At 40.0% G+C, this 144,179-nt stretch overlaps 1 protein-coding gene across 3 annotated transcripts; it reads right to left on the bottom strand.

Moving 5' to 3' along the window:
* Positions 1-48,202: 48,202 nt before the first annotated feature.
* On the bottom strand, positions 48,203-118,878 carry LOC124599880 (proteoglycan 4-like). Of its 3 annotated transcripts, XM_047136115.1 has the most exons (10): positions 118,690-118,878; positions 104,050-104,185; positions 103,793-103,967; positions 103,513-103,675; positions 102,744-102,870; positions 100,428-100,608; positions 85,489-86,343; positions 83,001-83,190; positions 49,787-51,661; positions 48,203-48,620 (listed from the first exon to the last, which is right to left on the bottom strand). In XM_047136115.1, the coding sequence occupies exons 1-10, from the start codon at positions 118,694-118,696 to the stop codon at positions 48,601-48,603; spliced, it is 3,729 nt and encodes a 1,242-aa protein (XP_046992071.1). In that variant the 5' UTR covers positions 118,697-118,878; the 3' UTR covers positions 48,203-48,600. The 3 variants fall into 3 exon arrangements, with proteins under 3 accessions (XP_046992071.1, XP_046992070.1, XP_046992072.1); XM_047136114.1 differs by having other exon boundaries at positions 48,203-51,661; positions 118,690-118,875; XM_047136116.1 differs by lacking the exon at positions 85,489-86,343 and having other exon boundaries at positions 48,203-51,661; positions 118,690-118,872.
* Between the last annotated feature and the right edge of the window lie 25,301 nt (positions 118,879-144,179).

The raw sequence follows: 144,179 nt of genomic DNA, 5'->3' as shown, positions 1-144,179 counted from the left end.
ATTATTCTCCTGGCTACAAGTGGTAAGAAAAAAAAATTGTCCCATCAGCAAACATTGCAGTTTTTAAGAATGCCCCCGAGTTCTGGGCAAATCACAAGAACAGGAGTGAACCAAGCATGAAGCCTTGAGGAACACTTTTTTAATGTTTCCTCACTGTGACTTCAATTAATACCTGTCATACCATCTGTTAATGAGACCTTGTGTTTTCTATTGTCAAGATGTTTCCGTCCATGTAAGAAGCAGACCTTTAATGCCATCCATTTTAGTTTCTCTAGCAGAATTTTATGACGTATATAATCAAAAGCCTTGGCAAAATCATAAAAAAACTGGCTACTTGATATTGTTTCATTCTATAAGAATTGGTTTTGTGAGATGATGTATTTACTTTCTCAGTTGAGGAGCCTTTGTAGAAGCATACTGAACTGTAAAAAGATTATTCTCACAAAGTTGGTTCTATTATGTCTACCTTCTCAAACAATTGTAAGAGCGTGGTGGGGAGGGAGACTGGACTACATTTAGAAGCCAGTGATTCTTTCAGCTCATTTCATGCGAATTTTTACAACCACCCTGCCCGACAGTCCCTGTCCGTGAACACATGCATGTTTGCCTGGTCTTGTTCGGCTGTGGTTGTTCTTTCGCGTTTCCACTTCACTATCACATCACCATCAGTCGGCCTGGGCAGCTTTAGAAGGGTCGATATGTTCCTCATGGGTTTGTTACTCAGGTGACATTCAATGAGCAGTTGACTATCAAAGACACTGAGCTTTCCTGCCGGCCGCTGTGGCCGAGCGGTTCTAGGCGCTTCAGTCCGGAACCGCGCTGCTGCTACGGTCGCAGGTTCGAATCGTGCCTCGTGCATGGATGTGCGTGATGTCCTTAGGTTAGTTAAGTTTAAGTAGTTCTAAGTTCTAGGGAACTGATGACCTCAGATGTTAAGTCCCATAGTGCTCAGAGCCATTTGAACCGTTTTTGAGCTCTCCTGACCGACCCTTCCGCTGTCACTGTTTCTCTGCTGACAACACAGTACCCCCCCCCCCCCCCCCCGCCTACTTTCATGACATTTAGTGGCAATTCCGCATTACATGGGGATGTCTGCATGCTTTTGATAGGACCGTGTAGTCATTCAGTGTGTCATTCAGTTGAAATTTTGGTTTTATGTTAAATATTTAACAGAATATTTTGACAATATTACGTATTACATATTTTCTTACAGATTTGACTCATGTCCATAACATAAACTTGTAGATATTTTGCGTTTTGATATTTATAAAAAATCTGCTCATAAAAGCTAAGAACTGTGCTTTACCTCATTCGCTGCCCTTTATTTGTTTACTACAGCTCCATGCAAACTACCGCTACGGTCGCAGGTTCGAATCCTGCCTCGGGCATGGATGTGTGTGATGTCCTTAGGTTAGTTAGGTTTAATTAGTTCTAAGTTCTAGGCGACTGATGACCTCCTCGATGCAAACTTATCCAAGGAAGAGAACAGGAAACTTCTCCCCTCGGAACTTCTACCACACGGCAGAGTGGAACGCTTTCATTAACCCGAACATTCTGGCTGAAGGCAAGGAAGATGATCGCCGCGAGGAATTAGCCGAGCGGTCTCAGGCGCTACAGTCATGGGCTGTGCGGCTGGTCCCGGCGGAGGTTCGAGTCCTCCCTCGGGCATGGGGGTGTGTGTTTGTCCTTAGGATAATTTAGGTTAAGTAGTGTGTAAGCTTAGGGACTGATGACCTTAGCAGTTAAGTCCCATAAGATTTCACACACATTTGAACATTTGAACAAGGAAGAAGATCAGAGTCATTAGAGACGGAAGACAAATTCAGAATGTTTCAAGAATACCTAAATCTGGATGAGCAGACGGGAGTTTGCACCGTTGATCTCCCGAATGCGGGCCCAGTGTGCTAGCCACAGTACCATCTCGCTCAGTCGTTATGGTCGAATATGTGGATGAATCATACCAAGCGAAACGTACACTATGTGATCAAAAGTATCCGAACACGTGACTGAAAATGACTTACAAATTCGTGGAGACCTCCATCGGTAATGCTGTAATTCAATATGATGTTTGCCCACCCTTAGCCTTGATGACAACTTCCACTCCCGAAGGCATACGTTCAATCAGGCGCTAGAAGGTTCCTTGAGAAATGGCAGCCCATTCTTCACTGAGTGCTGCACTGAAGAGAAATATCGATATCGGTCGGTGAGATCTGGCACGAAGTCGGCGTTGCAAAACATCCCAAAGGTGTTTTATAGGATTCAGGACAGGACTCTGTACAGGCCAGTCCATTACGGGGATGTTATTGTCGTGTAACCACTCCACCACAGGCCGTGCATTATGAGCAGGTGCTCGATCGTCCCCGAATTGCTCTTCAACAGAGGGAAGAAAGAAGAAGGTGCTTAAGATATCAATGTAGGCCTGTGCTGTGGTAGTGCCACGCAAAACAACAAATGGTGCAAGCCCCCTCCACGAAAAACACAACCACACCATAACACCACCGAATTTTACCGTTGGCACTACACGCGCTGGCAGATGACGTTCACCGGGCATTCGCAATACCCACAACCTGACATCGGGTTGCCACATTGTGCACAGTGATTCGTCACTCCACACAACGTTTTTCCACTGTTCAATCGTCCAATGTTTACACTCTGTACACCAAGCGAGGCGTCGTTTAGCATTTACCGGTGTGATGTGTGGCTTATGAGCAGCCGCATGATCATGAAATCCAGGTTTTCTCACCTACCGCCTAACCAGCATAGTACGTGCAGTGGATCCTGATGCAGTTTGGAATTCTTGTGTGATGGTCTGGATAGATGTCTGACTATTACACATTACGACCCTCTTCAACTGTCGGCAGCTTCTATCAGTCAACAGACGATGTCGGCGTGTACGCTTTTGTGCTGTACGTGTCCCTTGACGTTTATACTTCATTATCACATCGGAAACAGTGGACCTAGGGATGTTTAGGATTGTGGAAGTCTCGCGTAAAGACGTGTGACTCAAGTGATGCTCAATCAGCTGACCACGTTCGAAGTACGTGATTCCCGCGGAGCACCCCTTTCTGCTCTCTCACAATGTTAATGACTACTGAGGTCGCTGATATGGAGTACCTGGCAGTAGGTGGCAGCACAATGCACCTAATATGAGAAACATGTTTTGGAGGTATCCGGATACTTTTTATGGCATAGTGTATTTCCGGCTCATTTTAGGTTATAAAACTGTATTATCCATAACATCAACTTTCTTCCTGGTAGGCTGCTAAAGTATACAAAAGGATTGTGGAAGTCTCGCGTAAAGACGTGTGACTCAAGTGATGCCCAATCAGCTGACCACGTTCGAAGTACGTGATTCCCGCGGAGCACCCCTTTCTGCTCTCTCTGTCCCTGTACACAATGAAACAATTTATCAAAGTCCATTATGTTTTCCAAACATATGACCGTGTATGGTGCTGTATGACGTATTTTGTTAAGCATAAATCCTGGTTGACGTGTCTGTGAGAAATTTTGATTCACAGAAAGTTTGACAAGACAGTAGATGTTTCGCAACTATGGTTACTGGGAAATAGTTTTATTGCGATTTATCTCTCTGTTTCGTGATTTTCCACGTCTATATACACTATAGTCAAGGACAAATACAAAATAGCAATATTTGTTACTAAAATGGTAGCGGCCTCTCCAAGGGCTCCCACATGATAGTTTATGGGGGGGGGGTAGGCTGGGGCTAGCCCTGGGGGTATGGAGTATTTTTAATATTTTGGAAAACGAATGGGCCGCCCCCAGTGGCCGAGCGGTTCTAGGCGCTTCAGTTCGGAACCGCGCTGCTGGTACGGTCGCAAGTTCGAATCCTGTCACAGGCATGGATGCGTGTGAGGTACTTAGGTTAGTTAGGTTTAAGTAGTTCTAAGTTCTAGGGGACTGATGACCTCAGATATTACGTCCCATAGTGTTCAGAGCCATTTGAACCATTTGAAAACGAATGGCTACTTAAAAAAAGCCATAAAAAGTTCTATTTTCGACCATGTTAAAAACCTATGTAATATCGACTTTTAAACCATTTTCTTTGAAGAAGAAGAATGCCTGTTTATAACATATTTTTTCTCTCCTTGAGAGCTAGGGGGGATGGGTTGCGCCCCCCGCCACTCACCCCACTCCTCCTCTTGCCTTCTGGTACGGGCGCCCTTAGATGTCGCATCTTTCCCAGCCATATATTATACAGGAGTAGTTACAGAAAAAAACAGTATTCTACACATAACATACAAGCGGGAATTAAATAACATTAAAAAAGTGAAGTTCATCGGTTGTTTCACGGACGATGTTTTGCATGTTATAATATTTTAAAAAACTGCCATTACGGGACCAAGTAGAAGAGTATGAATTTTGGCATACTTCTACATCTACATCTACATTTATACTCTGCAAGCCACCCAACGGTGTGAGGCGGAGCGCACTTTACGTGCCACTGTTATTACCTCCCTTTTCTGTTCCAGTCGCGCATGGTTCGCGGGAAGAACGACTGTCGGAAAGCCTCCGTGCGCGCTCGAATCTCTCTAATTTTACATTCGTGATCTCCTCGGGAGGTATAAGTAGGGGGAAGCAATATATTCGATACCTCATCCAGCAACGCCCCCTCTCGAAACCTGGCGAGCAAGTACACTTGTGTCTTCTTTTTCAGTATGATGGCGAAGTAACTCTTAACAAGTTATTAAATGTTTCACTGTTCATCAGCAGAAAGCTGATGAAATCTAATTGTAACATTTCCTTAATCAGGTTTGCATGTGGATACTTCTCTCTCATTTTAAACCATTCCCTCGACCACCGTCTTGTTTCCTTCTCCTTCTTTAAACACAGTACCAGAGGCAGTGCCAATACTGCTTTGTTTGCATTTGTGTCCCTTCTCACTATTGTCAAAATACTCACAAGTCTGTAATGAGAGTTAGCAAGGTAAAGGCAACATATCACATTCTCAACTGCCAAGGAAATTTTGATCATTCCAGGAAGAATAATCCTTATGAGTTCCCGTCTCCAGCCATCCTGATTTAGGTTTTCCGTGATTTCCCTAAATCGTTTCAGGCAAATGCCGGGATGGTTCCTTTGAAAGGGCACGACCGATTTCCTTCCCAATCCTTCCCTAACCCGAGCTTGCGCTCCGTCTCTAATGACCTCGTTGTCGACGGGACGTTAAACACTAACCACCACCACCACCACCACCTTATGAGTATTTTTGTTATCAACTGACAGTCACTATGCACCCACATGTAGAAAGCTGAAGCGATTCCCTTTCCCTAATGTATCACTTCACACGAAAAGCGCAGCATTTGACTCACTGTGGCGCCAAGTGCGGCTTTCCAAGTTTGTCGACGCTACTCACTTCTCACAGATTCAGTTGGGAACCTCTAGGCGCGAGGCAGCGAGCAGTTTGCCGCCAGTCGCGTGCGTCATTGCCTGTTGCCCTTTGCCCCACGTCAGCAGCAGTTATATTGTTTCCGCCCACTGTTGATCATTACAATACGGCACAATAAAGGTACTATGTTCGTGTCTGACAATGGAGGAAATTGTGACTGTTCTCGGAGCGGCGTGTGTCGTTCCAGAAGCGCACAGCAGGCTCGTTCTGTGCAACTGCTCCGTAATCGATAACTCAAATAATTTGGAAAAGTCCAAAACTGGAAATGAAATCAGTAGAATAAAGAACGGGTATTTTGAGATCTGGTCGTCACAAGGAAAGAAAATCATAGATAAATTTTCATATTTTTTTTTTTTAGAAATCTGTTCAAGTGGTTCAAATGGCTCTGAGCACTATGGGACTTAACAGCTGAGGTCATCAGTCCCCTAGAACTTAGAACTACTTAAACCTAACTAACCTAAGGACATCACACACATCCATGCCCGAGGCAGGATTCGAACCTGTGACCGCAGCGGTCGCGCGGTTCCAGACTGAAGCGCCTAGAACCGCTCGGCCACTCCGGCCGGCTATAAATCTGTAACAAGATATTTATCTTTAAAACATGTATAACTAATGCACGGCCGGCGAGGTGGCCGAGCGGTTCTAGGCGTTACAGTCTGGAACAGCGCGACCGCTGCGGTCGCAGGTTCGAATCCTACCTCGGGCATGGATGTGTGTGATGTCCTTAGGTTAGTTAGGTTTAAGTAGTTCTAAGTTCTACGGAACTGATGACCTCAGATGTTAAGTCCCATAGTGCTCAGAGCCATTTGAACCATTTGAACTAATGCACGCTAAAGCAAGTCTTTCCGTGGTAAGTTTTCTTGATCTGTACAATGTTAAATCCGAGAGGACTGTCATTCGCTTTCTCCATTACTGCTGAGGAAATAATCTACTAAATTATTGCGATTTCCTGTCAGTCTGCAGGCTTTAGTGGCCGTTATCACTAAATTTAAAATCTACCGGGTTATTAAGCTGCGTCATACACTCCTGGAAATGGAAAAAAGAACACATTGACACCGGTGTGTCAGACCCACCATACTTGCTCCGGACACTGCGAGAGGGCTGTACAAGCAATGATCACACGCACAGCACAGCGGACACACCAGGAACCGCGGTGTTGACCGTCGAATGGCGCTAGCTGCGCAGCATTTGTGCACCGCCGCCGTCAGTGTCAGCCAGTTTGCCGTGGCATACGGAGCTCCATCGCAGTCTTTAACACTGGTAGCATGCCGCGACAGCGTGGACGTGAACCGTATGTGCAGTTGACGGACTTTGAGCGAGGGCGTATACTGGGCATGCGGGAGGCCGGGTGGACGTACCGCCGAATTGCTCAACACGTGGGGCGTGAGGTCTCCACAGTACATCGATGTTGTCGCCAGTGGTCGGCGGAAGGTGCACGTGCCCGTCGACCTGGGACCGGACCGCAGCGACGCACGGATGCACGCCAAGACCGTAGGATCCTACGCAGTGCCGTAGGGGACCGCACCGCCACTTCCCAGCAAATTAGGGACACTGTTGCTCCTGGGGTATCGGCGAGGACCATTCGCAACCGTCTCCATGAAGCTGGGCTACGGTCCCGCACACCGTTAGGCCGTCTACCGCTCGCGCCCCATCATCGTGCAGCCCGCCTCCAGTGGTGTCGCGACAGGCGTGAATGGAGGGACGAATGGAGACGTGTCGTCTTCAGCGATGAGAGTCGCTTCTGCCTTGGTGCCAATGATGGTCGTATGCGTGTTTGGCGCCGTGCAGGTGAGCGCCACAATCAGGACTGCATACGACCGAGGCACACAGGGCCAACACCCGGCATCATGGTGTGGGGAGCGATCTCCTACACTGGCCGTACACTACTGGTGATCGTCGAGGGGACACTGAATAGTGCACGGTACATCCAAACCGTCATCGAACCCATCGTTCTACCATTCCTAGACCGGCAAGGGAACTTGCTGTTCCAACGGGACAATGCACGTCCGCATGTATCCTGTGCCACCCAACGTGCTCTAGAAGGTGTAAGTCAACTACCCTGGCCAGCAAGATCTCCGGATCTGTCCCCCATTGAGCATGTTTGGGACTGGATGAAGCGTCGTCTCACGCGGTCTGCACGTCCAGCACGAACGCTGGTCCAACTGAGGCGCCAGGTGGAAATGGCATGGCAAGCCGTTCCACAGGACTACATCCAGCATCTCTACGATCGTCTCCATGGGAGAATAGCAGCCTGCATTGCTGCGAAAGGTGGATATACACTGTACTAGTGCCGACATTGTGCATGCTCTGTTGCCTGTGTCTATGTGCCTGTGGTTCTGTCAGTGTGATCATGTGATGTATCTGACCCCAGGAATGTGTCAATAAAGTTTCCCCTTCCTGGGACAATGAATTCACGGTGTTCTTATTTCAATTTCCAGGAGTGTATTTCCTCTAAAACAATCGACGTTTGGACCTCTCTGCTGGGATCCTCTTCAGGATGTTCCGGTGTCCACTATTCTAGTGTTCTAGCAATAGTAGATACCGAAACATCCTGAAAAAGATCCCAGGAGAGGGGTCGAAACATTGATTGTTTAGAGGAAATATGATGCGGCCTAATAACCCAGAAGATTTTATCTTTACTGCGAATTCGTTTCTGACAAGGGAACCTCCCCATCCGACCCCCCCTCAGATTTAGTTATAAGTTGGCACAGTGGATAGGCCTTGAAAAACTGAACACAGATCAATCGAGAAAACGGGAGGAAGTTGTGTGGAACTACGAAAAAAATAAGCAAAATATACAAACTGAGTAGTCCATGCGCAAGATGGCAACATCAAGGACAGTGTAAGATCAGGAGCGCCGTGTTCCCGTGGTTTGCGTGAGCAACTGCGGAACGAGAGGTCCTGCGTTCAAGTCTTCCCTCGAGTGAAAAGATAGTTTTTTATATTCAGACAATTTTAGTGTGGGAGTAGACGTGATTACTCCAGGTTGTACACCTCTTGTGCAACCGTTAGAAGTGTTTGGTTTTCGGAAAGTGAAATACTTTGTGAAAAGATTCCATGATTTTGCCAAGCTGCACAGGTACACAGAGCAGTATTGTTTACGTGACCGTGTGTCAATTATCAAAGTTCAGGCACTCACACATAATCAACTTCGCTCTCCAAAATTCCAGTACATGTTCAGATTTGGTTGGACATATGCAGGATTTGACGATCTACACACGGAAAAATTTGAAAACGTTAAAAACATATGTTTTGACAGAGCACAGGGAAAACTGTGCGTCTATGAAACTGTTGCATTTATTGGTTGCAGTTTATGTGACTATCTCTTATGTTTTCATCACTTTTTTGGGAGTGATTATCACATCCAAAAGAAAACCTAAATCGGGCAAGGTAGACGAATCATTTTACCCATTCGCCGCCAAGTGTACAAGTGAGGTGGGTCGACAAAATATTCCTGTCATGTGACGCACATGCCGTCACCAGTGTCGTATAGAATATATCAGACGTGTTTTCCTGTGGCGGAATCGGTTGACCTATGACCATTCGATCAAATGTTTTCGGTACCCATTGGAGAGGCACGTCCTTTCGTCTACTAATCGCACGGTTTTGCCGTGCGGTCGCAAAACACAGACACTAAACTTATTACAGTGAACAGAGACGTCAATAAACGAACGGACAGATCATAACTTTGCGAAAATAAAGATAGTAAAATTTTCATACGAGGGAAAACTTGAACCAAGGACTTCTCGTTCCACAGCTTCTCACGCTAACCACGCGACCACGGCGCTCCTGCGGTTACGCTGTCCTTGATGTTGCCTATCTTCTGCATGGTCTACTCAGTTTGTATATTTTGCTTATTTTTTTCATAGTTTCACATAGCTTCTTCCTGTTTTCTCGATTGATCTGTGTTCAGTTTTTCAAGGCCTATCCACTGTGCCAACTTATAACTAAATCTGAGGGGGGTGCGATGGGGAGGTTCCCTTGTGAGTATTCGAGCCAGATTCTGTATCTTTAAAGCCATAGTATTGCAAAGCATCTTCAAATTTTGCTCCGTCCTGAAAGCGGACAATACTGTGCCGTGCAAATCAACATTTTATGATGCCTACTAAAATTCCGTGGAAGACATTCAAAGGTCGGTAAAAAATTCAAGGCTTATTGGATCCTATTCCAAATACGTATGCATTCAGTAATCTTGCTCTACACAGACGGTAATTAAACGCACTCTTTTCCAAATATCTTCGGAGGGGCAGGGGCGCTGTGAGTGAGGACAGGGCCCAGGACGAGATGTGTGATTGGGCCCCTATGTCCAAATATAGCAACTCAGTTTTACCTTTATTTCAAAGAATGTTTGACATTATTTAAACATAATGCAATTCGGGGAATATTGGAGGTACACAAAAAATATTCATTGGGATGAATATAATTTCTCATTAAACACTAAACACGTCTTCACAAATTTGCACGACAGTGCATGGCACCATTATGTTAGAAAAAGTCGCGCGCGAAAATGCGATTTTCAGGGTTTCTTTTGATCACCAGATAAGGGATAACCCTCGGCCTAGCGATCATGTGTAAACTTATAGGCAGAACTGGGATGCTGTAGCTATTCTACAACACAGTGTCAAAATTTGAACACACACTTTCTCCAGTCCATGCAAATCGAGAAAATTGGTTGGTTCTTTTGCCTTAGGTGTGGTCCAGGGTTGGCCTTAGGCGGCTTATAAAAGCACTATTTGTTCATTGCCGATTCCTGACAAAACCCAGAAGATCCACAATTCTTGAGTACGGAAAGTACCAATTGTGGGGACGGCCACTTCTGTAATTTCTATTGATGGCAGATCATCCACAATTTTACCATATGTTTTTAAGATGATATTCTTGGGGAACTTAGAAACTTTTTTCGATATCATTATCCGTTACTAAGTCCCAGAGGTTCAAAGTTGTCGTACTTATGCAGTAGAATATGCAAGTAATATGCGCTTTAAAACGTAAATGTAATTTTAACTGACGATGTGAGTACATGGTAAGGGTTGTAGGGTCATCGCAAGAGTTCAGAAGTCACGAAACTATGTTTTGAGTCAGCATTTTTCCACCAGTAGAACTTTATGACCGCATTGTCTCTGTACAATGGGCACTTCATGCCTATGCAAATATTCCCAAAGTGACTGTCAAAAATTACGTAAAACTGGAAAGACTGCAAATTCAGTAAAATATTTCTCGTAACATTTTCCCTCGTTTTTGATACATACATAAGCTGGGTGTTTTCGATGAAGTGCGATCAACGAGCAAAGTATTTCGAAAAAGCGTAAAGCAAACAATTTTGTGTTAACCTTATATTACGTGTCCTTATTTGTCGTTTATATGTGTCGAAGTATACAAATTATATATATTCACTGACCTATAGGATTCCTTTTGTATAAGCTGCACACATTGTTGTAGCAGGGAAAAGAAAGGAATCAAGGGAAAAATGTTACTGTACGAGTACAAAAAGGAGAGTATGTTCCTCTTGAAAAGACAGTGACATTCCGCCTTCCCCACTAAATATTTAGGAATGCAGACATATTCGCGCTTTTTTGTGCTGAAAGAGAATGGCAGAGAGAGAGAGAGAGAGAGAGATATTGATGGCCAGCGAGAGACAGTGGCAGTAAAAGAGAATGGGAGGGGCATGGAGTTAGAAGCAGTGGGACGAAAAGAGGGAGAAGACAGTGGAAATAACAAAGAGAGATAAGTGGATATCATATGTAGGCTTGAGGAGTCTGGACACTTCCAGACCGGTGAACCTTAACACCTAAATATATGGGAGGTTACCTCTTGGACCGAAATTTTAAACACGTGGTTATAGGGAGATAATAGTTGGGGAACCCCCCCCCTCTCCCTACCCCGCCCCCCTACCCCCCATCTCTGCCACAGAATTTTTGAGCCATCGGGGTATTGTGGAGACTGTAAACAGTGGAAGCGCAAAGAAAGACAAAAGGGGACAGTGTTAGTAAGTGAGGAGACAGTGGCAGTGGGATACACTGTAAATTTTATTTTATTTACATGTCAAGTTTCATAAGACCAAATTCAGGCGCAAATCTCCAAGGTCATGGAACGTGTCATCGACATAAAAGTAATAACAGATAAAAATAAAATGTTTATGAACCTGAAAAAAAATCAATCCATAAGTTTAAGTAAACGCAATCAACAATACAACAAGAATCAGCTTAATGTTTCAAGGAACTGCTCGACAGAATAGAAGGAGTGACCCATGAGGAAACTCTTCAATTTCGATTTGAAGGCGCGGGATTACTGCTAAGATTTTTGAATTCGAGCGGTAGCTTATTGAAAATGGATGCAGCAGTATACTGCACAAGTGTTAAGGAAGTCTTATCCAAATGCATGTTTGATTTCTGACGAGTGTTAACTGGGTGAAAGCGGCTTATTGTTAGGAATAAGATAATATTGTTAACAAGAAGTGACAGAAAGGAATATATATATTTAGAGACCAATGTCAAAATACCCAGACTCGTGAAGCAGGAGTCGACAAGAGTTTTGTGAACTTACACCACTTATTGCCCGAATCGCCCGTTTCTGAGCCCAAAAATATCCTATTAGAATGGGTAGAGTTACCCCAAAATATAATCCATACGACATAAGCAAATGAAAATAAGCAAAGTAGACTAATTTTCGTTCGAATGATCACTCACTTCAGATACCATTCGAATAGTAAAAATGGCAGATTAAGCCTTAGCACAAGATCCTGAACATGGGCTTTCCACGACGGTTTGCTATCTATCTGAACTACTAGAATTTTGAGCTGTTCAGTTTGGCTAATCATATGCCCATTCTGTGAAATTAAACCGTCAGTTTTTGTTGAATTGTATGTTAGAAACTGTAAAAACTGAGTCTTACTGTGATTTAGTGTTGGTTTATTTTCTACAAGCCATGAACTTAGGTCATGAATTGCACTATTTGAAACAGATCCAATGTTGCACACAACATCCTGTACTACCAAGCTAGTGTCATCAGCAAACAGAAATATTTTAGAGTAATCCATAATACTGGAGGACATATCATACATTATAATAAGGAACAGGAGTGGCACCAACACTGATCCCTGGGGAATCCGCCACTTGACTGTACCCAACTCAGACACCACATCTCAGCCATTCTCAACGCTGTGAATAATAACCTTTTGCTGTCTGTTGCTAAAGTAAGAGGTGAACCAATTTTGAGCTACTCACTGGGAGATGAAAAAGCTTGCACAGGATAGAGTAGCATGGAGAGCTGCATCAAACCAGTCCCAGGACTGAAGACCATAACAACAACAACCCCATATTCCATAATGGTCCAACTTCTGGAGCAATGTTTCGTGGTCAACACAATCAAACACCTTAGTTAAATCAAAAAATATGCCTAGCATTCGAAACCTCCAGTACCACCCATAGAAAAGAGAATTTTCAGTTGTTAAACGACTTCTAAAGCCAAACTATACATTTGATAGCAAATTGTGTGATATAAAATGATCAATTATCCTTACATATACAGCCTTTTCAATAACTTTAGCAAACACTGATGGCAGAGAAATAGGTCTAAAATTGCCTGCACTATCCCTTTCTCCCTTTTTATAAAACGGCTTTACTACTGAGTACTTTAATTGTTCAGGATACTGACCATTCCTAAACGAGAAATTACAAATATTGCTAAATACAGGGATAACATGTATAGCACAGTAATATTCTGCTAGGCACTCTATCATAACAATCTCCCCCTTATCTGTATCACAGAGGAGTATTTCAGACATCAATCTCGGAAAGGCATTTGCCAAGAAAGTTATATGATTCCCTGTAGAAACTAAATTTTTACTTAATTCACCGGCAATGCTCAGAAAAGATCGTTAAATACTGTGCATATATCTGATTTATCAGTAACAGAAATATTTTTACTACGAACTGACTTTATATTGTTGACCTTGTGCTGCTGACCAGACACTTCCTTCACAACTGATAAAATGGTTTTAATTTTATCCTGTGAATTAGCTATTCTATTTGCATACCACATACTCCTTGCCTTCCTAATAACATTTGTAAGCACCTTACAAACTGTTTGTAGTGGGATGCTGGAGCTTGATCGTGGCTACTTGTAACATTTTGATGTAATTCCTGCTTTGTTCTACACGATATCCTTATCTCACTAATCAGCCACCTGGGCTGCCTGTTACTGCTAGTAGCTCGTTTAGAACGTTCTAATGGCAAGCAACTCTCATAGAGCATGAGAAATGGGTTAAGGAAAACAATATATTTATAATCTATGTTATCGGCACTATAAACATCCTGCCATTCTTGTTCCTTGGCAAGGTTTAAAATACTCTTTATAGCTGTTGGATCAACTTCCTTACATAGTTTGTAATTATATGTGACATTTGTTTGAGTACAAAAGCCTTTTAGTGTTAAAATTTGTGCATCATGGTCTGAAAGGCCATTTTTATTTATTTATTTATTTATTTATTTATTGTTCCGTAGGACCACATTTAGGAGAAGTCTCCATGGTCATGGAACGAGTCAATACATGAAATTATAACACAATTTTAGAAACAGATAAAATGAAACAAGTCGTTAGTTTAAATAAAGAAAATCAAGAATGTAACACTGGAATTTGCTTAATTTTTTATCTCTTCCAGGAGCTCCTCGACAGAATAGAAGGAGTGAGCCATGAGGAAACTCTTCAGTTTAGACTTAAAAGTGTTTGGGCTACTGCTAAGATTTTTGAGTTCTTGTGGTAGCTTATTGAAAATGGATGCAGCAGTATACTGCACTCCTTTCTGCACAAGAGTCAAGGAAGTGCATTCCACATGCAGATTTGATTTCTGCCTAGTATTAACTGAGTGAAAGCTGCTAACTCTTGGGAATAAGCTAATATTGCTAACAACAAACGACATTAAAGAAAATACATACTGTGAGGGCAATGTCAAAATTCCCAGACTATTGAATAGGGGTCGACAAGAGGTTTTCGAACTTACACCATACATAGCTCGAACAGCCCGTTTTTGAGCCAAAAATACCCTTTTTGAATCAGAAGAATTACCCCAAAAAATAATACCATATGACATAAGCGTATGAAAATATGCGAAGTATACTACTTTTCGTGTTGAAATGTCACTTATTTCAGATACTGTTCTAATGGTAAATAAAGCGGCATTTAGTTTCTGAACAAGATCCTGAACATGGGCTTTCCACAACAGCTTACTATCTATCCGTACGCCTAGGAACTTGAACTGTTCCGTCTCGCTTATAACATGCCCATTCTGTCTGATTAAAATGTCAGTTCTTGTTGAATTGTGGGTTAGAAACTGTAAAAACTGAGTCTTACTGTGATTTAGCATCAAATTATTTTCCAAAAGCCACGAACTTACTTCATGAACTACATTATTTGATAATGTTTCAATATTACACACAAGATCCTTCACTACCAAGGTGGTGTCATCAGCAAACAGAAATATTTTTGAATCACCTGTAATACTAGAAGGCATATCATTTACATAAATAAGGAACAGCAGTGGCCCCAGCACCGACCCTTGGGGAACGCCCCATTTAACAGTGCCCCATTGGGACTGAACATCATTACCACTCTCAATATTGCGGAGGATTACCTTCTGCTTTCTGTTCTTAAAGTAGGAGGCGAACCAATTGTAAGCTACTCCCCTTACTCCATAATGTTCCAACTTCTGCAGTAATATTTTGTGGTCAACACAGTCAAAAGCCTTCGTTAAATCAAAGAAAACACCTAACGTTCTCAACCTTTTATTTAATCCGTCCAAAACCTCACAGAGAAAAGAGAATATAGCATTTTCAGTTGTTAAGCCATTTCTAAAACCAAACTGTACATTTGACAGCAAATTATGTGAATTTAAATGCTGCAGTAACCTTGTATATACAAGCCTCTCGATAACTTTAGCAAACACCGATGGCATAGAAATAGGTCTATAATTGTCAACATTATCCCTGTCTCCCTTTTTATAAAGTGGCTTCACTACCGAGTACTTTAATCGGTCAGGAAACCGACCACTGCTAAAGGAAAAGTTACAGATATGGCTAAGTACTGAGCTAATATACGTGGAACAATACTTCAGTATTCTGCTAGATACCCCGTCATATCCATGAGAGTTCTTGGTCTTTAGTGATTTAATTATTAACTCAATCTCCCTCTTGTCAGTATCATGGAGGAGCATTTCAGGTAACAGTCTCGGAACACTTTTTTCTAAGAGCGCTGTATGATTCCCTGTTGGGACTAGGTTTCTATTTAGTTCACCTGCTATATTCAGAAAGTGATTATTAAGTACTGTACATATATGCGACTTATCAGCAACACGGACATCCCCACTACGCACTGATTCTATATCCTCGACCTGTCTCTGCAGACCAGCCACTTCCTTTACGACTGACCATATGGTTTTAATTTTATCCTGAGACTTAGCTATTCTATCTGCATACCACATACTTTTTGCCTTCCTAATAACTTTTTTAAGCACCTTACAATACTGTTTGTAATGGGCTGCTGCATTTAGATTTTGACTGTTTCTAACGTTTTGATATAATTGCCACTTTGTTCTACAAGATATTCTTATCCCTTTAGTCAGCCACCCAGGCTGCCTGTTTGTGCTAGTACCCTGTTTTAAACGTTCTAACGGAAAGCAACTTTCAAAGAGCACGAGAAAAGTCTTGAGGAAAGCATTATATTTATCGTCTACTGTATCAGCACTATAAACATCTTGCCAATCTTGTTCCTTGATAAGGTTTACAAAAGTCTGTACAGCAACTGGATCAGCTTTCCTAAAAAGTTGGTAACTATATTTAACATGTGTTGAAGCACAAAAATCTTTTAGACTTAAAATTTGTGCATCATGATCTGAAAGGCCATTCACTTTTTTGCTAACAGAATGCCCTTCTAATAATGACGAATGAACAAAAATATTGTCTATGGTTGTTCTACTGTTCCCTTGCACTCTCGTTGGAAAGAATACGGTTTGCATAAGATTATATGAATTAAGGAGGTCTACCAGCATCCTTTTCCTTGCACAATCACTTATACAATTAATATTGAAGTCACCACATATAACTAACTTTTTGTATTTCCTATAAAGTGAACCAAGAACCTCCTCTAGCTTTAGCAAAAATGTTGTGAAATCGGAGTCTGGGGATCTATAAATAACAACAGTAAGAAGTTTAGCTCCACTAAATTTAACCACACCTGCACAGCATTCAAACACCTTTTCAGTGCAGTACTTTGAAACATCAATTGACTCAAATGGGATACCGTTTTTCACATACATGGCTACTCCCCCACACCGCAAAGAGCTCCTAGAAAAGCTGCCAGCCAACCTGTATCCTGGTAAAGGAAGCCTCTGAATTATCTCCTTATTTAAGAAGTGTTCAGATATACCAATAATTTCAGAGTCAACATCTATAAGCAGTTCACTAACTTTATCTCGAATACCTTGTATGTTTTGATGAAATATACTAATTCCCTCATTAATCGGATACCCAAGCTTTGTAGAAAGTGGTTTCTTTGTTAGAGAGACTTCCCTTAAGCAGGAATACCTATCAGCTGACTTCAATCTAAAAAAGGTACAGCTCTAACACCCACAACTACCGGAATTTTCCCATGAGTGATCCCACCACCCCCACCTATGCTGTCACCTATAAGTTTTGCCAACCTCCCCTTCCCATACCTGTTGAGGTGCAGGCCATGTCTAGTGAAACCCGTCCTACTGATAGACTCCACCGACACCACTGAAATGTGACTCATGCCTTCTGTCATCAGCGCACCCCCAAGTCTCATGTTATTACGCCTGACGGCTATATTAAGATGAGGCCGATCGTGACGCTGAAACAGTTCCACGAAATGCACATTCGTGTTGCCAGTCTGAGTGGCTATCTTTTCCAGGTCACCATCTATGTCATACTTCCCATCCCTATCAATACTATTACCAGCCCCACCCACAATCACTACCTGATCCTCTTTAGTAAAATCCCTACATAACCCCCCTATGTTAAAAGTCACCTGAGCCAATCCTGCATTAGGCTTCACAATGCTGGTGACCTGGTACTCACTCCCCAAAACTTCCTGCAACTGCTGGCCTACACCTCTACCATGAGAACTACCTAACAGCAGAACCTTCTTCTTTCTCTTAGACTTTGCAACTGTCCTAGCCACCGTAACTGCTGAGGTCTGCTGCGTACTTCCTACATCTACAGCTACTAGAGATTCCTCTCCACTAGACTCTGACAGTTGGTCATATCTATTACAAACACCAATAGTAAAACTATCTGAAAATCTCCTTCTCCTAGCAGATCTCTTGCCAACAGCCAGCTCCCATTCCCCAACCCCCTTCTCCCTCCTCATCCTATCTAGCTCCTCCTGTGCGTTTTTCAACTGCACCTGAAGGGCACAGATCTTACGCTCCTGCTCCTCTATCAACTTACTCTTGCTACATAACCTGCAGTTCCAGGAGAGGATCTCACCAGAATGCCCACTGGCTTCCCCACTGCATTCCCCCCAGTGAAAATACTTCGAACAAGTCTCACACCGCAATCCACTACTCACGAACCTACGGCAAAGCCCACACTTCTCACTCATGGTAAAATTTTACAATTATTGAAACAAGAAAACAACTTTATCTAAGTTCCGCTACTACAATAAGAAGATGTTAAAAACTGACTACAATTATCACAAACTTGCTCTACAAGGGAAGTAACTACTATTATTGACAGTATTAATCAACAACAAATGAGAATATAACAAAATACTAACACAGAAAGAAAATCAAACGTCTAATGACAGTAACGAAACTGAAAGCAGTTCGCAAAAATTTCTTCTGAAGTTATTTCACCGGAAAACACCAAGAACACCGGTTGAAGACTACTAAAGTTCCTAAATAAACTACTATACACAAACAATTAATTAGTACTTAGCTTTCGATGCGCCGCTACAGCTGCAACTGGTCAGCGCGGAATGTAAACACGGGTAAGAGGTTAAGTTGCTCGATACGAAACACTCACAAATATCAGGCCACAACACACGAAATGCAGAGGTGAATGAAGAAACCACTAATAAGTCACTTATATAGTAAATATTATCACAAAAACAGTTAAAATATATATCTGAAAACTAAAAATAGATGAAAACTTAGAGAGCGATCTCACACGCAGTCACGCGCTTTACTAACAGAATGCCCATCTAGTGATGCAGAATGAATAAAAATATTGTCTATGGCTGTGATACTGTTCCCCTGCACCCTAGTTGGTAAAAACACAGTCTGCATCAGATCATATGACTTTAAGAGATCTACCAACATCCTTTTCTTGCACCATCACATGCAAAATTTATATTGAAGTCACCACATATAACTAATTTCTGGTACTTCCTATAAAGTGAATCAAGAACACTCTCTAGCTTGAGCAGAAATGCTCTGAAGTCAGAGTTAGGGGGCCTATAAACAACAACAATTAGAAGTTTAGTTTCACTAAATTCAACTGCCCCTGCACAACATTCAAATATCTGTTCAGTACGGTGCTGTGATACATCTATGGACTCAAATGGAATACTGTTTTTTACGTACATGGGCACTTCCCCACCCCACAAGAAACACCTTGAAAAACAGCCAGCCAATCTGTATCCTGCTAAAGGATGCCTCTGAATTCTCAAATTATTTAAGTGGTGCTCTGACATACCAATAATTTAAGAGTCAAAATCTATAAGCAATTCACTAACTTTATTTCTAATACCTCTTATATTATGATGAAATATGATAATTCCTTCTCTACTTGGAAACATGACGTTCTCTGAAAGTGAGCCCTTAGTTAGAGAGACTTCCTTTAAGTAGGTATACCTATCAGCTGACTTCAATCTAAGAAAAGTTGCAGCTCTTAATACAAACTACTACAGGAATTTTTCCATGAGTTATCCCACCACCGCCCACTACACTGTCAGCTATAAGCTTTGCCAGCCTCCCCTTCCCATACCTATTGAGGTGCAGGCCATGCCTAGTGAAACCCGATCTACTGATAGACCCAACTGGCACCACTGAAATGTGACCAATGCCCTCTGACATCACTGCTCTCTCCAGCCATATGTTAACGTGCCTAACAGCCTCATTAAGATGAGGTCGATCACGACGCTGAAATAGTTGGACGAAATGCACATTAGTGCCACCCATTTGAGTACCTATCTTTACCAGGTCAGCACCCACATCATATTCCCTGTCCCTATCAAGACTGTTCCCTGCTCCACCCACTATCACCACCTGACCCTTCTTCGTAAAATTCTTAGATAATTCTCCTACGCTGTCAGTCACCTGAGGCAACCCTGCACTAGGCTTCACAATGCTGGTGACCTGGTACTCACTACCCAACACTTCCTGCAACTGCTCTAGGCCTCCTAACTGCTGCGGACTGTTGCATGTTCCCTACATCTACAGCTACAAATCTACGGTAGAAAAGTGAGACTGTGGAAGAGACACATAGTGGCGGTGAAGGAAATGCTGAGTGTCGAAGGATTTAGAACGTTCTGTGATAAAAGAGCGCGAGTATGTTCGCATGCCAAAATTTTTGGTGAGGAAGCGAAATGAGGAGTGATGCAGCTGGTTCCCCACTTTCCTTTCAGAGTCTTTTCAAAACGAACATATTTGTCTTTTTGTGCTCCGATAGGGGCATTTTTCCGTTGCTTTATACTACAGTACTATACGTTCCATGACATATTGCCGGTGGAATTGTTCATGGTGCCACAGAGCTTGCAGTAGTATACATACGTGTATCATCGAGCCACGAGTAACAGTACTAACTTCGGTTGCATGTTAGATACAGTGCTATTCCGTGTTACAGATCATGTGAACATCCGAGCAAATTGTACAGACTGTGACATATAGTTGCACTTCATTTAGAAAGCTGGTGCCCTAGAAGAAAAAGCGTGAAGTATTCCGACACAGAGCAGTAAGTTTATGTAAAGTTGTATCACAGGAACTGCTCCTAATTTCCGTAGTCATAAAGAGCAAAAATGTAAACATTACTTATAATAATACACTCCTGGAAATGGAAAAAAGAAACATTGACATCGGTGTGTCAGACCCACCATACTTGCTCCGGACACTGCGAGAGGGCTGTACAAGCAATGATCACACGCACGGCACAGCGGACACACCAGGAACCGCGGTGTTGGCCGTCGAATGGCGCTAGCTGCGCAGCATTTGTGCACCGCCGCCGTCAGTGTCAGCCAGTTTGCCGTGGCATACGGAGCTCCATCGCAGTCTTTAACACTGGTAGCATGCCGCGACAGCGTGGACGTGAACCGTATGTGCAGTTGACGGACTTTGAGCGAGGGCGTATAGTAGGCATGCGGGAGGCCGGGTGGACGTACCGCCGAATTGCTCAACACGTGGGGCGTGAGGTCTCCACAGTACATCGATGTTTTCGCCAGTGGTCGGCGGAAGGTGCACGTGCCCGTCGACCTGGGACCGGACCGCAGCGACGCACGGATGCACGCCAAGACCGTAGGATCCTACGCAGTGCCGTAGGGGACCGCACCGCCACTTCCCAGCAAATTAGGGACACTGTTGCTCCTGGGGTATCGGCGAGGACCATTCGCAACCGTCTCCATGAAGCTGGGCTACGGTCCCGCACACCGTTAGGCCGTCTTCCGCTCACGCCCCAACATCGTGCAGCCCGCCTCCAGTGGTGTCGCGACAGGCGTGAATGGAGGGACGAATGGAGACGTGTCGTCTTCAGCGATGAGAGTCGCTTCTGCCTTGGTGCCAATGATGGTCGTATGCGTGTTTGGCGCCGTGCAGGTGAGCGCCACAATCAGGACTGCATACGACCGAGGCACACAGGGCCAACACCCGGCATCATGGTGTGGGGAGCGATCTCCTACACTGGCCGTACACCACTGGTGATCGTCGAGGGGACACTGAATAGTGCACGGTACATCCAAACCGTCATCGAACCCATCGTTCTACCATTCCTAGACCGGCAAGGGAACTTGCTGTTCCAACAGGACAATGCACGTCCGCATGTATCCCGTGCCACCCAACGTGCTCTAGAAGGTGTAAGTCAACTACCCTGGCCAGCAAGATCTCCGGATCTGTCCCCCATTGAGCATGTTTGGGACTGGATGAAGCGTCGTCTCACGCGGTCTGCACGTCCAACACGAACGCTGGTCCCACTGAGGCGCCAGGTGGAAATGGCATGGCAAGCCGTTCCACAGGACTACATCCAGCATCTCTACGATCGTCTCCATGGGAGAATAGCAGCCTGCATTGCTGCGAAAGGTGGATATACACTGTACTAGTGCCGACATTGTGCATGCTCTGTTGCCTGTGTCTATGTGCCTGTGGTTCTGTCAGTGTGATCATGTGATGTATCTGACCCCAGGAATGTGTCAATAAAGTTTCCCCTTCCTGGGACAATGAATTCACGGTGTTCTTATTTCAATTTCCAGGAGTGTACATTGTCTGCAAATGCTTCATTTTCTGTTCAAAAGCCCAGCTTCAACTGCTGTTATTATCACAAAAAGGATGAGCTACTGAAGTTAGTTTGTTACTATTGATCATAGAATGTCTCCTATGAAATTTACTCACTTAGTTTGAGGTACTAAAATATGTAACATTGTTTTTCTACGAGAGTGGAAAAGACAGGCTTCATAATTACAGAACTAACACCGAAAGTAAAATTTGTTACCTCCAGTAAGTAATTTCTTCGAACACGTTTTCTGCATTCACATTTACGATTTCCACACACATTTTCAATCAGAACCAGAGCAGATTCTGGTAGCTAAAAATTTAAATAATGTTTATAAATCTATTTGCAATTTTTATTGTATTTAACTCAAGTAAAATATCTGGAGCACGCTATTACATGTGTGGCCTACAGACCTATTCTCTTCTTACAGGCACAGTTCAGAATTATCCGATACCACGGACAACTTAGTAGGTAGAGTCGTTTGTTGGCCTCTGTAATTATTAAGACGGTTCGTGAATAACTTTGCGAAAATAGTCGGAGCTTTGAATAAGTTACTGAAGCAGGGGTCGAAATACCATTGGTCGCAGGAATGTCAAGAACTATTTATCAAATTGAAAGAAATATTAGTTTCAGATCCATTATTGTTTTTTTTCGGATTTCGAGAAAGACTTTATCCTTTAGTGTGATGTTTCAAATGAGGCAATCGGTTGTGTTTTGGGACAGATGGTTGATGGTCAGGAACATCCGATAGCCTACACTTCAACACAACTACTTAACAACGGAGAAAGAGATGTTGGCGGTCTTATGTGGTATTACAGATTTTCTGTGTTATCTGTATGGTAAAAAGTTAAAGGTCGTGACAGATCATGCCTCGTTGAAATGGTTGCTTGTTTGAAAGCTCCATATAGTACATTAACTCGATGCGCACTTAAGCTTAGCGAATTCTAGTACGAGATAATCCATAAACCTAGGAGATCACACGCAAATGCAGATTTGTGAAGCCACTTGGAAGCAATGTTAAGCAGACCATAATTACAGACCAAGGTACGAATTTTGTCTCGTATTTAATGAAGCAGCTATGGCACATGTTGCGTACAAGGAAGTTATGGATGAGTCCGTTTCATCCGCAAACCAATGGGAGAACGGAATGTGTGCACAAGACAATTGCAAGTAAAGTGCTCTTATACTTCGAAGGTTCATACTGCAATGGGCTTGTTGCCATTTGAGGGTTGTATGGCAGGAAAACGCCACTTGTCTTTGATGTTTTTATTCCTAAATTAGGACTGGATGGTCAATCTGTGAGGAAGTTTGCCAGAAGAATTGGGGAAGTTTGGAGGAATTTCGAAAGGCAAACGTGAAGGCTCTAGAACGCCAGGAACAACCAAACATACGCATGGGCAAATTGCCGCAATACCGTGTGGGGCAATTGGTAAAGGTCACTGGCCACTGTATGTCAAAGGAGAAAAAGAAGAAATTTTTAACAAAATGACTTCACCAGTATTGGGGTAAGGGTGACTCTACTCCAAAGTACCGTTATCCAAGATGGCGGCGATTACGTCATCCAAGATGGCGGCTTTTGGCGGGAAGTTTTAATTTTGGTGGGAAGATAGGTCAATTGGGCTACCTCCACTAACCCAACCCCACTCCCCTCCCCTCCTACAGAAAAATGGCGGGAAGTTCAAATTCCAACAGGATATTGCATCACACCATGGTGATCTCTACTAACCTAAGAAAATTGCGGGAAGATAGGTCACTTGGGCTATCTCCACTAACATAAGTCACCCAACCGCCACCTCTTCCTAGGAACTGGCGCCACGTTTGAATTTTGGCAGTAAAGAAAGGTCACTTGGGGTTTCTCTACCAACCTAAGAAAATCATGGGAAGGTAGTTCACTTGGGCTACCTCCACTAATCTAAGTCACCCGACAGCCACCTCTTCTTAGGGATTGGTAGGAAAAGAACTCAGCCTGCATTGGGCTAGTGGAGAGAGGAAGAGTGTACTTTATTTATTTTGGAACAATTTATTTAGGAATGGAGTATATTTATCACACTGACACAAAACACACATGCTTGGGGTCAGCCACACAGCCCACAGACATGTAATCTACTCCTAAGTAATGCACTGCAGATATGCAAACTCCTCCTAAGTTACCAAAATAATTTCAGTACAGACATGCAAACTGCTCCTATATAATGCAGTTCACAGATGTGCAGACACGAAATCAACTCGTAAACTGTCCAAAGAGTGCATAGAACAGCCTACATGCCCACTCGCAAAATATTGCAGCAGACATGCACTCAACGCGCACAAGCACCATCCACCACCCTCTGTCCACTAGACCGCACAGGAGGTCAGTGATAGGCCCCGTGAAGTGACGCAGCCATCAGCTGTCAAACCACGCACAGATGCCCTCATGCCTGAGGTGGAGACATCCCTTTCATACTTGACACCTCAGAAATTCCTCTCAAAATATGTGTTCACCTATCGACACTGTTGCTAATGCGACCGGACAGGACTGCAGACTCTCCAGGGGCACAAGCGCCAATGCAGCCGTGGGCCACCACCGGATGCAGGTGAAAGTTGCCTCCATTTTCGGGTATACAGTCAGTGTTATACTGACATCACAAAACTCCAAGGCACGGTGACGCACCTCCCATATGCAAGATGCCACCGGGCAGCACGTGTATTTACCATTGATGACAGAGTAACACAGGGCGCATTGTTCTTAGCACAACATGAGAGATGCCTCTAACCATACTTAACTTTCCAGTGTGAGTGACACAATGCTGCATGTAACATTTAGCAACGTTCTCAATTCTATATTGATGTCACATGACTACGTAAAAATAAGAACCGAGTCGACCTGATGGAAATTGTATAGTGTCCTGAAAATAGTTAAAGCTCGCTTTCTTGATGTCTCAGCAAGTATGCATGGAAATTCTTACCCTAACAGATCCTGTTTACGAAATTAGCTCAGAATAACGTCGAATGCAGACTTTCTTGTGGACCTAACATGCTACTCCATTCATCACGTGTTACCCTTGCTGCTTTCAACACACACAATCGTTCCCCCCACTGTGTAGAGGCTCCAGCACAAAAGGATATGAATGATTCGAGCATTATGATTGGCTCTTATCGTATTTACCCACTTAATTACTGATGCCACTAGTATTGAAGCACTTTCAGCAGTTATTTTATACATGTCACCTTATTGCACTGGCAATTAAATCTTACAAACTACCATACATATCGTCAAATACGGAAAGACTCTTTGATATATTCGATATCAAGTACTAGACAGGATCCTACTGATCCCTAACGCAACATAATTCCCAAGATACAGACTGTAAATTATTTCTCTACCGACCCGGGCCAGATGTAAACCACTTACTACCTAGAAACTATAGAAGCTCCACTAACTTCATCCGATATAGAACACACCTATGCACCATTGCTCACGCAATGACACAAAGCTGCGGTATACCGTTAGGAATGCTTCGAGGGATGCACGCTGCGCTATTCTGGAAAACATTGCGAAATCTCCCTCTCTGCACTGGAGCTCCACCGCAGCTTTTCGTCATCGTGTGAGCAATGGTGCATAGATGAGTTCTATATTGGATGAAATTAGTGGAGCTTCTATCGTTCTTAATTTTTCTCTGTTTGGGGGTAGAGATTAACGATGATAGCATGTTGGGCTGATAGATTTGAATGGACACAGATCTGTAGTTTGGGGATGCACAACAATATGTGCATTTCCACCAAATGGTCAAAACATGCTCCTGTTGCTCTAACTCACTAACTGTTTCTACACAGGTTGCAGAAGGTTGTGGATTTGGTTTTCTCCAACTTCTGCTCAGTTCTGACTTAATATGGAACGACCACATGCGCAAAGCTATAGAAATGGGAGCAGTTGCAAGATGCGTAGGGTCTGACTAAAACCAGGTTGTAATTTTACTGTAGCAGGCAGGTTCAAGGAAGGTGACTCATTGCAAGATATGAGAGTGCCAGAAATATGATTCACTTGGGGCTGTGATCCAGTGCAGGTACGTAGTTGAATGGGAGGACTTGATTCCAAATTGCAAACAGCATTTCTAGCGGATAGCGTAACACTAGAGATCTGAAAAGCTAGTGTACATTTCTTACGACCTCAATAGGCATACGATTTAGTACTGTTTGTGATCCTTCTCAGTCATCACCTACAACTCATCAAGACAGAATGCGTTACCCATACTGGATAAATATCTAGCGGTGTGAGGACGTCACAAATACGTGTTTCATACCATGTTCCTTAGTTGAATAACTTTCAAAATTCAGCGATTTTATCACGAGGTTGCATTGTGGGCTATGTGTAAGTGTGCTGCTGGTCTGATAATATACACTCCAGTGATCACTGTCTTGGTATTTGTCCAGATAGAAAAACCACCTCATTCAGAGGTAATGTTGTACCTCAATTTATAAAGCCAGTATAGCTTTTAACATGGATACTTGTGTGCACATGTGGAACCATGACTGCTTGTGACAGTAACATACAGTAGTTGTTGGGATCGAGTTTTCTTAACATCTGGACGACTATGTCTCTCTTTCTAGGACACAGTGATGGCACTCGCAAGAAAAACTTATGAGACATGTCTACCCATGGTTGATTTTTCTCTCGGTATTATTTCGTATTGCCAGCGATCAGTTATTGACGAAGTGTTATACTTAGGAGTAGGGTGTGTGTGATAGGTTCTCGTTGAGCATCAGGCTGATAAAGTGTGTTTGTGCAAAGGAAATGACTATGTCCAGTCATAAGGAAGGTATGGATTTGACATAGAGTACCGTGATAGCATGGGAAGAGTATGTCAAGTCATAAGAGTTCATATACATGAATAATTTAGGAGTAGTTCGCAGGTCGGTATGTTGTGTGGCATGTCAGAGCATGTGTTCTGTATCACTGCGATAGACATACTCCATCCCTAAATAAAGTGTTGCAAATTAAATAAGGCACACTCTTCCTCTGTAGGCTGAGTCCTTTTCCCACCAATCCCTAGGAAGAGGTGGTGGTTGGGTGACTTAGATTAGTGGAGTGACCTATCTTCCCGCGATTTTCTTAGGTTGGTAGAGAAACCCCAAGTGACATTTCTTTACCGGCAAAATTTAATCTTGGCGCCAGTTCCTACGAAGAGGTGGTGGTTGGATGACTTAGGTTAGCGGAGGTAGCTCAAGTGACCTATCTTCCCACAATTTTCTTCGGTTAGTAGAGATAACCATGGTGTGATGCATTATCCTGTTGGAATTTGAACTTCCCGCCATTTTTCTGGAGGAGGGGTGGGGAGGGGGGTTGGCATAGTGGAGGTAGCCCAATTGACCTATCTTCCCGCCAAAAGCCGCCATCTTGGATGACGTCGTGGCTGCCATCTTGGATGACGTAATCGCCGCCATCTTGGATGATGTAATCGTTGCCATATTGGATAACGGTACTTTGGCGTGGAATCACTCTTGCCTCAATACTCTCACCATTCAACGCGAAGACCCAGTTCTCCACTAAAATGTGTGTTATTCATGTCAGTCACATAAAACCGTTTAAAGGAATGGTAGTTGGACTATCGCTGTTATTGGCTGCCAATTAGGAGTTGAAAGCTACAAAGGGTAAAAAGAAGGAAATTGGTGAGGAATGAAGGTGCATTATGTGCCATATAGGCTAAGCTCTCGCAAGTATGTATGATTGTAATTTGTTTGGGTATTTTCTTTTTTTTTTTTTTTTTTGTTTAGTATATTAGGGAGCATGTATTTTTATTGCCATTGAGGTATTTCTTGTTTCTGTTTTTTTTTTCAGGGTCATTAGTTTTTCATGTCATGATTAGTGATATTGTTTTTTTGTGGATTGTGTGTTTTAGGTTTTAGGAAAAAGGGAGGGGGCGTTAGAGTAATTTGTGTTGGTGACCAAGTATGGATTGATACACGGACGTGTGAAGCAAATTTGTTCCTGGGCAAAGTAAATTAAAGAGTTGTGGTAAGGAGCTTCTGCTAGCCCAAATATGCTTCCAGAGAGGGATACTCGTTGGTTATACTGTGTATTGACATCGGAAAATGAATGGCTGAAATGCTACGAAGGAGGTAGACCAGTAGGGTGGAAAAACTTAAGCCTGGGGAAAGCGGAATGATAATTAATGACACGACTTGTGAGGTGATCAGGGCGGATTTTCATCTTCTGTCTACGTTCACAGGCTCAACTGTTACGACATTGTTGCAGAATACATTGTATTGGCCAGAAGGATCTCTGAGGGCATTATACATTCAAAATTTAATGTATTTAAATGAAACACTCAATCCAGAACTTCTGGAGTCCTTGGACAGATTAAAAGAGTCCCAGCAAGGGGGAATTTCGATGGAGCAAATGTGGCAGCATGTACACCATTTCCAGGAAGAACAGAAGCACAAAGTATTAGTGGTGAGCGTATCGGCCACCAGTTCTGGCGTGTTTCTAGCAGGGTTTTGCGTACTGTATTTCTGGGTGAGAAGCCCAAGGGCACAGGCTACTGACATGCCAACATACCAATTATCAGTAGAATGGATGACCGGTATTGGTTGGGGAAGCAATTAGTTTCAAGGTCTTAATTAATGTGTAAGGGCATGATAAGGGATAAATGGCAGTAGTAAAATGTAAGCGGAAGTCCTGTGTGATGAATTCAGGAGATTGTCTTCAGTGTGTAAATTATCAGAGTTAAGATAGTTGATTGGGAGAACAATATATTAAAGATTTGGGATGAATCTTCTCGGAAAGGAGGAGGTATGTGCGCCACGAATAAGTACAGGCATGGATTTGGGAAATGCTTGTGAATTTCGCTCAGATATGGCTGGAAGGCACCGATTGGTACATCAGATTGCAGGCATGGGCAATTTTGACATTTTGCAAACGATTCTGTGAGGCTGGTTTACGACACCACTCACAGGTTAGAAGGCACACCATGGTGGGCACTGTATCCAAATGTTAAATAATCAGGGAAGCACAGGGCACCAACTTGTTGTGAAGAACCCATACATTGCAGTTACATAAGCCCCTAGATAACTGTGTGTAGGGCCGAAGTGGGCTGAATCTGAACGTTGTCATTATTAAAGAGCACTCCACTTGTCCCTTCCAGAGGAACTACATCAGAGGCATAGGGAAAAGATGTATAAATAAGTGAGCCCAGAGGCTCAAGGCAGGCAGTCGTGTCGCCATGTCTAGAACCGGAGCGAATGACGACCGGTTACAGGGTGACCACGATGACCTTTTGGTGATTGATTATGGAGGCCAATCTCCACTCCATGGAAGCGTCATTGCTGTGATGGAATGCTTCACACCTTGGAGCCACACTGGCATGAAGAGTGAGACAGCTGCTAACCTCCGTTCTCTGGGTGGCACAGTCCAGCAGACTGCAAGCTGCCATCTGCAGGGGTGGGTAGGGGCGCGCACTCGCAGCCTCCCAAATGCAGAGCTGTCTGCGGGCACTAAACAAGCTGCCCTAGGCGGACGGCCAGGGCTGCTAAGGCTCACCACAATGGCAGCTGCTTCCCTTCGGTGGTCTACATCGCGTCCTCGAGTCTCTCTTGAGGGAGCAGTCAGCCCTGTTCCGGGCCACGGGCACAGTTAGGCCGGTATTACACTGTCATATTTCTTTGTCAAAATTAATGTATGAAATATTTTTGTCAAAGAAATTTGATGGCGTAATAGGAAATTTTGTCAAATCTCGCCTTTCATCAAAGAAATATGATCAAATCTAGGGCCTCACTGTAGATTTGATCTTAAAAGTTTTTCGTCTTCTGTTCAGTGCAATGTGAAATGTAACCACTTGGAGCACTGGTATTGCTACAGCTATTTTACGTCTGTAATGTGTTGGTAAACATGACTGCAAAGTTTATTTTGTGTGTTCCTTTGACTATTTTTAATAAGACTGCTTTGCCACAGGTAGGGAGGTGAACTTGGGGAGCAACACACGCTATTAATCGTGTGCCGATGTGCAAGTGGGATATGCTGTAGGCGACTCCAAATCCACAACCACAGCTACAGCCATTTAGCTCTACATCTGGAAACATCCAGGCAGCTTTTCAACTAGCCAGAGTAGAGGAGAAGCAAACACTCTAAAATAAAATTTTAAAAAAATCTTAGCTCTCTATTCTACTTTGCCTATTTTTGAAATTTGGATGCAACAAGTTAAAAAGTGCTGTTTTGTACTCTTTATTAAGTTTGAGATTGCTGGAACACTAATCCTATTAATTAAATTATTCAAAAATAAAAATAGTTCTTATTGACCATATTGTGTGCACTAGAGATTTATTTACCTTCATTGCTTTATAAATCGCTTCACACGTTTCTTGAATTATTGAGGTTAATGTGCTCTGTCATATTGGAGCGCTGTATTGTAAGCTACAACAGCTCTCTTCTGTAGCAAGAAATCGTAGTGTTATGGTGAGCCTGTCTTGTGGACAGCTGAGTATTCTGGTTTGTAATACAAGGAGCCACTTCACTGAGCAAATACTGAAATGCACTCTCATCCAGTCGTAAGTAATTTATATAAGACTGGACGTCCTCCACTTGCCACTCTCGTAAAAAAATTTGCTGAATGTTTTTATTATCTTGACATAAAACTCACAGCTTCACACAAGTATGTTTCCTTTTGTTTCCTCTGCTTCTCTTCCAAATGCACACACAATGCAATTGTGATACTGCAGTGCATAGTAACAAGTTATTGTTGTCTGCCATCTTGAACTTTGATGAAAAATACGATGACAGTGTAACACCACTATCTAGCACCACGTCAAAGAGTCTTTGTCAAAGAAATTTGATGAATATTTGATCATATGTCTTTGTCAAAGAAATATGATAGTGTAATAATGGCATTAATACATGCGGTGGCAACTTAGCCGGGCGCGAGTAGGTTTGCAATGTCCGCAAGGCTGGGCAACTGAAAGCCGACGCTGCATATTCCAGCTGACCCACGCACGCTGCATGGCACCATCGTCAAGTACAGCATGAGGCTGGCTGTGTATCTTTGATGTAATAAAGTCAATGACACACTTGCCTGTGTTTCTCTGCACGCTTCGACGTGATTCACCTCTCTCTCCCAAACCATACCTCTGGGGTGTTCTGGCATGACCAGGGGGTTGTAACAATAATAATTTCATAGAAAGAAGAGAGTTAATAGCACACCTGCGTGATGTGCTCTTGCTAGGATCGTTGTCTAAATTTCACATCGATTGTGACATTATAGCGATGAAATGACTACTCAGGAAATAACGAAAATCCGCCTGCAAATACAAAACCACTGTATTTTTTAACTGTGCAAAGGAAATTTTTCTCATAATTATTGTCTGGTTTCTATGACTCCTAAAAGTTGACACTCGCCAAAAAATGCTGGAAAAAGCACGCTCTCTTAAAATATTACCACAAGTATGACCACTTTTTCAGCTGAAATGTAATCTTCATATATCAGCTAAAAGTAGACATTTCCACAATTCTGTCAAGATGTAACACATTGATGTTCGTCATGTGATATAACCAGAATATGAGCTCAATGTCAGGGGTCAATCATTATGAAATGGGTAATAAACACTTGAATGATGTCACAAAATCCAAAATACCCTGAAACACAGAACATGCTTCAGCTAAAAAATTTAACTTAATAAGAGTTTCAACAGCAACACATACACACACAAACACACAACATGGGAGTGCCCATGGAAGTTTGCTATTCTATGGATCTTATCCAAGTGAGCTGCAATTGGTGTTGCAGCGCCAGACAGAGCACTCCAATGGTTATCAGACATGGAATAACAAGGAATTCCAACACATTGTTTCAGAATATCCCTTCACTGAGAAAATGTGTCAGGGCTCCTTTATAAGACCATCTAATATTACTTCCGTTATCACCACCTTGTCTGAGGCATTCACTGGTAGGTTCTGAGCATTTCACAAGTGCTGATGAAATTAAATGTGCAACAGCAACTTACTTTTTCTGACAACAATCTACGGATTACAAAAGCCATTTGTGTATGTCATATGTATCAATTTCACTCTTGACGTAAATATATTGCAGGATGAATGTTGTTTGTTCAATATGATTTGAATTAGGACTTGCATCTACAATAATTCATAATCTCATTTTCTATCATTCCCTTTCATGATGGGCACAACTATAAATAAATTCATTTTGAGTATCACTTGATCACCTCCTTGTTGATCTCTGACCAAGCTAATGTGGTTTGGAAGAATTGGATCATAGTGCCTCAAGTGCTCTGATATGTATGTGCACTGCAGAAGCTTTCATTCATTCATCATTTTTCATAGAGATATTACACTGAAGAACATTCAGGATTGTGTATACATTAATACAGAATTATCTGTCAGAGACAAACACTACATACTTTATTTGAAACAAATTATTACTAACACTATATTTTAATTCTTGTTACACACATAAGTGTCCACAAGGGGACACTTGCCCCCTGTAGTATACATTGTACAAAGACAAAAAATATAAATATATGAAAAATTATGAATTAAATATCTCAGCTTAAATAGTAATCTTTCAATTTGTGGTCCATTTAAATGATTTCAGGTGAAAACTAACTCCAAGTCCTCTTGAACATTGGCTAAATATCAATGCCTTTGCTGAGTGGCATGCTTTCATGACAGATATTATGCTCCACCTTAGAATGTGTAAACTGTGCTACATAACATACTCTAAAGAACATTACACAAGAATAGCAAATGATTGAGTGCTTAAATAATGTTCATGGTTTCTACTACTAGGAAATGAGTATGCTGAAGTGGAGAATGACTTCCTTACCTTAATGTTGTTATTTATCTTCAAAATAACAGTCTACAGTGTGCCATTTGTTGTGATCTATATATTAGTATATTCACCAATACTACAGTACTGAGTAAACTAGTCAAGCAATGGTGTTTAATTGCATCCAGCTTGCTCAATGGCTGATCAGAGAAGAAGTACAGATGGATGAAATTTAACCATAGTGTTTCTCTGTAAGTGTTTACTGTCTCTGCTAATAACTACAGTGCTCAATGTAAATATTAGCTGTGTTTAATCAAAACACTGCATCCCTCCCAGAATCTGGGTGAAGGTGGGAGGAGGGGGGGGGGGGGGGGGGAGGGAGGGTAGGATAGACATTTTTATTGATTGCAGAAATCTCATTAATTTTTAGTGGTGATTGTCTATGACTCTATTAAACTGCAGATTTAACAATGCCAAGTGTGATGTCAAACAATGTGACTTTAGCAATCACCACATATCTTGTAGTTTTTCGTTTGTCACCCTGTTCACAAGAAATTATGCCAATTTGTTGGTGCAGCAGCAGTTTTGATCCTATTCAGCAGTCAAGATGGATGTGAACCCCAATGGAAGAGTGCCAAAATAGTGTCCTCAATCTTTTCTCTGTCTCTCACTACCACAGCCCTTACTGTCCTGAAGGAAGGGACTGATCCAGTATCTTGATGCACATATTCCTAACACAACAGAAACATGGCAGCAGTATATATGTGCCTATCATTTGTCCCCATTTCTCACAAGAATGTCCTCTTCTCTTCTTGCTGCCCAGTAGGCACTACAGTAGTTTACTATTTTACTACAGACAAAAAGGTGGTTCTACATTCAATTTTACACAGAAAAACTATTTTAATAGACTTTGAAGAATTCATATGTACATCTTTACTTAATCTATGGGGCCAAATACATTAGATGCAGAAATACAGTTTTCTGCAATAAAAGAAGGGGAAAAATTGTCAAATTTCAAGGTCAAAAAGATATCTTCTCCAGGAATTTGGACATTTTCAGCTCAGTAGTCCTAATCCTATACTGGCTTCAGGTACCCTTTACTTAACCAACCCCAAAAGACTAAACCTTAAAAAAATAAAAACTCATAAGTATGCAGTAAGTCCATTAAGACATGAAGTACTCTAAGCAAACAAAGTGTTGTAATTGGAATTAAGGTAGAATAAGACCTTCCAAAGTTTATTTCCTGTTTTGCCGCTGCAAAGAGTATTTGCAGGGCTATGTCAGTTATTTTTGTTGGTATTCAGCTAGATTTTCTCCATAGTTCTGATTTCTCTTTTCTGTATCCTAATGTTATTGGATATTGTAGGAAAGAACTGTTGCCAAGAACAAAGTTGGTCACCTGGTGGCACGACATGCAGGTGAGCACAAAATGCCTAGTTTCAATGGCTGTTCCACAAACCAGGTCATCTGGATCCTTCCCTCCACCACTAGTTTCTCTGAAATATGCAGATGGGAGTTATCCTTACAACATATCCTCCACTACAGTAATTGTCCTGGCCTCAATCTCAGGTAACCCACTGTCCCTGCTCCCTCCATCCAACAGTGTCCCATTCCTCCATTCTGTTATCCTCTCCCAATTCATGTCCCCAATGTGTGTCACTCTCCACTGGCATCCACAATCGTGCATTACTTGCCTAGCCCATATATCTGTCACCCCTCCCTCTCGCATTCCTAGCCAGCAAACTGACCAGCCCCCTCCAAGGTACTAGCCAGTCACCTCTAATCTCTCTCCTGGCCTCCCACCTCCCTCTACCCACCCCACACCTACCTTACACTACCCCACCACAACCAGTCCACCTGCCGAGAAACAAAGCATTGGCATTGTTAGTCCAGCCAGCACCATTAGGGGCAGAGGCATGTATATGCACGGCAAAAGTATTAATATTATTGGAATGTGAATTACTTTTTGTGAATACTTTCAAGCTTTATGTCCCACAGATTGTTAGAAGTCTTGGATTTAATCATATGAATACATAACTTTAAACTGTTGAATAAAAAATTGTGACATTCACATCCACCTTAACAATATACGAGGTGCTTTGGACATACTATATAAATTTGTTTACCATATAGGCATCAGCCGACCTTAAAAGTGCTAAGTGGATAACTATCACTTGTTTAACTTTAAATAAGTTTTGTGTTCTTCTTATCGAATTTAGTTCTTGGGGTGTTACACATTGTCTGTCTTACTGAATCAATTATGTGAAAAATTGCAACTTTGGTATCTTGCTTCCTCTTGGAAAAATCTGTATACTGTCTCTTGGTTAAGCAAGCTATAAATGAACAGAATGAAATTAGCAGAATAGCTACTATTCTGAAAAGCCTGCTGCCTTCTGGTCATACTAAGCAGCTGCTGATTATATGCTAAAGCTTGAGTGATATTTATGTGGGCACACTGACAATGAACAACAAATTATGGTACATTTATATACAAGCTTATTGAGGCCAATTTACAATGAACGTTATTACCTGCATCATCAATACGTGTTTCCAGTTCTTAAATCTAGATAATATGGTAATTTATGGAAAGAGTAGGTGACAAGACACATTTTTCATTATTATATGTATTAGCAGTTTCTTGTACATTTTCTGCCAGCTGTTTGCAAACATATTTGTACGCGGTACCTCATGACCATCACTGGACAAGGAGACTACGTCTGCAAGGCAACAGTTTTTGTGGAATTTGTTACAATTATGCACATTGTAGTTCACAGTGATGTTATATTGATACAAATCCAATTTTTTTCTCCTCAAAGAATACAAGAAACTCAAAATTCAAATGAATGAAAGATTACTAATTAATTATTTGGAGTGGAATCCTTTCTTAATCTGTGAGCCACTTTTATCACAGCAAAAGCTGGTGTACATATGCAGACAAATAAATAATTAATATAATGGAAGGAAACATTCCACGTGGGAAAAATTATATATAAAAACAAAGATGAGGTGACTTACCGAACAAAAGCGCTGGCAGGTCGATAGACACACAAACAAACACAAACACACACACAAAATTCAAGCTTTCGCAACAAACTGTTGCCTCATCAGGAAAGAGGGAAGGAGAGGGGAAGACGAAAGGAAGTGGGTTTTAAGGGAGAGGGTAAGGAGTCATTCCAATCCCGGGAGCGGAAAGACTTACCTTAGGGGGAAAAAAGGACAGGTATACACTCGCACACACACACATATCCATCCACACATACAGACACAAGCAGACATATTTCAATGTCTGCTTGTGTCTGTATGTGTGGATGGATATGTGTGTGTGTGCGAGTGTATACCTGTCCTTTTTTCCCCCTAAGGTAAGTCTTTCCGCTCCCGGGATTGGAATGACTCCTTACCCTCTCCCTTAAAACCCACTTCCTTTCGTCTTCCCCTCTCCTTCCCTCTTTCCTGATGAGGCAACAGTTTGTTGCGAAAGCTTGAATTTTGTGTGTGTGTTTGTGTTTGTTTGTGTGTCTATCGACCTGCCAGCGCTTTTGTTCGGTAAGTCACCTCATCTTTGTTTTTACAAATAAATAATTACAATTTCAGAAAAAATTTATTATTTATTCAAGAGAAAGAGCTTCACAAACTGAGCAAGTCAATAATGTGTTGATCCTCCTCTGGTCCTTATGTAAGCAGTTATTCAGCTTGGCACTGATGGATGGAATTGTTGGATGTCCTGCTAAATACTGTCCAGTTGGTGCATTAGATTGTCCAAATCCTGAGCTGGTTGGAGGGCCCTGCCCATAATGCTCCAAATGGTAGCAGTTGGGGAGAGATCTGGCAACCTTACTGACCAAGGTAGGGTTTGACAAGCATGATGGCAAGCAATAGAAACTCTCGCCATACATGAACAGGCAACAGAACAGGGTATAGAATATTAGTGATGTACACTGTGTACGTGTGCTGTGGATTAAAACCAAAGGGGTTCCGCTATGAAAAGAAATGGCACCCCAGACCATCACGTCTGGTTGTCGGGCCGTATGGCAGGTGACAATCAAGTTGGTTTCCCACCACAGTCTGGGACATCACCAGACATATCTTTGCTTGTCATCGGGTTTCAGTTCAAAATGGAACTCGGCACTGAAGACAGTTCTACTCTCATCAATGAGATTACAGGCTGAAGACGTGTCTGGAGATGCCCCAGACAGTGGTGGGATACCAACCTGACTATTGCCCACTATACAGCCTAACAACCAGGAGTGATAGTTTGGGGTACCATTTCTTTTCATAGCAGTACACCTTTGGTTGTCATCCATGACATCCTTCCACCACAATGGTATGCTGAGGATATTATATGCTCTATTTTGTTGCCCTTCGTGTCCAACCATCCTAGGCTTACATTTCAGCAAGATAATGCCCAACCTCACACAGAGAGAATGTCCACTGTTTGTCTTCATGCTTGCAAAGCTGTACCTTGGCCAGAAAGGTCATTGGATCTGTACCTAATTGAGAATATTTGGAGCGTTGGGGGAATGGCCTTCCAACTAGCTCAGGACTTTGATGATCTACCACATCAATTGTACAGAATATGGCTTGACATCCCCCAGGAGGACATCCAATAACACAATGCCAAGCCAAATAATTGCTTGAATAAGGGCCAGAGCAGGACCAATGTGTTGTTGACTTCCTCAATTAGTGAAGCTCTTACTCCTGAATAAATCATCCAATTTTTTAAAACTGTAATCATTTTTTTGTATGTAGACATACATTAAGTTTACCAATTTTTGTTCCATTTGGATAATTCCTTTGTGGTGCATCTTATTTTTTGTCTTAAAGTATATTTAAAGAGACTGACAGTCATAGTCAAAAACCGAACATTCATCTCCTTCTGCAACTACAATAAATCACTCTTCTTACTCATGAATGCATCACATACCTTGGATATTCTTCAAATGCGATATGTGTTTTTGCTTTTTGTCTCAAATTTATACAGAGGTCATAGGAATGTTTCCTGTTTGGACACACTTCGTCACTATGTATCAATAATTAACTATAAAAATACCTCAAAATGGTGCAAATTATGTAACATGAAACTTGACTGCAAACACAAAAGATGTATTATACTTACAGAGTTAATTTAATATTCACATAAAGGACAGACCAAGTTCAAAACGCAGCAGTATTATTTCAAGTGAAAGTGTTCCAACTATAGCTTATGTAATTTCAAATCTTTCTTATTCCTCAGCTTTAAATACTGACATTGGGCTGCAGTTTCAACCATTCATATTAATATTTGGCAATGAAGAACTATTGCAGCATACTGTGTGGAAAACATTTGTTTTAAGGATGTGGCTGCATGTGCCTTTAAAAGTGTAAAGTTTTTATTAATAAGGTGTTTTTCCTATTCATTACTTACTATTTCCTCCCATAATTTAACCCTAGCCTTGTCTCTACAATTGGAACTTTACCTTTAAATTGCAACAATAAGAGCTTTGGAAGCAAACTGAGCTCTCTTCATATGCAGCTACTGAGACAGCTCAGCCTTTGGATTCAGTTATAATTGATAGCCAGACTAATAAAGTGTTTTTGGTCCTATTTTGAACTGTTAAAGCAGTACCAGTTAGTTTCTTTGTGCTTGGGCTGTAAGTCAAGTATCTAGTCCAATGATTTTGTAAATATTTGTTCCATCTGTTTGTATACACTGCAAATGTAGAACTGTGAAAATACGCAAAGAATTCTCACTCTCCTACAGAAATTCAGACATATGAGAGTGTGACTCACCAGAAGCAGTGTTATACTGTAAAAAATAATAGTAGAAGTAATCTGGATGAATGTAAATGTTGTCAGAAGTATTCAAAAACTTTTTATTCAGTTAGCAAATTTCTCATACTCAAGCAGTAGCACCAGGATAAACAAGCTGTGTATTTTGGTGAGCTCAAAAAAATGTGAGTTCATAGATGAGCTGCCATGTTCCATTTCTTGTTTATGTTCTTATATACTGTTCACTCAACAGCTCCACTATATATGTGGTGACTGGTTAGCCTTATTCTTTTCACTGAAAATTTCCCCAATTATTAAATTTAGAAATATCCTTCTGAAAGTAACAGTTTTGTCATTGATCACTAACATGTTTTCATGATGCATTAAATATCTCCTAAATTTTTCACATTTTGCATTTTGTAACTAAACTGTTGTTATGTGCTGGTTCAGTGCAACCAAGCGAGATTTGTTTCTTACACTGAAGCTAGATATTAATTCATTCTTGCATTATTCTTTAGAACACAATTTTAAATGCATTCTAGTTAACTTATTTCATTTTTTAATGATTTCAAGTTTAAGTTGTTTTAACAAAATTGGTGCTTCATTTGTTTGTGCATGGGGACTACAGTAGCTACAATATTGAGCAGTTAGTGTGTTCTTGTGCTGTTTAGTATATCCCTCCCCAACATATATACATACAATGGTGAGCCAAAATACTATACCATTCCCCATCACAAGACTGAATGCCACCAGGCGGTCATTCATTTCTGTGTCCAGTCAGCATTCCCAAAAAATAGCAGCTGCGATGGATTTGTCTTTTCCTTCGTAAACATCTTGTATTGTGCACGAGTTGTCCAGGAGGGGGCATACAAGTAGGCGGCTTGGATCTACTTCAGCCCTGCAGTCGCAAGAGGTGTCTGCGCTCGCTGGAAGGATTCCCCATTTCTTCAGGTTGGTCTTGCATTGGGGGATGCCCACTCTTAGACAGTTGAGGGACCTCCACACAGGGTATTTGTAGGTTTGCGCCAGGAGCTAGTTCTTATTTTGGTGATTCGTCTTCCATGTTGCAAAACAAATTGCCTCTGGTGCTACCTCCAGTAGTGCAGTCCTAGCAAGGTAACTGTTGCAGGATTTAAGGCGGGATCTTGCTGCCTGATGACCATACAGAGGATGTCGGCAGTCATTCTCCTGCTTTGTTCTCTCATTGTCTGCAGCAGTGGCCCTCCGGATATTGGGTGGGGCTATTCCAACAATCGGATACAATTTCTGCACTGGTGTTGGCTTCAAGCATCCTGAGATGATGCTTGCAGTATCGTTGACCGCAATATAAACTTGCTTAGCATGAGCTGAAGCGTTCCACATAGGAGCAGCATACTCAGCAGCTGATACACAAAGCGCAAGTGCGGAAGTCCTTAAGAGGTGCAGGTTGGCTCCCCAGCTGCTGCCAGTCAGCTTCTTAAGTATTCCATTGCAAGCAGTGACTTTCTGTTTCACATTTAGACATTGCTGCCTGTATGTTAGAATCCTGTCCAGTATGACACCTAGATAGACTGGTGTTGGGCAATGTTTCAGTTGCTCTCCTTGCATTGTGATGTCCATCTTTTGCTGTGCTTCCCTGTTTCGTAAGTTGAAGGCACTCACTTGAATTTTACTGGGATTGGGCTTCAGGTCGTTGGCATCATAGTACTTGGAGAGTTAATCCATTGCTAGAGACAGTTTACCTCTACTTCTTCAAATGTTGGCCCCTGAACAGCTACTGCTATGTCATCAGCACAGCCTAGTACTTGCTGGTATTGGCTGATCATTTGTGTAGATATTGTACAGTGCTAGAGCAAGCACACTGCCTTGGGGGAGACCATCCTTCTGCATTCACCATCCACTCCTCTTACTCCGTAATGAAACTTGGAATCTTCTGTTCTGAAGAAAGGTCGTAATAAGTGATGTTAGCTGGTAGCCCTTAGTAACGTCATACACTTTCTTTAACTGTTTCCTATGATTCATGGTGTTGTATGCAGCTGTTAGATCAACAAAAGTGACTCCAGTAATCTCACCACACTCCAAACTGTCCTCGATGTGCTGGGTTAGATTCAAGATCTGGCTACAGCATGATCTGCCAGCCCGAAAGCCTGCTTGTTGTGGGATAAACTTCGCTTCAAGGGTGGCCCTGGTAAAGTACCAGCTGTTCTAATATCTTGAACATGTGGCATAAAAGGGAGATAGATCAAACATTTTTTGGATCACTTGGTTCCTTCCCAGGCTTAAGTATTGCAATGACTGTGCTACATTCTGGGGATGTGTAGCCTGACGACACATATGTTAATTAGGGTTAGTAGCCACTCCATTGTTTTACAGCCAAAGTTCTTTATCTGTTCAACTCTAAAGTCATCGACACCTGCAGCCTTATGCATCTTCACACTGCAGATGACAGCTTTGAGTTCAGCCATGGAGAAGGGATCCCTAAGAAAATAAAGCTCTGTTTCTGGGTTGCACCGGAGAGCTTCTGGGGTGTCTTTCCTTTTATTTTGCCATTCGGTACTGGGTTGCCACTTTATCAGGAGTCACACTCAGGTTTTTAAGCAGTTTCCAGGCTTGTGTACCGTTCAGCTTCATGTTGAGGTTCTCTACCAGGTTACGCCACTTGGCCTTACGAGTTGCTGAAATGGTGTTGCAGCAATATTCCACCAACTTGAATAGTTTCTTCTACAGATTGATCCTCTTCATAGAGAGTTTGGTATCTTTCTAACAACAGTTTGTCGTCACTGGACATGCTTGGAACATACTGACTTTTGCATCCTCTCGGAATAGTTTTGCTCGAAACTTGTTGGACACATTTGATGAACGTTTCATACATTTCAGGTTGAGGTGGGATGTTTATCACTTTTGAATCAAACTTGTTGCTGGACTTCTGCCATTCAGCTTTCTTGAAGTTAAACCTCCTCTTGAATGGTACCTCTTCAGGTGCTATTACAGGATTCACAGTGCATATGACAGGTCTGTGTTGGGTATGGGAGAAGGGCTCTCCTACAGTCTTCATACATCATACAGCTACCTTTGAAGAAACAAAGATGTTGTCAGGGTTGTAGCCTCTTTTTCCACCTGCCACTGTTAAAAGAATGTGGGAGCTTCAGCTCATGGATCAGATGTAGGTCATGAGCCTCAGCCCATGTTTCTAGACTCGTTCCATTTGTGTCAGTATCTGGGTATCCCCATGATGTGCTTCTGCAATTGAAATCACTTATGGCAAAGTTCACATCCTGATCATTGAAGTTGGCTGGTGTTTTAATGCTGAAATTGGCATTGGGTGGTTTGTAGACAGATGTTACACAGAAGAATGGGGTTCACACTATGAGGAGCTCGATGTTGTTGTCTTCAGTCCGTGAGGCTGATGTGGTATTCACTTTAGGTCTGGTAAAGATGGCACTGTCATATTTGTTATGTGTCCTTTCCAGTATTAATTCCATACCAGCAATTCTTGGACAGTTTTTTTGTACTTCCCCTGTGTGTTTCCAGCACTAACAGAATGTCACGTATATTTTTGACATAAATTTACTACTAAAACTTCTTTCTCTTGGGAAAATCCCTTGATGTTAATGGAAATAAAAACAAATAGTCTTGAGAAAGACCTGTCAAAATGCAGTCCATTTGAATGGAGACCAGTTGTGAAAGGATCTGCTGTCAGTGCACTTCATAGCATCTTCTTACATTACCCAGAGCATACCCAACTACTACTCATTTCTTGTTCTTCTCATATTGCAATACTCATGGAGGTTCCTTTCATGTACCCCTGGTGGTGTTTCAGGCACATGAAGTCATAATTGATTCGGCAGTTGGAAGAAGGAAATAACTCCATAAACCTGTTTGTTGGGAAATTAAAAAAACTGTATAACTTATGCATTTTTCATTGAATGAGAAATTATTTTTTATTGCACATGCCGAACAACATTTCCATCCGTTTGCAGTGTTCAGACAATTTCCAGGTGTTTTATTTTGACTTGTAAAATTAAAAAAAAATTGATGGATTTGTTTCCTTCTTCCAACTGATTGAAAATGTGACTAAAAGTAAAGAAGTAAGTCAATAATGCCTTTCAAATTTTATTCAAAATTGTAAAAACATAACACTATAGGCTATGAAAAAAATGTATATAGTTGAAAAGTTTAAAAGGGCATCAATTATTTGACCCCAAGAATGCGCAGAAAGTTTTACGGAAAAAAACTCGGACACAAAAATCACTCATCATCGTGATCAGCTGGATCTGAGATGGTAGGCCAGGTCATTAAGTCCTCGTAGAAGTCCTTCTTTTCTGTAGGTATGTGGGTGATTATCTTCTCTACATCTTACATTTTTTTCTCATTTATGGGCATTTTTCCTGTGTATGTTGTCTTTGTAGGAAGCGTTATTTCATCCAATAACTTTGGTTTTTGAAGGATAAATCTTGTCTGAACGATGCCATCAATGAATTCAGAGGCTATTACAGAACCCTTTGAATTAGTTGAATATTGAAGGTGTCGATGTTTAGAAATACAAAAGTTTGAGTGTTTGTCAGTACTTTTCGTTGATTTCTCAAAGAACTTTGGCCACCAATCCTTACAGTTCATGATTTGGTCTAAAGTCACCTTTTTCACAGAATATCCAGATCCTCTCGCTGTTTGCATCAACTCACAGTACTCGTCCAGAGTGTATGTTCTCTCCATTTTCATAATTTTATGCTTGGCGGTACCAAAGATCCTGTCACACTGCAGGAACAAATGTCCACAAATAGGAAAATATTGGTGAATTGTAGCAAAACGGCAAAGTGATACCAAGGCAAGTAGAAACCTGATGACAGTACTATTTCGGTTTTGTCCACTGCAAGTGTTGCTAAAAGTGTGAAGTTCTTTAACAGTTGGACTCATGTCCTGAATCTTCAACCGAAGTAGGTTACATACCTCATCAGGGCCTCTTTTAGCCACACCTTCTGGATATGCATAGAAATTTGCTCATCCTGTTTTCACATCATGGATACAGAAAACGTACAACCAAAGCTTTCTTAGATAGAATGTCTCCTGGACCAAAATTTTTGGCAGTGGAAGATTTTGCATGTAGTCAAAGACGAAGTGCCCTACTTCTTCTTTTACATTGCACAGTTGCAACACTTCTTTTTGTCTGGAGTAAAATTTCGTGGCTCGATGTAAATGGACCATCTTTTCAGTGGCTGGGACACATTTTGCGGGGTCGTTGAGAACTGGTGATTCGATCTTCATTTCCAATTCCTCACATGTGCTACAGACATGAATTTGGAGCCTCCAAAATCTATATCCATGGTTCTCATTATAATATTTCCAATAAAAATCGTATTTGACACTAAATGCGTAATGCGGATATTTCTAACAAAACAGGTGGTGCAAAGACTTTATGTCCAGCTGAGCACTTAGATATTTAATTTCCTTACTGCAGTAATGAGAATGGTGTATTGGGAACTCATTTACATGATCATCAATAGCACCTAGTATTTGTGGAGGTAACACATTACCCTGGTTCATATGTTTATCATGCATATCAACTGCAGATTTTCCAGAATGTTTCTTAGGGTTTTTGTTATCCGAACAGTGGCATTTTGGATCACGACATATTATCAGGCCCATTAGGAATGTATCTTGTTCATTTTTGTTTTGTCCATCATATAAATTATCTAGAAAATATTTCTTCTCTTCAGGATGGAAGTAGTCTGTACATTTCAACTTGCAAGAAAACCAAATGTTGGTGTTTGATTTTGCAGGATGTACTCACATATTGTTGACCAAGAAGATGCTGCCTCTTCTGTACTTCATGTGTATAGCAGTGAAATTTACGAACTCCGTTTTTCCGCTTGTTTCTGAATGATGAAGCCACTTCAGAATGACTCTCAGAAATCAATGGCATTATACAAGTATGTTGTAGTACGAAGAAATTAGTGATTAGTAAAAGCTCTACATGAACATGTAATCACATTAACCAACTGTTTGCAAACTAACTAGTTAAAAAGATATCCAGCAGATTGAGCAATAACGAACTTGTTCCATGCCCTGCTGCCATGTCTTGGCCACACATGGCAGTAGTTGGAAGACAGAAATAAATCCAGTCTTTGTTTCCTTCTTCCAACTTACGGAATATTCAGACCTGGTTTTCAAGGCTTGATGGGTTAATTTTCATTCCCTTCTTGTATTGTATAGTTGTGTGTAGCCTTTCATGACTCGAATTCAGCAAAATCTCGATTTATTATTTTTGGTGTTTATTCCCTTCTTCCAACTACTGATTCAATTAAAGTGTATAAGTGGAGCAGAGATGAGTGAAGAATCATTCTAGCAATAACATAAGCCACAACTCAGGAAATCCACTGTCATAACTGACTTTGACAAAGGCCAGACTGTCATGGCCCAGAATCTGGGGATGAGAATCTCAGAAACAGTGAAGCTGGTCAGCTGTCATGTGCTAGTGTTGTAAGCATTTATGGAAAGCATTTCAAGGACACTCAAGCCATGAGTAGGTGACAAGGTGTTGAACGTACCCTCCTTATTACAGAGGTTTGCCTGTACTGAATTGGAGAGTAGGTGGCTATCTGTGTTAGGTCTGATGACAGAGTACAATGCTGGTGAAGGAACAAGTGTTTTAGAGAAGACCATTCAGTGCACAGGTGACACACAGGTGTTACCACATTCACCCAATGGTGTCATCAATTTTTACGAGCGCAGTGGGTACTGGATCACTGAATTTAGATCACAGATCAATGGAAACATGTTGCCTGGTCAGAATAATCATGTTTCTTGTCACACTAGGTTAATAGCCACGTCCGGATATGGTAAGATCCAGGTGAACAGCTCAAATTACCCACTGTGCCATGGATGCAGGCCCTTGGTGGCAGTATCATTCTCTGAGAACATTCACCAGGTCTTCCAGGGGACATGTGATAGCAATCAAAGGTTGTGTACAACATGAACATTATTGTGGTCCAACTGCAGCCCTTCATGTTTGATGTCTGTCCCAACAGTAATGGCATCTTCCAGCAGGATAACTGTCCATATCACAAAGTCATATTCATGCTACAGTGGCTTGAGAAGCATGATAATGAACTCAAATTGATGTCTTGGCCACCAGGTTCACCTGATTTGAACTTGAAACACATCTGGGATGCTATGGGGCACAACAAACTATCAGCTCATAGTTCGCATGCATTGTATAACCTATGCATTGACAGCTAGTACCACATACCTATGGATACTTACCAAACACTTGAATCCACACCATGCAGAATCAATATTGTATTGCATTCCATGTTATTAAGCAGTCAGTCATAATGTTTTTGTCTCATCACAGAGAATTACTATTGTGTGATCCTTTAGCTCATCCATTCATATGTGCATCAATTGCAGCCTCCATGCTTGCCCACATATTTCTGTCTGCCTGATGTCTGCTCTAATTATATCTCTGTTTTATTTGCACAATATATATTTATGAAGAGCAGAATATTCTTAGAATGAATATTAAAGTTATGGTCAAAGAAATTTTGGGCTTGCAGCTGGCTGTTGTTAAATACACTCCATGATATTTTGACAGGGCACCTGCCAGTCATCATCAGGTGAGCCAAGAAAGACTGACAAAGATGTCCCCCATTCACAATTTACTAGTGCGCTGCATGTATTCTGCAGATGTGTCAAGATTGCATTGAAGAACTGACCAAAATACCTGGCAGCAGCATCCTTAGTTGTAGAAATGCATAACTCAGCTGGCCCCATGTCTGCAGCTTGCTGCTGCCATTGGCATATTATGTCATCTTCAATTAGAGCAAACCATGGAGATGATAGGGTTCCATGTGTTATGCAACTGGTAGCCACTATCACAGCTCAGATTTTCTGCCATGCAGATTTCTATGGATTATTTAATAATACAGTCCCAAAAAGATGTTGTTGTGGCCAAAATTATTCTGTTACCATACTCTATTGAATGTCTGCTGGAGATACTATGCTCTGGAACAGCAGGCTTGCTTGGCTGTAAAATGCAAGCATGATAATGATGTTCAGTGCAGCTTGCTTCCTTAGTGTGTGTGGTGTGGCCTATAGAAACCGTGCTTCACTGGCAAGATATCCCATAAATTCCACCCTTCTGCTGTATTAAATTGTCCTTCACTGTTCCCAGAAGATAGGTGATCATAGATAGTAGACAGAAAAACTCTTCCACCTGAAGCTTATGGAGAACGCTTACTATCTTATTCGAAATATTGCCAACAAAGGGAAGAAAAACTAAGGATTTTACAGGTATGCTACTCTTTATCCACTTTCTAATTTTTAGTTTCAACCGATAGTGGCCTTTTAATCTACTGGGCAGAAGATCTGTGTCCCTTAATACTGTCTTTAGGTGAGCAAGTTCTTGGGGCATATTATCAGGATGTGGGTTTGTGTGAGCTCTGTGTGCAAATGTTTTAAGGATACTCATAGGTTGCAACAGGTGATGACAACTCAACAACTGTAAGTACAAATAATTTTGACTGGGTTTATAATAAACTGAATGCACCAGAGAGCCATCATTCTTCCATCTAACTAAAACATCCAGGAAAGACAGGCAACTGTTTTTGTCTATTTCCATAGTGAACCAGATGTTCTTATGAAAGGAACTAAGGTGATGAAATAAAACCTCCATTAATTTGCCTTCTCCATGAGGCCACATTATGAAAGCATTGTCCACACACCTCCAAAATACAATTGGTTTAAGGGCCACTGAGTCCAGGGCTCTGCTCTTAAAGTCCCCCATAACAAAGTTGGCCACCAGGGGAGACAGAGGGTCACCCATAGCATTGCATCAATCAGCTGAAAATATTCTTGGTTGAGCATAAAATAGATTGAGAAAAGAGCATGCTAAAACAAAGTGTGGTGGCCTCCTGAAATTTATTACCAATTAATACCAAAGAATCTACAAGAGGGACCTATGTAAAAACTGATACTATGTCAAAGATCAAACTGCTTAGATGGAGAGTCCCCAATCTGTTGGTAAAATCAACTGAGTTACATGTATGATGTGAGCATTTGTCAGAGAGGAAGCAATGTGTTCAGCAAAATCATATGTACAAGCACTAGTGTTGCTTACTGTTGGCTGTAAAGTCAGGCCTTCCTTGTGATTTTTAGGAAGGCCATGCAATCTTCGAAGTAAGCAACCATATGGTCTTAACCTGTTGGTGGTCTGTTGAGGTAATGCAGACAAACTCAAGAGTGCAGAGGTTTTCTGTTCCTCGTGTCATGGGAGTCATAATCAATAATCCTATAGGCAGAATCATTTAGTAAATCATGCATCTTATCATCATACAATTACAAGATAACAGGACATTTTTTCTGCACATACAGTATTCAAATTGAATGTATGAATCAAATAAAATGATACACCACCTTAATTCCACAGCAAAATAACATTACAATAGAGGTTGCCTAAAACTTCAGTAGTAGTTATTGCTATACTCAGGAAAGATTTGAAAAAAAAGTTGCATTGTACCTGTACCTTTCCTAGCATAATAGTATAATATTATGTCTAATGTGTAATCATCAGCTGTCTCACAACATCTTCTTTGATTTAGTATTTGATATTTTGTTGTTCCCCCCACCAGAATTTCACTTGGTTTACTATAATTTTAATAACAGACAATAATTTATTATTAAACCAGAATAACATTTCATTTATGTTATATTCAACTGGACTACACTATGTAACTGATAGGTTCTTATTTTTTTAACAACAGTGCAGAGAATAAAAGTGTTTAAGATCAGACTAACTGTACACTTGGGGTGAGTTTAAAATAATTTTTTAGATGGAAAACACAGAACATCAGTTTTTAATTTCACATTTAAATTACAATATACTGTTACAATTGAAACACATTTTCATACACAGGAAATAACAAAGAAGGCAGAATTTGTAACATTTATTATGCAGACAGCACTACAAACTGAAACTACAACCCTGTTTTCTCTGTTCAAAGATGAACAGCTTTTTCTTTTATTATTAATGTCTGTTCTTTTATTTTATTTTCATGGCTCTTATACATCACATACTTTGTCCTTTTATGTAATGTTCTGATACACAAAGAAATCTGAATGGAAAATGTAAGGGACTGAATAGCATAAAAGATACACACTGGGGTCCACTCAGTTTGGCACATACATTCAAACTCCAAGGTTTAGTTCAATGTTCACTCATAAAACATATGAAAATTTACAAGGCTATGCACAGACCTGAAAATGCAATTAATCTACATTAATATTCAATTAATACTCATAAAAATTAGTATACAAATTTTGAATGTTGTTTGATAATGTTGCTATGTTACATAATCTTGTGTCGAAATGGGTGCAAGTTAAACTTTTAATTAAAGTTTTAAAAAATTGAAAATGTAAAATATGTACAGCATAAATTTTAGAAAGCTGTAGTGTTTTGTCCAAAATAAATCATGCACAATGGAAGATTTTTGATAAAGCTGTGCAAAATGCATGTAAGTAGAGCATTACATCTCCTATTAGTTCATCTTATTTTGATTACGAACAAGCAAACTGGTAGACTGATAAAGATAGAGTATAAAATATTAAAAAAAAAAACTCCAGCCAAATGTTATGCAGCTTAAAAGGAAAAACTCCTGCGTGCAAATAAGCAATGGAAAATGTCTTATTGTGTTACTTTTTAGGTTTTGAAGTAGGTTTTGCAGGTTTAGGTTGTGGCTTGCTAGCACCTTCACCAGAAGCTGCAGCCTTTGCTGCTTTTCGTTTTGGAGGCACAGGAGCAGGTGATGCCTGCTCTGTGGAAGCTGTAGCTGCAGGTGGAGCTGCTTCTGCTCCTGCTGATTCCTTCACTGGAACTGTCGGACTTTTCTCAGCAGGTGCTTGAGGCTTGGGAGTTGCTACCTTAGCAGAAGCTGCTTCCTTTCCAGCTGACTGATCTTTCTCAGATGTCTTAGCTGGTGCTGTCTTACCCACATCAGGGGATTGTGGAACCAAGCTTGCAGTAGGAGATAAGGGAGGTGAAACAGTCTTTGAAGATGAATCCTGCTGCGTTGTTTCTTTTGTAGCACCTTCCTTTGCTATCTTTTTAACAGCTTTAGTTTTTGGTTTTGTGACTGAGGGTGCTGCTTCAGCTTCTGGTGATACAGATTCAGTTGCAGGTGCAGCAGCTGGTTTGGCTGGTGTTGGTGTTGCCACATCACCGGGTTTAACAGGTGCAGTTTCAGACTTTGTAGGAGCGTCTGGTGCCTTAGGCTTTGTCTGCTTTGCCTGTTTTGAGGTGGTTTTGGCAGTGGATTTTTCATGTGCAGCTTGACTGTCTGTGCCTTGTTCAGTGTCTTTCACTTTCTTAGTTGTCTTGCTGTCTGTTTCTGCTGTCTGAGTTGTAGGTAGCTTTTCTAAATTACCTGAGTCTTTCTCTTGTTTCGTTGTTGTCTGCTGTTTTCCAGATTTCTTTTCACTTTTCTCAGGTGATTCTTCAGCTTTAGCTCCCTTTAATTCTGGAGTAGTGGTAGCACTAGTGGCAGTAGTAGTAGTAGTAGTAGTAGTAGTGGTAGCAGCAGCAGCAGCAGCAGCAGCAGTAGCAGGTTTTGGAATCTGCTGCTCTGTCACAGGAGAGACCACAGGGGATGCTGATGGGGGTTGCACTGTAGATGGCGATTCTGGAGCTGGCATTGGAATAGGAGGTTTTGGTGGCTCTGGCGTTTTTGTTGGTGCTTTCTGTTTTATTTTTGGCACAGATACCAGAGCAGTGGACATTGGTCTTGTCAGAGTATCAATGGGAGAAGATGGAGGAGATGCCAGAGGGGGCAATTCAGCTGGTTTTTCTGCTGCTGCAGTTGGAGCAGAAATTGGTAATGGTGTAGAGGGCACTGTTGTAGTTGGTGGAATTGGTGGTGATGGAATGTGTGCACCTACAACTGGTTCTGTAGGAACTGATGGTGGCACAGCTCCTGCTGCTGGAGGTGATGTTACTGGGGAAGGCTGTATCGGAGTTGGTGTCACTGGAGTTTGTGGACTTACGGCTACTGGGACAGCTGGTGCTGGGGCAGACTTTGTTGTCTCTGTTTGAGGGACTGCAGGAACTGATGACTTTTCAGTAAGTTGGGGTACTTCTGTAGGGACTGCTGCTTCAGGGACTGCTTCAGGCACTGGTGCTGAGGATTTTTGAGTTATGACTTGCTCTGGTGGAGTTGGAGTTTTTGGAACAGGTGAAGTTGTAGGTTGTGTTCCGGCTGTAGGGGCTGCTCCAACCACTGGTTCTGGAAGTTTCTCAGTCATAACTTGTTCGAGCGGAGTTGGAGATGTTGGAACAGGTGAAGCTGGAGGTTGTGTTCCAGCTGTAGGGGCTGCTCCAACCACCTGTGCTGGAGGTTTTTGAGCTATGACTTGCTGTGGTGGAGCTGGAGCTGTAGGAACAGGTGGAGTCAGAGGTGGTGTTGGAACTGCAGGGGTTGCTTCAACTGCTGGCATTGGAGGTTGCTTGGTTATGACTTGCTCTGGTGGAGTTGGAGCTGGAGCTGTTGGCATGGGTGAAGCTGCAGGTGGTGTAGAAGAAAGTATTTTATCTTGAGGTGGTGCACCACTCACAGATGCTGGTAGGGGGGCAACTGGGGGACTTGTTGGAGGTGGAACAGGTGGTGGAGCAGTTTGTGGCTGAGTGATAGTTGGCTGAGGTTCTGTAGGATGCACAGTGGGCTCTACTGTTGCAGGAACAAACTGGCTTCCTTGTGTGGCACTTACTTCAGCTGGTGGCTTTGCTGCCAATGGTTGTGCTGGAGTTGGCAATATAGTTTGCTTTGCCTCTGAAGGAAGGAGTTCCGGGCCCACTGGCTCTGCAGTGGGAGCTGTAGGAGATGTTGGTGTAAGAGGGGACAATTCCTCGACCTGCTGCACTGGTGCAAGATCAGGTTGGGGGGCCATTGCCACAGAAGGTGATTTTGCTGGTGTTGTTGTCAAAGGTTCCTTTGTGGAAAGTTCTTTATTGTCAGGAGCTATCACTGCCTGAAGAACAGGTGATGCTGGAGGGGGGGTAGCTTCTGCTACAGAAGGCACTGTAGGAATAGCAGGAGTTGGAGATCCTGGAACTGCAGGAACAGTGGCACCAAGGGGAGAGCCAGCAGCCATTTCTGCACTTAGTGAAAACTGAACTGATGGTGCTTGAGCACTAGTCACAGCTGCTGTTGGAGTGACTGTGGAAGTTTCGCTCAGTGTCTCAGGAGGCACAGTGGGACCATGTTGTTCTTGTTGTGCTGGTGGTACAACTTCCTGGTGTTCTTCTTCTGTAAAAAAAAAAGAGTAATATTATGCATGGTGATTAAAAAAATACTTTTACATACATAAGGAAGAGTTGGATTTAGCATCTCATCAGTGATAAAGTAATTGGAGGTACAGACAAGCTCAGATTGAAAAAAAGACAGAGGAAAAATTCCTTTTCAGAGAAATCATTCTAACATCCACCTTAATTGGTTTAGTGCAACCACAAATAACCTAAAGCTGATTTTGCATACACAATGATTTTTTATTCTGTGGTTTCATATCAAAAGAAGTATGGGTGAAAGTTAAAGAATAAAAAAATGAACAATTAATGGTAAATATTTTACGATAATATCAAAATTAATTTTTTCTTTCTTTTCCCTTTCCCTTGTCTCATTTTTCTATGGGATCAGCATTATTATACATCATTTTTGGGAATGTTAGTGGTGTTTGATGGCTGGATGCTCTTCCTAATACCACCACTCTCTTAGGGAAGGAATCTGTGTAATCCATCTGTTTATATCTAGTGCAGATCTCATGTTCAAGTCTGATACTGTTTTCTGAGTGTTGCTGTACTGTGTGTCTGAGGTGAGACATGAATACCAGCCTGCTATTTATGTAGTTGGATGTGGGAAACCGTTTGCAGCCCACATCCCAGCTGACTTGGTCCACAGCCTCAATTGTTAATCCCCAAGACAAATCAATCTGGGGCTGGTTCACATACCCATGTTTCAGAAGCATGTGCTTTAGTGCTCTTGGCTATCCACGTGGATTCAGTATAGAAAGTGGTGTTTCAGTTTATTTCATTTGTTATGCCAAAAAACTTTATCTCTAAAACCAAAAGTTTGTTAATATATCCCATAACATTTTTGTGCAGACTAATAGTATTAATTTTTCTCCTTTGGAAAAGTATACCTTTTTACTCCTGACCTGTCACTTTAACCTTCTTAGAAATGTTTGCAAGTTTTTTAGACAAAGTATGTCCACACAGTTTCTGGTAATTAAAATAACCAAGTTGAAATAATGAAGGGAATTTCTTTCACACTTAAAAATTAATTATTTATATATTCAAAATAAAATTTTTTGGCACATCTCATATTAAAATTATATATGCAGTCACATCACATGGAGTCTGAGTCTCTGTCTTCAGATTACAGAATTACAGCAACCATATTTCTTTACTTTTTATATCATAGTCGAAAAGAAAAAGAAAGAAGTAAATGATGTTAACCAATTCTTTTGGATATAATTAGAATGTATTTTTATCTGTGCAGCTGATGCAAAATTAAATCTTAAAAATTCTAGAGAATTCTCTTCTCATTGACAATCACTTTAATCTTTAGATGTTTTATTGCAATAATCATATTTACAGAGAATAATTGTAATGTGAAATTGCTACTATAGCAGAGCACTTATTGAAGGAAACAGCAAAAACATTAATTATCTGCAAACAAAGAGCAGTTACAAATTTTTTCATAGGTTCAGATAATAGCTGTGGTACTTTATTTCACAGTGAAATTTTTGCTGCCTTTAAACCTGTGTAACAAATGCAACTTAACCTGACCTCATTCTCCAATGTAATGCTTGTTATCATATTGTTTGCAATAAATATCTTTCATTGAAAAATATTTATTAACAAGGTGTTTAACTGTGTCAAAGGAAAATTCTATAGAGAAAATTAATAAATGTAGGATAGAACTGCTGGCCATAAAAAACAGGCAATGAAGCAAGAAAAAATTAGCCTGCTGGCATTTGCAGTGATTTTACCAAGGTCTTTAATTACGTAGATCGAAAAATTCCACAATGGAAACTAGAAAGTTATACTATTAATTGCATTCCGCTTATTTGCTTAACAACATAAGTAATGGGTCTCCCAAAGGACACTGAAGGATTATTCAAAAACTTTGATGTTTGCCAGTGATACAAATTTGCTGATAAAGGACATTAACACATCCATGTCAGACATAAGCAGAAAAATGGAGTAGGTTTGTGGGAACTTGACTAATAAAACTGCTGCCATTAGGCAAAAATAACTTTATGGTTCCAGGCAGCAGCGTATTCTGTTCTCTGACATTGACTGTGACAGCCACATTTATGTAAGCTGTTATACATGGCAATAAAACACTGTTCACACCAACTGTATGTGTACAGATTATGTTCTTTTCCCACTGCCATAGCGAGGAACTACAGGTTTATCATTGGTTTGCAGCAAAAAGCTTAACACTTAATCATACGGAAGCTTATATTATGTAATTTCAAACAAATAAAATTTACCTTCAGGTACCAAAACTAGAGATTAATGGACAAGGACTAAATGAAACATCATGTGTGGAATTCCTACGTATCCAGATGGATAAAAAACTGAGAAGTTAATTGAAAAGCTTAGTTCTGCCTCTTTTCGAAATCTCTTTTCTTTGTGTTGACCTGCAGATGGAACTGGTAGCATACTTTCACTCAGTACTGTCTCACTGCATAATCATCTGGGTCAAAACTGCTAAGGTGAAGAAGTATTTGTTCTACAAATATATGCAGTAAGAATTTTATGACAAATTACTAAAAGGACATCTTGTAGAAGCCTCTTCCAAGGCCTTGAGACTGTTACACTCATACGGAATTGTATTTACTTCCAAAGGTATTTGTTGTTAATAATAAAGATTGAATTTAGGACTAATTATGAAATTCCTCACTACAATACTAGAAATAAAAATAATTTTCATCTAGGTTATGGAGCCCCGTATTGCATTCAGAATAGTTTTATATTCTGGTGCAAGGTCTTTAACAGGTTCCAATAGGCATCAGGCAGGCAACTGGGAATCTCCTAAAATTGAAAATCAAGTAAAAGGGTACCTTATTAGCCTTTTCTTGTATAATTTATCAGAGTATTTTGACTCAGGAATCTAAATACTGGCTAACATTAATGTTCACAATATACAGATTTCTAACTTTTCCAGCATATACATGATTAATAGAAAATAGTTGATAGAAACATCATCTGAATGGCATCAGAGGCAGAGCAATGGCTAGTGTCAGAAGCTCTCAGAGCAATGTGGAAGCTGAGAAAATGGTCCAGACATTCAAACAGCAATAGGTCAGACAATGGAGGTTGACGGCAGGGTGGTAGGGGGGCATCCTCAGATGCCACTCAGACCTTTCTCCCCAGCGTGTGTCACACCAAACCAGTTAACAGAAGGAGATTGACCAAGGTGTCGTATGGGTGGCAACCCAGAACTCCTCTGTCTGCTGCTCTCAGACCAAAACACATACTACTCCATTCATATCACCTGTTTCCGATTAGATCGTCTCCTACATGTATGTAGTTTCAGGATAGTGGCCCCATGGGCTCTTGCCATGATGGAGTTCATTAATGGCCACCTGATGTGGCTACCTGAGATGATGTCCATTGATGCCACTATCTCTGCCATCATCAGTTCAACTAGAGCTTCTTTCACAAAAACTGGATCAAGAACCACCACCCTGGGTCCTGCTTGGTCTTTGAAAATTGTCACTGTGTATCGCCAACCAGATGACTGTTTCATACTGCCCTCCATCCTCTAATCTCTTCCAAGATTTGGCAATACAGGGCAAGTGTTGTATATAAGACCAGATCTCTGCCACCCATGACCATGTAACTAAAACTGAGGATGCATTTAATGCCACCAGTGCTGTCCTGCCAGACTCCACCCTCTTGCTAACTCAGACAACACTGGAAGGGTCATTTTTTGTCCCTGTGCGTTGAACTGGGGAGGGGGGGGGGGGGGTTGTTTTAAAGCAAGTAGTATAAATATTCAGTTTCCAAAGATGTTGATACAACTAGGGGTGATAACTCACCAGAGATAAGTGCAATGAAAGGCAGCCACATGTAATTCCATGCTCCATCTCCTTGGAATGTGCACTGACAACCAAGTATGGATAAATAATCAGCACCAAAACTAACATTTAACTTGTTTGGTTGATCAGTGCTGCCTTGATTCTGCAAACAAACTCTCTTTGGATTATTTGTATATTTGTGCTGCTTACTTGTCTTTTCTGTTGACTGGATTTTATATGTTACTTCAATGTCGTTGCATGGACTTGTACACTGCTGCTCACTATCAGAGTATTCAGTGTGTTCTTATGATGTCATTCTGTATAATTTTAAAGAATCAATAAATAGCAGCTTAGCACTGACAGAACAATTCTGTAGTGTAGGGCTACAGTTTATTACATCTAAAATAAACCGAAGCCTTTGAGTGCCCACATTATGCACAGAGGCCACCTTATAAGGCATTAGGGTAATCATTTGGTTGCCACAATAGACTGAGTCACTGGCAAGCCCTCCAAGGGTGCCTAACAGTACTATCTACCATGGTGAGGGAGAGGACAGTAGTGAATGGAGACTCAGTCGGTCGGTTGGTTGGTTGGTTGTCATAGCTCGTGACCTGTGCACCTTGTATGCTAAATGCTGAATATGCATATTTTCATTTGTTGATGTTAACTTAACTGTAAATAATAAGTGATTAACAAACATCTGTTGACATTCATAACAATATAAATGTATCCAAAGCATTATTTAGTCCTTTTAAATTCTGTGTCCTCTGGTAATATTACAGTTAACGTTTTGGTCCTTCCAGGCTGGACTGAGGTGGGTTCAGTGAAGTAATGTGCAGTGGCAGCCATCCATTGGTGGGATGGCAGTGGCAAGTTTCAGCAAAGCAGTTGGAGACACAGCCAGCAGCATCAACATATGCCTAGTCTGGCCATTCCACTACCTGAATTCCCACTTATTGTAATTGCTGCTTCTGCTGTTACTTGCCACCTCTAACTTTTCAAGCTGGATGGAGTTTTAAAAAAGAAACTTATTACTACACACTTGGCTGTGAAAGCAAGCCTCACATAGTTGTTAAAGTTTGCAAACAAATTCGACATAACAGGCAAATTGGACACTTTGGATAGTATTGTCATGATAGAAGAATTTTCAAAGATCATGGAGAAGTATGAGGATGTGCAGTCACAGGTTTAATTGTTTGAAGATGTAGAAGAACATGCTGACGATAGAAATATCTTTGAAAATATGATTTTTGAGGTTTCGAAAAAGATGGGAGCAATCCAGATGAATCGTGCCAATGCAGCTGACAGGGTTTCATCAGATGCTGGATCAGCATCAAGTGCATCAAAATGTAGTTTCAAGCTGCCCACCACAAAACTGCCATCATTTAATAATGATTTAATGCAGTTCAGGCATTTTTACAATACGTTTGTGAGTCTCATCATAAATAATGAGGAGTTAGAGGACGTTGCTAAGTAACATATTTGCTTAGTTCACCTCATAACGCATCTTCCAGTCACTAACACCAACCTTAAGGTAGGTTTCGGTTTGGTCTGTAACAGATAAAACAATCCTTGATTGACTGCATTGGCGCATTTGAAGAGAATGTTAATGCTACCACGCGCAAGTGAACTTCCTGCAGTGCTGAACAAGGATTCTAAAAACATGTATGCATTGATGGCATTACAGCTAGATGTCTCGCTGCAAGATATCATTATATCACAGTTTCTCCTAGAAAGGGTTGAACTATCTACAAGAACATAATTTGAAGGCACCTGAGTTCAAACAGGTTTCTGGCATTCAAAGAAATGTGTGTTTTTCTCAAAAACAAGTGCAAATCATTAGAAATCATCAAGACTACAGTACCATAATGTCACATTGTATCTAGTAATAAAGAATGGAGTGCCTCCAATGGCCAACAGTTTGCGTCTTCGAGACAAATTTACGTCACTTTTAGTGCTGCATGTGTTATGTGCAACCAGCCTTTTGCATCGCATGAGTGCAACAAATGCAGGCAAACTGCATGTAGCGAATGCAAAGCTGCCTGTGACGCACAATGGCGCGTGTTACAATTGACTGAAGAGTGATCACAGGGCTTCTAACTGCAAACCCATTAATTGTCATACTTGTAGAAAACAACACAACACATTACTGCATGCAGAATCGCAGCACACACAAGATGGAAGAAGGGAGGATTCTCCAAGTGGCATGCAACATGAGCAAAATGACAAACATCAGTCAAGTACATCGAGTTATTGTTCGCTGAAGATCAGCCCAGGCAAACAACTATTCCTTGTGACAATGAGAATAAGTTGCAAGATGGCAGACTTTTCATATTCTATTAGACTCTAGGTTGCAGTCACGCTCCAAATCAGAAACAGGTGCACAATGCCTCAGAATTCAAAGGTGGCACAGCCAAGCACTGATTCAAGGAATAGGTGCAACCCTCTCAGAAACATAACATCACTCTCTGTACAAGTGGGCCCCTCCATAAGCAACTTTTTCCTGTCAAATATTTAATTTTGCTAGAACATATAAATGATGCCAGCACATGGAACCTGCCAAATATACAACTCACTGATCCAGAGGTTTGGTTCACTGGCATAATTGATGTATTGTGAGGTGCAGAATTTTGTCCATACATTCAAAGGCCATGAACCATCTCCATAGGAACTGATCATCTCACACTTCAGGGAACATGACTAGGTTGGGTCCTATCAGGCCATTATCAAAGGTACAGTCCACCAGTTCATCACAGTGGTCCCTCACATCAGGAAGTGTAAAATCCAGCACTGACATTCAAACACATTCAATTCTGGAAGACAGGAGAATTAAATGAAGTTGTAATGATGAAAGAAAGGAAAAAGTAAGAAACACACATTGTGGAATACATGATTGAAGATTCCAAAGGCAAATTTGTTGTCCAATTCCAACTCATGAAGAGCCAAGCCAGTTAGGGAATTCTTTCCACAATGCATCAATTTGTTTTCTTAGACTGAACAGAGAAAATCAAGACAACCTAAGTTTATGGAAAGCTGCTGAGTTCATGAGGCAATTTGAAGATATTTATGAGGAACAGTGTGTCAGAGATACAGAACATTTCATCAGCTGTGGTATGGAACCCTGTACTTATAATGGAGAATCCAGCTCATATAACATCATGACAAGTGTTGCCTGCACACCTAGAAGAAAACAGCCTGTGGTAGGAGGTGCCAGCCTTGCTTAAGACATCATTTCATAGCCTCTGTCAGATACCTCCAATGTTTCTGTATTTGACGAGATGCCAGAAGAAACAGCTAAAATCCTCTGTCACATTAGCAGAACAATTCAAGGCAAAGAAGGCATCAGTTCTCACTTCATTCCTCCAGCATCACCACATTTTGATGAATATGGGAAGCAGGAGTGACACCCTCCAAACACAACTTGTGGCAAATGATGGGAACAGTGTGTGTAACATTCGATGTGCTGACAACTCTGACGGCCCAAATTGAGGCTTGCTTGAACTCTCATGCCACTATGTTGTAGTCCTACTGATCCCCAAGTCTTCACCCCAAGTCATTTCCTGAGTGGAACCACAATCACAAGTATCCCTCAGCCAGATCTTTGTGCAGCCAGACTGCAATTGCTCACAAGGTGGAAACTACAGCAGCAAGGATTCCAGGTCTTACACAACACTGGTCATCTGGCTACCTACATCATGTGCACAGTCATAGTAAGAGATGACAACCTGCCCTCCTTGTCTGGAAGCTGGCCATCATTGAAGGCATGATGGAATGCTGCAAGTGACTATTCACAAATCACAAGAGGTTTTCAAAAGATCCATCTGCAAGCAATTTTCTTTGCCGAGTGTAGACTACCTGCCATCCTTATGCTCAAATCTGCCCATCTTTGAAGGCAAAATGCAATGCTGCGTGTGATCACTATTCACACAATGCAAGCTATGCCCTTTAGCAGGTGTAGCGATACAAAAGTGAACAATATATTAGTTGCTTCATTTTTTTTTTATTTTTTTTTTTTTTCACCTTTAAATTTTTCTTTGTTCTGTGAGACTCAGACTGAGTGTATTTCATCATTTTTTTATATTTCAGTTTTGTGTGTGTGTGTGTGTGTGTGTGTGTGTGTGTGTGTGTGTGTGTGTGTATGAGAGAGAGAGAAAGAGAGAGAGAGAGAGAGAGAGAGAGAGAGATCATGATTTTCAGGAACCAAACACTATTATCAACAGTACCTAGTTGAAAGACACAATGTTTTGTGTATTTACTTGTGTTCTTTTCTGTGCTTTTGTAGGCTTTGTGCTACTTGCATTACTTTGGAAAGAATTCAATATTCCTTTGGTGACCAGTATGTTTGGTCATTATATTGGGCTGTCACTAGGGAACACTGTCCTCTCTGAAAGTATTTGTACCCGAGAGACAATGACAGGAGGCTGCCCTTCCAAGGGTGCCTAATGGTACTATTGCCACTGTGAGGGAGGGAATGATAATGAATGGAGACTCCGTTGGTCGGATGCCATAGTGCATGGCCTGGGCACCTGATTGTGAATAATAAGTGATTAACTAATACCTGTAGATGTTCATTACAGTCTGAATGGATCCAAATTATTATGGAATCCTATTACATTCTTTGTCTTCTGGTAACATCACAGTTTACATTTTTGTCTCTGGATGCAAACAGTCATGACTACCCATATCTAAAGCAACCATATTCCAAATGGCATCAAATAGAACACTTAGTAAATAAACATGAAATGTTGTATTGATAGGGCCTCCCATGGGTAGACTGGTCACCTGGGCAAGTCTTTTTAGTTGATGCCACTTCCGTGACTTGTGTGTTGATGAGGATCATATGATGATGAAGATAATACAACACCCAGTCCCTGAGTGGAGAAAATCTCTGACCCAGACAGGAATTGAACCCAGGCCCATCACATGGCATTCTGCTGTGCTGAGCATTTGGCTGTGGAGGTGGATAGTAAATAACTGTGATCTGTCTGTTCTCAAGCTCTTTCTATTCACACATTGCAACATATTCAAAGCTTTGGATGTCTTACCTTCAAGTTTTTCGGGTGATGCACAAATGTAAGTTTTTCCAACAAATACAGAGTGCTAGCAGATACAGAGCTCAGAGGACTGATCATGAGTCGCGTTTGGATAGCTCCGTTCCCTGTTGGTAGAGCATTTGCCCATAAAAGGCAAAGGTCCAAAACACAGTTTTAATCTGCCAGAATGTTTCATATCAGCATACACCATTCCGCAGAGTGAAAATTCATTCTGGAAACAATAGCCCAGGCTGTGGCAAAGCCATGTCCTCACAATATCCTTTATTCCAATACTTCTAGTCCCGCAAGCCATACAGGACAACTTCTGTTTTAGTAGGAAGATAGAAGATGAGGTACTGGAAGAAGTAAAACTTTATGGATGGGCTGTGAAGTAACTGAACTTTATAATCATATAATGTTGGAAAAAGTAACAGGTTTGCCCTTTGAAACAAATTGTCTAAGTAAATTCTGGGCAGAAACAGTGTCTGCTACAGTCTATCTAATTACAACTGCTCTTCAGCTAAATCACTCAAAAGTATGAAACAAACTTAAACAGACGAGAGGTTTCATATTCAACTCCTTAAAATAGTTGGAAGTAAAGCCTATATTTACATTTCAGGAACAGCAGATGAAAATGGAATAAAAAAAAGTATAGTATCTTAGTTCAATATTGTGAAGTATTTTTAAGCTATACTCAAATTATTCAAAACCCATTGAGAATAGATATTTTCTCACAGCTAAATGTTATGCAAAAATCAAACATATTGCACCCTTTGATATGATTAAGGAAGCCTCTAACTCATTGTAAATCACATGCTGATCATTCAAACATGTCAAACACAGCATCAATGATTTTTGAAATAACAATTGAATTTGATCAACATTCATGAAATTCACCACTGTATGACCACGACAAAATTTTGCAAACCAATTTCAGACACCTCTCTGATGGGGGCTGATTACCAAAACTTTAGCAAAACAATTCAGAGCATTGTTGCTGAGTTAGACCTTTACAAAAATTGTAAAAAATCATCTAATGAACACCTTCATGTCAAAATTATGTTTTTTCACTAAACTGTCTTCATTGAACTCTCATTATAAACTAAGTCCTCAATCAAATTCTGAGCTGCCATTGTTCGAACAATAACAAATTTTAGAACATTAGTAGTCTCACATCTCTATAGTAGTTGTTTGTAAAGACTTGAAGAGGTGACCCTCAAAATCATCATCTTTTTATGCTATTTTTTCGTTTCTTTATTATTATTAAGGAACCCACTAAAACACAATCAATTTTCATTGCATATTTTTCTGTCTCTTTCTTTTTCCTTTCCCAAAAGCTTCTCATATATTCACTGTTTCTTCTTCCTCCCTTCTGTCCAAGTTTTTCCTATTTTCTTCTCTTTTGGTGTTTGCTGATATTTCTGTTTTCTGATTTTCTCTCTATTTTGTCCTGTCTGTCATATCTTCTGTGGAGATGTTAGTTTCTTGAGGTCTTCCTTGGTTTCCTTTACTCAGGTGGTTTTTCACTGTATTAGTGATCACTATGTTAAAAATCTTCTTGGTCAAGTCTGTTTTCATTCATCATGTGTGTGTCTGTAGAACTTGGTTCTTACTACCTGATAATGTTTGTAATCATGTTTGCCCATTCATACAGTTCTTTTGTTGGTCTTTTTATCCAGATATCCTATTTTGGAACCAGCTCGTAGATCTTTCTCAATGCTTTCACCTTTTGTTTTTCCATTTCCTTGATTTTCATTCTTCTCTTGATTAATGTTGTTTCTGAGATAAGACTACTGTACTATAGTGTCTAAATTTGACATTGACAGAGAATTTCTTTTGTTGCAGGGGTTTCATGCAAGTCTGCCTGCTTTTTGTAGTATTGTGATCCTTTCTTCATTGAATGTCAAGTTCAGTCCATTTTTCTGTATAATCTATCCCAGCTTTTTGAAACAGATTTGTAGTCCTGGTTTGGCTGAGATTTCATTTAGCGTCTCTAGAGATTCTTTTCTGTTACTTGTTGTGATGGCTACATCATCAGCAAAGACCAGACATTTTATGTTGACAGTTCTATCCTTGGGTCTCCACATCTTTACCCGTTTACTTCTTTGTCACATGTCTTGATTATTTTATCCAAAACTGAGTTAAAAAGAATGGGTGACAGGTCATCTCCTGTCTTGATTTTGAATTGTTCCAATATCTCTCCTATGAACTTCACTTTGGAAGGTGTATTTGTTAATGTGCCCTGGATTAGCGTTCTCATCTTGTCCACCTTCATTTCTTCCAGAGTGTTGAAGAGTGTTTCTCTATCTACGGAGCCATATGCCATATTGATGTTTACAAATATTTTGTTTCACTTTTTTCTTTATTATTTTGAATTTCAGCCTACTGTTTTCTCACTACAAGGTTTTTACCTGAATTTACGTTTACATTTGCATACACTGTACAGTTTACTAATGTTTGTAAATGGAATATTATGGTGTAGTTCAGCTGATATTTCCCAGGTATAATTTCTTCCTTTGTGATTTTCAAAGAAGGTCCTTGTTACAATCAGCTGAAATACATAACATGACTGTGAAAGCTTCTTTTGCCTTTACTTTGTCCCCAAATCACAAATTCTCCAGTAATACAGCCATTATTTTTCTCTTCTACTATAACATTCCAGTTGTCTAGGTCTATCAGATTTTCTTTGTGCTGAATCATCAGCTTTTGACATGAGCATATATAACTGTTGAGTGGTGTTTCATGTGGGCTTTGTTTCAGCCCTTGGAAAAATAATTTGGACACCATGTTGCTCATCACAACTCTCTCCATTTCATATTCCATGCTTTTAAAGTGGCAACATGTTGCATCAGCCACTAATGTTGTTGTTCTTCTTCTTGTTATTAGCTTATAATTACCTTAATAGAAATCTTTTTCCATTTCATTTCACTGACCCCTGTTCTTCATTGTCCTGGTAAGTAACACCTGAGATGTCTCCAAACAGAGATCCAAATATGGATTTAGTTTCTGTCTGTGATTTATTTTGTTAATTTTGTGGTTTTTATGAGAATTTTGTACTATATAGAAAATTTTGTGAAGAAACTTCTGTGTATTTAATGTGGTGGTTTCATTTTTCCATCTGCATCTACATGCCCTTGTTCATTGCTGGTATTTTCACTTTTAGGGACAGATCTAATCAGAAACTCAGTTCACCTTGTTTGTGTTTTGATGTGCAGACAAAATTCTAATATGTTATGCATACTTCCCACCCTTATCATCATTCAGGATATTTTGCTGGGTAAAACAGCAAGAAAGAGTAAGTATTTATTCTGAGCAGAGCAGTGAGAATATGGTGAAGTCAATGGCAGTAAATCACACAGGTGCCTGTCACTCTTGTGCCAGTACATGACCACATTAAAGCATCTACAACCAAGTATCTGGTGAAATGTGATGAATGTAACCACTACATAACACGTAAAATAATATTCATTGACACTTTGTATCTTCTCAGTGACTTAGAGGGATGTTTGATTATTTTTTTGTCACAATTACAAATAAAGGAGACAACTCATCAAAAGGCAGAAGCACTGCATCATCGATAGGCACACAAACTAAAGGTATGGAGCTTGGCTAGCTTTTGGAATGTACTTACTTTTTCTAGCTGTAGAAAAAACATGCACACAACACACAGTCATTCACATGCACATGCCTGTCTCCCTATATTGTGCTTAGTTGACTGCCAGCTCTTTACTGGCCCACAGTGGGTGGAGTGGGGTGAGGTGGGGGTTTGGGGTGGGGTGAAGAATGGAGAGAGAGAGGGGAGGCAGAGTACAGGTTGGGGGGGGGGGGGGGAGTGTCTAGTGGCTCATGGGAGAGTGGGGAGCCATCTGTGGACTAGCCAGGGTGCAGGTATGATGTGCAGTAAGGATTGCTCCCATCTGCGTAGCTCAGAAAAGCTGGTGGTGGTGGGGAGGATCCAGGTCACACTGGTAGTGAAGCAGCTATTGAAATTTTGCATGTTGTGCTATGCTACATGTTGGTCCCCTGGGTCATCTACCTTGTTTTTGGCAACGGTTTGGCATTGGCCACTCATTCTAGGTAACAGCTGGCTGGTTGTCATACCAATGTAAAATGCTGTGCGGTGTTTGCAGCAGAGCATGGCTGCTTTCACAGGTGGCTCTGATTCTGATGGGCCACGATAAGCCTCTGAAGGGACTGGAGTAGGTATTGTGTGGGTTGATTGCATCTGGGTCTTCCACAGAGATATGACACCTGTGGCAGGAGAATGGCATAGGGATGGACTAGGATGTGGAGGTTGGGTGGTTGGCAGATCACCACTCTGGGAGTGGTTGGATGTCTCTATGGTAGGATTTCCCTTGTTTCAGGGCTTGGTGATAGACAGACAAAGCCCTGACAAAGACCGTGTTTAAATCATTCCAGTCCAGGATGGTACTGGGTGTCAAGGTGGGGCACTCCTTTGCAATTGGTTCCTGGGATGGATGTTAGGATCAGGTATGTGTGAGGATATGGTCCAGGAAATCTGTTTGTGAACTAGGTCTGGAGGGTATTGCCTGTCTGTGAAGGCCTTTGTGAGGCCTTCAGCATACTGGATGAGAGAGTTGTCATCACTGCAGAAACCTCTACCATGGGTTGTCAGGCTGATGGCAGAGATTTTTAGGTGAGGAAAGGGTAGCAGCTGTCAAAGTGCAGGTACTGTTGGTGATTGGTGGGTCTGATGTTGGCTGAGGTGTGGATGGAGCCATCTGAGAGGAGATCGATAACAAGGAAGGTGGACCAGTTGGTGGAGGAGGGCCAGGTGAAGTGGATGGGAAAGAAGATGTTGACATTGTGGAGTAATGAGGATAAGATGTCTTGGCCTTGGATACAGATTATAAAGAAGTCATCAATAAACTTGAACCAGACCAGGGGTTTGGGCTTTTGGGAAGCTAGGAATGTTTCCTCTAGGTGGCCTATGATGAGGTTTGCATAGCAGGGTGCCATGCAGTGGCCACAACTGTGCCACATATTTGTTTGTATACTTTCCCTTTAAAGGTGAAACAGTTAGGGGTTAGAATGTAGTTGGTTAGGTGTACGAGGAATGAAGTGACATGTTTGGGAATCTGAAGGGTGTTGGGGGAGGTACTGTTCAATCCCTGAAAAGCCATGGGCATGAGGGATGTTGTTGTATAGGGAGGTTGCATCAGCAGTGACGAGAAAGGATCCAAGAGGTAAGGGTGTGGGGATGGTGGAGAGCCAGTGCAGGAAATGGTTGGCATCTTTATTGCAGGAGACTAGATTTTGGCCAATTGGTTGGAGATGTTGATCAAAAAGGGCAAGATTCTTTTGGTAGGGGCACTGTAACCGACCACAATAGGGTGGGGAGAGATTCTGGGGAGGGCCTAAGGATTTCAGCAGGGATTGGAGGTTGTGTTGGACTTCTGGGATGGGGTAACCCTGGTAGAGCTTGTAAGTGGAAGTATCAGGCAACTGGCCTCTGCCAGGCAGTCACTCTGGTTCATAACAACAGTGGTGGAACCTTTGTCTGCTGGGAGGATGATGAGATCAGGATCCATTTTCTGGTTATGTAGGGCAGTCCTTACTTCTTAGGGGGGCCTGGGGAAGGATGACAAGGTCAGGCTGGAAGTTAGGAATTTGTGGAAGGTGACCAGGAGATGGTTGGGTGGGAGTATGGGAGGGTCATGGTTAGATGGTGGTATGAATTGGAACAGGCAGGGTTCGATGTTGGGACTGGATTGGCTTTGCTATCTGGGTCCTCTCCACCATCACCTGTTTTCTGAGCTGCACAGATGGTACTATCCTTGCAGCATCTCCTTTGCACACACACACACACACACACACACACACACACACACACACACACACACCATCCCTTGCCCCAGTACCCTTGACCGATGTTTGTGTGTGTGTGTGTGTGTGCATGTTTTTGCTACAGCTAGTAAGAGGAAGTGCATTCCGAAAGCTAGCCAAGCTCTGCACCTATTGTTTGTGTGCTTATCGATGATGCAGTGCTTCTGCCTTTCAGCAAGTTGTCTCCTTTATTCCTAAATAATTTGTAATTTTCAATCAGAACTTTGGTCAGAATTTTTATAAAACTGTGTGTAAACATCAAGTACAAAACTGAAACTCCACAGAAACTCACAAATAAATTACCTTTCCCACAAAACAACGTGATATTGGTTTCTGCATTTGCAAATCTCTGTGCATATTTTAAGGAATAATACTCCTTGAGAAATTAACGTGCTTTCATACAGCAAAGTATTTTCTTTGACAAAGTACCGGGTGATCAAAAAGGTAGTATAAATTTGAAACCTTAATAAACCACAGAATAATGTAGATAGAGAGGTAAAAATTGACACACATGCTTGAAATGACATGAGGTTTTATTAGAAAAAAAAAAAAAAAAAAAAAAAAAAGGTATTGCTAGACGCGTGAAAGATCTCTTGCGCACATCGTTTGCTGATGATCGTGTGCTCAGCCGCCACTTTCGTCATGCTTGGCCTCCCAGGTCCCCAGACCTCAGTCCGTGTGATTATTGGCTTTGGGGTTACCTGAAGTCGCAAGTGTATCGTGATTGACTGACATCTCTAGGGATGCTGAAAGACAACATCCAATGCCAATGCCTCACCATAACTCTGGACATGCTTTACTGTGCTGTTCACAACATTATTCCTCGACTGCAGCTGTTGCTGAGGAATGATGGTGGACGTATAGAGCATTTCCTGTAAAGAACATCATCTTTGCTTTGTCTTACTTTATTATGCTAATTATTGCTATTCTGGTCAGATGAAACATCTCATCTGTTGGACATTTTTTGAACTTTTGTATTTTTTTGGTTCTAATAAAATCCCATGTCATTCCAAGCATGTGTACCAATTTGTACCTCTCTATCTACATTATTCCATGATTTCTTCAGGTTTCAAATTTATACTGACTTTTTGATCACCCGGTACATAGTTTAATGACAATAAGATAAATAATAAATAGCTGAGAGTGTGTTTCATTCAAAGCAAAACTTTAATAATACAATGATAAATCAACAGATGGAGAGACTTGACAGTTGCTAACAGTAGTGCTCTCAGTTTGAATACTAGGTAGCAGATCGCAACATAAATCAGGAATACTAAACAAAGATGGCCACTCCATAGGTGAAGATTAACAGCAGCGGTAAACGACTCTGCAGTACCTTTTTTATTATTATTATTGTTACAAAGTGTAGAAGCTCTTAAGACATGGAAGCAGGCAAACTTGGACCAAATCTATACATTGGGTTAATGACCTTTTTACTGGTACTTAAGTTGGCTTGGCTGGAGTTTTTAAGCAGTTTTCCATAGTCTGTAGACATACGACAGGTTAGCTTTTGATCTCTGCCTCAGAAGCACAAAGTACAAACATTTCAAATATGACTATATAAGAACTATTATATTACCATCCACAGACAGACAGTGCACACAACTTTCCACCCTTATAATAACTAATGTCTCTGGCAACAAGAAGAATATCTAGGCACAAAATAGAAATAAAAGTGATAGCCGTATCACAGATGGGTAACTGTTTATCTTAAATGGATCCTGCAGTAGATAGAACATGTTCCAAGGAAAAGAAAAAAACGCAGCTTATCCCTGCAATAGATTTAGGAAGTTTAAAAATGTCATCCATTTTGCTTGGGCTATGACCAGGCCACAGAAACGCATTGTCAAAGATATGTGAGCAGGTGTTGCTTTGAAGGAAATAAACAATGAATATGAGCGTGTAGGTGTCAGTTCAATATATTACATTCTCCAAGATGTTCTGCAATTCCACAAAAGTTCTGTGATTTGTGGTACAGCAATTGACTGTACAACTTCAGGACAGACCACTAAAGATATGAACTGTGCCTTTCACATCTGGTCCATTTGATAGACCTTAATTCCACTGAATTTTCATGCCATTGAAAGATTCTTGAGGAAAGCATTCCTTCTCCAATGAAGAGAGGGAAAACACAATGGAGAAGACTCTTCCAAGAAGTGAGTGCACATTCGAAGCATAGGTGCATTACAGCTTACTGAGGGAGATAATGTAACTGAATTACTTCAGTGTGTTAACAGTTATTACAATTAAGGTTCTCATTTGAACAATCGAAATATAACCAGTAATGATATTATGAAAAGGATAGTTGCTACTCACCATATAGCGAAGATGCTGAGTCGCAGATAGGCACAACAAAGAGACTGTCAGAAAATGAGCTTTCTGCCAACAAGACCCGTGTTAGAGATAGAGAAAGAACACACACACACACAAAAATAAGCACGTGTGCGCTAATGCAACTCAAACACTCATGGCTGCAGTCTCTGGCTGCTGTGGGGTAAAGTTTACTTAGATACTATAAGAATAAATCATCATACATTTGATATCCATTATTGGATAAACACCTCTTCTGACTTTCTTATGCATTTCAGCTAAACACATCCGTGTTGTTCCTTCATGTTTTCTAATATTGTTTATTGACCTTCAATTAGGTCATTGTCTCCATCATTTATTATCTATTTGAATTCAGTAAGAAACTACCTTGCTCCATCCACTATCCATCTGCCAGTCTTCATGTCCAGCATACCTGGATTTCCATTTCCATTGCACTCATAGTTATGTCTTGTAGTCCTTTCAGTTAACTGTTCCATTTGTTTGTTTCCATTTCTCTCCTACTGACTCCAAGAGAACATAAAGCAAAATGCTTTTGATTGATATCATAAGAGCAAAATTAATGCTAATTAAAAGTCAGTTTAGCTCCTGGTGAACATTTACTTAGTGTGCTCGTAAATATAGGTGTTTTCTCGTGGAAAAACAATTTATTAAGGTAATATTGTAGCTTAAATAAGTAAATTAGTAACTATTGTGACGTGAATATTGAAGGTTTCGCTTTTACTTGTGTAGTTTTCGAGAAAAGATAACTGTTGTAAAGTGCAAGCCTTTGGCGTGGGTTTGTTTTCGTTATTGACAGCAGTCAGTTATGTTATTATTCAATAATTTCTGGGTAGTGTGTGTAGCTTTATTGTGAAGAGTATCATGGGTGTGTAATTTGCATTCAGTTCATGTTTTCTGTGTTTCTATACTTCCGTACAGTTAATTTTCCATATTGTGCTGTAAAGTCATTAAGTGGTGTTTCTGTTTCCATTAGCATATTTATACATAATTCAGTGATAGCACCTGATCAAATTTATCATTAGAAAATATCGAGCCTCTTCAGTTTCCTGCTCGTTTCATGATTTCCGCCACTATAACCTACGCCAGCAATTAAATTCGCGCTGTTTACATTTGCCTGCTGCTACATTCGCCTGACATCCATAAGTTCTCTGCTCACCTCATGGCAAGTAAGTTACTTTCTGCTAATTATTAGTTGGTGTAGAGGAATTGCTTGTAGTGCAATTTGTATTGTTTGTATTTGTGTTGTTTGTTTGTAGTGTAATTTGTATTGTTTAATCTGCCGTCATGTGTGACAAATGTGTATGTTGTCATAGATTAGTGAGCACAGGAATGAAATGTCAGGATTGTGGATTGGTGTTTCATTAGGGAGATTGTAGCGGAGAAGCTGTTATAGTGTCAGATGAGGCTCGCCAATGGAGTTGTAGATTATGTAGCCATGACAAGAAAAATGTGGAACAGGGGAAAAAGATTTGTGCCCTTCAGGCTGAACTAGAAATGGTTTACTTTGAATTAGACAGGTTGAAGGGGGAAATGGACAATGGGAGCTGGGAACAGGTAACAAGTCGTAGTCAGAAGGAGAAAACCTCAGAAATCACTTTTCAGATTCCAGTGAGCAATCAGTTTGATTTGTTACCTGAAGTAGAAAAGCCTCAAGCAGCTTTTGAGCAAAGTAGGGTGCAGCAGACTTGTAGTAACAATTGTAATGCTAGGTTGGGAGTAAAGTCAAGCAGAAAGAAAAAGAGTCCTGCTGTTATGTAGCAGTCACAGGGGAGGTGTAGGCCAGTTGCTACAGGATAGGCTAGGAGTCGAGTACCAGGTCACAAGCATTGTGAAACCTAGTGCTAAGCTTGGCCAGGTTACAGAAAACCTAGGGGCCTTGTGCAAATATTTTGATGGTGAGGACCATGTTCTTATAATAGGAGGAGCAGGAAACAGCCTGGCTAGAAATTTGGACTATAGTATTAGGTGTGACCTGGATGTGCAGCAACAGCTCACACTCATGTGGGGTTTGTGGATGTTTTGCAGTGCAATGACCAGCCCTGAGTTAATACGGCTGTCAACCGTGTTAACAGAGAGCTGGGTGGGGGTTACTGTTGCCAGAAACTAAATCTCATATCTGTGCTGTGCCTGTTGATGAAATTGGGAGGTGGGGTTACACTAGTCATGGCCTGCACCTGAATAATAGGAGAGGGAAGGATAGATTAGTTGATCTTCTGACAGAAAATGTAAGGGGGGCCACATGCACATAAGACAAAATCCCTGTGTTTACTGGAGTCAAAGGGACATATTTTTTAGGTTAGAGTCAGATTACAGATAGAGAGTATTGAAAGAGATTAAAACAGAACAGTGGCACAATGTCTGTAGCAGTATCCACAGAAATAAAATTTGTGTTTCATCAGAACATTAGAGGACTGAAAAATAAGATGGATGAGCTTCTTGTATGCCTAGAAAATGGGGTAAATTCTGAAGGTATAGATGTTTTGTGTCTCTCTGAACACCATGTAACCTCAGGGATGGAGAAGTTAAATTTAAGGGATTACAGATTAGCATTTTATTCATGTACAGTTAACTTGGAAAAAAGGAGGAGTTGCTACTTATATAAAAACTGGACACAAAGTCAAAAATATTGAAACAAATAGCTTTTGTGTGGATCAGATCCTTGAAGCATGTGCTTGTGAGTTGCTACTGCAATATACTTCTACAGTAATTGTAACAATCTACAGATCCCCTCAAGGTAACTTTCAGCTATTCATGAAAAATCTTGAGGCATTATTGAGCTACCTGTCAGACAAAAAGAAGCAGTTAGTGGTTTGTGGTGATTTTAATGTAGATTTCTTAAAGGATACAGATGGGAAAAAGAGATAGAATCTTTGTTTGGTTGTTTCAATCTAGTCATCATCATCTTGGACAGTTTCCAGCCACTGGCTGGGTCTGTCGGGAACACAAGCCTCTCCATCGTGTTCTGTCTTTCCACCATTCCCCCTCTTCCACCTTCGTCCAGTTCTCTCCTCTTCTCATCACACATTCCTTCACTCCCTTCACCCATCTATCTCTTGGTCTTCCTCTGGGCCTCTTCCCCTCCAGTTCCAGATCAAACATCCTCTTTGGAATTCTTCCCTCATCCATTCTCTTCATGTGTCCATACCACTGCAGTCTTGATTTTTCTATCCTGTCCTGTACTGGTTCCTCCTTTAGTCTTTCCCTCACATACACATTCCGCAATCTGTCTCGTCTTGTTACACCCAACCTGCTCCTCTGGAACTTCATTTCACTAGCCTGTATTCTACTTTTGTCGCTTTTGTGCATTACCCGTGTCTCACTTCCGTATGCCAATATGGGGACAAAGTAGGTTCGGTATATAATTCCCTTGGATTTCTGTGGCACCTCCTTGCTCCAAATAAGCCCCCTAATGCATTTGTAGAACTGCCCTGCTTTTCTGCACCTTTCATTTATTTCCATTGCGTTTCCCCCCTTACTTTCAATCACGCTTCCCAAGTACTTGAAGTTCTCTACCACTTGTAGTTTTTCCCCTCCACAAGTTATATCCACATTTGGCCTATTCTTCTTCCTTGTTGTGACAATTATTTCACTTTTCTTTGCAGAGAAATGCATTCCATATTGTGCTGCCGTTGCCTCCCATGCATCTAACTGCTCTTGCACCTCCTTCTCGCAATTTCCCCATAACATCAGGTCAACGGCAAAAAGCACTGCTTTCATTTTATGATCTCCAATTGCATCTGATACTTGCTGTAGGATTTCATCCATAACAATCTAGTATCTGTTGTAAATTTTCCTACACGTGTGCACCAGGATAGGAGGTCACTTATCAATAACATTTTCATAGACAGTGCTCAGGCAGAAACAATTAATGTGTACCCAGTTGTTAATGGGATATCTGATAATGATGCACAGTTAACGGAAATAACACATATAGCACCCTACAGGATTCAGATAGGTTCATACAAGGCAGGGAGGCTTATTAATGCGAATTGGATATAGAGCTTTAAGTGCAGTCTAGAAGAGCTACACTGGGATGAAGTATACACAGAAAATGATGCTGATGCCAAATTCAATTTATTCCACCATAAATTTGTCTCAGTATTTGAGAGTTGCTTTCCTGAAACGTTATCCAAAAAAGCCATTACAAAGTCAAGTAAGCCATGGATTATTAAGGGAATTAAGATATCATGTAAGAAGAAGAGGGAAATATATGGACAGGCCAGAATAAGTCAGGATGTAATATTTTAAGGAAAGTCATTAAGAAGTCGAGAAACGTGTTCTGACAGAAATTAATAGTGGGGATAGTAAGATTAAAACTATATGGAACATTGTCAATGGGAGATGGGGCAGCCTGACAGTGCACAGCCTACCATAGCAATAAAGCTAAATGATGATGATGTGAGTGATAATTCACAAGTTGCAAGTATTTTTAACAATCACTTTCTGGATGTAGCAGCAAAAATAGGGTTAAAGGGTTCAGTTGAAGAAGCAAAAAGTAGTTAAAAATGTCATTCCCCAGGACTTTAGGCCTTTAGAAATAGCACCAACATCCCCCACTGAAATTAAGGGAATTATAAATATACTGAAAAACAAGAGCTCATGTGTTGTTGATGGAGTCTCTAATAGAATTTTGAAGTGTTGTTCTAATTTAATAAGTGGAGTCCTTAGCGATATATGTAATGCTTCACTGGCACAGGGATTTTTTCCAGACAGATTGAAATACGAAATTGTCAAACCTCTTCATAAGAAAGGAGACAAGTGTGTCTTAAATAATTATAGACCAATCTCATTGCTGACTTCATTTTCTAAAATTTTCGAAAAAGTTCTGTATTCAAGAGCAGTCTCACATTTAAGTGAAAATAATTTACTCAGTATGTCAGTTTGGATTCCAGAAGGGTTACTCAACTGAGAATGCTATCTACACATTTACCCATCAAATAGTACAAGCCATAAATAACAAATTATCTCCAGTTGGTATTTTTTGTGACCTCTCGAAGGCATTTGACTGTGTGGATCATGTCACATCTTAGAAAAACTCAGGTTTTATTGAATTAAAGGCTATACATACAGCTGGTTTGAATCATACTTAATGAACAGAAAGCAAAACGTTGTGCTGAGTAGCACAAATAATGTTGGGAGGGTGGAAAATTCTAGTGAATTGGGAGATATCACAAAGGGAGTCCACAGGGTTCAATTTTAGTTCCTCTGCTGTTCCTCACTCATGTGAACGACCTCCCACTTAATGTTCGGCAAGTGGAACTAGTACTTTTTGCAGATGACACGAGTGTTATACTAAAATCCCATTCCAGAAATAGCAGCTGAAGATATTGTTAAGGATGTCTTTCAAAGAATTATTAAGTGGTTCTCAGAAAATGGACTCTCCCTTAATTTTGAAAAAACTCACTATATCCAGGTCTGTACACCGAACAGAGTCATAGCGACAATTGATGTAGCATATGAACAGGGTAGATTTCTCCAAATTTTTGGGTGTTCACATTGATGACAGCTTAAACTGGAAGAAGCATATTACTAAGCTTCTCAAACAACTAATTTCAGCTTCTTTCGCTCTTCGTATAATCACTAGTCTTGGTAATAAACAGATCAGTCTCCTCACATACTTTGCATATTTCCACTCAATAATGTTTTATGGGATAGTTTTCTGGGATAACTCACCACTTAGATATAAAGTATTGACTGCACAAAAGAGAGCAGTGAGAATAATTGGTGGTGTTCACCCAAGGATGTCATATAGGCAACTTTTCAAGGAGTTAGGTATTTTAACAGCACCATCAGAGTACATTTATTCACTAATGAAATTCATTACAAATAATCCATCTCAATTTGCGAAGAACAGTGATGTTCATACGTACAACATGTAACAACAACAACGCTGTACTATTGTACATATAAGTAATTTTTTTTTCTTCTGATTTTTCGATAAACTTGTGTAATTAATGTTCTGATTCCATTTCTTTTTTGTTTCATGCCATTGTGTTAAGGAAACCGTAAACAAGTTTCAATGTGAATATTAATGTTTATGTAAAATGTGAAGCAATATTGTAATAGAATTGAAATGTAACAAATGTTGAAACTGTTGTAAGATGTTTAAAATTGTAATTGTGCGTCTGGTCCATACATAGGCAATGTGTTAGGATACGTAGAATGCAAAACCTCGGGTGAATACCCTGTCTGTAAGGGAGCGGTAAAAGGTGGATGGCAGGCTAGCGTGGGAAAATGCACGCGGGCACTGCATGGCACAATGGGCTCAGCAGTAGTAGTTGGAGTCTGGCACTGGTTTGAGCAACACTTTCTGGAGCGAGGAGGCTCTCCTGGAAGACGTAGTTTCACTGAGCCTCGGGTATGTCGTTCCAAATCCCACACAGCATGGCAAAATTCCATAGGCACTAAATGGAAAAGTATTGAGATGCTATGAAGAATTAAAGTGCCGATACGTCAAGAGCCATAACTGTGGTTGTATGTGTGCTCTGTGTCTCGCCATCTCGCCGCCCGCCAACCGCCGCATCGATACAAGCAGGTTGAAACTTTTAGTACTGTATTCGTATGGACCATAGAGTGAACTGTTCAATAATAACCTAAATTTTACCAGAACTTTCCCGTCATTTAATTATCCTCACAACTAACCTAGACAGGGTCCTTTCCAAATGTTGTGCAATCCGAGTGTCCCGAAATGAAAAATTAAATTGTGTGTTAATAATAATTACTTGCAGACCTAGCAATGTTAGAATGGTGTTTAAAGAACTGTTTTGTTAATGAACCAGTAAATAAATAACGAAGGTCTAACGAAGTTGAAAGATAACTTTAATATTGATATAGTAATGAAGTTTAATTATTTCGAGACAGATATAAAGGTATTTAAATGAGCAGTAAATAAGATGAAAAGAGTTGTAACTTATATACTGGAAATCCTGAACGCATAATAATTTCAGTAATCAATTTTTTTAATATAGTGATCACAACAGTTTCAGGGACCCCCCTCCCCCCTTTTTTTTATTCATTTGAATTCTGAAGTGTTCTAAATTGGTTTGACCAGCAAAAGTTAAAGTCAATATATAAGTCAAAATTTATCAGTATTTTATCTTTATCAAAATTGACATTTTGCGTGTGTCACGAAAGTGCTATTGCTAGGGTAACCTATGCCCAATTTTAATCAGATTAATAGACAGTATGAAGTTTTGTAGTATAGTATAGTGTGGTGTTATGTATTCATGGTTTTTCCATATCAGTACAGAATGTGAAACTATCAGTTCAATAGATTTTCTGGTTCTAAAATTCTACTATATTATGCAGTGTTACTACCTGTTGTTTTGCATGAATATCTACCAACTTGTACAGGGAAGAAACTCAGTTAATGCCTAATTAGGCTGGTGACCGTATTATTATTAAATTGGTAACATCTTCAGTGTTGCTTTTGGTCCATCCTGACGTGTAGTTGCATTTTGGACTTGCTTGATGGATCATTGTTATTACAGAGTGTGTGTAAGTCTGATTTGCCACCATTCAGGTACACACGGTCGATATCTGTAAGAAAATCCTTTCTCATAAGGTGAATTCTGCTCACTTACTATAGTACAGACTTTAACGAGTATTGTGTGCCCCACACGCACGTTACAAACACTAGAGGGAAAAATGACCTTTCCTATCCATTACTGAAGCTGTCAGTTGCTCAAAAAGGAGTACATTATTCAGCAACTAAAATCTTTGATCAGTTGCCCAACAACATAAAGTGTCTGGGAGGTACCAGATCAAGTTTTAAATCTAGCTTAAAATAATTTCTTTTGGACAACTCCTCCTACTCCATGGACGAGTTTCTGTTTCAGAAATGTACCTCTAACTGTAGTTGCATGTGTAGAACTAAAAATTTGATTAATATTAATATTAGCACTATTCATGTGTGTGCGCGTGTTAATCTGACTTTTTCTATATCATATCGATACAACAATCGGGAAAATGATCTACGGAACATGACATATCTAAAACTAAACTAAACTTACTATCAATTCATTCCTTGGTCCATTACATGTCCCTGAATGTTTCAGTCCATACTGGATTTTACAAAATGATATCTGGGAGTGAGAGAATACGCTTTACAGAGTAAGCGAAGTGGAATAAAAAGAGACACCAAGTGAGACTAAAAGGATCAGCTAAGACAACAAACACAGAAATAGATTTACCTCCACAGTGACTCTGGTTGAAAAAAAAAAAAAAAAAAATATATAAATTTGTTGATTTATCATCTTCCTCAGTTCTATCACAGTTTCAATGTATTGTAACAAGAGGCTCATTAGTGTGAGATGTCTTGAAGTTCACACTATTCATTATCAATATCATTAGAATAACTGCTGTTGCCACAAGGAATTGGCTAGATGGGTGAATGAATGCACTGCATATAGGATGGGTGGCAAACACGTTTGTTTTTCAAAACAGTTTTCCTCCTTTCTAACATACTACACACCAGATTGAGGGAGATAAACAAATTAGAACTTTCGATGAAGGACAAGAAAGATTATGTAGCAGTAAAAGTTGTTATGCCAAATAATTCGAGAAAGAAGCAATCAATGGACAATACCTCTTCGTTATTTTATCGGTTTTCTCTCTTCAAATTTATGACTGCCTTAATCTTGGTTTCTATATTACTATTCTTTCTCATTAAGTCTCAAACCACAAAGGCATTTCATTATAAGAGACAGATCAAGAGGAAACCATAGATGGTTCTAAAATGCTTGAACATTAGCAGATATTGACGAATATTAGTATCAGATTTATTTTGATGATAATGACCCACTGAGTATTAAAACGTTGAGAAACTATTTTATTTCCTGAAGAAATATTTGAAAATGATTGAGTGTGTGTGCATGCACGCAAGTGCCCGCGCATGCACACGCACACACTTCACTCTCTCAGCTGAATACATGGCGTTGTCTGGATGTGTATTAATTCCAGTCCATCTCCTCCTTCCCTCTCGCTATCCATCTCCTCCTGTTCCCTTTATGTCAATTTCCTCCTCCTCCCTTCTTCTCCATGTTATAATCTGCACCCCAATACAAGGTTGTTGATTTACACCCCATAGTAGTTCTTTTCAGATGGTGACTAATTTGTGTACCCAGTTTGGTTGAAATTGATCCAGGGATTTAGGAGGACCTCAATACCTGTGGTTTTCCCCATGTACACACAGATCACATATATTCGGTTTATTTGTATACGTACTTCATCCGTATCTCCAGCAAATTTCCCCTTGCTGTTCTGTTCACACACAGCTTGATGTTTATGAGGTAACATCTCCTGAAAGGGGTGTCCTACAATGACATTTTTGCAAATACATTCAGTGGTATATGTGAATACTGTGTACAAAATTTGTCACAAATAGAGTTAGTAGTAAAGCAGTAATAAATTAAAGGGTGATGCCTGATCTGGCAGTTTTACTGCATGAACAGTGTAAATGTAGTAAGCGAAAAACTTTTTGGGAGGGGGGTATCGGTGAGAAAAAGTCTTGTAAATGTTTGCAATTATGTGTAAAGTTACTTGCAAGTCACTAAGTGCTCTCATTCTCAAATACTGGATGAAGATAGTCTAGCTACGCATGTGTTATGAGCTAGACCTCTTTTTCATGTCCACCCGTTTTGAGAGGTAAGTGGTTCTTACCCCCACAGTGGTTTAGGAATAGATGTGGAACATACACATACATTTTATGTATATGAAAAGCAATTTACCTTAGTTTACTCATGTTTACCCATATTTACAAAAAACTGCAGTTACAATCTTCTTATCTCACTGTCATTTACACAGTTTCTATAACATGTATTGGTCAGGAAACTGCAACTTCTGTATGCTGTTCAGTCTGTAAACTACAACAATGATCCAAATAAGTTAAAAGATTCTGCTGACAATACACTCGCCCAAGCATCATATTGGTTAAGGTCAAACGGGTTTGTCCTGAATAAGAACAAAACACAGAAAATGGTATTTAGTCTAAAGGACAAAAGTCCTTTTAATGATCCCTTTTATATAAAAGTTCTTGGGGGTATCCCTAGATGGCAAATTGTACTGGGATCAACACATAAAATACATTAGTGTTAAATTATCCAGAGTTATTTACTTATTAAGATGTCTTATGAAATGTGTACCAGAACCTTATGTTAAAACATGTTATTTTGCACTGTTTCAAGTACCATGTTACATGGACTTATTCTCTGGGAAAACTCGAGCCACATTCAAAACATATTACATCTGCAGAATAAATCAATCTGAGTCATTACAAGTTCTCGGCATAAATCACATTGTAAGCCTTTGTTCCCTGAATGTGAAATAATGACTGTTATAAATCTGGATATATACCAAGCGTTAACCCATTAAAAAAAAATTACATGAAATAAAACATAGAAACAATATTCATGGGCACAACACAAGAAATAATAGTTCCATACATATGTCATACCACAGATTATCAAAGTCAATCAATAGCAATGAGCTAGTGGGCCATAAACTATTTAATAAGCTTCCACAGAGGATACAAGTGTGAATTTAGGAAAACATTAAATAAATGGCTTGTTGCCAATGCCTTCTACGAATTGAAAGAATTTTTTGACTGCAACATGGAACTGTAAGCTAACAACTGACGTGGCCAAACAGTTATATTTGCTAATGTAATAATGATTATGTTACACATATAAAAAAAATTGTCTATTGCTGTAAAGGCCTAATGACAATAAAATTGTCTTCTCTTATCTTGTAATCATGTTGTGAAACATCATTTCAACCTGAGACAGTACACCCACAGTCGCTTTACAGCAAGAAGGATTGTCGGCATGAGAAGTTGCCCACTGAAATGGCATGCACCCCAGTGAGTTCATTAGAACATTCAACTGCTATCGTGACCCACAAAATGTTGAAGATCTACTTTGCAGGGGGTTGCCTGCAGTTAGTGACACCAGTTACAACCACTACCTACAATTTATTGCTTATAGGTATCTTGAGGAAGACAGGAAAAAATAAATAAACAAATAAATAAATAAACAAATAAATAAAATAAACTGTTTGGGTATTGGTGTAACCCACTGGGATGACTTTGATGACTCAACATGTACTTAACCATTTCAACAAAATGAATTTGGGTACAAATCCCAACAGCACTTCAGCATGCAGAAAAGATGGGCATGAAAACACGTGGAATAGAAACTGTGTCAGTGATGTCATGTTCTCATCGTTGTTGGATTCAGGAATTGTCCAACACCTGTGTCATATAAAGAGTTTAGGACAGCCAGGCACCAATGTATGCCACAGGTATGCTTTTCCTTGGGTTTGACAGGGACATGGCTCAATCATGTTTTGGGGCTGGTATCATGTATGAGAGTCACACAGCTCTCATTAAAGGACAATCTTGCAATCTATTTTCCAGTCGTACACTTCAATGGCGAGTGTCCCTTTCAAGATGGTAACGAATGAGCATGGTGCACTCATCTCTCATATGCATCCCTCCAAGAGGCAGGAATCAACTGAATGTAATGGTTTGCAGTATCTGTTGACATGAACCCAACTGAGCATATTTCTGGATGGTTGAGACTCTCAGTCCCTTGTCATAAATACCCTCCTAGCACACAGGATGACCTCCGGAAGTTGGAAGTGGCTTAAGCAGCAATGACTTCACCATTTTGTGGAAAATGTATGGAGGAGGATCTAAGCATTTTGCAGTGCACAGGCTGAAGGAAACATAATTGAATTTTACCAAAAGTAGATTTTTATTTTGAAGATTTGTACTTGAAGACTGTTTTATTTCACTTACAGTTTTGGTTTTATTTTACTGTAATGTACTTTTTTTTAGTTTCACAAGTCTTATTCTTTGATTTCTCACAACCCCTGAATCTAACGAAGACCACACACATTCATAGATTTGCTGGGGAACCAAATTACCATCATCGTCATCACCACCACCACCACCACCACCACCACCACCACCATTATTATTATCATTATCATTATCATTATTATTATCATCATTATTATTTTATTTATTTATCAGATTATTGTATGGTTTACATTTTGAAAATTTTCCCACCTCATTATGTAAACTATATCAGTCAAAACAAGTTCTTTAATTGTTTTATAACCGTATACATATTTATTTGCATATGTCTGAGTATTTGATGTGTATTGCTTATTGATAATCTTTCATAAACTTGTAAAATTAATGAAAAGACCAGCTGTATAACAACTTGCTTGTTCCGTATTTTATAAAGAGTGCCATGCCCCTATTTTCACAACGATGTATGTTACTAAATGCTGTTAAAATATCCTGCTATTTCTGGAATGATGATTTTATTTTAATACCAATTTTCAGTGTTAGACACATAACACTATGCATTTTGTTAAAGCATTATCAGTTGTGATATTAAAGCTTCAGCAATACACCTCAATTTTCCGAAAATAATTTATTATGGCAATATTAATTTCAAATAAAAAAATCAATGTTATTGTGCAATATACATTATGTTCTAATAGCCATACAAACTACACTTTAAAAGTACAGTTCAAAGAAACAAAAAAACAACATGCAAGTTCTTGGTAAATTTTTATTAAAATAACAAAGCAATTCTTACAGAAAATGCTCCAAATTTTACATTTTTAAAGAATGTTACAACACACACATCTGACTGCAGAAGAAAGAAGAAAGTTTCACACGAGGCAGTCAAAACACAATGGCAGTATTGCATAAAATATGAAAACTTTAATTTTTTATCATCTTCCTTGTAACAGTATTTATGAAATACAAATACTACTTCTATTTTCACACAGAAGTATTTAAGAACACTGCCATATATTGCTTATCAGACAAAAGCATAAATAAAAAGTATCACAAACTGAGTTATAATATAACAAGTCAGGTCTTGGATTGACCTGGATGTGGTAAAGACAGAAGAAAGGAAGGTAAAAGATAACAGATCTTTCAGTTAATATCATTCATTCATAGTTACAAAGGCTGTAAGTTGCTGCACCTAGATGAACTGCTTACCTATCTGTCTTCATTCAAACGGAATGCAGCACTATTGATCACATAACAAAATTTGAGTTTGCAGCAGTTCATTACACACTGCTTTTGTTTTAAACAACTGGAAAGCAGAAAGCAAACTATAATTTTCATTTGTGCTGTGATGGTAACTACGATTTTGCCTTTGGAAAAATAACTGAATTACCTGTGCCTTTTCTTTTTGTCCAAAAAATTATTAATAGCCACTGTAATATAACTTTCTCAATATTGAAAGAAAGTTCCAGCACAGTACTCAGAGCATTGTATTTGAAGAAATGCTATGTAAGATTGAAGTCTCTATCAAAATGCTCACAAATTAACTTGTCTTAAAGCTGTTGTTCAACAAATGACAGCAGATTGATACTGTTAAACCATTTCATGTGGCAATGCTTTATACAGAATACTCATCCTCCAGCGATGCATTTTTTTTTACAATGAGTGTTGCTACCATGTTTCTCTGAGTACTTTTCAAAATAAATCTAGCTTCCACACGATTCTGAAATACAAATTTGGAACATATACAAATTCTCAGAGAAATACAGTAGTGGACAATGGTGCTGAAAGAACTAAATTTCTCAATTTAGGTCTTTTTCTAGGTATTGAGTGTTGTCTACATTGAGAAGCTGCCCAGATAGAAGTCTGCTGCCCTGTAGTTCAAAGATCACTTCCTGGATCCTGCAACATGCCTTCACGCATCCATCACAAACATACAAAATTAAATTTAAATATTACATAGCCTTCTTGATAAACAGAGTTCTTGCAGAACTATTCAGTGCATAGAAAATGAGTATAAAGAGTTAATTCTCTCAAAATAAAGCATAAATATATTAGAAAAGAGACAGCACTTTCAAGAGAATACAGAACAATAGTAATTAGCTGTCAGTCTTTAGCATTTCACACAATTCAACTGCATAACATTAGGCTTTTAGTCTTCATTCTATAGTCTGAACCTCAACCACATCTATCAACTGTCTTAACAGAAATTGAACTGGGAAGAACATAAAACAAATGAATTTTTGATATGAACAAAGACACACCAGAAAGAATTATACAAATATAATGCATCATTGCTGTATCAAAATATAGCATGTCTGTAGTATACAAACACTATATTTTTTCTATTATGACATTCTTTAAGTATTGATAAACAGAAACTACAAAAAGCATTCTTGGGATTATGTTAATTTTCTACACTTCTTGTGAGGTTTAGACTATTCAGTTTTGCATCCTTTGCATGTTAAAAGTGTATACATGCACAACACACACAGAAAACTTATTACTGCTGTGTGGTGGAAGTCAACTCCTGACCTTTACTTTCAGGCTTTGTAGCCAATGTTTCACTTATCCTCTGCCATATATTGTCAAAGGCATCAGCGCCCATGTAATCAAATCTGCCTTCTTCCCATGCCTGCCGGCGCACATGTTCATCATATGCGATTTGAGCTGCTGTTCGAGGTGCTCCCAGTGTCAGCTGTGCAAATGCTCCAGCAAGGCCAGCCTGTGATAAGTTAAACACAAAGTAAAAATTTTACTACTGTACATTAAATACTTTAAAAAATGAACAAAAGAGTCCAAAGACTTGGATTAATCTCATTTTTAATTATATTCTTTTATTTAATGGTTAATCCATGGAGAGAGAAGTAAGTTATCACTGAATGTACACCAACTTATGATTAGAGAGACAGTAAATGAAGTGAAAAATGACCCCCTATGTGACAAAATCAAAATTTTCTTTTCTGCTTGCTCATCATATAAAATGTTTGGTCAATAATTGACATCTCCGTCACAAATCAGTTACAACTCATCAATTATTATGACACACCAAGCAATGTGTCTAGGTACAAGCTTAAATGTTCTTTCAGATTATCTAAGAATTGTGATCCAACTTAGGTGCAGTTTTTCCATTCGCCAGTATTATTAATGGCCAACATCACAGATTATTAATGATTTTGACCATTTGTATTCACAATAAAATATACTCTATTAGGCTCCAAATTCACATTGTAATACAGTCCTGACAATAGAATGAATTTATTTATAATAGGTATTGAACAAAATAAAACTACAGATGAAAATTTATTTAATCAGCAGTGTAAGGAACCAAAAAACAAGTAATCAGAATTGGTGTGAAAATTTTGATAAAAGGGCTGTATAGAAAATTTATACAATATGACAAATAACAATGTAATGTGTAAATTGTGATACTGCTCTCACAACTATTAATAATTTACTTTTGCAATTTTTTATTATTAGTTGTTGCGGAAAAGGTCTACAATGCTGGAAGAACATTTAGTACTTGTTGCCACCAACTGAACCTTGATTACCATCTAGCAAACACAGAGGCTGCTCATATTTGGCACTGATATCAAAATGTGATTTAAGCAGTTACTTGTTTCATGAACTATTTACATGTATGAAATTCATTGTCTGATTCAACTCCCATTCAAGTAACACAGCATACGATACACAATCTGAGGTAACTTCTATCATATTGGAACACATAACAGCTATAATTACTAAGTGATAAGTTTGGAAGCAAATTAATTCATTAGCCATCAACTTCCATTGGAACTTCTTTTGGTAGGAGGAGGACTGGCAGTCTTTATTAAAATACAATGTTGCCAAGAGCCTCCAGACAATATCACTACATATGCTCTACACAAACATTAGGCTATGCACTGTGGGTCATTGAGGAAGGCTTTACAGATGTGGATTATGATGATGATGATGATATTGGTTTTAGGACTTTCAACAGCATGATTATCAGCATATTTTATGAACATTAATGTATGCAATTTCTGAAATGAACAAAGAAATCTGTCAATACAAAAATAAATTTACTGTGATGTACTATGAAAATTCATTAGCAGCATTTTTGAAAATGTGTGACAATGTTGGTGTGAAATGATGTAACATAACACCAATCTGCAGACTCCATCACTGCCAACACTGACTGACCAAATTTGATTGAGTAGTAAAGGCTCCCAGATAAAACATCCACATAAAGCCATTAGGCAGGTAATGACACGGTCACTCAGCACTGCACAAACCTATGGGCATGATCACTGAGTTACTTAGGATGAAATACTGTGTGATGAAATTAAGATTAGCTGGATAACAGACTCATTTTTCCCCAGATACACATGACTGGCTGATCAACATAATAGATGGCCAGCCACTCAATTTTTAAATATCCTCCTTAATAGCTTAGGGAGCATTCCTGACTAGGATGAACTTGACTGTCAGTTAGGTAAAATGTAAACATACTACGAAAGTGTAGCAATACTACAGCATGCTTCAGTAAGAATGGAAACACCACATTTAAAATATTAGTACTTGACAGATAGGCTTCCTCTGTGTTTAAATACAGACACAAACTGAGAGAAAGCCTGTGTGCTCTTATTAAATGGTTTGCATCTTTGGAATGAATAACGATGGGTGTCTGAACACTTTTGGGAAACTGTACACGTAAGTTCCAAATTATTTCTCCAGTAACAGTGAAACTATCTTCCTTAGCTCTATAACAGAAATTTTTCAGGGTCAAAAAGCTCATGAATCCATTAACATCTTGAAAATATTGTCATCTTACTTCCACAGATTATTGTGATAAGTTGGACAATTTTGCTCCTCCCATTATGTCGCCTCACTCTGTCTTGAGACAGTTGGAATCTAGAACTGCCTAAGGCATACCTTTTAATAATAATGGAGCTAAGAATGAAAAAATAATCAGTTATTTGCTTGGATGGATTTGTAAAGCCACAAAAGCTGAAATAATTGAAAATGCATGCTTACTTACTTCTGTTATTTGCTGTACTCTGTCTGCTGCAGGTCCAGTATTGATATAGTCACATTCACTCTCTATACTACTGTCCACATTATGATCACTGTGGACCTCATTTATCTGGCCAGTGTTAAGAGGATTAGGGAAGTTTAAGGCTTGTGTAGTATTAGGAAATTGGGACATTTGCTTGCTGTCTTTGTTCTCTATGACCGGTACACTTAATTCACTGTTTTGAGTCCCGTCCAAATGCTTGTCTTCAGAAGTGCTTTCAGTCCGTGAGACATCTTCAGAACCAGTTCCAGACTGGTGAAAACAGTTATGCCGAACTTCATCCTCAATAATACAATCTACTACCACAGGTAATAATGTTGATCTATCTTCAGAAGATTCTAAATTCTGCTGCCAATAAATGTTGTCATCATGCAATGCTTTATTGATGACATCAGTATTTTTAACTTCAGAATCTTTATCACAGTATAAATGGACTGAACTACAAGCTGTAATTTCACTTTCTGGGGAAGAATCACCTTTCTCAGTTTCATATACTATGCTAATGGTTTTATCTTCCACAACTGAAGGTGCAAAAGCAGGCAATGATTTTATACAACTGTTATTATAGTGTTCCTGACTTTCCACATGTTTTGCATCACTGGAGTGTTCTGGATGACATGTTTCATTGTGCTCTTCCCATGGATCAGTGAAATAGCTACTCACATTGGGGCTACTGTACACAGTTTCAGCAAGATTAGAGTTCTGGTTATTAGAGAAATTGGATGCAAAGTTTGTATCAGCTGTTACACGTGCAGGATGTACATCAGTACGTGCAGTAGAATGTGCAGTAAGCGGTGCCACATAAGAACTTCGATGTTTCTATCAGAGTAAGTCATGCAAAACAAAGAAGACATTAAAAAAGTTAGTCAAAATCAATGCTATAATAAATGGATGAGTAAAAAAGCAATAAAATGAAGTACTGCACAGGAAACCATCACCATTCTGTTAGAATTTTAGTGAACTTTTAACAACAAAGTAAGATTCAAAATGGCTCTGAGCACTATGGGACTTAACTGCTGTGGTCCTCAGTCCCCTAGAACTAAGAACTACTTAAACCTAAGGACATCACACACATCCATGCCCGAGGCAGGATTCGAACCTGCAACCGTAGTGGTCGCACGGTTCCAGACTGTAGCGCCTAGAACTGCTCGGCCACTCTGGCCGGCAACAAAGTAAGATTTTTCTACATTTCACCTCTTACTAGAAAGTAATAACAAATTCTACCAGAATGGTGATAGAATTTTAAAAAATTGTAAAACAAAAATATACTTTTTTAAAAAGAAATAGCTACATTTTACAAAATTATGATTTAACATCAACAAATACAGTAACACAAGCACACACATTTATTTGCTTTTTGTTTATTTCACACACTTTTTCACCTCTACATGTCTACACTAGAAAGCTGAAATGTGGTTGTTTAATTAAATCTTTATAACAAATTTTATGTGCTGAAGCACAATTCTTATATGTAGTAAGTAATAGTCACGATTTAGAACACTAACTTTAGTTAGAAAAAAATCTTCAGTATTTAGTAAGTATAAAATGACATGCACGGCTCAAACTCTACTCTCCAGAGGACATCGGTGAGGCAATTTAACTTCTGATTCTTCTATGCGTATCATACAGAACTCATGAGTAGGTGGTTCAATTACTGGACTGTTTGAGCTTAAATCTTTGTGATTAAGAACAAGCCCTTTGTATTAAATCAGAACATGGCTGGTTTCTTACAGCTCACTTCTATTCATGAAGAATTTTATGTAAAAGAGATAGTTTTGCTGTATTGTGTTTTTGTGGGAACCAAGAGCATACACAGCAAGAAATGATCAATTTTTCTTGGAAATGGGCGAGAGAGAGTACAGAATTGCCAGTTAACATTCATTCTACCCTTTGTGAACAACTGATTACACAAACAACAGAAATTCACACATTTTTACCTTAACTACATAAAGGAGAAAAATTGGTCAAAGGTAAGAATATTTTGAAAGAATTAGAAATGCCTTTACAGATTTTCAATAGTCTCCCTAAAGTAAATTAAAAGCACAGAAGAAAAATGTCCTGCAATATGGTCTGTACATTGTGAACTGTATTATTCAGAAGAATGGAATAAAGTATAATTCTTAATACGCAAACTGCTAGGAAAAAGATAGGCAAGATGCCAATGGGGGCAGAATTTTATTACGATTAAGATATCTTATATCTAGTAAGGTTATTACAGATTCTGAATAGGATTAATTTGGGTGAAAAATCATCCAAGATGGGGGTCAAGCATGCTACGGTAGCTTGCTTGGCTTAATAGATGTAGTGCCAAAAATCTTCAGTGGAAACTGTGAATGTCACATGTAAATTTCCTGATTATGTTATGATAATTCGAAATATTTCAATTACAGCTAAAAACTGGGTGACTCATATGATTAGAACAGGTTTCAGGGACAGGGATTAATGTGGTATTGGTCTTAACCTCTTACGCAACAATTATCTTGTGCAATGAGAGAACCAACTCATAGCTTCACCCTAGGAACATACAGATCTGAACTTATTGATTCGGTTAACATAGAAGACAGACAGTGCCCATAAGGTTTCTATAGAGTCATTGACCAAAGGGTATCAAAAGGAATTTTAAAAACAATAGGAAAATATTTCTTTCCTTCTCATCCCTTCTGGTAAGACTTCACTGACAAAGGGTTCTGGGTAACTTTTTTTAACAATAACCTTCTTCTAAACCTCTCCAGTCCTTTTCCTTCACCCCTCTTCCCTCCCCTTGAACAAGCCTGCATACATCAAACATTTCTTTATATGTGTGTTCTCCAACTGCCACTTGTTGAGTAGATTTTTTTTTATCTATGCAGTTACATTATATTTCTGATTAGGAAGTGTGACAAGAAACAGATTACAGAAGACTGAGCAATTTTCACTGAAAATTCACCTCTGGGGATGAAAATAATAAGTAACATTGGATGCAATTCAATGCTGAGAACAGTTGTGAAGGGTGGAAAAGACCCACTGTGATTCATTAGCCATGTTGCAATGTTGTTACAGAAGCAAAGGGCTTCATCACAAATTTAAATCAATCTGATGCATTGTTGACAAACAAAAGATGAATAAAGGAAAAACAACATTAAGCATTCCACAAAATTTAAGACAACATTCCATTGCTGACACAATGAAATATCTTAATAAGTTCTGATGTTACATAAAGTCAGTAAAAATGTCAGTCATGCACATATTCAGTTATATTGACAAAGGCACACAGGATGACATGAGGCTAAAATACTGAATTTTATCTTCCACAATTGTTTCACTACGAAAGATTGCATTATAGTTTCTCCTATCACTCACTGCACAAATACCAAATTAATCTAAGTTTATTGTTGGTCACCTGAACATCAAATTGTTGCAAGTGTTTAGAAAAAAAAAGTGCAGGCCATTTCAATTTTCAAGGTAGATCATTTTTGTAAAATAGTGGAACACTTTTTAAGCACAAGAAAATATGATCTTTTTGGACATCATAAACACTGTGTGACTGAACATGGAGCCTTAACAGTAACCTTGTTACACTCTACTTGTTCTATTAGTTCACAAATCATGACGGCAGTACATACATGCACACAGTTTATGTCATGTTATTTGACTTTTAGGAAGCAATTTCTACACTGTCACCTAGTTGACAAAATACAAGCTTATGAAATTTCAATTTGAAGTTCCATTATGCTGTTCACTTAAAGGCTGTCATCGAGGAAAGTATTATACCAGAACACAGACATGAAATGTATGTAGGCCTGCAGAGAGTCACTGCATGGTGTAGGAATTGGCAGATGATCCTCAACAGAAGCACATGCAAAGCACTGAGCACAAAATGATGCAAGGGTCACATGAGATTCTTCAGAAGAACTTTAAGGAAATGCAATTCACTCACAAGACAGATTAGCTTACAAAAATCCTTGTTTGGCTGATTCTTTAATATTGCTCATCAATTTGGGACCTTTACAGTGTAGTATAAAGAGAAGATTGAAAGAGCAGCAGCAAATTTTGTAACAAGTTTGTTTAACAAGAATGAGATTTTCACAGGAATGCTTGCCACAATACAACAGCGTGTCTGCGGTCAACTGTCACTAAGTTGATTGACACAGAATCAGGAAACAATCCAAGATAAAAAGTGTTGGCACTACTGCGCCATGACAATGCTTCAGTAACATAATACATTGCCTCATCTTTGTTAGATCTCGTGTGGTAAAGAAAAGGTTACAATTCCATATTATTAGATTTTTTATTTTGGGCAAATAATTTATAACCATGCCTTTTTATATAAATATACAGGCTTATCCATGCAGACTGACAAATGCCCATGCTTAAAAGAAAGAGAAAAAGAAAGAAAGAGAAAGAGAGAGAGAGAGAGAGAGAGAGAGAGAGAGAGAGAGGGGGGGAGGGGGGGGGGGTGAAACAATACTTACTTTTGAAGCACAGATTCACACTAAACACTGCAAACTCTGCTGCATTTACTACAAAGTTAATGAGATATGCTTGAATTCCTACATACAGTAATCCATACATGTTATAAAAAATGTACGTATGTTCCACATCTCCTCCTAAACCACTGGACCTATTTCAACCGAATTTGGTACACATATAACTTACTATCTGGCAGAGAAATACAGTGGGGGTAAGAACCAGCAACCTCCGATTGAGATTGAAGTGATAACAAGGAGAGAGAAGAGGTGAGGAGGAGATGTTCTAATAGAGGTAGAATAAATACATACCTGGGCAACATCAGGTACTCTGCTAGTATTTACTATAAAATTTAAGACAAATATTCTCTTCACATTGTAGCACCTTATGGGGAACTCACCACTTATGTAACTACTGGCACAATAGTCTTTCTTATTCCAGTAGAGTTACCATGTGCGAATTATCAATTTGTCATAAATTTGTGCATCTTTCCCACCTATAAAATGGAGTTTTAATTTCAGCTTTGTAATGCAACTTTGTGAATAATGCTGTGTGGCCCATCAGTTTCTATTTTGGTTCACTTCTGTGTCAGTAGTGTATAACAACTATTCATCTAAAATGCTCAATCAGTTGTTAGAGCAGAACTTAACTGATACATTATCACACTTTTCAGAAATGTGGTAGCAACATACAATACAATCCATTGTAGCATGTTTCAACAATCTGTGACTAAAAGGTAGGTCTTTGGTCTTGCTATTGTGATAGTCATCTGTTGTCACACAAAAAGTTGAAATGTGTGCAATAATGTCCACAATTTTAAATAATTCACTAGTGTGAAACAATGCCTTGAGTGATACATCTCAAATTTGTGGATTCTTGTCCTCTCAGTCACTGTCATTCATTAGTTCAACAACGTAAAAAAAAAACAACAACGGAATTCTTCCCAAAAACTGAAGCCAATCTCAGTATAAAATAAGAGCCACTACCATGTCCTCCTGAGACAGTGAATGCTAAAAGTACCTACTGCACCTATCTGCAGAGTCAGTGTGACCTTTTGTAATTCAATTGACTGCTGTCTCTCAGATTGTACACAATAGTTTATGTGAGGCAAACTTATTTCACAAATACTAAATCATTTAACTGCAAATAGGAAGCACCATAATTTAAGTTCCATACATAAATACTAAATATGTATAACTACAGCAGGTCAGTACTGATATTCAAAATTTTTAAAGATAATAGCTACCACCATACAATATTCACAAATATTCACAATTAAACCTAAAACTGAACGTTCTGTTTCAAGAAATTTAGGAGGGAAAGTCTAAACTCAGGTTTTCTACGGTATGTAGGGAATCTCTCTTCCAAAATAGGTCAAATCTTCAAAAGAGTTGGAGTAATCCTTCACCTGCCAACATACATACCACTCATTGGCTCTGTAAAGGATGTCTGATCCTTTGCAAGGCAAATTTGTACAAGATCCGAAGTGAATGAGGTTTATGTTATATTGGGTGAATGGTACGAACTGTTCAATAACAGTACAATGAACACTGATGATTCTACCACCTGACAAATCTGGGTGAATGAACACTGCACTGCGATGGACCACTCGTGACCAAGATTACAGTCCTTGTGCAGTGCCATGTTGCCTCACACATGTTTATTTACATCATGGCTGTCAAAGCATTTTTCGAGCCAGCTATCCGAGTTGCTGGTTTATTTCTATTGAGAATGTACTTATTATTGCACTTATTTATTGTTTTTCAGAGATATGAGTTACTTAGTTACACACTACATTAAGAGTTATTCTTGTATCTTGAGAGAATATTCTACATGTTTGCTGAACTTCTCCAAAACTGCTGATTCTTAATAAGTTTCTTATTTTCTGTGCCATGCAATAAAACTTATTTGTTCCCTGCACAAGTGTGTATATTTCATACACCAGCCAGGCTAGACCTCCACAAGTGTAACTTCAAAGGTCAGATGCCACATCAAGCAGCCAGCCTGACAACTGTGTGGTTTTACGATTATGTCCAAATTTTGGCATCTGCTTCGTCCTCTGGAAATTGAGCATCAAGAAAGCTATTGAAATAATGTGGCAAAGGACTGACTTAATCATGTTAGTGGCTTCAATTTGGATAGAGAATGAAATCCAGCACTTGCAGTAGTTGGCTCTTAACAACAATAGTACAGCACCCATGTTGATAATGCATAATTATTGTGTGCCAAAGTTACTACAGTGTTCATTACAAATGACATGCAATTAGGATATATCTCTGCCTCATGAGTGACATTTCAAGAGCTGTTAGTGCTTGTGGTTGTGTGCGCATCAGTGCAATACATCAGCTTGCTTAATGTCAGTCTGAAGACAGCTGGACATCTTGTAGCAAAAATATCAGAAGATGAAAGGTATTGGTTATGGGAATGGCTTCATTAAGCATGAAAATATGAAGATACATAATGAACAATGGAGATTCCAGGTTGCACACACACGTGTGCCTGCATTCATTCACACATGACAGCCATCTCCAGAAGGCTTTGGTCAAAAGCTAAATCTGTAACAGTCTTTTCAATGTGCCTGCCCACAACTTGACACATTTTTACAGTGAGTAGCAACCTATCTTTTTTGGTAAGATGTACATTGAGCATCATGTACGGCAACAGACATTAACTGTATCAAAGTGACCACAATGAAATGGCAGTTGTGCATCTGGACTTACCCTAATCATGCTACTGAGCAAGTTGGCACATTGATTCAGTCACTGGACTAGTATTATGAAGGTTCCACATAAGTTTATGTTCAACATCCAGTGATCTTGTCATTAATGGGATGTTGAATATAATATTCCTTCCTTCCTAATCACACTTTTTCAAACAATAATGCAAGGAGAGGAAAGAGTGGAGACAAAAGTGAAGCTCTTCATTTGAATTTATATCAATAAATGCTTAATAGGTTTCATTATCACAAATGATATTACTAGTCAACATTTTTAATACACTATGTTTTGCAATTCTCAGCAGGAAAGTCTTAGTGGCAGAGAATATGGAAGAAAGATTCAAATTCATAGCCTTTCTACCATAAGTACGAAGTCACCTTTCACTCAATATGGATGCAGCAACACAATTGTGCTTTACGAATACAGGGTAGTTTGTCACTTGCCTGGGTGCTGGTCACTTGTGTTCAGTGAGCTAATATTTCTTAGGCTATAGTGAACTCTGGAGGGCAGATTTTAATGTCAGTTTATTCTTGTCGTTTTTAATTTATGAACATTCCAACCTCAGTAGCACCACAGTTTAATAATATTCTCCTGTATGGGAGTCTGATTGTAGTTTCTCACTTACTCCCAACGGCTTTGTTTGTATTGTTTGAGATATTATTCAGATTTTTTAAACAGTATGGTATGGATGGGGACAGTTATAGTAAGCGGACACAAAGAGTACTAGCTGCTGTCCGTAAACAGCTGGAAGCTGCGATGGCCACTGTCTGGAGGCTGCTGGATACTGTTCAAAGCTGCAGTGACATTGGAGCACCAGTAATGAGACTCCATGACACTTTTGGCACCACTGGAATCCATTGTTAATCTGGATGTTGCCGCAACTTCCGATACACAACATCTGACTGGTCTGTCTTCACTTGCGAGTGAGTGATGGACATGGTAAGTTAAAGCACCACTGTGTGGGAGGTGAAATAGGGAACGGGGATGCACAATTCGTGTCTTACACCTTAGCAACAAGTATGCAGTTTTACCCATTGTCGATAATACTTCTGAACCAGGGCAAGATGCCTCTCCCGTTGGACCAGTGGCTGATTTTCCTGTCCAGTCCAGACAGGTGCAGAGACTGGGTTATGTTAATCACTGGGAGTTCCAACATAGGCAGGCAATGGAATCCCTTAGGGAAAGAATGACAGTGTGCACTCAGTACGTATGCCGGTGGGGTCTCATCCAAAACGTGGACGAGGCTCTGCAAATAGTGGCACATGTCAGCATGAAGACGCCCACTGCTTAGGCATAATATTAGGGACAGAAAGTCAGGTGAAAGCAGAAGTGAATAGCAACGATATCTCAACTTCAAAATGGAACGTTTATCGTAAGGTTACTCACCACTGGTGGCAGCATTGTACTGCAGAAGCCGAAAATATCTAGGGAGGGTATCATGGATTCCAAATGAGAGTTAATTTGGGTGAATTTAAGCATCAAGTATTTTAAATGGTGATGTGACGCTTTTATACACTGCATGGATCAGGAGCTGTAGTGGAAGAGTGCTTCAGAGAAAACATGCATATCATTAATAACCTGCTCATGTTGTTTTAATAGGAGGTGTCTTCAACTTGCCAGGCAAGGACAGTCATGCTTTGAATAATGATGCCAGACACAGGGATTTATCTGAAATTATTCTCAATGTTTTGTCCAAAAATTACTTTGAACAGATAGTTAGAGAGTCAATTTGAGAAGGTTATCTCTTAGACTCCTTGGCAACAATTAGACCTGAACTTATCAAGCAGTTTAATGTACAGGAAGATATCAGATCATAAGGCCTTGATAGCAACTATGACTATGGGTATCACAAGGAATGTTAAACAAGAAGGGAGTAGACTTTTACTTCACAAGAGTGACAGATACAAATAGCAGAGATATCTGGGTAGTCAATATCAAATATTCAGTGCTGAGGTAGAAGATGTGGAGTACAAATGGAAGAAACTCAAAACCATCATTCACTATGCCTTAGACAAATATGTTCCAAGCAAGAACTTAAGGGATGGGGAAAACCACACCGTGGTTCAGTTGCTGTGTCATAAAACTGCTGCGTAAACAAAGAGAGCATCACAGATTCAAGTGAAGTCAAAACCTAGCTGACAAACTAAAGCCAAATCAAGCAAAAATGAGTAAGGAGAGCAATTACACAAAAATTCAATGTCTTTCAATGTGAAATTTTATCAACTGGTCTGACTGAAAACCCTAAAGGTTTTGGTCTAACGTAAAATCAGTAAGCAGTTCAAAATCACCTGTTTAGTCACTTAGTGACCATGCTGGCACTGAAACAAAAAGATAACAGAAAGATAGGCAAAATACTGAATTCGGTCTTCTGAAATTGTTTCACCATAGAAGGCTGTAACACGGTCCCTCCTTTCAAACATTAAATGAATGTTCAAATGGCAGATATTGAGAACCGATCACGGAATAGAAAAGCAACTGCAATCTCTTAATAGTGGAAAGGCTTCATGACCAGATGAAATGAAATGAGCATGTGGCATCATTGGCCGGGAGGCCCCATCTGAGGAAGTTTGGCTGCCGAGTGCAAGTCTTATTTCAGTTGATGCCACACTGGACGACTTGCATGCCAGTGATGAGGATGAAATGATGAGGACAACACAACACCCAGTCCACGAGAAGAGAAAATCTCCATCCCAACTGGGAACTGAACCCAGGCCCACTGCATGGGAGGCAATCACTTTACCACTCAGCTAAGCAGGCAGGCAGGCAGACAGGACCAGATAAGATACCTGTAAAATGCTACAAAGATTATGCAAAAAAGACCGATAGTGCTGTAGACAATGGTGGCATTCAGGTTGATGCAGTGTTTCTTGACTTCAGGAAGGCATTTTACATCGTCCCTCACTGTCATCTAGTAAAAAAAAAAAAAAAAAATTACAAGCTTATTGAGTATCGTGACCGATTTATGACTGGATTCAAGATTTCTTTGCAGATAGAAAGTAACACATTGCTCTTTATGGACCACAAAAGAGAGACGTAAATGTAATTTCTGGAGTACCCCAGGGAAATGTGACAAGACTTACTTTTTATAATGTATATAAATGATCTAGTAGAACGCGTTGGAAGCTTTTAAAACTGTTTGTACATGATGTTATTGTCTGTAAGACAGTAGCAATGCCCTAAGACCATATCGATGTGCAGACTGACCTACAGAAGACTGATGAATTGTGAGGGCTCTGGCAGTTGATCATGAACATTAATAAATGTAACATATTGCACATACATACAAGAAATCCACTGTTATACGAGTACACTGTTGATGACTAATTACTTTGAGTAACATCTATTGTAAAATATCTAGAAATAACTATCCAGACTGACCTTGAGTGGAATGAACACACAAAACAAATAGTAGGAAAGGTATGCGCCAGGCACCTTCGTAGAAACAATCTTAAGGAAATGTAACTCATCCATGAAAGAAGTGGCTTACAAGGTGCTTGTTAGGCTGATTCTTAAGTACTGTTACAAAGATGCTCTAGACACTCCAATAGCAGACCTTACATTGTGCATCACAAAGAAGTTTACTATTGAAATTTCGAAGAGTAATTTATGGGTAGTCCAATAACACATTACTTCCTGCCATATACATCTCGCAAAATGATCATAATGAGAAAATTCGAGAAATTAGAGCTAATATAGAGGCTTACCAACAATCATTCTTCCCACATGCCATTTGCAAGTGGAATAGGGAAGGAGGTCAATTAGTGGTACCAAAAGTACGCTCCGCCACACACCATCAGATGGCATGTGAAGTATTGATGTAGAAGTTGTAACTACAGACTGACTCAGAGCAGTCAGCTTTCCATAGCTGTATTTAAGAAGCTAATAGAAGTTCTCAGACTTAGATTTGCTCCGCTACAACAAGATCTGCACCTGGGTGCAAAATAAACGTTTCTCAAGGAATCCACGATTCAAACACTTCCCTGTTCACTGCTGTGCCCCCATCTGATCTCACACAAGACCTGTGAGTGAGTGAGAGAGAGAGAGAGAGAGAGAGAGAGAGAGAGAGAGAGAGAGAGAGAGATATAGTGTGTGTGTGTGTGTGTGTGTGTGTGTGTGTGTGTGTGTGTGTGTGTGTGTGTGTGTGTGTGTGTGTGTGGGGGGGGGGGGGGGGGGGGGGGAGAAACCATTTGTGGGCGTTATTTGAAATGTTCCTGATAAAATAGGTATGTTAGGCAAGGTTTTGGGGTCGACACTATGTCACATAATTTCCAAGAGTAGGTTTCAGACCTATGTGAAGGTTTATTTCTAGATAAGCAGAAATTTGCATTGCTTCTACAGAATATTCAGTGTGCTTTTTATACTTGAAAAGGAACACCATTTTTTTGAAGGATACGAGTACAGTGATAAATTACTGTTACCTACATTTATCTTTTACAGTGTTCTATTTTACAAAGATAGCTCTTTTAACTTTTACATAAAATACTTTGGTTAAGGTTACTATGTCTGTGGACTAATTCTTGTTGCTCATACAGTCTGCTCTTGTAAAGCTTACTTTACGATCAGATTCTTCTGCTATCTCCAAATTAAAGGTGCTTTCTATCATGTGTTCGATTCAACGAAGGTGTAGAAAAAAATTGCATTTTTCTTAAGAGATTTATTTATTTTCCATTTCTGATGTAGAATTTCTGTATCCATTATTGATTGTATCCAGTTTAATCCACATATCACATATCTTACATCAAGTACCGCACTTATCAAATTTTCATAGCTCATGTACATATTAAATTATCCGAGAGGATCATTTGCACATGAGACATAGAAGTATGCAGTAACTGAAATACAATGTATGATTTGTAATTTATAGAGAACCACTTAAAATGGCTTAAGGCCTAAATTAGCCAATCATGAATATAAAAATATACATTTGCTAATAAATATAGCAACATGACAGTGAAACTGTCAATCCAGTACCTGCTGCAACATGGCAGACTTTGTATTCAGATTTAGTGTACATATGAGTTGCATCTCTGTTGCCTCTCCAAGAGCATTTGCGAAAAAATTCCAAAATTTTTGAGCGTTCTGCCTGATGAGAGTGATGGCTTTATGAAGCACTTAAAACACTTTCCATATAGGAAATATAGTTGCAAAGTTTGGAAAATAAATTCTGTTGTCTTGGGTTTGTTACAAAACATTCCTTCACCAATTTATTGATTCAAGAGGTTCTTTCAGAATGACTTCGTGCATTCTCCAACACAATCACAAAATCTAGGCACATTTGTGTATTAGACATGCAAAATATGAAACTTCCTGGCATGCTGAAACAGTGTGCCAGCTAGAGAGACTTACTTGGGACCTTTGCCTCTTGCAGGCAAGAGCTTTACTGACTGACGTACCCAAGCACGACTCACAACCTGTCCCATAGCTTGACTTGCACCCATATCTCATCTCCTACCTTTCAAACTGCACTTGTCCGCATAAGGCAAAGATTCCGAGTCTGAGTTGCCAGCACACAGTTTTAATCTGCCAGAATGTTTCACAGTAGTTACGCATTACACAACACAACCTACTCATTTTGTTCAGTCCCTCTTAAAAGGTACTAAGCAAAATCAAAGCTGCATGAATCTGTATTTTCTGTGAAGTAGACTGCTTTCCATACCCAAGAGAGAAAAAAAAATGTAAACCACTGTAGCTATTTACATTTATCAAATATAAATTAAATTGAAACAGAGAACAAAAAAAATTGTAAAGATTGAAGTACAGGAATTAAGAGACATAAGGAAATAATGAGGAGTATGAATGAGCTATTTGTACTAGGACTGTATTAATGGTGAAAATGTTAGAAAATTGAAAGTAAAAACACACATTCAAACATTTAAACGGAAATGTAAGACAGTTAACTATGAGTGAGCTGTTTAGTAAATAAGTCTTCTACATAAAATATTTAAACACACACCATAATAATCAGTTGACCACAATCCACTTTGAAGAACAACACATAGGCACAATGAACAGTAATGTCACCATATCTTAATAGTGTGTAGTGGGCACACAAGCCTCAGTAGCAGCTGATATTCACTGCTTATTTCTGGCTGTTAGGAGATGCCATTACCCGATTACTCGTGCCTTGCAAACCTGAGCAGGTTGGCTGATGTGACATCTGACAAATTTTTCAAAACTGTCCAGTTTTCAATGAAGTTCAGAGGGCAGGACTTTTGAAGCTAGTACAAAAGTGAGATTTCTCCAGAATGCTCCTTTTAAATGAGAGACAATCACAGTTTTAGCCTGATGAATGCAAAATTGTCATCTTGAAAAACATGGTTGGAAATTTATGATCCTTATTCAAGTAAGGCAAGCAACAAAATTTGATTGCACACCAGTTGAATGAAGCTTCCGGTCTTTAGAGGCGTCCTAAAGTCTATTGTGGACATGACATGTATCATTAGGGTCTGACCAGATAACATTACTCTAGTTCTCCACAGTCCAATGTTTGTTATCTCTATACCAAATGTAATCATGCAAGTTTGTGAGCAGCAATGATGAAAGGCCTCTTGGGTGGAACTCCATCCCAACATTCATTTGACAGCACTTTTCTCTTGATTATTTATTCCAAAAAAGTCCAGATGTACCACTTTTACCCTGCATAAATTATTGCTGCCTTGGGAAGTAATCTTATTTGTCACAAACTGAGGAAACATCTCAGTCTGTGTTTTTGTCGAGCTATCTTTCTATCCCGTGTTACACACTGTATACAAGAAGACAGTCAACTGTCCTGTCCCATCTCCATGGAGCCTAACAGACCTATACACTTCACATACAATTGTCCACCCCCCCCCCCCCCCCCCCCGACCCTTTCACCTTATTCCATACCATAACTTATTGCAAATTTAATATGCAGGTCCTTTTTTCGTGTCCTTTGTGCTTACATTTTTAAGCTTCCATGGTTTTGCAAACAGATGTTCATCTATAACCAAAATTACAGTGGCCGCTTTTGTTTCTTGGTGCATCACTGTCTCACTAGTTTCACAACAGTACTGCGTGTGATATTTCCATCCAATTCTGGCACAAATATGGAATTTTCTAACCATTATTTTCAATTTTTTGGAATATTGTTTCATGAAACAGCAATTTAATAATACCATAATTTTTTAGTAAACACAGTCGTGGCTGCGTACTGTTGTTACCTGCTATTTGTAGATAACCAGTTTCAATTTACTACAGAGATGATCATCAGATCTACATTCCTTCGTGATAGTACAGTGTCCTCAACACCAGCACTGATGAGCCTGCCCCACACCAGTGATTCCTACTGTTCCCCAGGAATGCAGATCTGATGATAATCTCTGTAGTAGATTGAAATCTGTCATCTACCAATAAAAAGTAACAGCAACCATGACTCTTTACTAAAAAAACTTTGCTCTTTAGTTTTAATACTGATTTTAACTTTACCACAAACTACAGATTTTATCTGCCAACATCTAACTCAGCAACAATATAGAAACTTTTTTATGCTCTGCTCCTAAAATGCTCTCCTCACACTGCACTTACCTTGTTTTCTTCCACATTAAGCTTGAAAATGAAACAACAAAAATTACTAAGAAAATCTTTTGTTAATGTACAACATTCAGCATTGATTTACAACTGGAGATTAATAGCAATTCTCACAAGGCAATAAGTAGCAAAATGTTTCCACAACAGAATTCAACACAGAACTGAATGAAAGCTTACAAAAAAATGACTCACCATGTCCGTACTCAGGCCAGAATGCACCCGACTACAAAATATGTCCCACCATAATTGAAGAAGTGGCTGCAAGTGTTCGGAATTTGGTGGCGCTTTTACTCTCTTTGTCTCAGAGTCAAAGTACTGCATCCAGGGTTTGCATGTACCAATGAAATGAACTATTTTAACTTTGTCACCATACCTAAAAACAATTATTTAGTAATATGCATCTCATTACCAATTTCAATTCAAATTCGGTTCTAAAGAGCACATTGAAGAAATTGAAATAAAACATCAAGTAATACTAGAAGACATAGCAAACAAATGTTCAAACCATGATGTAGAAATGGCATTCAAATAACTCATCCCACACAGTGTAATGAAATGAATTACATCATAGCTTTATTTTAAGAAAAATCATTTTGTCACAAACAGATTCCTTTCTGTTTGAAAGTGCCATTATTTATTTATGAAGAGAAATAAATATTAACCCTTTGTTGCCTGATGGTACTTAAAAGTACCAGTAAGTTTTGACTCATTATTTTCTCGTGATGCAGTTTCGTGATCTGAGAGCCTGTCAGTACGTAACAGTAACTCTGCTCTACTGTTTCATAGATGTTATTGTGCAATACATAGACCTCTCTGGCGGTCAGAGCTTGAAATTGTTTTTCGCGCGCTGCTGTGAAAACAGGAGACTGTATGTGCTTGTTTCCATGGTGTTGCCTGAATTTGTGTGCAATTTATTGAAACATCCGTTGAGTTTTCCATTGTACCTACTTACCTTCTTTGTTTTTTTTATAATAGTTTGAAGCATTACATTACAAGTGAATGAGATAAAGTGGAAAATATAAGGCGGACTTATTAGTACCATCAGGTTGTGCGAACACTTTATTGTAGCAACAATGCGTTACCTCTCACTAGTTGTTCTGTCCACTTTTTCTCACACAGAAATCCGTAAATACATTTGCCTGTGGAACAACTAGAACAAACAGGAAAGGTTTGCCAGGGAATTTACCTAAAGAAAAATGTCTAAATCAAATCACAGAGAGTCATCTTTAGACCTAACAGTACTTCAATGGAAGGAAAATAAAGTAGTGTATTTTGCGTCAAACTTCCATGGCACTTAACAGAGCGTAGTGACAAAAAAACAGAAAGAGGGAACTAGTATGACTATACCATGTCCAGTTATTATTGTATGTGATTACAATAAAAACATGGGAGGTGTGGATCACGCAGACAGATTACGTTCAACTTATGGTCTTGACAAGCGATCAAAGAAATGGTGGCACCGTCTCTTCTGGAGAGCAATAGAAATTGCTTTTGTCAATGCTTACGTCATTTTCAGTGATCTACATGGGGCACTGCCACTGCTGGAATTCAGGCGTGCTGTGGCACTAGGGCTAATGAATGAACAGCAAGTGCCAAATCTCAAAAAGAAAAACTCTGGTAAAGATGAAATAACTCCCCCAAAGAGAAGGAAGGATAGTTTTTCTGTTCCGAAGAATGTACGTCTTGGCAACCGAGGGAACCATTTTGTAGTGTTCAGTTGTAAAAAGAGGACGATGAGAAATGTGTGCGAAAAATAAAATTCTGTCGAGACCACATTCTCAATGTAGTACATGTAAAGTGTATTTGTGCTGCAATGAGAAAAAGAACTGTTTCCTACAATTTCATGAGGTATCACTAAATGTGAGATACGTATATACTGTCAAAAATGTATAGCTAAGTTACTATGTATTGTGAAGTTGCGCCGGCCGCTGGTGGCCGAGCGGTTCTGGTGCTACAGTCTGGAACCGCGCGACCGCTACGGTTGCAGGTTCGAATCCTGCCTCGGGCATGGATGTGTGTGTTGTCCTTAGGTTAGTTAGGTTTAAGTAGTTCTAAGTTCTCGGGGACTTATGACCTCAGCAGTTGAGTCCCATAGTGCTCAAAGCCATTTAAACCATTTTTTTGTGAAGTTGCTCTAGAATAAATTTATGCAAAATTAAAAAAAAATTCAGAAATATCCTATTTCTGTTAATTTTCTAATGTAAAAATATTTAATATTTATGTGGCATAAAGTACAAGTTATAAAAATTGGAGCATTTTTCTGCGCATGTTGTGATTCTGTCCATGGAGTCCGACGGTACTTCTGAGTACCAGGAGACAAAAAAGTTGTGAAAAATAAAATAAAATTTTACAAAAAACCCTACCATCATTTGAGGCCACAATAGCATAAATTCAGCAAAGAAAATGTTAAAAAGTAAATTCTATCTTATGTCAGGAAACAAAGGGTTAAATAAAATTATTTGAAGCTATTCAAAATAAGAAATATTTATGAAATCTTGAAAAACTTACTGTTTCAGAGCTGGGAGGTAAGAATAAAATGCTGAAGAAACCATATTGTAAATGAAAGGCAAATGGCGACTAATGTCTTTTGTTGACCAATCAGAAAAGTATGAATTGAGAAGTCCTTGGTCCCCACCTGTTTCAAATTAACAATCTTTTAACTCCAGTACAATAATGATTAAGAAATCAATTACATCTAACACTAAGAGAAACATATACTGATAAAAATACAATTTTTCCCCTGGGATAAGAGAAACAGATCCCCTTAACATTATCATCATGATAAAAGGATCATTTGCTTTCCTCAAGCTATCTTTGGCAATCAAGTACATTTATTATGCACAATATGCACAACATACTCCTGGCTTCCCTCTTTAGAGCATAGCAGCATTTTGAAAAAAAAAAAAAAAAAAAAAAAAAGAGCCACGTCTGGAAACTTGTCTTAGAAAGGAATAGGACAGATAATGAAAGATTAGATCTATTTTAAAATAGAAATTTTATAAATGAGGTTTTACAAACATAGGAGTAACATAATATTTTTGTCAGAAATCAATGAGAATATTGCAAATTAGAAAACAGAAAGAAAGAAGAGACATGACTAGGATTCTGAAACAACAGAAGACCAGAGACCTCATTGAAAGCATCAAGGAAGCAGAATAAATCAGGGAAACTTTTCTTTTCTACTGACTTTCCATTAAATATAAACAAGTTAAGAGACACATCAAAATTGCAACACATTTTTGGCAAATTCGACAATGAGAATGTAAGGATGACGTACCATCAAAACTTCCATGTGTCACAGCAAACTGGACGAGTGACTGGTATGTTTCCTCTGAAGGCTTGAACACAAACACACCAGAGTTAAAGCAATCAGGCCACCCTGCATCTGGGGCGGCAGAGAATTCTTCTCTCTCAAATAGCTCATCACAGTTCTTTAGAACCTGTCATAAAAAAATAATTACTAAAACATAATCCTATAAACTATCAGATGCCTTTGCACAAAAGCAAATGGGCATATCTTCATACATACATAAAAATTTCTACAGGGCACTGCTCACCAGAGTATCGGCATCCAAGAATACAGCTTTTGAAAACTCTGTTAAACGCCAACAATGCAGCTTGGTGAATGTAATGCCAAGATCTGGTCTTGCCAACAAAGCCAAATTGGCTTTGTCCTGAGAATCCAAAACATTTACTTCTTTCACATTGTTGAACACAGTTGACAACTGAGCCCTGGGAACACATTTATAGCGCATAACACAATAGCAAATGTTTATGGATTGATTGGCTGTAATATTTCAAATAGTCTAATTACCTCATCGGTTTTGTAACACCATGTGTGACAAGGACTGTCAGTTGATGAATTGTGCCAACATTCTGGAGAGAATGTCCCAAAACAAGGGCTCCCAAGGCATATGAGTCATTTGTGGCTAATGTTACCCAGGATGTTGCTAAAAATGAACAAATAACACTTTTAATGACATCACAAATATAATAGAGAACATTCATTATGAAATGGGAATTGTTAATAATGTTGTGTGATTTATGGTAAAGTACTGACAACACTTTCACAGGATGAAGTATTTATGTATTCATTGTAGAGCCGGAACCATTCGGTAAATTTTAATATTCATAATGCAAATACTCCTTTCACAGTTGCCATACATTCTTCAATTAAATGCATGAAGTACCAATTTTAAGCAATGGAAAGGGACAAGCAAGTTATGGCCTTCTACTATTCCCACTTTATCTCAAATCACTCAGAAACAGGAAAAATACACAAGGCTAGCTCAGAATATTCAACAGTAGTTAGGCCTATTCATATTTCTGAGTGCATGTCTTTAACAAATGTCTTATGAAATAGCATTGTTTCAGTGCATATAAGTTTTGCACAGATGAACTAGAAACAACAGCTCTAACATTAAGAAAGTCAATGTAAATCCTTGATCTAAAACCCCAAGGCACTGCAACACACACACTGCTTATGAAATTTTACTTCAACTTTTATTTCATTTGCCTTGCTTTACTGATACTTTCTTAACCTCCCCCTCGCCACCCTACTTTTTTTAAACTTCTAAATCTTCTACAGTTATACAGTCAGACTATGAAACACATGGAAGAGGGAGATCCCATTGTACCACAAATTAGGGTTTCTTACCTTCAACTCACATAAGGGGTATGGAAAGCCTGCATAAACGACACTGTGTGCACTGTTGTTGGCCTAATTTTGCCTGTGCAGTACCTAGTGGAGCAATGCAGAAGAGGCTGCAAATGTTTCTTGAAACTTTGTAAGCACACTTCTGCAGGCTAGTTGGCATCAGTCTTCATGTGTCTGTCAGTTCTGGTTAATCAGTATTTTCGTTGCACTCTCCCATGGGTCAAATAAATCTATCATAATCCACACTGCCCTTTTCTGCATACTTTCAGTACCCCAGGTTAGGTCTATTTGATATGCGTCCCACACATAAGCGATATTCTAGGATGAGTCGCACAAGTCTCATGTGCCATCTTCTTTGCAGATGGACTGTTTTCCCAATACTCTACCATTCACATTACTTGCAGTGTGATACTTCCATTTCAAATCCCCACAAATTGTTACACCTTGGTATTCATATGAATTGTCTGATTCCATTTGTGATCCATTCGTATTGTAGTCATAGGATACCACAATTTTAAATTTTGCAAAATGCAAAATATTACATTTCTGTGTCTTTGATGCAAACTGCCTGCCATTTTGAAATCTTATCCAGATTTGACTGAATATTTGTGCAAGTTTTTTCAGACACTATTTCATTAAACCTAACTGCATCATCTACAAAAAGTCAGATGTCACCTGTGCTAATGCTCTTTCCGGGGGCACACCTGAAGTTACTTCTACATCTGCTGGTGACTCTCCGTCCGAGACAAGATTTTCCATCCTGCCTACCAAGAAATCCTCGATCCAGTAATAAATTTCATTTGTTAACCCATATGATTGTACACTCATTAATAGGCACTGGTGTAGTACTGAGTCAAATGCTTTTTGGGAGTCAAGAAATGGTGCATCTATCTGTCATGGTCCATGGCATTCAGAATGGCATGTGAGAAAAGTGTGAGATGACTTTCTTATGACCAATTTTTTGAACCCATAATATGGGTTTAATAATCAGCATCATAGGGGTGTCTATGATACTGGACCATAGATTAGTGGATCACTTCTGCTACCATTCTTGCAGATAGGTGTGAGCTATATTTTCTTCCAACTGCTAGTCACAGATTTTGGTCTAGGGATGTATCATATACTGTAGCAGAAAATACGTATCTTTGCAGTGAGGTAAGAATTAAGATGCGGTGGAACTCTTGGATTTTACTTCATTAAGGAACATTAGAAAATGTTCAGCTCTACTGCTGTTGCTTTACTACTGTCAATTTCTGTGCCATCCACAAGCATCAGACCACTCATTTTTGTGCCACAGACAGCCTTTACATATCACAAGAATGTGTTATTTTGTGAGAGGTTTTTCAATATAATTCTGCTAAGGTAATCACCAAAGGCTTCATGCTTAGTCATTCTGAGGCCACATGTGTTTCACTAACATCCGTCCATCTATAGGACTATGATTTGCTTAAAGGTCTATTTTGCAGTAGCTGCTGTTTCTTCATGTATACCATGGAGGTTAAATACCATCAGAAACTGTTTCACTACGTACGTATCTATCCAGTGTTTGATAATCATTCTTCTGAAGTTTGGTCACACTTCCTCCACATGCTCATGACCAGCAGTGAAAGTTTCAAGTTCTTCCTTGAGATCTGACAGCTGCATAGTTTACAGAACATATAGATCTTTCTACTTGTATTAATTGCTCTTTGCACTGTGGTAATAATTACTGCTACAACAGATTCATAGTCGCTGATACCAGTTTCAACATAGGCATTCTCAAAGAAGCTAATTTTATTTGTTGCCTCTACATCAAATATATTTCCATTGTGATTGAATTACGAAGTATCATTGCTATGTAACTTTCATAGAAGGCATTTAGTGCTATCTCACAGGATATCTTGTGCCATGCCAACCACATGTAAAACTGTAATTGTCCCAACAAATTGTTGAATCACTGAAGTCTCCTCCAGTGATTATAGTGTGAGTGGGGAGCATACATGTCAGTGAGCTGAGATTTTCATTTAAGTTTTCAGTTACATCTGGGGGTGAATCAGGTGGTTGGTAGAAAGACTCAATGGTAGTTTTATGCCCACCCTTGATACTGAGCCTTGCCAAAACAGCCTTTCATGGTGATTCATTTTATATCTTAGTAGAGGTGATTCCTTGTTATGTTGACAAATTCACCACCTCCATTTCCTACTAGCCTTTCCTTTCAATCTCCACCTGAGTTTACTCCAGAATTTCACTGCTGTTGATTTCAGGTTTTAGCCAGCTTTTTCTGCCTAGCACTGTGTTAGTCCCTTTTGCTACAGATTAATTTCTAAATATGATAAACCACAACAACAGAAATTGCTGTTTCACTCAATAGATTGCTGTTTGGATGCTGTTAGGACGCAGAAGCATTTTTTTAAGGGCAATCATTTACATCATCCCCAATTACAGTGAAGAAAACTTACTTTATTCTTTTAGCAATACTCTTTGCCCTTCTCAGTTTAGCTGGAGGAGCATCCTCTTGGCAGTGTGGTGTGATGGATGCCTTGCATGTTTTATGCCATTCTGCTGCATGGAATCAGAACAAACAAAATTACTTTGTTGATTACATCTCATTTTCTCCAAGACATTTACAACTGCATAGAGCTTTGTGTCGCAGATCGTTAATTTACCTGGGAGTTGAATCCTACAGTCGTTTCTTGGAGGAACTCGCCAAGCAGCAGACAGTCTGCCCCTGCTTATACCCATCAATGTAAATAACTACCTTGTTAACATTTGATACTTGTCTAATAATTCATATAAGGTGTATTTGAAAGTGGTATACATGCTATTTTGTAGTTTATCAAATTAAAAAGAGCCTGAGCCTCACTGCAAATCAGAGAGGATATTTACTGTGTTAAAACATTCAGATTCACCACACCAAGCTCTGCAAGTTACTCCTATTGGTCTTCTACAATTCATATACACATGTTTTGCTGTTGGCTGGATAAGAATATTAAATGCTGGACACAGAGAGTGAATGAACCTTATATGCATGTCACAACATGAATTATTACCAGATCGTTGAAGGTTGTTCCCCAGCCCCAGCACTGATGCTGGGTATGTCACTGGTTTAACACCCTCATTGTTATGCAGAACTATATACAGAACAGCCAGGGTTCAGCTGCACCTTAACAAATGCGCTGTAAAATGCTCTGAACCTAAAATACGACCATGAAAGATTTTCAAATATTGAAAAGATAACCATAGAAACCTAATTCATACAGGTGTTGGATGATGATGTATGGCCATATGATGCCATAGGCATTTTCAATGTGAGAAAATGTTCTTTAGTGCAGCGTACACAAAAAGATCTCCTTTTACCACCGCTTCTAGGCTTATCAGACTGTTGAGTGTAGAATAGTAAATACAGAAATCACACTGAGGATAACTGACATTCCCACAAGTTCCCTATGAACTGATAAGCACTCAACTGCAATAACTTACTGAACTGGTGTTTTACTACGCAGGTTACAGGAGGCAAATCATTCTTCTTCTCTCCTAAAATTACGGTATTGTCCCTCAAACCAGATTTTGTTGAAAAAGCACAAGGAGGGAGTTGTTCTAATCAGTATTCAACTGCCACAACATGTGTAAATACACATGCTTTAACATCTCCATACTAAAGGGGCAGTTGTACTCTTCAACATTACTGGAGTCAATGTCCAATGGATATTCTTAGTCTACACTGGAACTCACATCTTTATTGCCACTGGATATTATTTGTTGAAAGTATTTCACCATTAACTGTCCTTTATAGAAATGCATTGAATATGTTACCTTTACAGATGATGTGAAACAGTTAATGGATTTTAAGAATTCTTGTGAAGACAGCTCTTTGCTCTTTCAGATACACCAGGCTTTTATGTAAGCACTGCAAAAGACTAAGATCATCAGCAAGTAGACTGCGGTGGAATTTTCACATTACCACCTGCCTTTCCCCCAGGTCTACATGACACTCCTTGCTCCACCATGGAACTTAATATCTGCCAGGTTTAACACATGACATCAGGAGGAAGATGTTACCAGCCCTGTGAATGACTGCAGTGATGTGATATACCATGTCCTGGATATCAATCTGGTGACTGAACACAGCCAAGTTGCTATAAAGAGTCCAGTTGACCCTGTTCAACAATCATTTCGATGGACTGATTGCAAGTGTTGACATATCTAGCAGATCGATTCACATGGAAAAGTGGCTACTGAAGCGAAAGTCCTCTGCCACTTTCTAAATGAAAACATCAGATAGCATAGGAGAACAAAGTGATAGGTCAGTGGCTGAGGATGATCTGTTTACAGTATTGAAGAATTCTGCTTTTTCCATATTCAGGAGCCAGACATAATTCTAGAAGAGGAACATCTCCAATACCCAACTTGTGGGGCTAGTGTATGCAGAGCCCAACTGCATGTAATTAATGATGAAACCTCCAGAGGAGAAAGAGACAGAGGACTCTGTGGATAAGATCTATAAGGCATTATCATGTTCATAAGGTGGGAGGTACAGGGACCTAACAGTTATTCTTAATAATGTGTAAACTGAAACAGATACTGCTTGAAGGTGGATTGTGAGGGTAATGCAGAATGGCATGTACCATGTATGAATACTGTCACTCCATTCTTAAATCTCTCATCTGTATCGTCCTTCCTGTGAGCGGTATAGCCTTCAAACAAAGAGGTGGCTGAAGATTTGAAAACCCTCATATGCGTAGCCATAAAGACCTACCCTGTGTTAAAAAGTTTTACTTCCTCTCCATGAGTATGTAAAGCCATTCAATCTCCACCGGAGATAGAAACCATTCATCAAAAGGGGTCTTTTTTCCTTTTTTTGTGACATGTTGGGCAGTGAGTGATGAAAAATGAATCGATAGTCATTTCATCTGTGTATATATATTTCCAGTTTCATTTCAGAATAATCTTCATTAGCGCTGACCTCCATCTATCTGATGTTTGCATGTCCAGTTTCTTTGAGTTTTACCAGTTTTTCAGCATGGATTTTGCTTGGTTGTTACTGTGAAGCAAGTACTTTCCACAATTTGCTGGTGACCTCTCCTGGAACTGGTTTAGAAACAGCTGTAAACTTATTAGTTAGAGCATTGTTACACCTACCTTTACATACAAGTAGTTGTGCAAATGCCTACTGGTTTTTGTATCAGTACTGACTTTTACTACAACTGACTCACCAACAGCTAAGGAAACCCAGGTTCACTACAGCTGTACGAAAGTATCACTGGTTGAGTACTAGGGAGAATATATCAGCTGACAGTCAAGAGTTAGACTAAGCACAGAAAGGCTTAGGGACTTACTTGCCAATTGTGCTCACAAAAGAGTTGTAAGCACTGGGGAAGGGAGATTGAGGCATTGGAAATAACTGGCAGAGTATGGATCCTGTTTTGGTCCGACTTGCTGTTTCTGGCAATTAATTGAGCAAGTTGAGCAATTAAACTATTACCAGAAGCATTCAGTTCCAAGATGGAGTTTTAGGGATGTGGCAATGACTTATGTGTAAACAGCCTTCTTCCCATGTACCAGTCCGAGCTTTTCATTAACACATTCCACAAAACACAGCAATCAAGGTTAGTCATACCATTCAAATAATGAAATAATCATGTTATCAAGCAGATTATTCTCAGATGTGTCACTGATGTGACCTCAGTTACACAGGGTGGGTCAAAAAGGACTCGCCAACTTTGGAATGATACAGAAATTTATTGTGATAACTAACAGAATCGGCAGATGTGTCATTTTGTGGGAAACTTCCTCGAGTTTCATACAAAAGTGTCAAGTGTAATTTTGGTTTGATGTAACTACCATTTGTAGTACGGCAAACATCCCACTGGTATTCTTTCCACACTCATTGCAGCATACCTGCCATAACTTGTGCAACAGCAGCACAGATTCAATTTTTCAGACTGGTTAAATTGTTTGGTAGGGGAGGAACATACACACAGTCTTTAATGACATCCCAGAGAAATAAATCTAGTGTGTCGAGTCTGGACAGCGAGGTGGTCATGCAATTGCCCCTTCATGGTCAGTCCACTGAACTGGGAAGAAATTATCAAGGAAACCTCAAACTTAAATGAGGAAATGAAGTGGTGGACGTGCTTGCTAGCACTGAACCATCCCATCTCTGTCATCTTCACTGATTTGTGGAACTAAAAAGTTTTTGAGCATATCCAGATATACAATACCAGTGATGCTTTTCCCCATGAAAAAGAGGAGGTCATACACTTTCAATTTGCTAATGGCACAAAACACATTAAGTTTAGAGTTGTCACAAATATGTTCCAGGTTTGCACGTGAATTTTCACTGCCCCGCAGTCTGCAGTTGTGGATGTTCACCAAGCCACTAATATGTTGGCTCACTGCTAAAGATTATTGTGTTTGGATTCGTTTCGTCATCCTCTATCGGATGCAAAAATATCAATACAGAATTTCCCACAAGCAATGTTATCTGCATCACTAATGTGCTGTGGTGTTGTAAACTTGTATGGTTTCAGACAGACGTCTATGCAGTACTCACCAAACAGTCTTTCGCGTAATGTCAGTCTCACAAGAGACACATCGCACTGATTTTTGTTGACTGCGGCAAAACTCTTCCCAACCTGTTCAATCTAATCAACAACACACAGGCAACCTAGTGATTTATCACATCACACTGAACAACCTGTCTCAAAGTTCTTGTCCCGAGAGTAAATAGTAGGCATATATGGTGTGAAATTTACACTAAACAGTTGTTGCACAGTTCATTTCACGACAACAAAACACACAGTGAACACATTCTGCACCAGTGAAAGTAACCATTTTAACTGGCCACTATGGCCAGTTAAATGGGGTACTGATGCACTATGTGAATCAAACATGAGGTTGATTGTTATGAAATGACAGATCTTCTAAGTCAGTAAGTTACCTCAATAAAATTCTATATCATACCGAAGTTGTAAAGTCCTTTTTGACTCACCACATATAGTTCATATTACACTAACTATTATTGCACATGCAACTAAACAACCATGACCTTTACCAAGATCTTCCTCTAACAAGCCTGAATCACAGGCAATCATGCTCTGCATTACATTTGTCTTGAAAATACTTTGTAATCACCACCTAAAAGAATCGAGGAGGACACAATGCCAAAAAGTTTAAAATGGGGTAGCCTACAAAGGCATTTACTTACTCTAAAAGCCACTTTCAAATTGTAAAGAACAAATGCATAGAACTGCTACCATTTTATAGACATTGGATGTAGTGACAATTCCATTCATTCATTATGTTCCGTACATGCCATCAAGAAGGAGAACATTCAGGGATACGGAACAAGTTAAAAAAGGACAGGGGAGGGGCAGTGGGGGGGAGGGGGCAGGGAAAGCAACAGATATACCTAGAGACCCATTTATTTTTACATGAGCTTACTCTTGGCAAAGGAACTTTTACCCTACCAGCACGAGGAATACCAGACATACATGACTGCACGAGCTGTGACGAGTTTTATTGTGCTTACAATGTATACAATGAGGAATGATACAACACAAATCTTCAGTTCACTTGTCCTCTCTCTATGTTTTACATATATGACAGTTCCTGCACTTATGCTCACCACTGTGCTCCATCACAGCAGAGGCATGCAGAACTTACCCTTTGTACTGTAGAGTGAAGAGATCATTCTAGATAGTACTAATTGCTCACTCAAACAAGACTTACAGTGCAGTGGCTTCAATGAAATTGGAAAGGCTTCACTCAATGCTAAAAGATTTTTCAACACAGCCAATCTAGTCAACCATAGTTAGTTAACGACAGTGTTCCACATGTCTATGTACTCTTCAGCAAAAGCAGACACCACCACAAAGCTACAGATCATAAAAATGCCGTAAGTAATTAAATTTTAAATAATTTGAATTTATTGATATGCTCAATGACAATATTCTCTGCATACTGTATTGAAAGCTAAGGCAGGTAGCAATCAGAAACAAGTGATTATCGATCCATAGTCCTAATCTTTCTACCAAGTTACATCAAACCAGCTATACTTGTCAGGCATTGTGCTATAAATCCTTTTCGAGTAAACAATTAACATAGTTGCTCAGATATTGATTTCTATCTTTGATAGTGATAAAGGAGGATCACCATTGTTGCCAACATCACTGTCAGAAAACTACAAAAATTGTTAACCTTAATTGTTTCCAGAATTTTTTTTTACTTTCTTCTCATCTAAAATGAATGTAAACATATTTCTCCATAATAACATGCACTGCCTTGCGAGTAATGAAAGGTTCAATTCTTGTGTTTCAAACTCATTATCTTCATATTATGGCAGTCAGTGTTGATGTTTTATGTTGTCTCTCTCTTTCCATCTGGACTGGGAATTTGGGGTGAAAATGGGTATGTACTTAGGGGCTTTCACATTCCATCATGCACACATAAATTACAATATCACTTACGATTTGATACCACTGCTGGACAGACGTAATGGTCTTTTACTAATTGGCTTATGACCTATTTTTTTCTTTGTTTTTATCTTTCCTTCAAGTTTCTTCTTTGGTGAATATAGGTGCAGGTGGTGGAATACTGCTCTTCAAAGATTTTTTTCTGTAATACTGCTATGTATTGATTTATGGATTTTGCAACAAGTGACATTTTTGTTTGTGCTGGCAAGTTCTGTCTTTCACCATTACCTTCTACACTGATGAAGACGTTGCAAATATTGGTAGCCATTACCACCTACACCTTTTTTGCTACATTCAAATACATCTGTTCTATTACATTAAACTACCTCAATATTTTTCTGCTCTGCTTCAAGCAATGAATGCAAACTAGCGTCAAAGAGAATTACAGACCAGCTTCATATGTAGCCTTGCTGTAGTAACCCAAAGTTGGTCGCCTTTCACAGGCCACAGCAAAATGAAGAAACTTGTGATAGTTCTACTTTTAGCATTTCACCATTTTTGGAATAAATGTCGACACTTGCCAATTAATCAAACTATAGTGAACTCTTGCGGAAGTGCAAAACTGCTGCCTGTTATAATTTTTTTACCATTCTGGATGCCCTCTTTCTCCTGCTATTGTAATATCTGTAAGGTTTCTGAACAATCATTAATCTAATGGTGGTGATGTGCATATCATTTTATTGGAATATTCCACTAAAATATTACTTTTCATCAGTTTGCTGATTTGACTGCAAGTAAATATCTCCAAGAGAATAGTTCCATTACACAAATGCTTTGTGGACTTGAAAACTCCCACTAGCTCTTCTACACCCTTTATGTACGAGAGACGTATACTTCCAGAACAGCATTCTTCTTGATAAAATGGGTCTTGAATACTCTTTCATGGTCAACCCAAATCACTGGAAGTATTTGCAGACAGATCATGAATTTCCTACAGGTAACCAGTAAAATAAATATCAACTTAGATAATGTTGTATGAAGCTAATACCATTCTGTAGGCCAGTCAACAAAAGTAAACAAAGGTTGACTGAGGGAAAAAAAATCATGTGGTCGCAATTTTTTGTATATTAGTGGGGAAAAGTGGGGGGAGGGAGTGTCTTTAACAACAAGCTAAAACTCCTGGTCAGTGGGGTGTGTGCATGGGGTGGAGCAGGGATCTCTGGGAATCCCTTTTTCATGTTTTTCTTGGAAATCTTTATGACTGCGGCTTCCAATGAAAATGTTTCTCAGTGCAAACCTAAACTACATTAAATTTTACACAAAAAAAGATTATTCATATTTTGTCTAGGACTAAGTTTCCATGTTACAGAGGATGGAAAACAAATGGGTCAAGAGCTATTATTCAATGTTTGTACCACTTCTAAGTTCACTGACACTTATTTTGAGATAATCTCTATTCCAGGTGGGGGAGGGGTGCATGTGGAGTGTAGACGGGTGACTGAAGGCAAGTTGCCAGATTCAGACACTCCCCTCCTTCGCAGGGCTATTAACTGAAGAACAAGCAAATGAGTCCCCCTCTCTCTAACCCACTACATTACGAAAAGCAACCACATGGTATTTCAACAATATTATGAAAAGGATAGCTGTTACTCACCATATAGCTGAGATGCTGACTCACACATAGGCACAACAAAAATGCTGTCACAAAACAAGCTTTTGGCTAACAATGCCTTCAGCGGGGTTAAAACACGCGCATGCACGCACACAAACTGCAGTCTCTGGCTACTGAGGCCACACAGAGCAGCTGCACATGATGGGAGATGCAGCCAGGTGGTGGGGTGCCTATCTGCAACACGTCATCTCCGCTGTATGCTGAGTAGCAACTAACCTTTTCATAACGTTTTTACATTCCACCTTGCAGTTTCCATTGTGATAAATACATGGTATTTCACAAAGTTATACCGATCCTTCCAGAGATTGCCTTATCAGTCGATGACAACAAAGCACATAGATCCCCCTAGGGCACTTTATTTTCCAAATAAACCTCTGCACACTATTCTACATTGCTAGAGGGGAAATATATTCTTAGTCATCCTGTACAGCAGTTGCAACATTCTTCTGGGAAAGGCAACTTCCCCACCAGCACTGTTCGCTTTTCAGTTTGCAGACAGGCTATAGCTCCCCCTCATTTTTTGGTCCAGTTCCCTTATGTAATGTAAGAGGGCTTTATAGACACATGTGTAGTTTCATAGGACCAAATTGAGAAGCAAATCTCCAAGGTCATGGAACATGCCAGTACATGAAATTACAACATAAAAGTAATAATAGATAAATTAAAGTGTTTATGAACCCAATAACGACAAGCCATAAGTTTATGTAAATGCAATCAACAATATAACAATGAAATCTGGTTAATTTTTCAAGGAACTGCTCGACAATAGAAGGAGTGACCCATGAAGAAACTTTTTGCTTTAATTTGAAAGCATGTCGATTACTGTCAAGATTTTTGACTTCTTGTGGTAGCTTATTGAAAATGGATGCAGCAGTATACTTTATGGCTTTCTACACAAGAGTCACTCCAAATGAAGATTGAATTTCTTCTGATATTCTGAAATGACAGTAAAGGATATATATATTGAGAGGCCAAAGTCAGAACACCCAAATAATGAACAGGTGTTGACAAGAGGTTCGCGAACTTACACCACTTATTGCCTGAACTGCCCATTTCTGAGCCCAAAATATCCTTTGAGAATTGGAAGAGTTACCCCCAAAATATAATATCATTTGTCATAAGTGATGGAAATAAGCAAAGTAGACTACTTGGCTGAACAGTGCTTAATTTGTAAGTGTGGTACCAATGATGTACATAGTGTTGGTGAGAAAGGGATTGGACTGATAAATATGGCATTTTGCTACTGTCAGGCATTGACAGCATACTGGAAAAACATATAGCCTTGTTGCAATCATTTGATGTTTAATTACTGATTGACCAGAAAGTTACTGCATTTCTCTCGCCTTTAATTGTGGTACTTGTACACAGACATATATCTCACATTCAGGAATTTCAGGCTATGTACAGTGGGCTGCACTGAATGGAGCCACTTACCACACATCCACAGCATATGTTGCAGGGAGGCTTGCAAGGATTGATCATGTTAAAATCTAGAACAGCAATCTGCTGTAATGCATTACTTGACTATGTTGAAATATCTGAATTTAAAGAACATTCAGGTGAGCTACTTCTGTCAAGACAGAGCAGGTATAAGCCTCTGGATCTTTTCAAATGCTGGGAGAGCTGAGGCAGAGCTGATGCACTTAACACAACTCATGCTGTAAAAAGTCACTCCTATGCTATGTAATTTTTAATTTTGAGAGTGTTAAATATTACTTTTAACTTATTAGATTTTGTCCGAGTTTTTATTACTGAATTTGGCAGTCATAGTTTAAAAATACATTTTTAATAATATCATGCTTATTTTCAGGAGCCACTTCCACTTTTACTCAACAAAACTTGAACTACAGTCATGTCTGGGACAGTTTAGGGACATATCAACAGCAAATGCAACAGATACATTAATACAGTTTTGTTTCTCCCTTTCTCTCACCCATACACAGGCAGTGTAATGATCAACTGGGCTATTTTGAGCCACTCACAGGCATTGTGCCAGGCACAGGCATTTCTTGGAGGAACAACATGTTTCACTGGTGCGGATGGTACCTAAAGTGTAGATAAATAGTAATCAAATTGAACATATCTTGTCATACAATATGTTATTTACAAGGTATACCATGATCTTTCAGTCCTTTTTTGTGAAGGCCATGTGAATGGATATTTTGCAAATAAAAAACCTCATATATTTGAAACAACAAAAAATAAAACTGTGGCCCATTCTATTTTATTAGCATTACTGTTACATCTGAAGCATCAGTTATTACCCATATAAAGAAAGATAATTACAGTACATTTGCTTATTCCATTTTCAAGATACACTTAGATTGTGACTTATGTTCTGCACACACATCACTAATTCAAAATTTTCATTCTGGTTGTGGATGTTTGATTTACAATAAATATTTCTTACGTATTGCCTGACAAATTACCTAAAAACATTGTAAATATTCAAACTAAAAATGACTCTCACTCATGCCTAAATTGTGTGTTTCTACTTTTTAAAACACCAAAAGTTACAGTCATCATCTTGTCTCTAAGATTATATGCGGGGATTATAAAGTGTGTTGACTTGTGCAACATCAGCTTCCTTCACATCACACACAAATCATAGCAGCCTGTGCTGTGATCCAGAGAAACAGTGCAATAGATTATGGAAGTGCATTATTAACAATTTCTCCACTGAAGATGTAAACAATGTTCATCCAAGGCTAGTAACAACTGTTACATTTGCAAAGAATGTAATGAAATTTTACCTTCTCCTAAAACGAGAGTTGATCCTAGAAGCTGAAACGCTGACAAACAGAAATTCTACAGTTACCATGGAATAAAAAAATTAAAAAAAACTAGGTACTTCCACATGAGTTACGCCAGTGCCTTTTCAATAACAGAGAGTAGGACACACACTGCTACTTGCGAATAATGTTCTACATTATAGCTATTCAGCAGTCACTACAAATTCTACAATACTGGCACCTCAGCTCTTACCACTAAACACCAGGTGCTGCCAAAGAACTATCTGAATGACTACCAAACATTACTTGCAAGCCGTAATTTCATTTGTTCGCCTATAAGATACAGTCAGTTTTCTCAAGAACACGGATTACCGTAATTAATTGTCTGATTATTCGGTACACATATGAGATTATTTTCTAACAACTAGATGAGAGAAATGTGACAGGTCGACTTATTCCACCCTCATAATGAAATAATAGTTTTTAAATAACAAAACATCGGACAGTTTGGCCACGCTACGAAAATAATTCCCAGATTAAGTCCATAAACAAAAATACATTTAAACTAGACTGACAATAAAAAAAGGGTCCCTATGAAGATCCCTATGTCATACAGAATACTGGAGTGAACAGTTTTTTTTGCATTTACGTGGTTAAAATAAGTGCGAGGGAGACAAGTAAACAGAATTCTATTTTCTACTATATTTACTTTTTTAAAACAGCAATTGATATTTGTAGGTAGAATCAGTAAATCTAACTACTTCGTTCTCCAAGCTCTCTCGTACAGGAAAACCATCAATGCATCAGCAAGGTCAAAATGCAAATTGACCTCTGCGTTTAAGAATGACCTTCATATGACTTAATTCCATAAACAGGCCAGTAGATGTATACCTATTTGTCAGCGATGTCCTAGAAATTCTTTTTCGGAATACAGATTTTGGTCTGCAACACTATCCACCAGATAGGAAAGAAATTGGACAGTATAATACAGAACACTCACCACTCATTTTCTACAGAGATTTCCTAGTATCTGTGTTGTAGTGACGGCAGAATAATCCGTCACAACTCGTTTCAATGTTTCTAACACCTGTACAGAGCTGACACTACACTCGCTCACGATGACACTTTACACTCGCACCTCCTACAACTGATTCGTCCAACACATGTGTTGCCAGTAAACTCGAGTCCCTCCACCCCCTTTCCCCACTACTTGTTCCAAGCAGTGTCGCCAACGACTGAAAAATGAACATCTCAAGGGGACGAGCACACTGCAGCTCAGAGCAATTTCGATCCTCTGGCTCCGAGAATCGCCTTCTGAAATGTATATGAGAGCGTAAACAGTTTGGTCATAGATACAAACATCACATTTAGCCTTACATAAACTATGGTTTTATCGCTTACCAATAGTTTATACTTCAGTCTGGCAACACACTAATTCGTTCATTAAGTATGAACTGGTCATGTGTATATATATACGTGTGTGTGTGTGTGTGTGTGTGTCGATGCCAATACTCCACGTCCTCGAATTGAGCGAATGTTGTCTCTAGTAATCTCACTACCAACAGACACAACATTCGAACAATCAACGCCGCATATACTCTCAGGCCCTTCGCACGATTACCTGTCAATCGGATAAGTATAAATACAGGAACTAGATCGGCTTACATCGCTCTGAATAGTAATGTTGTTCCGTCTTGCAATTTAGCAAAGTATGTTCATCTATCGACTATCGAAATTTATGCAAAATAGTCGGAGCGTTGGCCAACAACAACGAAGCATGAGCTCGCTCTCCAAGTGATGAAAATGCCTATACCTGAATGGTCACTTGGACTTCTCCGACTTGACTACGCAAAAAATGTCGACGTTCGGCGGCGACTTGGAGTTGCACCCGTCTCACTTATCAGACAAACTATAAGAAAGTAGGTTAAGATGGTATGCACGCGTCATGCGCAATGAAGCAGACTCGATGGCAAGAACAGCTATGCACCTGGACATAAATGGCCGACGACCTCATGGCAGAACCAAGACACGATGGATATCAAGAAGGATATGGAATTCATCGATGCCACCTATGAAGATGCCTTTGACAGACCCAAATGGAGGCACGTGAGTCAATAAGTGGACCCTGCTAGCGCGGAATACAGAAGAAGAAATGGAGAAACAGATAAATTGGTTGGTTGATTTGGGGAAGGGGACCAAAAAGCGAGGTCGTCGGTCCCGTCGGGTTAGGGAAGGAAGTTGGCCGTGCCCTTTCAAAAGGAACAATCCCGGCATTTGCCTGAAGTGATTTAGGGAAATCACGGAAATCATAAATCAGGATGGCCGGACGCAGGTTTGAATCGTCGCCCTCCCGAATGGGAGTCCAGTGTGCTAACCACTGCGCCATCTCGCTCGGTGAACGCAAAGAAGAAATCGATGTAGGCATGTGTTAGTAACTTAATAAAATAGCATTTACAAGAGATTCAAACAGCTCATGGAACCCAACGGATAGCGTTCACGTAGTTGACATTTACAAGTATTTATCATTCTAAGATCTAAAATCCAAAACGCATCTATTGGTATATTATTTCGACGATAAACATACTATGATGAGCCAAAACCTTATGGCTAATGAACACTGCGAGACTGAACTTCTGACGTCGGGGGCGCGTGACGAATAAGGGAATTGTATAAACGCGGACGGGGGGAAGAGGGGGGTGGGGGGGGGGCGGCGGTAAGGGTCCGCAAGGGTGGCTTGTTATGAACGGCGCTTGCGAACAATCATCTCGTAGCTTCTTGACTATTAACGTGCTGCCAACGCAAGCATTTATGCAAAGCACGAGCTCCTCACCAGGCCGTGAACGCCCAAGGGATGTCTACCGGCCGCAGTGTCATCCTCTGCCTTGTGGCGTCATGCGGATGCGGCATGGAGGAGCATTTGTCAGCACACCACTCCACGGCTGTTTTGCAGACTTTCCAGACTGTGGAGCCGCAAATGCTGTGACAAGCAGCTCTTCTGTTGGTGTCACGAGGTTTGAGTGTGCTCTGTACTAGTCCCCTCACAAAGGAAGAAAAATCATTTGTAGTACCGGGAATCGAACCCGGATCTACCGCATGGCAGCCATCTACGCTGACTTTTTTTAAAAAAATCTCATTTTGTTCTATATTGTTAGTTGACTTTGTTCGTTGCGGACGTCCGATAGCACTCGTTCTGGTTGTTCGTTGATCCGTTCACGCAGTTTTTTTTAATACAGAAGGTAGCTAAACCCTCTGACCCAACACGCTGAGCTACCGTGCCGCCCTTCTAAGCTGCGGTGGTGGGCTTATTTACGGAAAGTGGTTGGCTGAATGCAACGTGTTGGACGTTCATGCATCATAAAAACTGGATGTTGGAGGCTTACCAATTCTGAAAAGCACGCAGCACTCAGTGGCAGACCTTACGACAGGGTACAATGCTTGTGCAGGCACAAGTGTTCCGGAGCATACCATTCAGTGTACATTGTTGAACACGGGGCTCTACAGCAGACGATCCCTGCATCTTGCCACGTTGACACAACGACATCGTCAATTGCGACTCTAGTGGGAACTCATCGAGATTGGACCGTGGATCAATCGAAATTCGTCGTCCGGTCGATTGCATCACGTTTCTTGTAACGGTCGTGACCCGATAGTTTAGATTAGATTATATTAGATTTACTTTCATTCCAATTGATCCGTGATGAGGAGGTCCTCCAGGATGTGGAACATGTCAGAAAAACAACAATACATGACAAATATTTACAACTAAAAAAAATAAGCTAATGTACCATCCCACAGGTCCCAAGTGGAATGATCGTCATTTTTTAATGAACACTAAGAGTCATTTTACAAATAGTAATGCACTGAATTTAAAATAATTTTTTTTATTTATTTAGAAGGTAATAAACATGTAATACAACTACTGTAATACTTATTTACAATGAACACATTACTGCACTGAAATACTTACACACACACACACACACACACACACACACACACACACACAGAGAGAGAGAGAGAGAGAGAAACACACAAATTTTCAATGAACACATTACTGCACTGAAATTGTGCAGAAGTTATGTTGTACTTATATACAAATCAGTTGGTTTTACTAAGAAATTCATCAATGGAGTAGAAGGAGTTGGCCACCAATAAATCCTTTAGGCTTCTCTTAAACTGAATTTCATTGGTTGTTAAGCTTTTTATGGCTGCTGGCAAGTTATTGACAATGTGTGTGCCTGAATAATGCACACCTTTTTGTACAAGACTAAGTGACTTTAAATCCTTGTGAAGATTATTCTTATTTCTAGTATTGATTCCATGAATTGCGCTGTTGGTTTGAAAAAGTGATATATTTTTATGACAAATTTCATTAAGGAATAAATATATTGGGAAGCAGTAGTTAGTATCCCTAGTTCCCTAAACAGGTTTCTGCAGGATGTTCTTGAGTTCACACCACATATAACTATTACTGTGCGTTTTTGTGCACGGAAAACTTTAGCTTCGCTTGATGAATTACCCCAAAAAATAATCCCACATGACATTATGGAATGAAAGTAAGCATAGTATGCCAGCTTTTTCATTTTTATATCCCCTATGTCTGACAAAATTCGCATTGCAAACAGAGATTTGTTAAGACACTTCAGCAGTTCTGTGGTGTGCTCCTCCCAGTTGAATTTATTATCAAGCTGTAATCCCAAGAATTTAACACTGTCCACTTCTTCTATCTTCTTGTCATTGTATGTTAGACATATACTCTTGGGACACCCCTTACAAATTCTGAACTGCATGTAGTGTGTCTTTTCAAAGTTTAGTGACAAAGAATTGGCTAGGAACCAGTGATTAATGTCCACAAATATTTTATTGGCTGATCTTTCTAAGACTACACTTGATTTGCTATTTATTGCAATGTTTGTATCATTGGCAAACAAAATAAACTTGGCATCTGGTAATGTTACTGATGAAAGGTCATTGATATACACAAGAAAACGTAAGAGCCCCAAAATGGAACCTTGTGGGACCCCACATGTAATTAGTTCCCAGTTGGATGATGCCTGATAGCTTGATACATGTCTCTTTCCTAATAACACCCTTTGTTTCCTGCCAGAGATATAAGATTTGAACCATTTTGCAGCATTTCCTGTTACACTATAATATTCTAGTTTACTTAAAAGGATATTGTGATTTACACAGTCAAATGCCTTTGACAGATCACAAAATATACCAGTTGCCTGCAATTTTTTGTCTAATGAATTAAGCACATTTTCACTGTAAGTGTAGATAGCCTTCTCAATATCAGAACCTTTTAGAAATCCAAACTGTGACTTTGACAGTATGTTATTTGAGATAAGATGGTTATAAAGACGACTGTACATTACTTTTTCGAAAATTTTTGAGAATGCTGGCAACAGTGAAATTGGACGGAAATTTGATGCTATTTCTTTATCTCGCTTCTTAAACAGTGGCTTAACTTCAGCATATTTCAGCCATTCAGGAAATATTCCACTGATAAACGACTGGTTACACAGATAGCTTAATATGTTACTTAGCTCAGAATTACATTCTTTAATGAACTTTGTTGATATTTCGTCATACCCACTAGATGTTTTTGATTTTAAAGATTTTATGATGGACATTATTTCTGTTGGGGTAGTGAGGGTCAAATTCATATTATGGAAGTTACTTGAAATGTCTGGTCTAAGGTAATCCATAGCAGCATCTACCAAACCTGACAACCCCATCTTTTCAGTAACAGTTATAAAATGTTTGTTAAAAAGTTCTGCAACACTATACACATCTGTCACCAATGTATCATTTACTCTTAATGCTATTTGTTCCTCTTCATGTCTGGTTCTACCGGTCTCCTCCTTCACTATATCCCATATTGTCTTTATTTTGTTATCTGATATGACTATCTTCTCCTTGTAATATATTTGCTTTGACATCCTTATTACAGTCTTTAATATTTTGCAGTATTTCTTATAATGTGCTATAGCATCAACATTGGAAATGTTTTGGATTGACAGATACAGTTTTCTTTTTGTTTTACAAGATACCCCTATTCCTCGAGTAATCCATGGCTTCCTTGTAGACTTTGCTCTAACCTTGGTAAGTTTTGGGGGAAAGCAGTGTTCGAATAAGGTAAGCACTTTATTAGCAAAAATGTTATATTTTTCGTTCATGCCATGAGCACTGTAAATATCAGTCCAGTGAATGTCTCTGTGGAGTGTCCTAAAATAATCAATTTTTGGCTTACTGATTACCCTCTTGAGCTCAGATTTAACAGATTTTACATCCTGTTCAGTATTAACATTTAACAGAAGGAACTGCATGTCATGGTCTGAGAGGCCATTGACTATTGGTTTTGTAATATAATTTTGTTCATTGGACTTTTCTATAAAGCTATTATCAATGGCTGTTTGTGAGCAAGTGGCTATCCTAGTGGGGAACTTTACAGTGGGAATTAAGTTGAATGATAGTGTCACTAACTCAAATAAGTTCTTATTGGGAGAGTCTTTAAGGAAATCTACATTGAAATCACCAGCAACCACTATTTCTTTGTTTTTGGTTGTTAAATGGGCCAGTACAGCTTCAAGGTGGTTTACAAACAGATTAAAGTTACCTGCAGGTGCTCGATATACACTTAATATTATGAAGGATTTTTTGTGAAATTCTAATTCTGTTGCACATGCTTCCATATGCTGTTCTAGGCAAAATTTATGAATTTCTATGTTCTTAAATTTATGGCAGTTCCTGATGAATGTGGCAACTCCTCCTTTCTCCATTTCTGATCTACAAAAGTGAGATGCTAACCTAAACCCTGTAACACTTAAAAGTTCTATACCAGTGGTCACATGATGTTCAGAGAGGCAGATTATGTCAGCTGGGTTTGAAGACTCTAATTCATCTATACAGATAGTTAATTCATTAATTTTATTTCTCATTCCTCGAATATTTTGATGCAATAAAGATAGCTGACATTTCACATTGACTGAGTTAAAATTGGGTGGAGTTAAAATATCTGCTGACAGTTAAAAATTCTTAACCAATGGCTGTTTATGCTGATGTAATAAGCTGGAATTATGTTTTTTGATTTCTTTCTCAAACTGAAGGTTTGTCTCAGTTCTAACCTCTCTTAAAATTTGCTTTCTTTCTGTCCTCCCTACCCTAAAAAAAGGACTTTTCTGAATCCTATAACCACTGGTATTTTACCACTCATGACAGTGCCTCCCCCCTTTAACTTTTCTGCTATTTCCCCAGCTAATTTACCCTTCCCCTTCCTGTTGAGGTAAAGGCCATGCCTAGTATAATACCACCTACTGATAGAATCAATATGAACCACACCAATGTGTGAACCCGCACCCGACATGAGCAGTCGTTCCAGCTCCAAATTAACCCTCTTGACAGAAGAGCTCAAATGAGTTCGGTCATGGCGCCCAAGAACAGATACAAACTCAACACTAGTATGCTTCGATGCTGATGCAATCTTCGCCAGGTCACACTCTATACTGTACCCAGGATCTCTGTCAATACTGTTACCTGCCCCACCCACTATAACCACGGTGTCTTCCTTAGTGAAATCTTTGCAAATTGATCCTAAATCCTCTGTCACCTGTTCCAGACCAGCACTAGGTTTAAAAAAAATTGGTGACCTGGTATTCTGATCCTAGTTCATCCTGCAAAAGTTGGCCAACACCTCTTCCATGGGAACTACCTAACAACAACACTTTCTTTCTCTTTACTGATTTCCCTACGTTCTTACTTTTCAATTTGCTGCTGAAAGGTTATTGTGCACTGTCTACACCTGCAACTGCTTGAGGCTCACCAGCTTCTAACTGAAGCAACAAGTCAAATCTACTTTCCAAATTCATCATAAAGCTGTCAGACAAAGTTCTAGGCATGTTCCCCCTGTTGCCTGTTGCCACTTCCCACCTCTCTTTACCCTTCTCCCTCCTTAACCTGTTAAGATCTCTCCTGGTCTTGTCTAACTCAGCCTGAATGGCGGCAATTTTCCCCTCCTGTTCTAGTATCTTCCTATCTCTACTACAAATCCTACAAAACCACTGATGAGTCTCATTTACTTCCCCTATTCCCACGCCACTACAGTCACCCACATGGAAAAAACTACAGCACCCATCACACCAAAGCCCCGACCTAACAATTCTACGGCAAATCAAGCACTTTTCGCTCATGATAAACGTAATAGTTTATTAAGAATAAGTCAGTTAAATTACAGATAAACACGAAAATATGGTTACACAAATTTGGCCTATACGCAACTGTGCGTAAACAAAAACAAAAGTGCAAAGTTTCTGAAACAACAACTTCAACTTTACGCTACTTTCCGGAAATGCTAGTTAAATAATGAAGAGGTACGCTAAGTTAAATTGCTGGAGAGAGCAAGGAACATCTAAACGAAATTCTATAGATTTGCTGCAGCAGAACGTAAACAGAAAATACGACTGTACGGTCTTTTCGCGTTTTCTGCTATATTACGTAAAGAAAAATTAAACCTTTAATGGTACACTTAAACTGCACACTAATACACTTATTTACCACGTAATCAGTACTAATCTATATGTTTTATAATCTAAAATGACTTATCTTTACGAGAACACCAAAACTCGCGCTAGTCGCCTGGCTGCAGGGCTGTCACGAAAGTCAACGGCTTCTCGAAACGTGCATCACGCCGCAGACAAAGAATGGTAGGGGCAGTATTATACTATGGGGACATTCATGTGGTCTCCCATGGACCGTAGGGTAGTAATCGAAAGCACCCTGACAGCTACGGAGTATGTGGACATACTATGGGGACATTCTTGTGGTCTCCCATGGACCGTAGGGTAGTAACCGAAAGCACCCTGACAGCTACGGAGTATGTGGACATTATTGCAGGCCACCTGTACCCTTCATGCTGGATGTTTTCTCGACGGTAGTTGTATCTTCCAGCTGGATAACCACCCATATCACAAGGCCAGAATCGTGCTACGGCGGTTTGAGGAGCATGGTGGTGAACAAGTGTTGATATCTTGACAGTAAAATTCGTCTGATCTGACCCAAATGGAACATATCTGGAAGCTATCGGGGGTTAGCTCCGTACCCTACACTACCCGCCCGTAATTTACTGAAAGTGAGGGATCTGTGCACAGACATCTGTCACCACATACTTTCACAAACGTATCAAGGACTTGTCAAATCAGTGCCACACCGTATCGCTACAGCACTGAGTTTCAAATGTGGACTAAAAGGCCATTAAGCAGATGGCAATAAAATTTTGTTAGTTTCCCCATGTGCTGATTGTTTAATTAATGAAAAGGCCGCTCCAGTTGTTCTATAGAATTTTACTGAGTCCACTATCGGTTAAGGCTTTTTTGTTAAGGCATTCTCAGTAAGTTTTACGATCTATCTGTACATAAAAATACGTAAGCTATGTTTTTTTCGTCTTCAGTTATGTACAGGCATACAACTATCGTATGTACTGCAGTTTCAGTCCTACAGAGCAACAGTAGCGGCCTTTTCATCAGTAATTAAATAATGTTTTGTCTCATAAGTCTATAAACAAGTTTGTCTTCTGTTAATTACGAAATCAAATATAAATTATTTTTAGTACTTCAAGTTTTTCTTTTGACATGAAGATATTATATTCATACTTCTCCTGTCTCAATATTGGACGGACTTTAGTATTTAAAAATGGAGTTCTTTAAAGAAACAAATGACAAAGAGGCTTATTAGAATTGATATCCCTTTGATGGTAATATTTTATCTAAATTTGACTAGACGTCTGTGTCACTGACATATCAAAATAAATGGATTCAGTAAACAAGCCTTCATCCTCTTCGCATTGACAGCTTTCGACCCTCCCAGTGAATTTTAGTGACTTACAGCTACAGTAATACAGTCATGCAATTAAGCTCTCGTTTATGAATACCTGGTACCGTAATATTGTCAATTATTTCAATTATTTCATTGGTCTCTTCGAACTTTAAATCTCTAAAACAATTGCTGCATCACAAGTTTGATATAAGAAAAACATTCCATTTGATGTAAAAATCTGCGGATTGTGACTAAAAGCCTTCCATGTAGGATACAGGGAGTTGCTCTGATTTCTTTTACGGTAGTAGCAGCATAAAAGCTGGGAGATTATAGAAAACAGAGCAGAACTCCGTTGGACTTAGAAAGGAAATCGTCTACAGCGTGCAGAACAAATTGACGTAGCATTTCCCTGAAGTTATTTTGTGAAACCACAAAAAGATTTAAAATCACTGGTTAATAACCGTGTGGAAATATGAACACAGCGCCACAGTAATGCGAGCTCAATGCTTTTAACTACTGTTCCACCTCAATCGATCATTCAATGGCAGACAGTTATCTCGCATTACCAGAATTCATTTACGCCGATGATAATTTCTGACGGCTTTTCGATATTATCTAGTAATTTTATCGTTTTAAACACAACATGAGGTCTAGAAGTGGTAAAGATAGTTTATTCTGCCGCACAATAGCACTTTTATCACGCCACTACGTTCCTTGTAATAGGGAAACAAGCTGAGCACCACGGCCTTGCGCCAAAATTCTGCTGTGTTGGCAGCCGTGCAGCGACTGTTTTGGAATGCAATGCTAGTGGCGCCGCCCGTGAAAAGCGGTAGCGAGACTCACTGGACGAAGAGTGTTTACTGTTTAGCCACTGCAGACAGACAGCGCGGGTGGTCAACCCGAACGCTTGTTAATGCCCAACTGCACAGTTGTGTTATGCACCTTTACGTCCAGTAGGACCATTTATAACTTTGAATGTCTTGCACTAACACAGCGCAGATCAATATGACTTTTGAATAACGCAAGCGAATTGAAGCCTTTTCTCTTAGGGCTCACAAACACTTTTTACAGTCGAAGACGAAGGACTCGAAGCCAGCTAACAGTATGGTCTACAACTCTGCGCCTGATTTCTACAAATTAAACGAACATTAAAATTTCCTTATATTGACCCATGACCTAGAAGACATTTACCGACTGTTTTTTCACTCAAACGGAACGTACATAACGGATATCGCTGATAAGTGCCTTCCTTACAGGCAAAGCAGTGGGGCAAGAATACAATTCTCTCGACTGTTTCCTATGCCGATGCGTTGTCAGACCAGCTAATATTCAGTAGCCCTAATTCTAATCTTGTTTTTGTTTTTATTTTTTACGTTACGGCGTGCTCAAGCACCCGGGACGAACAGTGACGAGAAAAAAGGAACGCAAGATTTAATGTGATATAAATGTCGACGACACTAGATGTGAAGCAGTAGTCCAGTTGGAAACAGATGAGGGAGGAAGTAGGGCTTGATTTGTATAAACTACCTGTTGTATTGTTGTTGTGGTCTTCAGTCCAGAGCCTGGTTTGATGCAGCTCTCCATGCTACTCTATCCTGTGCAAGCTTCTTCATCCCCCAGTACCTACTGCAACCTACATCTGTCTGCGTCTGCTTAGTGTATTCATCTCTTGGTCTCCCTCTACGATTTTTACCCTCCACACTGCCTTCCAATACGAAATTGGCGATCCCTTGATTTCTCTGAACATGTCCACCCTTCTTCTAGTCAAGTTGTGCCACAAATTTCTCTTCTCCCCAATTCTATTCAATACCTCCTCATTGGTTATGTGATCTACCCATCTAATCTTCAGCATTCTTCTGTAACACCGCATTTCGAAAGCTTCTATTCTTTTCTTGTCCAAAATATTTATCGTCCATGTTTCACTTCCATACATGGCTACACTCCATGCAAACACTTTCAGAAAAGACTTCCTGATACTTAAATTTTAAACTCGATATTAACAAATTTCTCTTCTTCAGAAACGCTTTCCTTGCCATTGCCAGTCTTACATTTTATATCCTCCCTACTTCGACCATCATCAGTTATTTTGCTCTCCAAATAGCAAAACTCATTTACTACTTTAAGTGTCTCATTTTCTAATCTAATTCCCTCAGCATCACCCGATTGAATTCGACTACATTCCATTATCCTCGTTTTGCTTTTGTTGATGTTCATCTTATATCCTCCTTTCAAGACACTGTCCATTCCATTCAACTGCTCTTCCAAGTCCTTTGCTGTCTCTGACAGAATTACAATGTCATCGGCAAACCTCAAAGTTTTCATTTCTTCCCCATGGATTTTAATTCCTACTCCGAATTTTTCTTTAGTTTCCTTTACTGCATGCTCAGTATAAAGATTGCATAACATCGGGGATAGGCTACAACCCTGTCTCACTCCATTCCCAACCACTGCTTCCCTTTCATGTTCCTTGACTCTTATAACTGCCATCTGGTTTCTGTACAAATTGTAAATAATTTTAAGCTTCCTGTATTTGACCTCTGCCACCTTCAGAATTTGAAAGAGAGTATTCCAGTCAACATTGTCAAAAGCATTCTCTGTCTACAAATGTTAGAAACGTAGGTTTGCCTTTCCTTAATCTATCTTCTAAGATAAGTCGTAGGGTCAGTATTGCCTCATGTGTTTCAACATTTCTCCGGAATCCAAACTGATCTTCCCTGAGGCCGGCTTCTGCCAGTTTTTCCATTCGTCTGTAAAGAATTCGTGTTAGTATTTTCCAGCCATGACTTATTAAACTGACAGTTCGGTAATTTTCACATCTACCAACAACGGCTTTCTTTGGGATTGGAATTACTATATTCTTATTGATGTCTGAGGGTATTTCGCCTGTCTCATACATCTTGCTCACCAGATGGTAGAATTTTGTCAGGGCTGGCTCTCCCAAGGCTATCAGTAGTTCTAACGGAATGTTGCCTACTCCCGGGGCCTTGTTCCGACTTACGTCTTTCAGTGCTCTGTCAAGCTCTTCACGTAGTATCATATCTCCCATTTCATCTTCATCTACATCCTCTTCCATTTCCATAATATTGTCCTCAAGTACATCGCCCTTGTATAGACCCTCTATATACTCCATCCACCTATCTGCTTTCCCTTCTTTGCTTAGAACTCGGTTTCCATCTGAGCTCTTGATATTCATGCAAGTGATTCTCTTTTTCCTAAAGGTCTTTTTAATTTTCCTGTAGGCAGTATCTATCTTACACCTAGTGATATATGCCTCTACATTCTTACATTTGTCTTCTAGCCATCCCTGCTTAGCCATTTTGCACTTCCTGTCGATCTCATTTTTGAGACGTTTGTATGCCTTTCTACCTGCTTCATTTAATGCATTTTTATATTTTCTCCTTTCACCAATTAAATTCAATATATCTTCTGTTACCCAAGGATTTCTAATAGCCCTCGTCTTTTTACCTACTTGATCCACTGCTGGCTTCACTATTTCATCTCTCAAAGCTACCCATACTTCTTCTACTGTATTTCTTTCCCCCATTCTTGTCAGTCGTTACCTAATGCTCTCCCTGAAACTCTCTACAACCTCTGGTTTAGTCAGTTTATCCAGGTCCCATCTCCTTAAATTCCCACCTTTTTGCAGTTTCTTCAGTTTTAAACTACAGTTCATAACCAATAGATTGTGGTCAGAGTCCACATCTGCCCCTGGAAACGTCTTACAATTTAAAACCTGGTTCCTAAATCTTTATCTTACCATTATATAAACTATCTGAAACCTTCCAGTATCTCCAGACCACTTCCATGTATATAACCTTCATTCATGATTCTTGAGCCAAGTGTTAGATGATTAAGTTATGTTCTGTGCAAAATTCTACCAGGCGACTTTCTCTTTCATTCCTTACCCCCATTCCATATTCACCTACCACTTTTCCTTCTCGTGCTTTTCCTGCCTGCTATCGAATTCCAGTCACCCATGACTATTAAATTTTCGTCTCTCTTCACTATCAGAATAATTTCTTTTATCTCCTCATACATTTCATCAATCTCTTCGTCATCTCTGGAGCTAGTTGGCTTATAAACGTGTACTAATGTGGTAGGCATGGGCTTCGTATCTACCTATTGCAGCATACAGAAAAGTAAATCATTATGGCTGGGCAAGTTTCTATAAATCACTAAGCTCTTCCCGAATGTCCATCCAGCGGCCAAACAACGCCATGTTTCTAGGCGAAAAAATCGAACAAGATGTCTTAATTACAATATGTTCATGAAATAACAGCAGTTGCAAAATAAGTAGTAGGAACAAGTTCCTTTGTGACGACTAACTGATTACAGACTAACCCTTATCGCTGTAATGTGACGTGCGTTAATACAACTTATTTGTTCAACATAATCGTTTAATTACAACACATAATCTTTAACCTCATTTATAATCGTTAGAGGGTAACACTCATGGGTAATGCCTGTTACACAATAATTGCCGCTAACGTGACGTCTTTTGACGTCACGCTTAATATTGACGATCGCATGATCGGCTATCGACTTTGTGACAAGAAAGAATATGAATATTGCTCTTCTATTCATTCGCAGCAATTTAATCTGTCCTCTTAAATTCCTGCCCAATCACACACTCGGAAATCGCTACATATTCGGAAATAAAGAGACAAATATTTGTGAGAAGAAATTTTCTTGCAGCTCGTTTTAGTCACAGCTTTTGAAGTTGTACTGTTAGATTCCAGCATAACCACACACTCGGAAATCGCTACATATTCGGGAATAAAGAGACAAATGTTAGTGAAAAGGCAGAATATGAACTTTACTGCCGCTCGTTTCAGTCGCAGCAATTAAAGCTGTACTCTTAGGTTCCTTCCTAACAGCACACACGGAAGAGACACATATTCGGAAACAAAAGAGTCAAATGTTTGTGAAAAGGAAGAACATGTATTTTATTGCTGTCCACGTCAGTCGCAAAAATTAAAGCCGTTGTCTTTGGTTGCTGTCAACCCACAATTCGGAAATCGCGACATATTCACAAATAAACAGTCACATATTGCAAGGAGCATCTATATCTATCATATTTTGTTTGTTGTTCAGTGACAGTGCGAAGAATCAGAGTTTCACTGCACGCATAAAATGTGGCAGACAATTCATTGTCGACATCAGTCACCCCAACCCTTCCAAGTATCAACAGTATTTGAGGTTAAAACATAAGCGGGACCCTAACGAGTTGTGACTTGAGGTTCACTGGGAGGCACAGGCTGTGGCCGTGAAAGAATGGGTGTGTCCGGTGTCCTCGAGGTGTGTGTGTGTACCGCTGTCTCAGCTGGGCTATAGGCTGCATGCTGTGACGGAGGAGCCATTGGTACCAACATCGAATGTTTTGGCGTGGCGTGCCAGTACCGTGTATGGACCATCATATGACGTTTGCAGAGGCTTTCGAATAGCATCGTGTTGGACGAAAACCAGTTCGCAGGACTATAATTCGTAGAAAACGATTGTTCACTGGGTGGAATGTTCTTTTGAAAGCGTATGACGGAGCTTGCGAGTCTGCGAGCGAAGATGTAGCGCCAAGTCAAAGGCTTCAATAATATTGTTTGATATGACAGGAAAGAACTCTCCTCCTAGTCGCAGTAGTCAGTTACATGTTCCACAGGTCATCTGAACGATTCTTTTATCGAAATGATGCAGAACGAGTCAGTTTACAGGATATTCACACACCAAGAAAAGTTTTGTATCACCCCGGTTCCCAGAACTCCTGAAGATAGACGTTGATTGTGGATATTGTATCACAGACACAGACCATTTGACTGTTCAGAGATGTCACTAAACTCGCCCATAGATGTAAACAAACACGCATGAGCAGCGTCTATTAGACGGAGGGGGTCCACCAGCCGATCAGTTCCAGTCATTCCACCACGAACGAGGTACACGGCTATGTTGTCTGTAGTTCAACCATGCCTAGACGGTCTATACCGCGGTTCGATCGCGTCCGTATTGTTACTTTGTGCCAGAAAGGACTCTCAACAAGGGAAGTGTCCAGGCGTCTCGGAGTGAACCAAAGCGATATTGTTCGGACATGGAGATACAGAGAGACACGAACTGTCGATGACAAGCTTCGCTCAGGCCGCCCAAGAGCTACTACTGCAGTGAATGACTGCTACCTACGGCTGCAGAGGCTTTCGAAGCAACACCACCATGTTGAATAATGCTTTTTGTGCAGCCACAGAACGTCGTGTTACGACTCAAACAGTGCGCAATAGGCTGCGTGATGCGCAACTTCACTCCCGGCGTTCATGGCGATGTCTATCTTTGCAACCACGACACCATGCAGCGCAGTTCAGATGGGCCCAACAACATTGCCGAATGGACTGCTCAGGATTGACATCACGTTCTCTTCACCGATGAGTGTCGCATATGCCCTTCAACCAAACAATCGTCGGAGACGTGTTTGAGGGAACCCGGTCAAGCTGAACGCCTTAGACACACTGTTCAGTGAGTGCAGCAAGGTGGAGGTTCCCCGCTGTTTTGGGTTGGCATTCTGTGCGGCCGACGTACGCCGCTGGTGGTCATGGAAGGCACCGTAACGGCTGTACGATACGTGAATGCCATCCTCCGACCGATAGTGCAACCATATCGATATCATATTGGCGAGGTATTCGTCTTCATGGACAACAATTCGCACCCCCCTCGTGCACATCTTGTGAATGACTTAGTTCAGGATAACGACATCTCTCGACTAGAGTGGCCAGCATATTCTCCAGACATGAACCCTATCGAACATGCCTGGGATAGATTGAGAAGGGCTGTTTATGGGCGACGTGACTCACCAAAACTCTCTGGGTGTCTACGCCAAATCGCCGTTGACGAGTGGGACAATCTGAACCAACTGTGCCTTGATGAACTTGTGGATAGTGTGCCACGACGAATATAGGCATGTATCAATGCAAGGACGTGCTACTGGATATTAGAGGTACCGGTGTGTACAGCAATCTGGACCACCACATCTGAAGGTCTCGCTGTGTGGTGGTACAACATGTAATGTGTGGTTTTCATGAGCAATAAAAAGGGCGGAAATGATGTTTATGTTGATCTCTATTCCAATTTTCTGTACAGGTTCCGCAACTCTCGGAACCGAGGTGATGCAAAACTTTTTTTTGATGTGTGTAGTATTGAAATTTCAATTCCTGAATATTTTGTTCCATTTCCACTCCTAAGTGTAATAAAAGTAATAACTGGCAAAAACTTGCACGGTGTCACGCACTTTCTTGTACCATGTTCCCTCATATTATTTATTCCTGCAGCATTTTATTACGTTTTATACAATCACAATGCCGGGAATGTTTGTGTAGTACATTGTGAAGGCCGTGGAATAGCACATCTGCCACTGATTTTGTATTCTTTGATTTATGACGTTTGTTGACAAGTGGTCGCAAAGGAGTAACATTTACGAAAGTTGTCAAGCTGTTTCTGTACCGTTTCACCCTCGAACAGCGCGAGGGAAAAAATAAACTCTTAAATCTTTATGTACGAGCTCTGATTACTCTTATTTTATTGTGATGGTCTTCCTCCCTACGTAGGCGGGCACCAACAACATATTTTCAGGCTACTGGCCAATGATGTTCTTCAGTGCTGATGCACTCACATTGCTCAAACTCTTACAGGAATCCGTGGATTGACTGCCGCGAGTAATGAGTATAGTGGGCAGGGGCACTATAAATGTAGTGTGTGGACAGTAAGTTGGACATGTGGGTCTCACGGTGAGCGTGCCAGAGATAAGTCCGTGCAGTCGCGCTATCCCCTGTGTCCTCGATGGCTCCGTCGGATAGAGCGTCTTCCATACAAGCAGGAGATCCTGCGTTCGAGGCCCGGTCGGAGCGCACATTTTTCAATTGTCCCCTTTGATATTTATAAACGCCTGTAAGCAGCTAAAGGTCTGGATTTCATTATGATTTCATTATTCGAGAGTTGCAAGATCACCAATGGTGTATGTACAGATACCAACTTCATACGAATTGTTGCAGGTTTGTCTGATCTGGCCAGCCGGAGTGGCCGAGCAGTTCTAGGCGCTTCAGTCTGGAACCGCGCGACTGCTACGGTCGCAGGTTCGAATCCTGCCTCGGGCATGGATGTGTGTGATGTCCTTAGGTTAGTTAGGTTTAAGTAGTTCTAAGTTCTAGGGGACTGATGACCTCAGATGTTAAGTCCCATAGTGCTCAGAGCCATTTGAGCCATTTCTGTCTGATCTGTGGGAGAGTGTCACAGAGATACTGAAGGAACTGAACTGGAAGAGTCTTGAATATAGACGTAAACTATCCGGCGAAGGTCCATTAACAAAGGTTCAAGAGCTGGCTTTAAATAATGACTCTAGAAATCATCATTCTTCCCGCGCTCCATATGTGAGTGGAACGGGAAGAAACCCTAATTGCTGGTATAACCCTCTGCCATGCACCTCACAGTGATTTGCAGAATATAATGTAGATGTAGAAAACAGTGTGCCACAATGGGACTCGAACCTATACCGCTACACTCACAGCATTTTAGCTATCCAAACACGACTCATGTATCAACTCACAGCTTCTATCGGTCAATAACGGCCAGGTACTTTCCCAACTTTCCAGAACCTCTCTTCTTCATACTTTATTGGAGTAGCACCCCTGGAAGAAAGTATCTCTCGTCCACAGCTGCACTCCACAAGCAGTGCGGCGTGAGGCGAAGCGTACGTGGCGTGTCAAATTATACGCTCTCCCTTTCCTCTCCACCCCAGTCCATTTCCTCTGGCAGACTGGACGAAAAGTAGTGTCCGTACCCCTACGCACAAGTCTTTCTTTTTTCTAATTTTGCTACTGAGGTGACAGCGACTATGTTTATGAGTGTAACTGAGGGGGAGATCGTCATCACCTTTTTTCAGTTACAGGCTACAATCACGTTAAAAAGGGTGTAAGACAGGGGTGCAGTCTTTCGTCCCTACTATTCAAGCTACGACGAAAATGACAGAAATATTCAAGAGTGGGATTAAAATTCGGGGAGAAAGTACATCTATGATAAGATTCGCTGATGACATTATTAACCTCAGCAAAGGCGAAGAAGACGCACAAGATCTGTTGAATGGAATGAACGATCTAGTGAGTACAGAATATTGATTGAGCATAAACCGAAGAGAGGCTAGAGTAATGAGAAAAAACAGAAATGGGAATAGCGAGGAATACACCATAAAAATTGGTGATCACGGAGTAGACGAAGATAAGAAATTCTGCTAGCTTGGAAGCGAAATAACCCATGATGGAAGAAGCAAGGACATAAGAAGCATTCTAGCAAAGCAAAATGGTATTCCTGGCCAAGAGAAGTCTACTTGTATCAAACATAGACCTTAATTTGAGGGGGTAGTTTCTGAGAATGTGTGTTTGGAACACACATTGTATGTTAGTGAATTATGTACTGTTGGAAAACGGGAACAGAAGACAATCGAAGTATTTGAGATGTGGTGCTACAGAAGAACGTTGAAAATTAGGTGGACTGATAAGGTAAGTCCGCTGGGGATGCGCTGTTGGAAGCTGGCGCAGCGCCGCTCTGAGGATGTAAACACATATCTGATACAAGGAAAACTTCCCTGATGACACAGTGGTCATCGCTCGCTGAGAGGAAGAAAACAATTTCATTTCTGAAAGACAGTGGACAATATGAAACAAAGTAGGTAAGTAGTAGTTCGACGATAGTAATATAATACATCGTTATAGTGTGTAGCTATACTTCGTTTTTCTTGAATAGCGTCGCAGCTCTAGTTGCTTCAATAATCCAGGTCGTAAATCCTAGATGAGATGACACATCCACTCAGAGTGACATACAAGTAAACCTGATATTTTTGAGATGTTAGTTCATGGGTACTCAGAGATTATTCTAGCTGTAGCAAACATATTCAACACTGTATAACTGGACCAATGCGTATTTTAATATTTGCCACAACTGCAGTTCTTGTTATACAGGCGGTTACAAAAAGGTACGGCCAAACTTTCAGGAAACATTCTTCACACACAAAGAAAGAAAATATGTTATATGGACATGTGTCCGGAAACGCTTACTTTCCATGTTACTTCTCTTCAAATCTCATTAATCATGGAATGTGAACACACAGCAACAGAACGTACCAGCGTGGCTTCAAACACTTTGTTACAAGAAATGTTCAAAATGTCCTCCGTTAGCGAGGATACATGCATCCACCCTCCGTCGCATGGAATCCCTGATGCAGCCCTGGAGAATGGCGTATTGTATCACAGCCGTCCACAATATGAGCACGAAGAGTCTCTACATTTGGTACCGGGGTTGCGTAGAAAAGAGCTTCCAAACGCCCCCATAAATGAAAATCAAGAGGGTTGAGGTCAGGAGAGCGTGGAGGCCATGGAATTGGTCCGCCTCTACCAATCCATCGGTCACCGAATCCGTTGTTGAGAAGCGTACGAACACTTCGACTGAAATGTGCAGGAGCTCCATCGTGCATGAACCACATGTTGTGTCGTACTTCTAAAGGCACATGTTCCAGCAGCACAGGTAGAGTATCCCGTATGAACTCATGATAACGTGCTCCACTGAGCGTAGGTGGAAGAACATGGGGCCCAATCAAGACATCACCAACAATGCCTGCCCAAACGTTCACAGAAAATCCGTGTTGATGACGTGATTGCACAATTGCGTGCGGATTCTCGTCAGCCCACACATGTTGATTGTGAAAATTTACAATTTGATCACGTTGGAATGAAGCCTCATCCGTAAAGAGAACATTTGCACTGAAATGAGGATTGACACGTTGTTGGATGAACCATTCGCAGAAGTGTACCCGTGGAGGCCAATCAGCTGCTGATAGCGCCTGCACACGCTGTACATGGTACGGAAACAACTGGTTCTCCCGTAGCACTCTCCATACAGTGACGTGGTCAACGTTACCTTGTACAGCAGCAACTTCTCTGACGCTGACGTTAAGGTTATCGTCAACTGCACGAAGAATTGCCTCGTCCATTGCAGCTGTCCTCGTCGTTCTAGGTCTTCCCCAGTCGCGAGTCATAGGCTGGAATGTTCAGTGCTCCTTAAGACGCCGACCAATTGCTTCGAACGTCTTCCTGTCGGGACACCTTCGTTCCGGAAATCTGTCTCGATACAAACGTACCGCGCCACGGCTATTGCCCTGTGCTAATCCATACATCAAATGGGCATCTGCCAACTCCGCATTTGTAAACATTGCACTGACTACAAAACCACGTTCGTGATGAACACTAACCTGTTGATGCTACGTACTGATGTGCTTGATGCTAGTACCGTAAAGCAATGAGTCGCATGTCAACACAAGCACCGAAGTCAACATTACCTTCCTTCAATTGGGCGAACTGGCGGTGAATCGAGGAAGTACAGTACATACCGACGAAACTAAAATGAGCTCTAACGTGGAAATTAAGCGTTTCCGGACACATGTCCACATAACATCTTTTCTTTATTTGTGTGTGAGGAATGTTTCCTGAAATTTTGGCCGTACCTTTTTGTAACACCCTGTATAATACTATGAGGTATCGATACTGCAAGTTTGGGTCACAGAGGCAGTAAATAAATAAATGCTGAGGTTATAGCGGCAGTTGTAAGTTGGAGGGAGTAATACGTTTCTCGTTCCATACTGGGACATCTGATCTCGGAATATTGACAATAAGGCTCTCTGTAATGCACAGCAACTTCCTTAGAGCGTGTCCCGTTGCAATTTTTAGAGCATTTATGTGACGCTTCTGTGTTGTTGAAACAGACGGTGTACGAAACGCACAGTTCTTCTCTGTCCACGTTAACAGATTCTTCCATCGCTTCTTAGTAAAACATCTTCCGAAAAACACAGTATTGTGGACGTTCTACAGTATTGATTTATTTTGTTGTTTTCGGCTTATTAGGCCATCTTCGGGCCTTAAATATCGTCTGCAAGGATGGTACAATGTTCATGAACAACAATGAAAAAATTTTACACATCGACAGTAAGATATGAACATTGGGTAAATGTCATCTTTGACAGTGCAGTGGTAATGCCTTTAAAATATTAAACGGTAAATACATTTAAATGGGTCAAACCAGTAATACATTAACGACAAATTCGAAAAAAACAGTGTCTTTCAAACAGGTTAAATTAACAAGGTAAGGGAAATCAAGACATCAGGCACTGAAATCATTTCAGTGGTGGAAGTTTGAAATCTGTGCCGAACTGGGACTGGAACCCAGATCTACTGCTTACGGCAAGTGGTTGCCGTAAGTGCCTCGGCTATCCGGGCACCTATATACACTGGTGTTCAAATGGTTCCAATGGCTCTGAGCACTATGGGACTTAACATCTGAGGTCATCAGTCCCGTAGAACTTAGAACTACTTAAACCTAACTAAAGTAAGGAAATCACACACATCCATGCCCGAGGCAGGATTCGAACCTGCGACCGTAGCGGTCGCGCGGTTCCAGATTGAAGCGCCTTTAACCGCTTGGCCACAACGGCCGGCTACACTGGTGTCCAAAATTAAAGCAACAAATGGAAATTTTCCAAGGCTGCGTTTATTTTGCCACGAAACTGTATAAACAGGTGAAAGTAAAGTAGAAACAATGTACAGAGTACAGAACGTAAATAACTGCAACATGCATAAGGGTAGACAAAAATGTTCTTCTTTATTTTCTACTTATCGGATTTGTATACACATTCCGACAACTGATTAATGTGCTTAGTATGGGATGTAACCACTTCTGGCTGTAACAGAGGCCTGACATCGACGGGATGCGCAGTGAACGATGTCATCAATCTCATGTTGGGGCGATAACGCCCATTCTTTCTGCAGAGCTGCTCGCAAATGTTGGGGAGTGGTTGGTGGATGCTAACGTGTTACAACCCGTGTCCTTAGTGTATCCCAGACACGCTCTATGGGATTCAGATCAGAAGAGCGAGCAGGCTACGCCATGCATGCAATATCTTTCATTCCCAAGGAAACATCAACCATCTGTGCTCTCCCTGATGCCAAGAATTCTTGTCCATCAATACAAAGTGTGGGCCTACAGCACCTCAGAAGAATCGCACATGGGTCCCGAGATCTTGTCACCATACCTGACAGCAGTTAAACCTTACCGTTTCACCCACACAAATTCATGAAGAGCTGTTCGAGTGGTCAGCATAATCCTTGCCCACACCATTATGGATCCTTCTCGATATAGGCCTTTTTCCACAATGTTTGGGTTCCGAAATCGTGTTTCACGTTTCTTCCAGAGGCAAATCCGTCGAGAATCGTTCTCCAGACCGAATCGGGACTCTGACGTCACTCTAGACGTTCCCGTCTGTGAAGACGCTTCAGAGGTACACGTACAGCAAGTCTCCGACAGTAAAGGCCACTCTGCTGAAGCCTTCTCTACACCGTTTGCCTGGATACAATACCTCCAGTGGATGCTGTGAGGTCAGATGACAGTTGCCGTGCACTACCGAGGCGGTACCGTTGTATCCTTACTGCCAAATAACGGTCTTCTCTTTCCTATGGAACACATTGTCCGCCCTGCCCTGGTCTTTGGGATACAGTTTCGGTCTCTATAAACTATCTTCACATCCGTGAAACAACATAACGATTCATTTTAAGCCGTTGGGCCATATCAGCTTGCAACTGCCCTGCTTTCATTCCTCCTACGCTATTCCACTGCAGAGAGTCTGACAGGTGTTCCATACTGCACTGTCTATGACTGTGTAAACGGCGATTGTGGATGTGAAAGTACCCGACAAATACTACCCCGTTTGATGGGTGTCCTGCGGTCATCGCTGGCGTGGTTATCCGTTGACCTGAAAGTCACCTTCCGTGCAGAACAAGATCGTACGGACATTTGTTGACATTTGGTATGATTATACCGTCACTTAGACATAGGACAGGGAATAGCGGTTTGTTGCTTTAAGTTTGGACACCAGTGTAGTAATGAGCGAAGATGACTGCTGATGCACACTGTGTCTGAACTATTGCAGGAATACAGATCATCTTGTGAGCGATGATGTGAACGTACAGGAACACCAATAGCATGTGACAGGCTGAGAATCTGGGTCACTCATTGAGTGTGTCCAGATGACCGAGACAGCAGTGTGTCATCGGCAGCGTAGTGGAATGGACGTCTTGTTTACGTCCTCACCACACAGATCACTCACAGTGTTGTTTACGTGAGTCAGATGCGGTAGCGAGCTGTACTTTTTAGAAGCAGAATGGCTTATGCCCACCGAAGATCGGTATTGAATATCAGGTTTTCGACTGAATACACACGACCGAAAATACTTGAAATTGAGTAGTTTATCAGAGATGAAGTGTAGATTGATCATAAAGATCTTGTTGACATCCACCTGCCCGTGGCCAGCAGTGGGATGTAAGTGAAACTGATGAACGAAGGAGTGTGTGGATCTGCAGAGGTATGGCAGCTGATTCAGTAAATGCTTGTCTTTCTTGTACGCACAGCTCCTCAAGCCATTGCACTGAAGTCACTTCTATTCCCAGATGAAACCTATTCTCCACTATGAAGACCAATGCGGGGAATTGGATGAAAGGCCTATCGATCTCTTACTTCTTTCATGGAGGAGATAAGAGCGTTCTTGAGTTTTGGACATTCCTGCCAGATTGTTTTACTTTTCACTTGCACAATTCGAGATAGCGTCAATACTATACTAACTTTGTCAGTAGTGCCTTCTTGGACAACCCCCCCCCCCTGACCCCTCTACTTTCAACTAGAGCGTCCTGAGTATGAGTAGGTGATTTCATTGTGAGCGTGTAATGACAAGACTCGGACATGTGTACCAGCAACATCGAATATGCCTGACTGATTTGGGATTCTGAGTGCATCTGCTCACAAGCTGGCGGCGTGTCAATGCCATTTTATTTGTTTCGCTGGGAGGTCGTTTGTGCTTCCACTTTTGTTTATTATTGATGACAGTTACACATCGTTATTTTTTGCCTCGACAGTGATCTATTTGATCTTAATTGTTTGTTATTTTGGTGATGATGATACATAATATAATAGTGTACACTACTGGCCATTAAAATTGCTACACCACGAACATGACGTGCTACATCGCGAAATTTAACCGACAGGAAGAAGATGCTGTGATATGCAAATGATTAGCTTTTCAGAGCATTCACACAAGGTTTCTCATACACAAACAGCAGTTGACCGGCGTCGCCTGGTGAAACGTTGTTGTGATGCCTCGTGTAAGGAGGAGAAAAGCGTACCATCACGCGATTGCAGTTTATCATATCGCGACATTACTGCTCGCGTTGGTCGACATCCAATGACTGTTAACAGAATATGGAATCGGTGGGTTCAGGAGGTAATACGGAACGCCGTGCTGGATCCCAACGGCCTCGTATCACTAGCAGTCGAGATGACAGGCATCTTATCCGCATGGCTGTAACGGATCGTGCAGCCACATCTCGATCCCTGAGTCAACAGATGGGGTACGTCCGCAAGACAACAGCCCTCTGCACGAACAGTTCGACGACGTTTGCAGCAGCATGGACTATCAGCTCGGAGACCGTGGCTGCGGTTACCCTTGACGCTGCATCACAGACAGGAGCGCCTGCGATGGTGTACTCAACGACGAACCTGGGTGCACGAATGGCAAAACGTCATTTTATCGGATGAATCCAGGTTCTGTTTACAGCTTCATCATGGTCGCGTCCTTGTTTGGAGACATCGCGGTGAACACACATTGGAAGCGTATATTCGTCATCGCCATACTGGCGTATCACCCGGCGTGATGGTATGGGGTGCCATTGGTTACACGTCTCGGTCACCTCTTGTTCGCATTGACGGCACTTTGAACAGTGGACGTTACATTTCAGATGTGTTATCACCCGTGGCTCTACCCTTCATTCGATCCCTGCGAAACCTTACATTTCAGCAGGATAATGCACGACCGCATGTTGCAGGTTCTGTACGGGCCTTTCTGGATACAGAAAATGTTCGACTGCTGTCCTAGCCAGCACATTCTCCAGATCTCTCACCAATTGAAAACGTCTGGTCAATGGTGGCCGAGCAACTGGCTCGTCACAATACGCCAGTCACTACTCTTGATGAACTGTGGTATCGTGTTGAAGCTGCATGGGCAGCTGTACCTGTACACGCCATCCAAGCTCTGTTTGATTCAATGCCTAGACGTATCGAGGCCGTTATTACGGCCAGGGGTGGTTGTTCTGGGTACTGATTTCTCAGGATCTATGCACCCAAACTGCGTGAAAATGTAATTACACATCAGTTCTAGTATAATACATTTGTCCAATGAATACCCGTTTATCATCTGCATTTCTTCTTGGTGTAGCAATTTTAATGGCCAGTAGTGTATGAACCTTCTGTATCTTTTCCCCTATACATTCCTTCTTGTAAAGCAATAAAAAAATAAAAAATAAAATAATTAATTGGTTCTAGTGCCATTCTTATGTTTTTTGCAATTTATGTTTCTTTCGAACATTAGTCTTATTATTTTGTACATATTACATTTGAATGGTAATATGATGAAAAGACACGTGTATTCGCAGGAACGTTTAATGAATTTCCTATGATATTTGGATGTTCACTAATTTTTATTATTACAAGAGATATTATGCGACTTTCTGTGGGCAAGTTAGAAAGTTCATCACTCGCCTTCTCGTGAAGATCGCCAATCTTCCG

This window comes from Schistocerca americana, chromosome 1 (assembly GCF_021461395.2).
Source record: "Schistocerca americana isolate TAMUIC-IGC-003095 chromosome 1, iqSchAmer2.1, whole genome shotgun sequence".
Classification (NCBI taxonomy): Eukaryota; Metazoa; Arthropoda; class Insecta; order Orthoptera; family Acrididae; genus Schistocerca; species Schistocerca americana.
The sequence above is the reverse complement of the archived record's forward strand: the minus strand, read 5'-3'. Positions and strand labels throughout refer to the sequence as shown.

Excerpts from the sequence above, each read along its gene's own strand:
- LOC124599880 (XM_047136114.1), bottom strand. Across the intron at positions 103,968-104,049 it reads GGTGTTACAAAACCGATGAG|GGCTCAGTTGTCAACTGTGT; the intron begins GTAATTAGACTA and ends ATGTGTTCCCAG. Across the intron at positions 100,609-102,743 it reads TACCTCCCAGCTCTGAAACA|GTATGGTGACAAAGTTAAAA; the intron begins GTAAGTTTTTCA and ends AATTGTTTTTAG.